General features: G+C 33.7%; 4 protein-coding genes, 1 long non-coding RNA gene and 1 pseudogene across 23 annotated transcripts; 5 read left to right on the forward strand and 1 right to left on the reverse strand.

The window, feature by feature from the left end:
* Window positions 1–7,045: 7,045 nt before the first annotated feature.
* On the forward strand, window positions 7,046–8,941 carry LOC148620261 (uncharacterized). Its single transcript, XR_015921335.1, has 2 exons — window positions 7,046–8,034; window positions 8,198–8,941. It is a non-coding gene; the product is annotated as an uncharacterized LOC148620261 (long non-coding RNA).
* A 12,097-nt stretch (window positions 8,942–21,038) lies between these two features.
* On the forward strand, window positions 21,039–47,153 carry LOC148620262 (sodium-coupled monocarboxylate transporter 1-like). Of its 4 annotated transcripts, none has more exons than XM_088581004.1 (15): window positions 21,040–21,687; window positions 28,726–28,791; window positions 29,142–29,193; window positions 29,977–30,044; window positions 30,568–30,722; window positions 31,262–31,402; window positions 31,650–31,779; window positions 32,046–32,134; window positions 38,546–38,670; window positions 38,971–39,041; window positions 39,583–39,669; window positions 43,709–43,911; window positions 44,282–44,379; window positions 45,082–45,200; window positions 45,587–47,153. In XM_088581004.1, the coding sequence occupies exons 1-15, from the start codon at window positions 21,313–21,315 to the stop codon at window positions 45,758–45,760; spliced, it is 1,953 nt and encodes a 650-aa protein (XP_088437130.1). In that variant the 5' UTR covers window positions 21,040–21,312; the 3' UTR covers window positions 45,761–47,153. The 4 variants fall into 4 exon arrangements, with proteins under 4 accessions (XP_088437132.1, XP_088437130.1, XP_088437131.1 ...); XM_088581005.1 differs by having other exon boundaries at window positions 21,041–21,687; window positions 38,558–38,670; XM_088581007.1 differs by lacking the exon at window positions 21,040–21,687 and adding an exon at window positions 24,843–27,228.
* LOC148620263 (zinc finger MYM-type protein 1-like) lies at window positions 41,209–43,702 on the forward strand (annotated as a pseudogene).
* Window positions 47,154–56,615: 9,462 nt separating the features above from the next.
* LOC148620264 (transmembrane protein 220-like) lies at window positions 56,616–69,697 on the forward strand. Of its 11 annotated transcripts, none has more exons than XR_015921758.1 (9): window positions 56,616–56,733; window positions 58,631–58,771; window positions 59,931–59,960; window positions 61,687–61,747; window positions 64,436–64,562; window positions 65,343–65,408; window positions 66,046–66,726; window positions 68,332–68,418; window positions 69,300–69,697. XR_015921758.1 is itself a non-coding variant. In XM_088581016.1 (8 exons), exons 2-7 carry the CDS (start codon window positions 58,640–58,642, stop codon window positions 66,215–66,217), a joined length of 588 nt encoding a protein of 195 aa, XP_088437142.1. In that variant the 5' UTR covers window positions 56,616–56,733; window positions 58,631–58,639; the 3' UTR covers window positions 66,218–66,234; window positions 68,332–69,697. The 11 variants fall into 11 exon arrangements, 5 of the variants coding, with proteins under 5 accessions (XP_088437142.1, XP_088437144.1, XP_088437145.1 ...); XR_015921760.1 differs by having other exon boundaries at window positions 69,468–69,697; XR_015921759.1 differs by having other exon boundaries at window positions 66,046–66,234.
* A 158-nt stretch (window positions 69,698–69,855) lies between these two features.
* On the reverse strand, window positions 69,856–91,857 carry LOC148620265 (ubiquitin carboxyl-terminal hydrolase 22-like). Its single transcript, XM_088581008.1, has 13 exons — window positions 91,634–91,857; window positions 90,491–90,623; window positions 89,545–89,658; window positions 87,197–87,295; window positions 86,332–86,507; window positions 84,052–84,247; window positions 83,197–83,302; window positions 82,640–82,740; window positions 81,565–81,622; window positions 80,407–80,533; window positions 79,518–79,681; window positions 78,296–78,445; window positions 69,856–76,703 (listed from the first exon to the last, which is right to left on the reverse strand). The coding sequence occupies exons 1-13, from the start codon at window positions 91,745–91,747 to the stop codon at window positions 76,661–76,663; spliced, it is 1,581 nt and encodes a 526-aa protein (XP_088437134.1). The 5' UTR covers window positions 91,748–91,857; the 3' UTR covers window positions 69,856–76,660.
* An 18-nt stretch (window positions 91,858–91,875) lies between these two features.
* LOC148620266 (peroxisomal reductase activating PPAR-gamma-like) lies at window positions 91,876–106,232 on the forward strand. Of its 6 annotated transcripts, XM_088581009.1 has the most exons (9): window positions 91,895–91,973; window positions 93,585–93,659; window positions 93,854–93,943; window positions 97,775–97,924; window positions 98,701–98,801; window positions 100,822–101,041; window positions 102,471–102,563; window positions 103,853–104,005; window positions 105,463–106,232. In XM_088581009.1, the coding sequence occupies exons 3-9, from the start codon at window positions 93,892–93,894 to the stop codon at window positions 105,672–105,674; spliced, it is 981 nt and encodes a 326-aa protein (XP_088437135.1). In that variant the 5' UTR covers window positions 91,895–91,973; window positions 93,585–93,659; window positions 93,854–93,891; the 3' UTR covers window positions 105,675–106,232. The 6 variants fall into 6 exon arrangements, with proteins under 6 accessions (XP_088437138.1, XP_088437136.1, XP_088437135.1 ...); XM_088581010.1 differs by lacking the exon at window positions 93,585–93,659 and having other exon boundaries at window positions 91,886–91,973; XM_088581013.1 differs by lacking the exon at window positions 93,585–93,659 and having other exon boundaries at window positions 91,901–91,973; window positions 93,854–93,915.
* Window positions 106,233–111,087: the final 4,855 nt, after the last annotated feature.

Below are 111,087 nucleotides of genomic sequence, written 5' to 3' on the forward strand. Positions count from 1 at the left end.
AAAAGTTAGAGATTCAGCGATACCGCGGAGTACCGCCCCTTCAACCGCTTCTAACAAGTAGGAAAGCTATTTTTCAGGGAACACGAGGCAAAAATGTGAAATGTCTTGTCCCTTGAAAAAAATAGCTTTCTTACTCAGCCTTGATTAAGATCTGTAGTTTTCCTAACACAACAGAAATTTAAGTACATACACTGCTTATGGTGGAGGTAAATCATGGTGTAGAAAACCCACCGAACAAAGTATGTTTTTTTCTATTACAATTTTAATACATGTAAAACAATACTCCTTTCTGTATCTGCATTTTTTAGAAAACCATACATTCATCTCCCACTAAAATCAATCAAATCAAAAACAATGACTCTCGCAAAGTGTCAAAGTCATACGCAATCTATACTGGTAATCGCAGCGACCGTTTGATTAAGTAAGAGTTATTACTGTGTGTGGTCGTAAGTTTCTAAATAAGAAATATAAGTAAATTTGGTGGGTGTATCACCTTCTGTTTGAATTTTATATATAAAGACTGCTACTGAAACTGAAAAATTTGGTTGATGCTCACTTGTTCATTCCATCTTGCTTAACCCAAATGGGTAATAAAAAGAGAGACAACTCAATTTATATGCACGGAATGCGTGTAATAGAATCACTGTTAGACCAAAAATGCATGGACCAGTACTACACTATCAAAACAATTTCTTCGTGAGGAATTTGTTTAGGTGTAGTAAATACAGTAGGAGTGACATATCATGTTACAATAAAGAATTTTCTACAATGATACTTTTCCTAGTTATCTATATATCATGGTGTTGATTGATGATTGATTGTTGGGGTTTAACGCCCGAGCAGCAATGTCATGATGTTGCGAGAAAAATCATTTTACAGCAATACCCAGATTCCCTAAATGTAGCGTGATATTCCAAACAAGTGCCATTGTACTTCCAACAAGTTTGAAAATAAATACTATCATTAAACTCCTTCCTAGTATCGTGATACATTTCGAAAACTATCATGATAGAAATCAAAGTACTCGTGTACTGAACTAATTTTTATCGATCGTTTGATCTTTTTCCGCCTCAAATAATCGTCACATTGCAAAACAAAATGGAGATAAAGGGAAAATACGGGGACTGAATTCTAGCGTACATGTGTGTATCTAGACATAAACTTGTTGTAAATGGTCAGTACTGAACTTTTTCATTTATTTTTAAATTCACCATTCTGATTACGAATGTCAGTACAAAAACATAAACCAAATTCATGATCCATCGTAGCAGTGTGCCAGTAAGCGTAATATCCAGGTTTGATGTTGGTTTACATGGAACAGATAAATGAATGAACACAAACCCTCTGACATACTGTGCAGCTGAACAACGAACTACTAGTTTACCTTTCCCAGTTTCTAAATTTTCAATTTATCGACCTCAATTTCGAAACTGACAAATCATTCAAACTTAAGCCGTCACAATCATTGAAATAAAACGTCTCCTTAGATACTTGTCCGAACTAGCTACATTTCTCAGTTGATACGCTTCATAGCTCAAGTGCTATAAGACAGACATATCGCATAGACATCTATGTGTCATTTATAGTGCTTAGTTTCTTAGGCACCTAGTTCCAGACACACGTACATTAACATAAACGCTGAAGTCTTCGAATATAATTTCAACCAAAATGTCTGATGCAGACAATACTAGCCATTCACTTTTAAAGTTCTAAAGCACCTGAAGCACCTGCAGCTGTATTATCTACACATATGGCCAAATAGCCCAATTTGAATGATTATTACAGAAAAAAACTATCACCAGACCATAGGCTTACATCACTCCCGAGAAATTTATTATTGAAATTCTTATGCTATCGTCCAAGCAAAATTTCAATTTTATCTGTCATCCATCTCCGGGTTCCGATGTCACAAGGCGGTAACCGTACATAAAATACACTCTACAGTGAGTGATACGTCGGGATGGTTTCGGGGGTTGTGATACCCTTTTGTACAACGTTTGACCAAGAAATGTTTGGCAAATGACAGCTTGGAACCCCTTTCTCTATATAAGTTTTCAATTTCTTGATCCGTTCGGATCCACTGTCCCTTTTTGTACATATTTGGATTAGCCATGGCCTGCATGAAATATCTGGAGACAGCTTCAGCATTCCTCTCTATATTTGATTTCTATGATCGATGGATATTTATAGCCTCGCAGGGTTTTCATATCTAGCTAAAATTAAATTGTTTATTATACGTATAAAAATAAGTAAACAACTATATATATCGACAGAATTTGGTCGTTGTTATTACAAATGTACAATCACTAAGTCTTGTGTGTACAGCCCTAATTAGTCAGCATATTTAGTTCGCGGTAAAGGTTATTTATTGGGGTTTTTTTTAATTGGCGTAATAAACATTGAATTAATTTTGATATATTAGAAATCCCTGAAAAATGGACTTAACTATGTGTATTTGAACCTAAATGGGGTTTGCCAATTATTGCGGTAATGTAAGATAATTGCAGATGTTGTCAGGCTTTACAAATCACATGGGCTCTGGCGACCCTATATCAATACTGATCCTAGATCTAAAGTGATAAAAAAAAAGGGTATCATAACCTGCTACATACATTTTTAATATTGATAGATCCCTTGTAATTTGTAATTAATATGAAAATTAACTATTTAATAACTAGAATGATACTATTTATTTGATATTTTTTGTGAGTCCAAGTTTCTCATTAATTTTACTTTTGTTTCTTTGTATGTGTTACAACATAACAACAAAATATTGTCAATATTTATTTGTAATTTCCACATATTACAGAAATCTTTCAACACATCCAACTGTTTTGGTATTTTTTCCAGATTCATGATCAGCTAACAATACACTATAGTCATCATACAGTAAATAAAAAAGTTAAATGTATTTACTTAATTCTATATCTACATAATGTGATAATTCCGAAAGGCCAATGATATTATTATTTACCATAACTATCTTCTAGGAAAGATTTTTTTCTTTGTCTGACACCTGCATTACAAGGGAAATAATCTGAGTTTTTTTACCATTGAAAATACGAGGTTGCACATACATGTATTCACAATTGCATTACACGTTTTCCCATTGATAGAACGCTTCAGAAGTTATGACCATAGTCAAGATCACCAAATAGTATCAAAGGCTGTCGAAAAATTATGAAGGCTCAAAAATTTCTTTTAGTGTTTCAATTACTCATGCAGTAAGTGTAAATTTAGAATGCTATCTAATTTAAAAATCGGTACCAATACGCGTGGAACATCTTTACGATGAATATTTTGTCACTGCTTTTCTGCAGGCAGAGATTTCTGAAAATTTGTTAAATTAGCGTATTGAATTTAAGACTAGAAAAAGTTGTAGCCTGCAAAAAATAATTTGACGTTACTGATAATTTTGGAAATTCAAACCTCAGACAAAAAAATGTATTTAAGTAGTAGACATGGGGTACCCGCAATTTTTTTTTTTTTTTTTGCATAATTCAATTTTCGTTAAATTTGCACATTATATTACAAAAACTGCATGTGGAGCTTCATCTGTAAGTTTTTTTTAAAGAAAATTAACAGTACAAATTTTGAACAATGCGGACTAAAATATTGCTATTTTTAGAAATCTGAATCATTGGCCAAACTGAACCATATCTGGTATTTTATGGTCATTTTGACAATATATTAAAATAATTAACTGAATATTAAGTCAAATTCACTTTAAAAGGATTAACATATCAGATTTAACATGATTTTTATTATATCTTTTTTGAAGAAGAGATACCAGACTTTTAATGTACCAAAATAACAAAAGGGGTAAGTAATTTTCAGCTATTTGTTTATATAAAAACCTCTAAAAAAATCCCTAATTACATTTTCACACAAAAGCTGATATTGTATGGACTATTCATATGCAAATCGATGAATAAATTTTCCGAAATGTTCACCATGTAGTTTTTTTAAATGTTTCAATGATTGTAGGGTAAGGCATTGAAATATATTTTTAATAATTAATGGCTAAAATCATGTTAATATTCAATAAGGTTACCAAATATCAAACTATGATGACTTGTATTGATGAAAAAGCATTGTCGGGCACTGCTTGAGTCAACTACTGTTGCAAATTAATGTCGCACTAATATTCATACCTCTGCACAAAGGAACAGCCGTATCTGTTAAACATAGTTCAGCGATGGAAAGAGTCGTATGCTGACCAAAGCAACAAAATGAAAACAGAAAGCTTATAGTCTTACAAGGAATTATAAAAAAAAATGTATATATTTTCTAAACTCTAAAAGATAAAGGAGTTACAAAACTGGCAATGTTAGTGGTTAGCCGAACTATCTCCTGACAGATTATTTTCATATAACAATTTGAATATTTTATAAAAAGGAATCTCATTGCAATAGAAGGCATCATTTCAAACATTTTCCCACCATATAAAAATAGTCCTCAATGTACCTATTTGAAACATTTAATCAATACTTCAAACGTGCGGAGTTGCTGGGGCTAGTATCTTTGTTCTAGGAAAGAGTAATCAAGGGAACCGAGATTATAGCGGAAATAGAAAGAATGTAATCCAAGAACAAAGAACAGACATAGAAAACATACGTACACAACAAAGAACATAAAATAACCAAAATAACACATACAAAAAAAAAACAAAGCAAATGAGCAACTCGGGCTCCACTTAAAACACCACTAAAACATGGACCAGGTGCACTGGTAGGGTAAGCGTTCTTTGTATTTCTAGAAACACCCGCCGAGTTTCTCATAAAAAGTCAAGTCCAGTGTAGACGAAAGAGGAAAGACAAACTATGACAAGTTGAACAAATCAGTTTTTATGATGCAGTTGAACCCTTTTTTGAAGTTATTTCCCTTTAGCATCAATATCACTTTGAAGCTTGCATATTAGGAGTCATTCAAACGCTTTAGTGACTAGAATACCCCAAGTCTACTTCCTTCAGGAGCGTTTCTATATTTTTTACAGGTTCCGCATTACTTGTTCAAAAACTACAAGTATTTCTTATAATTTAATTTCTCATAAATTCAAAGCCAAGATCGTTATCAAAACGTTATTTTGTACAGCGGACTTAGTACAATCATGTCGACGCAGTATCAAGCAAGTAATACAAAATAACTTGGCTTGCTCAAAGAAACAAACCAATCAGAAATATTATTACAAATCAAATTAAATCATTTGAAAATAATTATATTGATTGAGAAAATCTATAATTTCATTATTTTTTCGTGAATAACCAAAGTGTAATCACGTTCTCGTCATCATGTTTTGTTTATTCACTCTTTAATACCTTGACACAAACTGAAGTAAAGACGTATGAATGGTGTATTAATAATTAATCACATCAATCACACGGAAAAAGATCAACAGCATTTTAGTAAGATAACTAACTGCTTTCAAGATTAAAAAAACCGAAATATAAGAAATGTGAAATTAAGGCTTATTCCATACATATAGGTACTTATTTTGTATTCAAAACAGACCTTTTGGAGGCCTAGGAATATTGCTTGTATTCTTACTAGAAACAAATTCAAATCCGAAAATCTCTAAACCAAATGAATATATTATGATTAACATTACTTAATTTATTTTAAAATCATCATAATTCATTTTTGAACTTAATTTTTGTTTTGTTTTTTTTATCTTTATTAGCCTCTGAATTGTATATGTACCAATACGTGGAAAGTAAAATTATATGTACATGTATTTTAATAGTAACTATCTTTTTTAAAATGAAGTTTCATCAAGAAAATCAAAACTTTGAAAAAAATTCAAATATTTTAAATTTAACATTGAACTTGAAGAGAAGAAATAAAAAACGAATAAAAATTGATTTTATAATTGTTTTGTCTTAAGTATTGTAATAACACCTCATTTTGGTTTTACAACAGAAAAATATAAATTTTCCATTTCGCCTTAGTATCTTTTTATCTTTATTCACCTGTAATTCACAGCTAAGGCGAAATGGAACACGCCCAAAATTGTATGGATATCGGCTGAATCGAGGTTATATTGGTGTAATTGTAATACTGTACTTACTTAACAAATATCAAGTTTACATTTATGCATTAAAATTCAATTTTTGAGCATATCAGTTAAATCAGCGTGGTTCATTTTGTGATCACAATCAGTCGATCAAAACAGGTCGGGTGACAGTATTCTACTTTATGAAGAATGGTTCAATTCACTAACAATACATCAGATCTTAGTTTGTCCGTTTATGTCAGCCAACAGGAACCTTACTGTAAACAAGTACTATCTTTAAAAAAGATAGCCGATGCAGTTAAAATTTGTTCTTTTTGCTTATAATTTTCTACATTTCATTTTAGGAAATAAGACATGGCACGCAATTCGAATTTCTGATACAGTTTTTAGAACGCCACTAAGTTAACAGTATTTGGCCAATAGAAATACAGAATTTAGGTTAGGTGACTTGGGTTTCCATGGAGAAGCGTCTTTAAGGCCAAAGAGTAAAAAGTGAAACCATACCGACTGCGTCGGAAAAATGCTTATTTTCTATGTTGAAAGACTTAACAACTTTTTTGCATTACGAAGTTATTAGAGAAGGCTTCTCCTCCTAAATATTTCGTTTTTTAAATTAAACTGAATTTCTCAATTTCGAATAATAATTTAGTTTGGGAATTTTTAATGACGAAAGTTCAGTTTAATTTATGATTATTTTTTCATATAATCAGTCGCATCGTATTAATACTAAATTGAAAACTGGAACAAGGCTTGATTTAAACACCCAAACTCGTTTAAGTCTAGTCTTAATTACCAAACAAAAATACCCCCTCCAAACAAAACGGCCCCGTACAGGTCCGGGTGTTAAAAGAATAGGCCTGCAGCAGCGCTAAGCTTGTCGTATAAGGCGACTAAATAGTGCTCAGAAACCTAGCCGGGGGCTAGGCGCTCTGCCCACAGAGCAACTGGGATGTGTGCCCCAGGTGGTGGAATGGGGTACCCCTGGCGTGTTGCATGCTGGGGTTGTCAGACTATAATACGGAAAACCTGACCGCAAACCATAGTGGTGCACCGTGTTGGGAAAGATGCCACGTTCCTCGCACGTTAAAGAACCCTGCTGTGGTATTCGATAAGAGTAGGAACCTTTGCGCTCCGCCACAGGAGGCTAAATTGCCCGAACTTACCCACCCCCCTTTTTCCAGTAGCAATCAAAATTTGTCGACCCTATTATCCTTGTGACCCATCCCTTTTTTTTCATTTCATGTTCATTTTATCATCCATTTCATGTTCATTGTCTGAATATATCTGAAATGTTGCTGCTCGGACGTTAAACCCCAACAAACAACAAACAAACCAAACAAAACGGACCCTATATGTTAAATCGTATTGTTACGCCCTCACTGGTGTGTAGGTATATTTCAAGTGCAAGTGTATAGTTAAGTGGTATTTCACTGGTAGCGTGGCCTTTGACGGTATTTCCATATACTACCATTTTTATCTTGTAGAACTCGATATATTGAATTCAATGCTATGTTAATGACGATTCCCCATGCATTTGAATGATAGACGAGGACCCATCCTCGTGAAACCACGGAGTCACGTGACGAGACTTACATACCCTACTCTCCAAAGTAATTACTTTTGGTCTGCCAAATACAAACATGGTTGACATCGAGGAAAAAATATAAGATCGGGATGGAAAAAAAGGAAGACGGGCCCTACTATAGTGTAACGAACTTCATTATATTATTTTCATTTTTGCATTTACTAATTTATTATTTTGCCCATAGTTTGAAATAGATGTTGTACACAAATATCTAGGCATTTTTTTTTCAAGTAAGTAATACCCGCTCAATGATTCTCCCGCCATACGTATACGCACGGGTGATTTATACATGTAAAACGGTTAGGCAGAGCACAGTTAGATTTTGAAGTGACTGGACGTGTAGTGTCCAAGTTCACAGTTCACATTTTTGGTGAGGTCTCAGAATTGTCAGTTCAGGACATGGAGTTTCATTGGAAAATATGTTGAATCTGCTCAGGTAAGCGTTTTATTTCTGTTTGTGACCGTGTAGACATTTCTGTCGTTGTATGGCGTGTCGTACAGGCCTTTAGTTTAAATTCTCACGTGGCGGGTCAGTTTATCGTTTAAATTCCATTTTTGAGTGAACATTTAATTATTTTGGGTTAATTTATTTGTTTCAGGGGTTTTTCCTATCCAGTTTTGTGCTCCGTTTTGAAGGAAACAAATGCTATCGTCCTAGTTTTTGACATAGATCTACCTAAATACCGTATGTTAATGTCAGTTTTGTACGGTGAACAACGACCCATATTTCCGTAATTTAGCGGATGCTGTAATATTTATAGTCAGCTATAGAAGGTGTTATTTAGCTGGGATGTTGCATTAATATATCCTACAGTTCCATATGTTACACAGTGAAATTTGCTGAAATTAGTTTTCCGTTGGTGTATATGGTGAAATGTTGAAGTATTGCGTGGACGTTCAGCACAAGAATTGTGTTAATTATTTCTGAAATTTATATTGGCCGAAAAGTGTGTATTGATCAATTTGAATGATACATTGGGTTGATTTATATGAGAAATGAAAATTATAGTGTGCCATTCGAATCAGAAATGAATATATATTGAAATAGTGAAATTTAGTTTGAATTTATATTGAAAGTCTACAGAAATCGTTGCGTCCTAGATCTTGACCGTTGATTATGGTGTACCGTAGGAGCTATGGTGAATGATGATGATTGAATAGATGTATTAGATTTTACTAAACCAATTTTTAGTTTGTTTACTGTGTGTAAACTGTGACTTTTGTTTGCTTACATACTTTCATTTGCATGCCCATTTATTTATGTTCATTTGCATGTTGTATATATATGTTTAGTTTTGTTTGATTTGTTCAGTTTATTTAGTTTTAGTAAAATATTATTTTTACTTTTGTCTCTATGAATGCTGGCCAATTGAAAATCCGACTATCCTACGTCTTTACATATAGCTTACATATAATTCTGGGAAATAATTCTATAAGAATCATATTCCTTAGCAGAATATATGAATATTAATGACAGGTGAGAAATATGAATAAATAGATAAAATAAAGCTGGGGACTGATCCACAGCCTGGGACTCGATGGACGCAAGGGACACAACAATGAGAACGAACTCTGTCTTGCCCCTTAGAAAACATTCCCATAATAATTCCAAAACAATATTACAAGTACAATCATATGACTATGTTTAAATTGTCCATATCGCGCATGAGTTCACTCAGACGGACACGAACAAACAAGAAAAAAGAACCTGAGTGGCATTCAAAAATATATCTTCATTATTAACTTACTGACCTAAACCCTATTTTGTAGCAGTACGCATACAATTGTAATGAGTATTTCCCGTGCGGTGCGTTTGCTAATGATGGTTATACGCTCCAGGGAGCGTAAACAGTTGTATTATCAACTTGGTCTTATGTACAACACCAAACTCCGATTTGTACCTTCAGGTTCAGGAGAATAGCACTGTGGTAGCATCATTTGTGCATACTTTGAGATACCAGTCTCAGAAAATATTCACTAGCTTTAATGATTTCTTTTTTTCATATGTTTTATTATATACGCCCAGACACATAAAAAAATGTGTTAAACGAGGTCAATTAGTATTACATACAGAAGACGACACAGAGCAATAATAGATACATAGATGAATAAAGACACATATGGAGGGCAATCATAGCAAATAGATATCTAATTTTTAAATGAACACTGAAAGCCTTTTTAACACATCCAGGCGCATAGCTGAGGCCAAATTGAAGTGTAGGCAAAATTACGTCAGGGGGTCTGGGGGCCGCTTAAGGCCCCCAATAGGTCCAGGGCGGAGCCCTGGTAGGGGGTCCAGAGGGCGAGGCTCCGCGGAGATAGCGTTTTAGAGCATCGTTTATGCCTTTCCTGGATGTATTTTATCTCCAAAAAAAAATGGCAAAATTAAGTGCAGGCAAAACTTGCCTAGTTAAATTAACAATAATAATAGTACCAAACAAATGCTTCCTGTTTGTACAGCAACAATTTGCAATTAGACTCTCGTGAGAGTGTATTGCTAGTAGCTAACACCTGGAACTTAGTCCCGGGAACCAGGATAAATACCATGCACCTCAATCGATAAAGACAATTAAATAATTTTGCTCTCATTTTGAACCCCCTTGCTCAAGGTGAAATCATGCGTACTTGAACACAAATTTGCAAAGGAAATCTTCCAATTCTGGTATAATTGAATATAATTATCGAATACCAATTGATTGAGCATTTTATGAGTTATTATGTACTTATTAATTGCAAAATGATGATGAAACAAAACAAAACACAAAGAATCGATAAAAAATATTCGAAACCAATGTCTTGAATAAAACGAAATAAAATCTCAATTAAACGAAACAGGATGAAATGAATCGAAATTAAATAAAAGAAATCTTTAAATACGTTTTGCAGTTCATAGATACCATATTTTTTTTTAACCAATACCGGACAACATTTCTGATCATAACTATTCGAAGCGTGTATTACATGTTTCACAATTCCAACGTACATCAGGAAGATTTAAACCTACTGGAAGGTTATAAGAATAATAAAATAGGGCTTACAAAATGAAAGGTGGCAAACATTTATGTTTCTACATAAATAATACATAAATTTGTCATTAGCCCGATTGTCGATTGTTTCGATATTTATATTTTTTATACTGTAAAAAGATTCTTTTTTTAGAAATTAGGGACATTTTTTTCGGTTAAATACTCCTAACTCCTATCAACCACGCAGCCATTAGTAGTTTTTGGGTCAAAATGGCGGAATAGCTGGAACATTGCCTCGAGGGTCTAAAACGCACTGTGGCGTTAAATTTAGACTGTATTCAGTCGCTGTTTGTCTATATGAATCCTTTAGAATACTTCTTTAAAAGTCTAGAATGTGCTTAGTATATTTACGATCCGTGAAGTTGGTTAAAGCGACACATACGTTTCGTGCATATGGGGATTACCGAACGATTATTATATTAAATACACACGCTTATAGAAACGTTATTGATAGTACCAAACAAATGCTTCCTATTTGTACAGCAACCATTTGCAATTAGACTTTTGACCAAGACGTAATATTGTAGTAAGAATCATTTGATCAATAGAGAGCATCTTAGTTATCTAGCAGGTTTTAAAATAAATCTTTAATAGTAATTTTTGGCTCTTCCAGGGTTATGAGCCAAACACCAACCAACAGATCTTTATAAAAATTTCGGCGTAGGTCCGTCTCGCTATGCTGGTAAGTTTTACACTATAAAAACAAAGCTAAACCCATTTGGTTTTTAAGTTGTTTTCAAAACTCAGTAATTTGATCCCTATGGTATGTTTTAGTAACAGTGGCCACATTATTTTGTGGTAGCAAAAGTCTCAACACTGAGATTGTTAGAGACACCCTAAGGAACATTCAAACAAAGTTCGGTTACATTTTTGTACAATCACACCAATAAATTCAAAGAAGAAGATTTTCAAATTTGGTAACAAAACTCTTTCAGGACCCAAATTGAAAACTCCAACACCCCTAAAAGGATCGTTCCGAAAATTCCGACATAGGTCCGTGTCACCATGCTGAGCAACTTCATCTTTTCCAGGTTTTCGCTAAACCCAACAGTTTTTGAGTTATTTGCAAAATTCTGCAATATGATCAGTCTATAATGATTTATGTTTAGTAATGGATGCCATGATTATGTCAGATAAAAAAAATCACATATAGATTGTTAAAATACCCAAAAGAATATTAAAGCAATATTTAGTTACAATCTGTCTAGTAGTTTCAGAAGAGATGAGGTTTGAAAAAGTTAACGGACGGCGACAACAGAGGACAACGACGACGATTGTTGGACATAGAGTGAAGAAAGGTCACATCAATATTAAGGGATTAAGAAAAAAACTCCTGTCCTGGAATGATCGACTGAAAACGGGAAAAATATATGCCTTGACCACTTGTGGAGGGTCATAATTTAACCAGATGTGTCGGTACGACACGAATGTCTCCGCCTGCAGAACAATCAGTAATTCATCAAAAATCAACAGATCAGAACAAAACTCAACCTTTGCATGTAACTCATCAATAAAAACCTACATACTAAACATCAGATCAATATTTCAAAAACATTAAGAAAAAAGTGAGTGGAAACAAAAATGAACCAGGAATTTTTTAAAGGAAAAAAATCAAAATCAAATTGAAATGTAAAAGAAATATTTTTAGGGCGATGATCCCTTTTGAAGTAAATAATTCCAACATTAAAGTCGACATTTAAAAACAAGTGGCCCTAATACGCTTCCGCACTTTTGACCCTTTAACCAGACAATAATAAATTATAAAAAGTGTACTTCAAAAGGATAGTAAGACTAGAGTCCCGATTAAAAATGAGTAGCTTCCATTACGTAAACATGTATCAACTTCAAATCAAAACATCCGGTGCGCTCAAACTTTTTTTTACGAAAATTCAAATTTAAAACAATAATCAACGAAATCATCAATATTTATGCTATACTCTTAGACACAATTAAAATTAAATTATTTTACCCGATTGTCGATAGCCCACAGTACAAAGACGACACTAGGTAGCGATGATTAAGATACCTAAGAGGACACAGTTAATACTATTATTACCTTTCATCAAAATAAATCATATATGTTAATTGTTACGTTGGCATTTGCTATACCATAAATAAATTAAATATGAGCTCAATATATGAAACAATAACTCTCTTTAACAAAGATATCGTCGGTCTGAAAATACTAAAAGGAATGGAAACCTGTATAAAAAGCCAGTCCGATAACTGTCTCAAGAGAATTATCCTGACAGTTATTATAAATGGAGATAAATTAAAACATGTCAAACTTCATATAATAGATATAATCAAAATGACAACAGCCACGAGTTCTATGTGTAAAATGAATTTGAGACGTATGAACTGGTGTAGAAGTGCATTATGAGGAACTGACAAATCGCACTTGCCACGTGACCAATAACTACATGTCTTGTGTCTACTCGATCATTAAGTATAAAAATTTCCCTCCATACGCTGTAATGCAGGGAATTTTAATACGATGACATGTGAAAATTAGGATTTAAATTGTCTTTCGGTTTAATAAGCCTAGGAATACACGTCCCAACGTACCGCTGTATTTGCTTCGAAGTTGAAAAACAAAAATAAAAAAAATACCGAAAGACAATTCGAAACAAATTCACAATTGAATTAAAAAGAAATATGTCTTTCTAAACTAAGAAATATTTCGTATATTTATATAAACGGCCAAACTTGTTAATAAATGAATAAATAAATAGAAAATAGAAAATAGTTATTAAAAGAAATGATAGATAAGGATATATGATTGGGTGATTTATTAATATGTGGCCTAATAGATGCGAAATGATTGAAGAAGTTTGAAAAGTAAAAATAAAAATAAAATGGGAATGCCAAAATTGGAGAAGAGCCAAGAATAACCAGTCGGACCCAGAAGACGGAGGGACTGGGGTTTAGATTGACAAATAGTCTGTGCGTTTTAGCGCCAAATTTGTGTGGTTTTGTAAATATCCAAAGGTGAAGTGCAAATTTAGTATTTGATAGTGTTAGAAATTTAGTTACCAAAATTGCATGTATGCTTATTTAGAGTGCCGAAAAGTGTAAGCTGAGCAAAAAAGTGTGTTTAAATTTAGACTGCCTTGTCTAGCCGGGCGTAGTTACCGGGTTTTACCGTGCTAGCACGCAACGTCACTACGCATTTTTACTAACGCCACACAAGATCGTTCAAGTCCATGCCTCTGGTGAAGGGGTTAACCAATGTTTTTTTTTTAAGTTTGAAAACTGATTATTGTTGGTTAGATTAGTCAACTTTTAGAATTGAACAAGTGTCATTATAAATCCAAAATTTACACGTGAATTTAACAGCCATAATCATAGCCAAAAATGTTATGTAGAAATGAATGTATAAGCCATAGTTGTAAAAAAAAATATGCTATAAGAAGAACCTATAGAATGAAGCACGAGTGAGTGGCCTGGGGGGGGGGGGGGGGTTACCGTCCTTGACTACCCTGTTGGTTTTCGCACGGACGGAAATAAATAAACAATAGATTGTCATACTTTTTTTCCTCAAACACTTGATTATTTCAAGTTATTTAAATTACTTCTGTACTAGAACGTGCAGAGCATATAACGCTGTGGTATCTTATCAGAGGGTACAGTGAAATTACAAACATATAATTTCTTTATGTAGAAATAAACGGCCTTTATATAAAAATATGCATGGTAAAAAACTTAGTTTTCTCCATAAACAAATCTTTTGAGGTAAAGGGCTGTAATAGGGTGGAAGAATTGCCTTAAAATTGGATGTGAGAATGAAAGAACTAAAACTTTTATATTAATAATCAGTGCATTATTCATTTTATATCTATATTACCTGCTTTTCCTCCTGAAAGAGTAATAAAGCTGGAACCAAAATTATAGGGTAATCAAGAGAGTATATTCCAAGGGTAAAGTAGACAGAGAAAACAGAAACGCACGTCAACAAAGAACATAAAATAACCAAAATAAAACGTACAAAAGTAAATGAGCAAACCGGACTCCATCAAAAACTAGGAGTATGGACCAGGTGCATCGGTAGGGTAAGCGTCCTCTGCTTTTCTAGAAATATCCGCCGAGTTGCTTTTAAATGTCACATGTGTGATAGACAAAAGAGGAAAAGAAAGCTATGATACGGTGAACAATCCGGCTCTCATGGTGGATTTGGATACACCATAACGATCCACTAGTTAATGATGACGACTATAAAAGTTCTGTAATAATGACTTCAATTTGTAGCAAAATAACCAGAAGCCTAACTGTAAGAAGTGTCTAGCATGGTGCAAAAAGTCCGCGTGTAGTTTTGGCAAGCTCTGCAGGCATAACGTATGAGTTGTGATATTTTATTCAAACTTATCCCACTTTTAACATGTATATTCAAGAAATGCTATAAATATTATCATACTCAGTTTGATGAACTAAAATCACCTACTTTGCACAATGTTTGCACGGATTGAATTAACTATATCAGGCGAATTTTATAGTTCCCGCTTCAAAAAAGACATTAGTTTTAAAAACGACTACCGACGACACCCAATGACCTGTATTGAAAGAGTATTTTTATAATATGGCGAACAGTACTATTACTACAATCATGTATATCTAAACATAAAAACACTACGAAAATAATAATTACTTTAAATCAAGAGTCATACGAATAAGATATTGAGTATTGTAAAATTGAAATAATAAGTGAATATTATAGTTTGTATTCCTTGTTATACTATTATCTTGTGGGAAAAGTTGTCAAAATTTCTGCACCCGAAGTGGAAGAAACATGCTGTAAGTACAGTAGTTGGAGTTGAGAGTCAGGCCAAGGTTTTTAAGAAAATGTAGAAGTTAGTATATTTGAAGAATTTAATTATTTCCTTCTTTGATGTTTTTTTTTTTTTATTATAATTATTTTCTTACGCTTGTTTTGTGTACTAACATCTAATAACTTAATAATTTCCTTGTTTTGAAATAAAGAAGTAAAGAACATATCCTTAATTTTCTTAAATTCTTATTCGTTTAAGTATGTCTTCGATTTCTAATTTATCGCCAGAAGTACATGAACGTAATTCCAATGATCCCTTTGTACTACTTCTTTTATTGTATGAAATGATATTAGTATCCTTAGACGTTAACTCCACGTGAAGTAAAATCAATGCAAAGTTATATAAACCAATAAACTTGAATTTAAAACAAAACATATCTTTATATATAAAATCTATATGTCATGCATTTCAGGGCAAGTGCGTTTGAAAAATCGAATAGACCGAGCAATGTATGCCAGTCCGACACGCCGAGTCGGATATTTGTTGTGCTAGTTCACAAAAGCAACAGTATGTAAGTTGGATCAGACACATTATCCTGTTCCAGGATTATCCAGTTGTCTCAGATTCTTCCACCCAATTTGTGCCAAGTAAAAGTATGAATACTGCCGACTGGCCAAAATGAGATTCATGCTGCATAAAACATGCATTGAAGTCAATAACCTTATTAAGTTACAAAACACTGGCACCTGTAAATACAGAGAATGGTGAACATCTTATTTGATTAAGGTATTTTTGCAAGCAATTTTGATAAAAATATATTTATGTACATGCTAAAGTTTTTCTAGATGTTTTTATATTTTATATACATTGCACTTTTAAATACATGTATATCTTATACTGATCATTTGTGTTTGATTTGATCCCAGGATTTAACTTCTGTACATAAAATGCAAGCAATGAGTACAAGTACGTTATTAACTACATACATTCAAATAAAATAAAATAGTAAAAATACATACATGTAGCGAACAATGTAGTATTTAAAATAGAAAATAAACCGCGATTGGAATTGTTAAATAAGTATGATTTCAAAGTAGTGACATAAACAACGCCTCTGTAAGTAAGCCATATGGCAAACTAATCACATTCAGTAGTCGATCTTCAACTATCGAAAAGGGGGATATCCAGTGAAATAAAGTATTTATATGTAGCCAAACAAACTTTTCGCGCTTTTGGCATTCTTGCTTGAAATTATCCTAAATACCATGCTAAAATGGTTTGATTACATTATTGTTGGCGTTAGACAAGGAGAAAATCTGTCGCCTTTTCTGTTTTCTTTGTACTTAAATGACTTGAAAGATTACTTCATTTCCGAAAATATTGAATTGATTGAACAACATAAGTTCAGATATTGAAGAAAAGTTAGGAATATTTCTTAAACTTTTTATAATCTTGTATGCCGATGATACAACGATCTTAGCTGAAACACCAGAACAACTGCAAGAAGCCTTGAACAAGTATAGAAACTATTGCGAGACATGGAAGATGAAAGTTAATGTTAACAAAACTAAGATAGTTATTTTCTCAAAAGGAAGAACAAATTATCCACATTTTTACTACAACGGCCTTCAAATCAAAGTATTAAATAACTTTAATTATTTAGGAATTACCTTTAGTAAATTTGGCAGTCTTAAACAATGCAAACAGCAACTTAAGGACAAAGCAACTTGTGCTATGTATGAAGTTCTAAGGAAAGGTCGTCTGCATAATCTACCTATAAATTGCCACATAGATCTATTCAATATACTTGTCAGACCGATATTACTATATGGATGTGAAATATGGGGATTTGAAAATATTGACATTTTGGAAAGAGTACAATTAAAATTTTATAAGATCCTCTTACACCTAAAATCATCGACTCAGAGTGATGTCATTTATGGGGAATTGGGTTGTTTTCCGTTATACATAGACATACAAACCAAAATTATATAGTTTTGGACAAAACTGAAAACAGGAAAAGAAAACAAAATTGCTTCAATCATATTTAAATACCTGTTTAGATTAACGCAAATATCTACATTTAGATCACGACTTCTAGACAAGATGAAAAATGTTCTCGATAATTGTGGATTTTCGTATCTTTGGACTTTTCAAAATACAACTAATATAAAACACGTAATAAAACAAAGACTAGAGGACCAGTATAAGCAGAAATGGACAGGAAACACCAACAACTCACCAAAAACTATTAACTATCGGTTATTCAAGAATTCACATACCTTCGAACGATATTTTAACATACTAAACGACAAAGATAATATTACATTTTCGAAGTTTAGCACAACGAACCACAAACTACCAATAGAAAGCGGCAGATGGCAAAATATAGAGCGTAATCAACGAACATGTCCTGTATGCAGAGAGGCCATTGGTGATGAGTACCACTACCTGATGGAATGTCCAAATTTTCGATACGATAGAAAGCTTTACATTGATAAAAAAAAATCATATCTAACTGTAATATTTTAAAATTTAGTGCTGTTATGAATCAAAAACAGCAATGCAAACTAAGAAAATTGTGCAAATTCATTAGAATTATAAATGACACTGGATTCTCTCTGACCTCTAAAAAAACTATGATTGTATTTCCCTCCGCAAATGTACAACTCAATGCAGTTTGTAATAATATGTTTTTTCTGCATACCTTTGTACTACATCAGTTTTATCAGAATAAATTGTATAAAAACTGGTGATAGGTCTCAGTAAACATTCCTAGTGTAGAACAGTAGTCATATTTCTTAACAAAATTTGTAATTTACATCTTTATGTCTGTAAACAGAAAATTTACAGTGAAATTATGATATTTGTTATATAGTAATACTTGCATCTAATTTGTTTCCACTTTACAATGTGACATTAATTGCTAATAAATAAATCAACATACAGGAATGGACCCAAATATTTTGAAATGGAGTCATAATAAATCAAGTAACTAGAAACCATACATAAGAGAAGCACTTAAGCAATATCATTAGCAAACAAAATTTCAATTGACCAGTTTGACCACTGTGGGAAATTTGACCGGGTAGCTTAAAAAAACAGTAAAAACCTGCGACGGTTATACCCGCCAAACCTTTATTTTTGCCTGATTTTGCATGAAATTATAATTATGTACATGTAACAATATTTCCCTCCAAGGGGAGCTACTGTACTTCCATATCATGTGGTTAAAATACAAGTAAATTTTCATGAATTTACACTGTAACATATTGTATTGATCAAAGACACTTTTTTTCTTGATTTCTTTTCGGTGTTTATCACTTGGAAGTTTCACTAGATGTAGTGAAAAGAAAGAAAAAGCAAAATGTACTATTTTTTTGCTGGGACACTATTTAAGCATGAAAAAAAGTTCATCATTCCCAAGTGCTGGTACATGTATGTGTGGCTTGAAGCAGCTGTAAATGTATATGTCAACATCTCTTAATAAAAACTGTACAAACATGAAGCCTGCTTTCTAAGCACTTATTTATTTGCAAAACATAAGAGTTACTTGTATTGTAATCTTATACATATTTATGAAACAAACATGCAGAAAACATGGAAGAAGTGCACATAGATTATTGAAGGAAGATAGGTATAAACCACTCAGCTTGAGCGCTATATTGATTCGTCATGAAAAGTGGTACTCGGGGAGTATGGTATCACTGGTAATATTTTAGTTTTCGAGAGAAAAAAAGATGGATTTAAACTAAAAGTGCATTTGTCTGGGGCGGATCCAGGATTTCAGATTAGGGGGCGCACAGTTAAAATTTCGCCAAACATTTTTTAGGTTAAATTTTTGAAATATTCTTCTAGAGTGGGTGCAATGTAGATACCTTTTGCGGTAAAATTAGCGAAAAATTAAAGTTTCAACCTAAAACCGCCTAAATCTACCCCTGCAAATTTTAGGAAGGCGCACGCCCGCCACGCCCCAGCCTGAACCCGCCCCCGTTTGTGATAAAGACATCATATTTCCTGAATTCACCCTTCTCTATATCCTTGACTTTCCAACTTAATTGGAATATTAAAGTGATCAACTTATGAGGTACAAACTTGTTTTTAGTTTAAAAATCTTGAAACTGTATAATAGTTTTTACAACAAGAGTTTGTATTAAAAAATCCTAGAAAAAAGTGATCATTTATTGTGAACATATGCACAGTTTCCACAAGTTCAACCCATGTGGGACCTAATCTAGACAACAATTACATGGACAACTTTAAGTAAATTCTGTTTGAAAACTAATACTGCTGGCATATTGTTCATTTAATCTGTAACAAAAAAAATCACTGTCTAAGTGAGCACAAACATAGAGAATTTTTTTGCTCATAAATCTCTTTAGAAAAGGCCTTTGTTCAACCTCCTCCAGTCCGCGGGATTCACTTCTAATTCATGCATCTCCAACCCGGAATTTCAAAGTGTGGATCCATTCTTACTTCGGAAATTCATCAAATATTGATAGTCCTGATATTCAGTGATTTCCAGTGGATATTTTTGAAGAAATGCTGATTAAGTGTAAAGTGTCAAGAAATTTGATGACATAAATGTACACAGCTACAAACGACGATTCAAAAATGCATTAATAAACAGGCAGTATGAATATGCATTGCATTAAAATAAATGATTATTTTTTAAATGACTAAGTTTTTGATTGTTCATTTAGCTTACAATTTGATTACATGAATATTTTAGGTCTTCCTTGACTAAGTGACTCAGTACTTTGATTAAAGGTTCTCCTATGCATCACTCTGTCCAATATTAAAAATCAATCGAGCCTTGTAATTGACTAAAATGTGAAAAGGTTGTGGACGACGTGCGAAAAGTGAAGACTTCGGCCCACTTTTACCTTTTGTTAAGAAGATCTTGATATGGAGGGAAAACGTTAAAAAAATCACTTGAGTGGGGTGCTGTGTAGACATGTTCAACTCATCGACTTCGGTCCACAAGTTGCCTAGTTTACCCAACAAAAAATAGACAGAGTTCTGGTCTTCTGCTGAGTCTACGTCCACTCGGTCCAAATTTAGTGTAACAATCGGTGAAAGGAAGCCACAAACATATATACGCATGATGTATGTGTTTATTTACAGTCTTCTGGTGTATTTAAAATGCATAGTATCTACGGTGATGGATGGATACAAACTTTTTTTTGTAGTTTGTTTGTTTGTTTACTGTACAAAACTAAAAGAAGCGTTGTTGAAAAGTAACCTTAAGCATATGAAAAATGATTCTTTCATTTCATTTCTATAAATTTTGTAGTACATTTATCTTGTACGAAACCACGGGGATACCATTTGAAGTTTTGTGATTTCCATAGTACCAAGTAAACAAAATGAAAGTAATATCAATAAAATGTTGTTATTATACCCAAAAGTTATCACACTGGGTAAATCATAAAGCCTCTTTGTCGGGTTATAGATAGGATTATACTACAAATGTTATCATTGGGGCCATCAGGGTATTTATAACCAGTTACATATATTACAGTTTAATGTCATCAAATGAAAATTCATTATCAGATTTGTACCTCACCTCACCTGGCTGTCAACTTCAAAAGCTTTTACTTATTTCACCTGTAACGTTGTCATTTATCATGGTTCGATGAACAGCATGTCAACATCTCTCTACCGTCTTACACTTGGTTCGGTTAAATACGCGTCATTAAATAAGGGTATAAAGAACAGTCAACAAGTTTACTGAATGATCTTCATGTAAAATGACGAATAATATTGTCTGATATCTGTCTTCAAGTATCATTTTGATTACTTGGCCGATTTAGTGTCAATCAGAAAGATTAATTTTTGTATTACCAAGGACAAATCAATTACTGAGTATTAAGCTTCTTTTACGGTGATATCAAAAAATAACGGTAAATTTAGACAGATATGTGGAATAGGACTTATTCGTACAAATTCGAGACAGGAGAGTCTACCCTTTTCAATACATGGGATTATGTCGTTTTTGGACTTACCCTCCTGGTTTCAGCAGCTATAGGTCTCTATTATGCAATCAAAGACAGAAAGAAAAATAGCGAGATGGAGTTCTTGTTGGCAGGCCGTAATTTGTCGGTAATACCAGTATCCTTATCGCTGCTATCTAGTTTCATTTCGGCTATAACGTTGCTAGGAACGCCTGCGGAAGTTTATAGATATAATACCATGTATTGGCTGATTTCTGTAGGTTTTGTCATCTCTGCAGCGGCATCAGCACATGTTTTTATTCCAGTGTTCTACAACCTCGGTGTCACAAGCGTGTTTGAGGTAAGACCCAATAGTATAGTTAAATGTAAACAGGATTTCTTCATTTTTTGCTTAGCCTGGGGAAAATCTATTGACATCCTAAATGATTGATATCACGTGATTAACATTGAAATATGCCATACATATATGATACGGATTTTTATATCTCATCTTATAAATAATACCACCTCGATCCATATCAACCCTAGTTTCAGCTCTCAGATATGGATTTGTCGTTGGTGGTATGGCATATATGTGATCTGTTATTTCCAGTTGTTTTTATAACACTCAGTCATAAACTAACTGTGAAAACCCGATAATAAACTTACTCTCCTCTCGTATCAATTTCAGACCCGCATATTGCAGGAGACATGGAGTCTAATCGACTAACGACGGATCTACTTGACATCAAGTCAGTTTCAAATTTCTATCTTACAGATGATACAATGTATCTTCAATATTAAGTTTCAACGTCTTACCGGACTGACTACTTGCCGGACACTTACATGCACTACATGTACTAGCTGCAGTGATGTAGCTAGGTCATATGATTGATTCACTACGGTTCTCATTTACAATTACAAATCACACTGCTATCGTGTATCGTTTAAATTACACAAAGATACATCTCGTTTCCTTTTAAATTTGGCACAGTGTTAATTTTTATCGCCTGATTTATTGCTGTTATAGATCAAATGCTGGCGTTTTTAAATAATTATACAGTTGCGAAATCTGTCGTCCCCATTGTCTTTGTGTCCCATCCCTTTTTTCATTTCATCATCACTTCATGTTCATTTTATCATCCATTTCATGTTCATCGTCTGTATATAGCTGAAATATTACTGCTCGGGCCCCAACAATCAATCAATCATTTACTTTGTTTGCAGCATGATACTTTTGGTGAATTGAATGTTTTAGCCCTATTGTGATTTTTTTTTTCGGCACCTCGTTGTAACTCGTGTCGGGAAGCAGAATTATTGTTGCTACACTGTTACATGTAAAATATTGTTTACAATTTATAACTGTTCAACAGTTCAATATTATTTGAAAAAGAAATATATCGCAAAAATTACTTTTAATGACACTTAGTGTGAAACGGATGATTTGACAGCCATACAGTCTGGGAAGTATGCAAGCTAGAAGTGCATACATTGACTTATTATTTTGTGCAAAAACGTGATGTGACTGCAAATCTGGTGTTAAATGCACAACACATTTATTTCAGAGTAGTTTGTGAAAGGAAAATCAAACAAAATGGAAAAGAAAAACACACAAATAGTGTATGCAAACAGAATATCGCTTTGTCGTTATAATCACAATACTGGTAATGTCATTGGGCTGGCGTCATAATATTGCGATTTCATAAAATTTTGTATGTTCTCAGTATGTCACAGAGTCATTATAGATGTGAATTAACCACACTGATAATTTTGTATTCACAATTTTAATATAAAAAGGCGTATGAAATTCACCCATTATCACGTCTCATTTTTATGTCGGTTTAAGTATCATTCTGTGTAAGAATCAGGCAATAGGTGGCACATCATTTTTCTCATTTGGTCTTTATGCCTTAAATACATTCAATGCATTTAGAAAACAACTGAGAAGCTGTTTAAATTTATCCTGAAGCATGTACGACATAAATATTTTTTGACTGCCTTTATAGGGAAAAAGTGCTGGAAAAATTTCTCGCCATTTTTCCAAAAGTGCATTTCAACTAAATTTGACTTATCAATATATTAAAAAGGCAAACGTCATAAAGACTTTGATGCTTGTTTCTGGAGGTTATGGGGTATAATGACGCGTTTTTTTGTTTTTTGTTTTTTTTTTTGTTTAATTTTTTGTTTTGTTTTTTGTTTGTTTGTTTGGTTTTTTTTTCATGTGCCACACCGTATACATATTTTCCCTGATTCTTAATTCTTAAACAGAGAAGTGCTTAAACATAAAAATTCACGTCGAATCACAGGTTAAAAAGGGGGTGTTAACAGGCATAAGGGAACGAGTGTGCAACCTAGAAAGTGTACCAACCCATCCATATATACTGAACATGCTTTTTATTTATAGTTTGTTGACAACTAAAGCTTTGATTGCTGCACTAGTGATAACGGTAATTTTTAAGTCGCTAATATTGTTAGTGACTTCTTTGCACTCCTAATTGCAGTACTGTTTATTATATGATTTGCATAATGATATATTACTATACCACCTTAGCAATAATATCGTCATTTATAGCTTAGTATGGGATCAAAATGTACCTCTATAATAGCCGAGAAACCCCTATACTCGACATCACATACAACACATTTTCGAATTGAAGCTCTACTTTTTAAACCGTCGGGACTTGCCGCTCTCTTTTATTTAATATGAAGATAGTTCGCATAATAGTATATGCATGACGTGTTAGTACCGACGAGTCGCTTATTAGCTTAAATCGTGCGTAACAAATCCTTACGGGGAAATCCCATACTAAAATCCGCCATGTTGGTTTCTACGGGACGATTTGTTTACAAACGAAGTTCGTAAGTTCCCGTCGAACTCCGGTGACAATCGTCTGCTTGATCAACTTCTCGGTATTGTACGTTGTTCGCGTAAAATAAATCCGAGATATCCGAAATAACGCCGAAATGCATTCAGGGTTCTTCGGTTTTTGGACAAACCATTTAAACGTAAACAACATCTCCTAGTAACCCGATCACTGTAAACATGGCCGACTTTTTACAATGTAAATATTGGCACCGAGAATTAAAATCTGACCGGAATTTAACGGTTCAATGTTTAGGGAGAAGCCGTTTGGCTAAACGAATGAGCAAGTCATTTAAGACAATTTAAACGACGGTAGGTGTCAATAAAGTGGTAGAAAATATTTTTATTCAAATTTTAACAGTATCTTATTTATGTGACGCCGAGTATAGTTTCCGATTCAGAGGTGGCCAGTCATTCTGGTCAAGTCGCCAAATTTTAAGAGCTTATCGCAACTTCGCTTGTCAACGAGTTCGTACCATTTGCCGATCGTAGCCGATTGACGAAGTATTGCGTTACACAACAATATTGTTCTAAAATATCAAGTACATTTTCGAAAATTGAATACACTTATTTTGCAAGCAATGTACAAATGAACGATGTCAAAAGATGTGAAATGGAAAAGAACATAGTCTTCCTCAGATCGACCCAAAAACTTGAAGTTTCAGCTCACCAAAATTTGTGATATATAATTCTGAACAAAGTCCATACAAATATCTACGCCAGGGTTTATGGTGAAAATGAGAAAAATCAATGATTGAATTTGCCCGGATGTTGAAAGCAAGTCAATAAGTGGCATAGAATATTTGACGGTTAGGCATTTAGAAGACTTCAGTCTTTGATTTATATTGCAATTTATAAATATAGAAAATGAAATAAAGAAACTAATTATTCGTTACACAAATACACCAAGGACTACTAGTAGTTAACCGACATGACAGCTCCAGACCAGTTGAAACCTACAAAAAATGTGCAATATTAATCCCAATTCTTCCCTTGCAGGGTTGAGAACCATGGTACATCACAGATTATATAATAAGTCTTGCCAAACACCGCTTTTAAATATGGTGTGTTAATATGTAAATGACAAGGGGTCGTGACCAGAGTATTAAATTTTCCAAACGGTAATTCGTCAGAACGACTAATAAAACATAAAGACTGTAAATGAACTGCAAAATGTGTTCTGTATTTATTATGTGAAACATGTTAGTTTTTTATTATTATTATTTTTAATCGGGATTTATATTATTAATATATGGACCTATATTGCATCCGGATTTTACTCAGGTTGATTACTAGCATTTGAAATACTCAAACAGCCAAGACGCGGCGAATGTTTAAATTGTTTAAAGAAATGTGTCAAATGAAAAACGTGACAGATACAAACTGTCCTTGGTAGCTGGTTGACTTTTTCCGCCAGGACTACTTTTTTTTATTGCAATCTTAAGAAAAAAAAAGCAATTTTGATAAATTGATAAGTACAATTTCAACGTATTAGATGCGAGTTCATTTTCTTCATGAATAAGCTACTGACATTTTATATCTTTTGATGCGCTTGGTTTGGGAAACACTTTGAAACAGAACAGTTTATGAATTTCCAAATTCTTGGTCAATTTTGATACCCGTAACCCAACCTTATACTCCAGCAAAAACACCACTGACTAATGATGACGTCCTTTGCTAGTTAAATTCTCTCTCTCGACAAAAAAAAAATAAAAAATAAAAAATAAAATAAATTAAATTAATCTCTTCATCATTTATGTAAAGTGTCATTAACATTCATGGTCATAACATGACATTGTAAAAACCAGTTGCAATATCTTAGTAGAAATTACATAATTTTCACGTTGGCAAGCAGATGGGATATATGATGATCGCAAAGAATCTATGATATGTTAGTTGAAATTACATTCGTGTCATTCAAGCTGGCATTCACCTGGTAAATATGACGAGCGTGAAGAAATACGGTAAACAAGTCGGCGTTGAATCAGGAATTATACTCTCCTCCGTACAACCATTGGAAATGATACTTGGTGGCGAATGATACAAGAACTTACTCGTAGACTGACAACAACTGGTGAAATGTTTTATGGTCCGTTAATCTTGTAATAAAAGCTTTAAAATGCATTTAGATTTCTTAATCAGAGCTTCTTAGTAAGTAAAAACATTAATTGTGATGCTAATATCCTGAACGAATCGAGTGCCCAACTCTGTACATATTTAAAAAATGTTTTCCTTTGCAAAATCGTACATTAAATTGAGGCTATTTCAATTTAGTTACGTTTTAAGATCACGTGACTGTTGTTGTTGCGAATAAAACTAACTTTTAAAAAATATTGTATGATATGTGAATGCATTCAGAGGAATCTTCTATTCTGTTATTCCTTTATTCATTACATAACAAATAATGAAAAGAAAGTGGTTATGTTGGGTTTATTCTGACCTGAATAAAGTTAGACCTACTATGCCAACAAAACCTAGATTTTTGCAATTCATCCACGTAAAACATGAAAGCCAAAATTTGTACGTGCAAAATCTGCTAAAGTTAGTAAAATATTTGATTAAATTACATTTTTCTTTGCAGGAGTTTTTGGCCACATACTTCAACACCTTAAATTGTTCCTACAATAAAGGCATATTGCATCAAGGCAAAATTAGACAGAATATTTATTTCATTGAAGTATCTCATGTGCCCCATATGAACTTCCAGCAAATTTCCTAAATTCATAAGATGCATATAAACAATATTCAGAGACTATCCTCCCAAGTCAGGGTTTTGAATCCACCTTCGCGCCCTCAAATCCCTGACTTCACTCATTCATATTTAGCGGGTATCGTCCAGCCGATTCCGATTGGTTACTTTTCCGGGTACGAACTATCAATAAAAATTGATTTAACATATAACGTCAGTGGAAAGGTAAACAATTACACGGGATTATTATAGTAACTGATAGTCGCAAGATATCACAAATTATTTAATATGAGCAAAATTGATAACTATAGATTATGTTTAGAGTTTTTACCGAAAGAAATAGCCATTTTGTAAGTTATATCGAAGAGTTTCCATTACGAGTGATTTGATTGGATTTTGGATTCGGGTTAAATTTAGGTATCTCACTAGATGGCGCTGGACGAAATCCGCTGGTTTATTCTGGCTATTCCAACATTCTAAAATTTATAGGTAAAAATTGTAAAATCCATATAGGAGTAGCCAGAACGGTTGTATAAACAAGGGATTAAGTCTGTGTGTACTGTAAAAAACAAAACTTTAATTGGAATTCTAAATGTGTTGGAATTACCTGTCCCATATTTGCTGTATGTACGAAATTTTATTTTGGATCTGTAAAGGTTTCATGTGAAAATTCTTTTGAATTTTAGACTTGCAAGTGTTAAGGTGTTATTTAAAGTTTTCTTTTTTAACAAAGTAAAAGTAACATCTAACTGTGCATTTGTCATGGTAAACTGAGAATGACTTCAATCACAGAAATCAGCATACCAACCCGCTAAATATGAATGTGTGATGTCAGATGTTTGAAGGAGCGAAGGTGGACTCAAAAACCTTAATTTTGGAGGATGCTAAGAGACGTACGGAAGCTGATTAGTGACATCGCGCAATTCCATTTAATTTGTTGACAAATAAATGGTCATTACAAATGAGTAATTTTTTTAACAAGTTAATCAAGTTCGGTGCATTGCATTTGGGCGCACTGACATTTCAAATGGGCACAAAATTCTTGAAAACGGGCGCATAATCTCCTTCAAATTAGTGCATGATATTTTTCACATGTACATTTCATATGGGCGCATCATTTTTTAAATAGGATTTTCAAGAGCTAGTGTAAGTGAATAATATAGTTTTAATATCAATTTATTTATTTACATGATAAAACAGCATATCACGAGATGTTATAATTGATATGATAAAACAGCACTAAACAATAAAATGGGATTGTTAACTAAACCTCAAAAGCAGTAGAAGATGAAATTGACTTGCTTAAAATACAAACATTCTTAAAGAGTCCTGCTAAAACATGACATCACAGGAAGCGGTTTAACTGACAAACTATATATCTATTCGAGCGGAATACTTGTAGCCCAACGCTTAATGAATTCAAGACAGGTCAATTCCTCACTACAGTAGAGTCGATACTGTTCCATAGAGTATCAATTTTCTGCCGTTCTTCTCAACGAACTGTCGCAACAAATTATTTGTCAAAACAATTTACTAATTTGATAAAACAATTTATGAACTTGTTACAGCAGATTAAATAAAATTGCGCAATGTTCGTAATCAGCTTCCGTAGAGATATCGTTGTAACCGCTTGTAAATTTTTTGGGGTTAGTCATATTTTAACACAAAAACATGCCAATACGTCTTTTTAGTGGGTAAGCAAAGATTTTCAGTAACTTACAGGGCTAGAGACTCGCATTTATACTCCTTTGATACTATATGTAAGCATGGATTTACAATTTCAATACTTTCTAATGGTAGATATATTAATACATACACTGAGAACATTACGTTTTAATTACTTACAGTATATCCAGTTACGGTTTGGGAGAGCGGTCAGAGTCATAGCGTGTATTGTATACTTAACATGGATGGTGAGTTCTTCGGCAATTCATCATTGACCAACTACTTTGCATTTTATTGTTTTTCTGTCAATACTACTAAATACCCTCGATTGCTTCGAGCCCGGCTAACCGTTTAATAATATTTTGAGTCTATTTTCAATAAAACAATTTTTACTTTGACAGTACAAACTTCAAATGGATTATGAAGGTACAATGAATCGAAAATTTTAAACAGACTACCATTAGAGCTGTCTCTCTGAAGTAGATTTTTCCAGAATATGATGTCCATAAACAAGCTGTAATATTGTACCTATATACTATTATGAAGCATGTTATGATTGGTATATTTTATTTAAAGAGTTTGTTGTTTTTATTTTCAGTTGTTTTATATGTCTATTGTATTGTATGGACCATCGTTAGCTCTCAGTGCAGGTGAGTCGTTTGTCTATTTTGGATCAAACAAAAGCACCACCTTATACATGTACTAGTATTCATATTTTCTTATCGACGCCAAGATTGTGTTGTCTTAAAAGATGTTGTACAAACTATGTTCAGTTTGTTTATCTGTATATTTCTTCTTATAAAAAAAAATGTAAATAGTGTTGTCGTTCTATAGTTAACTGATCTGATAACATACATATTGTATATACCATTAAGTGTCAGTCCTTGTAAGAATCAGGCAGTAGATGGAACATGGTATGAAAAAAAACATCATTTTGATAGTGTAATTTGACTATTTGCACAATCAGAATCCAGAAAAATAGGCAATATTTTCCATATCATGCTGGACCATTGATTTACAATTTCATTGAAATGCACTGAAAATGATCATTTCAAGGGCAGACAGATCTGTCAAAAACCTCATTTTTCTAAGATTCTATTGAAAAAAATTGAACAAAGATTAATTTTTTTTTCAAATGGAGAAATTAATATCCTTGAGTAATGTTACATTGTCAGGTAGGTCGGTTTTGACATGCATGTTTCTGATTTTTCCCATTTTACCTGATTCTTACAAATACTTTCACTTAAGATTTAAAAAGAAAAATACATATACATGTAGTAAAATTTATTCCGCATGTTATATAAATGTGCTATAATACTTTTCCAATCTGATTAAATTCTGCGATCTGACATGTGATCAAATATTTGATTTTAAATAGATTGATACTTCTCGTGTTACTAACCACATTGTAAATATTCTATTTATATATCCAGTAACCGGAATCAGTTTATGGGGCTCTGTTATAGCTGTTGGGATTGTTTGTACCTTTTACACCACCCTGGTATGTATTTATAAAACAGACAATACTATTCCAAAGTATTTAATCATGACAACTTAAAAACTTGCCACTAGTAGGATTAAACTGTCTGATATTTAATATACGTGTCCAAGGTAAGGCTTGCGAGGCCCACCAAGCTCTTTTTCGTAATGCTTATTTTGTAATGCTTAAAGCATTGAAATATTTACAGGAAGCAATAATTTACATTCCAATATATAATATGAACACAGCTGAATATGACATATATTTCCTTACACATTTCTCACATCCCGGGTTATAGGTTCCCCTTGCTTTGTAAATCTCTGGATCCGCCACTGCCGATACTACACTGTATGTTGACTGTGACAACGACATCTCTCCGTAGTTTTGCAGATACGGACAGTTGGCCATACATGCAGCAGAAGAAAGACGATCTTTGTTATATTTTCTTATGCTCGTGGTAGTCATACAGCTGACATTCCTGTTATCTTTTATGTTTCATCACCCCTTTTCTACATTTTGTTACATTTTATTTCTATATTTCTAGGGTGGTATGAAAGCTGTTGTATGGACAGACACATTCCAAATGGTAGTCATGGCAGCCGGCATGCTTACATTATTAATATCAGGATCCATGAAGATGGGTGGATTAGATGTAGCTTGGGATGTTGCTCGTCAAAATGAAAGAATCAAATTCTTCATGTAAGGTTTTTTTTCTTTTTTTTGTGTTTTGTTCTTGTTTCTTTTTTCACATTCATTTAATTATATAACGTAACATTTTCCGTACGAAGCTTTAATTATGATTTTGGTATGGGGGAGGAAATGATAATAGAAGTCAGTGAACGTGGCATATCAATAACAGGCGCGTAGCTGCCGTTAGGCAAAAAAGCTTTTGCCTGCACTTAATTTTGCCAATTTTTTTTTTAGATAAAATACATCCAGGAGAGGCATAAACGATGCTCTAAAACGCTATCTCCGTGGAGCTTCGCCCCCAGACCCCCTGCCGTAATTTTGCCTACACTTCAATTTGGCCTCAGCTACGCACCTGAATAATACAATTTTGGATATTGACTTAACGCTTTTAAAGAAATATGATCTTTCGTAGAGTAAAATTAAGGAACGTTTTACAGACGGGTTAAAATTGGCTTTCGGTGAACACTAACAGTTACTGTTGCTATAGCTGTATTTGTAAGAATCCCTGAAAACCTGTCAATACTTAACTTTAATATTTTATATTGTAGAATGGACTTCGATCCAACTATCCGTCACACTTTCTGGAATGTAGTGATTGGAGGAGGATTGTTTTGGACTGCTGTTTATGGAATTAATCAGGCACAGGTCCAACGTGCATTGTCTTTACCGTCTTTAAAAAAGGCTAGATTGTGAGTTGACACATGATATGTGTCTTGGTTTTACTTGTATGTTTGCCTTTTCATAGGGTTATGTTTGAACTTGCTTGCGTCTGATTTTACTTGTGTGTTCATGTTTGCTTTGTTTACGTTGCCTTTTACTTGAATTTTCACCCTTTCAGAGGTGATAAAATGCTTTATTTGACCTACATGCATGTACATTGCTTTATGGTTTAACTTATTGGAGTCTATTATTTTATTTATATGCATGCATTTTCAGAGCTTTATGGTTGAACTTACCTGGAATGTGTTGTGTTCTTACATTAGTGTGTTTGGTTGGTGTTACTATGTATTCTTACTTCAGTACGTGTGACCCGGTCACACTGAAAGTGGTAGAGAAAACAGACCAGGTTTGTAGAATGTCGAACCTTATTCAACGAAAGTTACTTGATTATTAAAATATCAATAATTTCATTTTTTTAATAAACATATACATGTTCACGTGTACACCAAATTTGTCCTGAATAAGTCCAAATGAGAAATTAACTTGGCCCGCTTGTTAAGGACATTTCCATGTTGACATTTTTTTTTACCCAGTTGTAATACATGTACACGTATATTCGTCGTTATTTATGAAGCATGTTTTAACGTTAATATTTAATTGGTTTCCTTTTAGCTGATTCCATTATTTACTATGGATTTGGTAGGAGAATATCATGGCTTGCCTGGACTTGTTATATCATGTGTGTTCAGTGGTAGTTTAAGGTAAATCCATTCACCTATGAAATATTCAACTTAACTAAAAACTCCTTTAGTCACCATACTTGACCTTCCACAAAGCCATTATATAAGATCCAGCTAAAGTCAATACCTAGGACATTCCTAAATGAAATGTTTTCATGCATATTTTTGATAACACATTTAAATTTAGCACTGAAACATTGTTAAATACATCTTTAAATGTATTAAACATAAAAGCCAGGTCAAACTTAAGGAAGAATGTTTTATAACTTCTATATAACATTGACAACAAAAAGTGTAAAGAACATAGTTATTTATACCCCACCCAACGAAGTTGCGACCCGTCCGTCAGTCCATTTCTGCTCCGCTACATTAAATATTTGCAAATACATACACGCCCTGAATCGTTTAGGTTTCCTGCGCGCTCGATAAACGAACGTATCGTGCGTTTATATGGGTAACCTGCGTATGGAGTGTTCATATCACAACTCGTACGTTTTGCCAGAGGTTTGCCCCGAGACAGCTCGGACGCCGTGACTAAGCGATGGGTCACCCAACAATTGAAAGACGGCATGAAAGACATCGACGAGCTAAATTTGGAATGTAAGCAGATCCAGATGGCCATCAAGCGGATGCAGAGGGAGTATGACGCATCGATCAAAGACCTTACCAAAAAGCTGATCGCCGTAGAAGATAAGTCGATAAGTCAGATTGCGTCTCGACCAACGGCGGCAAGGTGAATGTGAATCTAGACATGCAAAAATATCACCTGCTAAATCTCCCACCTCCTCGGACCGACAACGAACCTATCACCAAAGCCCTTCACGATCGCCTGCAGGCGGATCTGGACGCATTAAGGGTCTTCGTCGAGCTGAAGCATGCGTAAATCAAGACTTTCTGGTCTCCTTTGATCGAGACCGGAAAACCTGCTGAGGATCATTGCAAGTCGGACTCTCTGATCCAGGAATTAAAGGTTTTGGGATAGCCTCTCCACTTGACGTAGATTTCCTTCGTCCCTCCCCGGGTCCGCCGGAGGGCCAGAGCGATGGTAAAGACCTCCGTCCAGCACGGAGTATATCCCTTCTCGAAGGTGCCCTTCTTCTTTGTGATTCGGACCTTATCGCCCACGTCGAATCGCAGCGGCTGCATGGATGGGAGGTCTCCGTAAAGATTCCAGAAGACCTTGGTCTCGTGCTCTTTCTGGCTGGCGGCGGTGGGAGTCATCTTGATGGATCGATGCTTGGTGGTATTATACTGGTGGACGAGATCGTCCAAGACGGGAAGGTAGGTACGCGTGGAATTGGTCGAGAAATATTTGAACATCTTCTCCTTCATGGTACGATTACAACGCTCCACCACGCTTGATTTCTCTTCGTTCTCTGTGGAGTAGAGATCGACGTCGTGCGTCATTGCTCGTGATCACGGCGCGACTATTCGTCTCCGTCTTCCTCTTGCATTTCAAGAGCACATTGCCATTTTATATAGATAAATGGACGTTGAAGACGTTACCTACGATGAGCCCACCGCGAGTCGTCGGCATAACCACTTTCTCCTCCCGCAGCGATCCATCCGAGGTCTGATCATCGGGAAATCGGAATGCGACAAGACGACGCTGCTGAATAACCTCCTCCTGCACGATGGATGGTTCGACTACGGTCGTCTCTACGTCTTCGGAAAATCGCTCCACCAGCCCATCTACCAACTACTGCGGCGGGCGTTGGGGAAGGAGTTTTCGAAAGACGATATCCGCGACCTTCTCTCCATCAAGGAACGCTATCCCCACTCTTTGGTAGAAGTGGTGGAGGTGATGAAGCCACCGTCCAGGCCTAGCGGTATCGAACCTTTTTTCTTTGACCAGGCGAGCGACGTGCCCGATCCTCGAGAGCTCGATTCCGCCCGCAAGAATCTCATGGTCTTCGACGACTTGATGCTGAGCAAGCAGAGCAAGTGCGAAGACTACTACGTGCGCGGCCGCCATAATAACGTGGACTGCTTCTACCTCTTCCAAAATTACTTCAAGCTCCCACGGCAATCGATCCAGAAGAATGCCAACTTCATCTGCCTCATTGAGCAGGATGCCAAGAATCGCGATCATATCCGCCGGGACCATTGCGGCGATCTCACTCCGGCTCAATTCGATGCCCTATGCGACCACTGTTGGTCCAAGCCTCACGGATTCCTGACCATCGATCTCACGAGCCCCAAGACGGCAGGGAAATATCGATGCAATCTAGATGAGTTCTATCGAGGCTAAGATAAAGAATGGATCACTTGAAGGAATTTTCCTGGAGAATCAGTGGGACTTGGATCGGGAGAAAGCCCCCATGACCACCCCCTGAATGCAAGCACCGGTGGGAGCGTGTGCTTATTCATGGCGAAATCCGAGGATATAGCTGCAGTGGATGCGCCGCCGAAAGGTACGCCAACCGCTTCGATGAACAGGATTTCGAAAGAAGGACCTATAATTCCCACTCCCGTCGCAAACCTAAGCAGCCGCCCGGACCATCGTGCTGCATCAAGACCGTCCGTGGCCATAAGTACACGTACCCATCCATATCGGGCAGTGATAAATGCAAGAGGCACTCGAAGCTTTTCCCCGAGGCATGCTATCGGTGTGGTGCTAAGATCGCCCGCGGCAAAGCCTTGCATCGTATCCACGAGGAGACTATACGCGTATCCAAATTTGCCACCCTCTGGTCGGGCGCAAAACTGAGGATGGTGGAGGAGTACGATCTCCTCAAAGGCGTGCAGAGGGCCGACCGCGAGCCTTTCTGCTCTTCCAAATGCATGGAGAGTGCGTAGGATCCACTATCCCTTCGGAAAGTGGGGTAAATCTACGGTTTTTGCTTCCCGCTAAGGCAGGAGGCAAACAGCATTGGAGGGCTATGGCTCGAACTCTAGGGGGCGTTCACTCAAACGCTTAGGGAAATAATCTTGTAAAATAACGTCTCCGTCCTTCCTTAGGCTCTGACGGGCGCGGATGCCCTCCCTTCGTATTCACACTTTTCTGGGTTCGTCACGACTGTCCCCACAAATTTTCACACATTGCAAACTTTCGTGGGGGCGTTCGATTCAACGCTCAGGGGCGATGGCGAAGCTATAAATAAATGACGTTTATCAGGATCACCGATCCCAAGCAGCGTGAGGCGCTTACCAGGGACTTGCAGGAGACCAAGCGCAGCATTCAGGCTAGCGATATGCAGCGTCGCCTAGATAAGATCGGAATCAACCGCGACCTCTCCAAGATAGTCAAGCCCGTGGTCGAGACGCAAAAGGAGACTGCCTCCCAGATCACCAAAAAGATTGAAGATATCCCACTCGCTCTACCCACCCAGGTGCTTGTCCTTCCCCCTCCTATCCCTGCCGACGAGGACGACGACGACCCACTACCCATCGAGCAAGCACTGCGAACCAACCTCGGTCCGCGAGCGACGCACTATCTCCAGCTCAGTATGACCCCTCAGGCCGACCATACCTTTGGATTGCGAGTGGAAGACGGCTCCATCATGATCGGAAGTCTGCCCATCACTTTCGATGGAGACGATATCGTCGTCGATGGCGAACGCTATAAGGGTACTCCTGGCCTGTGGGAGCTCATGGTGCTGAAGCATCCCAAAGATTTCGACGTGGAAGACCTGAATACCTATGGCGATATCCTACGAGCATCCAATGCGATGTATCAAGGAAATTCCGTCCTCTCGCGCACTCCAAAGTCCAATCGAAGCCGCAAATGGAAGGAGATCGTATCCTACTTTTATAAGCAAGATAAATATGGCAGCGGGGTGCCGACTGTCTTCCTCCCCACATGCTTCGACCAGCTGCTAGATCGTCTCGATCTTTGCGCTGCTGCCTACCAGGCTGGAAATAATGGGGTGCGTAACGAAATCGTGGCCATCCTTGACGCCATGAGAAAGTCTGACCATATCAGCAGGGAACAATACGAGAAGCTGCATCGGAAGCTCCTATAAATAAATTTACGATGCCTTTAGTAGTGAATCACGGTTATCGCCGGAGATATGCCGTCGGCGGACGAGGACTATTCGATACCATCACCAATCTAGCCGGACGCGTGCTTACCTCCTATGCCGCCAAGACGTTGGATAGTAAGGCCGTGAGCGCCGCTTCCAATGCAGCCTGAAAGGTGCGAGCAAGGCCGTGGACCACGTCGTCCATCGAGTGACTCGCAAGAAAAATCCCTAAGACCAAGAGGACCTCGCAGCAGCAGGCCCGTCTCAATAATCTTATCGCGGGCGGGAGCATCGCCACCATCCACGACTTCGTCCGGCGCTATAAATAAAATATATAATGGCCGATATGCTCACTATCACCGAAGGACTGACTCGATGAAAGTCTCCAGGAGTATCAGGTTCACGAATACGAACCTCAAGCCGGGGCGCAGCTGAATAATGCCGGCGCAGAGATACGCATCAATATCGAGACCCAGGATCTCTTCCTCCACCCCGCCGAAAACTATCTCTTGATTGAAGGCCGACTTTAGAAGAACACGGGTACTGCGTATGGCGACGGAGATCTGGTTCGCTCATCCATAATGGTGCCATGTATCTCTTTCGTAGCATGAGCTACCGACTCTCCGGCCAGCAGATCAGGCACCTCAACGACCCCGGCATCGACACCAGCATGCTAGGAATGCTGACGTACCCCGACGATTTCTCCAAATCGCAAGGCCTCAACCAACTATGGTTCAAAGACTCCACGACCAATGCCGAGGCAGAAAACTTTGGATTCGCAGCACGTCACAGGTATATCATCACTAAGCCAACCAATAAGGGATCATTTTCCTTCTCCATCCCGCTCAAGCACGTCTTTGGCTTTGCCGAGGACTACGATAAGATCGTCTACGGATTCAAGCACGAGTTCTCCCTGGTGCGCGATTCGGATGCAAATGCCATGCTCCGAGCCGCCGTCGTCAACGACGTGGCCAGAGTGCAAGGTTTCCTGGTCGTCCCCCACGTCATCCCCTCCGACGAAGAGAAGCTGCGGCTCTATAAGACTATCCAGAGCAAGACCAAGATCGATTGCTGATTTAACATGAAGCAGTGCGTCTAAATCGCCGTGCCCCAGACTTCGCATTTTCACTGGCGTCTAGCCGCTAAAAGCGGGCGAGAAAAACCGCGATGGATCATCGTCACCTTCCAGACCGGTAGGGATAATGACTAGCTGCATAATGCCGCTGTCTTCGACCACTGCCGATTGCGAAATAGCCACGTGACCCTCAATGCGGGGCGCTATCCCGCCGTGGACTTCAATACCGGCTTCATCCAGTGCAGGGTCGCCAGGTTCTACAAGGAAGCTGCCGAATCCCGCAAGAAATTCTATAGCATGGAAAGTCTGCTGACCAATGGCGGCATCAATCCCTCCGACTTCATCGCTCCCCGCGCTTATTCCAGAATCCTCCAGATCAAAGTCTCAAGTGACCAAAAAAAAAAATTTCCCTATCCAGTAATTTGGATTGGGAAATTTCGAACCCCTAGCCCTCGGTTTTTTTTTATTACTTCCTCACCAGATCGTAGGAGAGGTATTCCTTTTTGGACTTTTTGCTCACTTTGAATCCCGTGCTCCGGACGTATGCTCCTTGCAAGGGATATTTTTCTTTGTTGAGCGTAGGGCAAGCCCATACTTTGGTGCTCTCTCCTTGTCTATCCTTCAAGGTGAGGATCTTAGACTTACCGAATTTTCCATCCACCTCTATCACCTTCGTGGCCTTGTAGATTACCCCGATGGGTAAGTCCTTCCATTTCAGAGCTTCCTGCTCTTCAACCTTTTCCTGGAAGAAATCTTCACTGATGAAGTCTTCTCCGATCGATACGAAAGCCATAATTCTTGTATTTACCCTATGCTCAATAGGGATGCCGTCCGTTTGCATTGGCCATTGAGGTTGGAGGTTTTATGCAGGATTTCTGCATGTGGTGTAGAATCGGCCTTTTCACACTACTACGGAAGAAGAAAGGAAAACTATAACACGTTGAACAAATCGGTTTTCATGATGCAGATTGATACACCGTGACGATCAGATTCATGATGTTCTGTAGTGATGACTTCAATCTTGTAGCAACACAATCCTCTTCTAGAGGCTTGATTGTAAGAAGTCTAGCGCGGTACAAAAAGTCTGAGTTAGAAGAACTCTTCTATCGTGCGGTGCGCTTAAATGAACAATGGACGAAAGATGAATAATTAATGAAGAAAGAAAAAAATAGAAAATAGAATTAATAAAGACAGAAAATAATATTAGTAAAAAAGTATAAAAATAATAGCTAAAAAAAGGAAACATTGAATGTACAAAAATAAACGAACGCTTCTATCTCGCGTTTATCGTGCGTTTAAACGAGCACAAAACGATGCACGAACGCTAAAATGGGAAACGCGAACGCTTCAAGGAATGTATAAAGTAATTGAAAATGATATCATTAATGATAGTTTACTTGACAGCACCATATCATCAGGTTATAACGCCGTGGCAGCTATTTTGTTGGAGGATTTTGTGAAACCCTGCTATCCAAATATGAAGGCTACAACCAAGACTATTTTCTCCAAGATTGCCAGTGAGTGATTTAGCAACATCAGTTTAAGTATGCAACAACATAATGATCATAGGTTTGCTGTATAAATATGTCTTTATTGAATGAATAATAGTAAGAATCAAAATAAATACACCTCGGAAACAGTATTACTCCAACTCGTAACGGTCCAAGCAGATAATCGACTTCAAAATGAGTTTTTTTTTAATAAAATTGTATTGTTTCAGCTGATACATTACCAATACTGAAAACAAACCAATTTTAATCATTGTTAATGTAAGTAAGATGTAATTCTACCAACATCGTCTTGTATTTTTGTTTTAGTTATTGTTTGTGGTGGAGTTTGTCTTTTGATAGCATTTGTGGTGTCCCAACTTGGTGCTACAATCTTACAGGTATATTGCTTATTATCTTTGCTCCATTGTTGCTACAGATCTATCCACTTAAATTTATATTTCCCTACTATCGGCTCAATGTGTTAAAAAATGCTCACTCTTGATTTTGTTGATAATTGGTTTCGTCCTGTTTTTTATATTTTAAATCCAAACGTTTAATCAATGTAGTGGTAAGTTTTTGTTCTGAGCCGAATCATTAATTTGCATTCTTGCTATCCTTTCCGACTGAAAAAGCATTATATGCATACATTAATGACCTTCTAGCTAGTGTTTGAAACTAGTCCTTGAAAAAATATTTTTAGTTGATTTTATTCGAATGTTAAAGTAACAATATAAGCTTAGTGAAATGCGTTGCCTTTAAATTATAATAACAAACTTTAAAAAAAAACAACAGTATGTTTACCTTTTCCCTTTTAATAACAGGGAAATGTGTGAAAAGCTCTTAAATTTCAATACTTTAAACACTTCCTTTTATATTGTCCTTCTTTTATAAATATCGGTAATGTATTCTGTATTGTAATTGATTATGTTTACTTATTAGGCAGCTTATATATTATTTGGCATGCTTGGTGGTCCGCTGTTAGGATTGTTCACTCTTGGCGTTGTATTCCCTTGGGCCAATAAGTGGGTAATGTATCAAAATCATAGTTTATATGTTTGTTATATTGTCAATTTACTAAAAACATGACAAGATACTGAATGATCATTTGGAACATTTGTTATAAACAGGTAATGTTTTTTTCCATGGTTATGTTACAGCTGATTAACCATACAAAACAGTGCTGTGCCAAATGTGACAGCTCTACATTGACTTCTTACTACATGTACATTTTAAGTAGCAGTCTTTCTAAAAATCAGACAGAAGGTGATTCATGCATGTAATAAACCCACCGAATTTAGTTTTATTTCTGGTTCAGAGACAGTTAATGATCACATGACCAATCTTAGTTTCTCATTTGGTTGTTGCGCTTTTGAGAAAAAAAATATATAGATTGTACATGGAATTTGAACTTTGCAAGAGTTATCGTTCTTGATTTGGCTACATTTGGCCGGTTTTAGTGGGAGATTAATGTATGAATTTCTAAAAAGTGCAGATCTGAATGCAGAAAAGCTTATCGCAATATGAAAGTGTATGTGGACTGAAAAATCATTGTTTGTTTGTTTTTTTTTTCTTCACTTTATCATTGGCAGTGTCTGAATTTTATATGGACTGGTTCTTAATTAATAATTATCAAATTGGAATTATATAGAACCTCGACACCCAGCCCTTACAATACCTACATAATACATTGACATTTTCCCTGGCCATTAAGAGGGTGTCTAGAGAAGACCCAGACAGTGGGTGGTACATGCTTTATGTTAGTTACAAAATAAAAAATATTCATGAGAGACCACAAACTCATGATGTTCTCTAAAAAGTGAATGTTAGTTTGTATATTCACTGAAACGGCAAGAATGAAGTAATTTACAATAATTGCATAAAAAGCACCAGAAACTTTAAAATAAATAGAAATAACTCGATTATCTGTTCATAGTTTACTTTGATACGGAAATACTGCTGACTTCTCTTTCTGGCATCATAATGAGTGTAACTTTGCATTAAATCAAACAAAATCAATGGAAAAATATTTAAACTGGACTGTCATATATATAGGCTCTGTCTGGTTTTTACGTGGACAGTGTCTTAAATTGGTTTTATCTAATTACTTGAGTATGTTTACCTTCTTACTTACATGAACTGTGCCGCGTGTACCAATAAATAAGCATAGAAAAAAAGATGACAAATTTATTATTCTTAATGAATTTACACAATCGGGCCGTTTTTGCAGTTGTCGAGTAAAAGTGGAAGTGAAAGCTATCCATTTGCCTACTCATGATAATTACATTATGATAACGGTCGCTATATTACAGTGAGCTTTGATCGGTCACTTAACACGGCCGTAGCGTAATGGAGGCAAATGCCTCACTTTTGAAACGACGATCAATTTTTTTTCTTTCTCAAAATACTTTGTTTTCAGTTGTAAAATATGCGAGATGCAACCAATAATTAAGTACTGTCACGTTACATACAGTGCTTGTTTATTCGGCAGTATTGACAGAAGTATTATCCACAAGTAAACTTAGTAGCATTCCGAATACAATTGCCGCGGAAAAGGTAAAATCTAAAATGTCTCTTCGAAACTGGCTGAAGACGGGTTCTCTCAAGAGAAAAACAGACGAAAAAGGTAACTTGATATGGATATATATCGGTCCTATACATATTAAAACTAATCACGTATTGCTAAGTCTGATACAACGGTATGTTGATCATTAATGTTTTCCTTAAAAAGTCACTGATCAACAAGTGATAATCGGTTTTACTGTCCAATTATTTAGCATTCAATCTTTTTTTTAAATAATGATAATAATAATAATTATTATTATTATAATGATGATGATTATAATGACAAAATAATCAATATTTCTTTTCTTTTCTTCTGTTCAAAAGTCATGTAAGTAGGTAACAAAGATCAAGTTTAAAATCACATGACGAATCGGTTGATCATAAGGATGCAGTTGAGAAGGCTAAGAACTTTATTTCCGTATGTGAAGGAAAAAAATCTAGTATCTGTGCATCTTTAGGCCAAGCCTATGAAGACAAGGTTAAGAGAAATCATGATATCCTTCTTTCTATAATTGATGTCATAATTATTTTAGGACAGAGAGATATTGCATTTAGGGGAAATTGGAATAAAATTACTCGTCAAGAAGATGGAAACTTTCAATTTTTTATCAACTGGAAATCTAACTTTGATACAGTATTAAAAGATCGTCTTGAAACAGCACATAAGTCAATGACCTACCTATCACCCCAAATTCAGAATGAATTGATACAATGCTGTGAATATGAAATAAGAGATCGAATTTTTGAAAATTGTAAAATGTCTGCATTTTATTCAATAATGGCAGATGAAACTACTGATGTTTCCGTGAGAGAACAACTCTCGTTATGCATCAGATATTTAGATAGTACCTCCTACGAAGTGCGAGAGGACTTTTTGGGATTTATCGAACTTTTGGAAGTTGAAAAATGGAAAAATGGGGATTACCACTGGAGAAGCTTCTATGACAAGGCTACGATGGAGCATCGGTTATGACTGGATATGTATCAGGAGTCCAACAGCGCATACGCGAGCAGTGCCCAAATGCACCTTTCGTTCACTGCAAGTCCCACAACCTTAACATAGTGGTGACCCAAAGATGCAAAGATGTGCGCCAGATCAGAAATTTAATGTCATCAGTTGGTCAAATGACATGGTTCTTGTGTGCTTCTGCAAAGCGTAAAACCATTCTAAATTCCTTTACCGGTAATTCAAAATTAGTAAATGACATGCTAGAAGGCTTAGAAAATGAAGAGGAAGGCGTTGATATAAAACTTTTGAAAAATGGAATAGATGCTTCGGTGACAAGATTATGCGAAACTAGGTGGACAGCAAGAGTAGACACCATTTCATCACCCTTAGCAAACTATAAATCTGTACATGCTGCCTTGACCGAAATTGAAAATGATGTAAGCACAAGTGAAGCAAGAACAAAGGCAAGTGGCCGTCGACGCTATCTGGAAGATCCGGGATGTATTGTTGCAGTAGTAGTCGGCCATTTTGTTTTGAGTATTATAAAGCCTCTAACTTTGTTTCTTCAAAAGTCAGACTGCAACATGGTTGATGCTTTTGAGGAATCAAAAATTCTTCTGGAGTTTCTGCAGGAAAAGAGAACAGACGAACAGTTTTCAGAGCTTTAAATACGTAGTGCAACTATTGCTGATGCAATTGAGATAGATCTTATGCCACGAAGACGAGTTGGTCGCCAAGTCCATAGAGAAAATGCAGCTACAACAACTGCAGAACAGCAGTGGAGAGTGAATTTATTTTTTCCGTTCATGGATCATGTCGTCAATGAAATAAGACGCAGGTTTCCTGATGAAGTAAAAAATCAGATGTACGGATTTTATCTAATACCAAAGCATGTTAGCAACCTTACGTCTGATCTAATCGAACCTATGTTTCAGGCCTTTCCAGATGTGATCAACTTGGAAGAATTTAATATGTGAAATTGAAAGATGGGTAAAGAGAACAGTTAGAATGCAAGATGAAGGAAACCTTTAAGAAGCTATTAAGCTTGCTGACAAAGACTTATACCCAAATATTTTTGTTGTATTTCAACTTCTACTTACTCTTCCGGTTACATCAGTTTGAGGCGTCTGAAAACCTGGGAACGTGCATCAATGGGTGGAGAAAGACTTTGTGGGCTTGCAATGCTTCATGTGCATAGAAACGACTTTGAAATTGAAAGAGAACGTGTGCTGTTAAAATTTGACAGTTCTGGTCATTGCAGAATTGGAAAGTTCTGGCTGAATAGAGACGAAGACAAAAATTGACGTTTTGTTCACTCTGTTTACCGTATTAAAACAGAACTAGTTATTAAAACACCTGGTTTCAATCATTTTGTGTTTGTTTTTGGTATAAATAAGCTTAAGTTTTCCTGTCAGGATTTGGCGAGTTTGCAGCTTGATTTTCAAAAAAAATTTTCGACCCCCCCCCCTTTTGCCTCAGTTTATTAAAGGGTGCGCTACGGCCGTGCTTAATATCTCAAATCGTTATAGTCACTATGTTTTGGTGTAATTACAGGGAGCTCTGATCGGTCACTTAACATCTCTAATCATCACATTATGGATCGGCCTCGGTTCTTACATAAACAAAGTTGTAGTAACGTCACCATCAGCTCTTACAACTGAAGGGTGTCTGTTTACCAACGCTTCATTATATACACTAACGGCGACGACAACGACATTGGCTCCAGGAACGACACAAGCGCCTCTGTCGGAGGAAAAGTAGTACTTTTTATATTATTTAAGTTTTTTTTTGAAAAAGATGTACTATGCAACGAGATATGTTTTCGTTTCGTTAAGTTGAATAATACATGTATAACATTTTGAACCGATCTATAATAAGATTTGAGTGTAGCTCTTTTTATTCCTTTTATTTATCGCTGCTTTAATCAACTCTCGTAAATTGATTTGATTTGAGAACAGTTTGTTGAATGTTTTAAATTTAATAAATATCTACACACAAATAATAGTACACAATGTGTCCGTTCCCCGAACTCTGTTGAGGCATTGTGAGAAAAAAAAAACTGAGTAATAAAACAGTAGCTTTGTCTTCAATTAAATTTTGTACATGTAGATTTGCTTTATGTTTCAGAGATGACTTTCCTCTATACAAAATGTCGTATATTTGGTATACAGGCCTGGGTCTTATAATGAACGTCATTATAGGCTTGATAGTCAGTTTTATAACTGGTAAGGTCGTCATACATGTACATTGTACATGTATCTAGTTAAATAATTTAATTCTTACTTGTAGTAAAAACTTTGCAGGATTCAATTAAATGTCAAAAAAGTGATCATTAATTGATTCCTCGCCACATTTTGACAAAAACTTTTGCACATGACAAAAAAACAATGAAACTTTTAAACAAATGTGTTGGCAGAATTGAATAAATTAGAAAACTAACCCCAAAACAAAAACGTCATTGTACTGAAAATTGGAATAGATCAGTAGTGTTTTGCATAATTTTGCAAAGTTTATGAGCTAATCAATTAGTTTATATGTCGGGGCGGATTCAGACACTTTGAAAAGGAGAGGTGTCAGTCGGGGTTTCTAAGAAAAGGGGGTGCTAGGACATTTTTTGCAATTTATTGTCAATTTTACTTAGAGTGTAAGACTTAGATGAATAAAAAAATATCGGTTTGTAAAACATGGGAAGCAAAGTCTGAGAAGGTCTATATTAAACTAGGCTGATCTTAAAAGACGTACATTGGTCGAACTGAATTGAGCTTAAAAGGTCTTAAGTTAAACTAAATTTGTCTAAAAGGTGAAAGGAATCGGAGATTTGTAATTTTTCATCAGTTTTCGGCAGATATAGTGTTCACAGAGGGAAAAATTGGGCATGTCACACCTTAAATTGGTGATTTTTTGATGGTTTTGAATGTCTTTTACAGGTGCTACTAAACCAAGCGAGATAAATCCAGGACTTATATGTCCAATATTTGATGAACTGTTGCCATGCCTCCCAAAGACCTGGAGAAAAAAGCTTCATTTCGGTGTAAGACATGAAGATGTAAGTTTTTTTTATTTTTATCAAATTTTTTAATTAAAAATGATATGGAAAAGAGTACGTATTTTGCATTCATGCTTAATAAGAGATTCATTGTGATAACCACTATTTTGAAATCATCCCGTTTTAACTATTTTCCTGAGCAGAGCCGCAGTAAAGCAGTAATGAAATAACAAGCATAAATGGGGCGAATTCAGAGATTTTGAAAAGGCGAGGTTCCGAAAAAAATGGGTTGCTGGCTATTATTTGGTAGGGTCGCCACTGCATAAATAAATCTTTAAGAATTCAGTGTATAAATAAACATTATGTCCCTTTAAAAAGAACAGACAAAATGATTGTTATTTCCACAGTTAGCAATCCAATCAAAAGTGATGAATCTTTTTTTTCAGTTTGTCAAGTATTCTCCTGATGATCCTCGGACTAAACATGGAGGATATGACAATAAAGCATTAGATCTTCATGATTTGGATGAAAAGAAAGAGAATCCAGTTTCTACAGTTTATAATGGCAGCCATGCATATGTCAACGGGACAGACTACGAAAAAAGTTTTACCAAGCTTTAAATAATCCAAGGAATCCTGTAACTGTTTCAGTGTACTTGTATTTGGGACATACATACTTAACATTATAATTTCATGCGTTTGTTCTTTAATACCCAACTGTATAAATTTGTCTAAAGGACCCTTCACATTTCTTGACATTTTAAATTCTTCTTGGGGGAAAAAGTCTGTCAAACAATTATCAGTAATTAAATATGACATTGATGGATGTACTATATAAGTTTTATGATTTACACCGTCTCTAAAAAGTTATATGGTAATTTTTAGTGCAGATCTATGGTTGATACATATGTTTCTACAACTTGCTGTAAATGTGTTTAAAAGAAATAAACAAGTTTGATTTCTGATCTTCGTATTAACTAATAAGGAAAACAATTATAAAGTTCATGAATTAAAATCTTTTCATAGAATTGATAATTTAGACAACAAAATGCGTACATGTTTGTCATAACCATCAAATCATATACATTGTACTAGCCAGTTTGTTGACCTACATGATGAACGAAAATGTATGATACATTTATTTAATGTGTTAATATTTTTGATGGGTTCATGTCAAGAATGTACTAGTATTGTTGCATAAAGTTATATCTGGTGATCTGTAAAACACAGAATAAGCTCCAAGTGTTGGCAGGTGTGTACATTTATATTTTCCAATGTTCATGTTTATTCATCTTAAAATTATGATAATCATTAAGTCAAGCATTGTGCATCCTCCCAAGTCATGGTTTTTCAGTCCACCTTCGCTCCCTGGCGCAAAGATGGACTCGAAAGCCTGACAATGGAGATGTGCATTGCGTATTTGTATTGTAGTTGGATAATTTGTGCAATATATATTGATTTTGCAATATACCATTGATGTCGATGTGGCTAATCAAGAGTAAAACGTGAAAAATATACTAAATGTTAAAAAGGTCAGTATTTGCCATTTCCAACTTATTTTATTCAAAGTGGCCATGGTTGAAATAACTATCAAGTAAATGATAGCATTTTTTTCTTTTTCGGTAATACTTGACTATAGACATTTTTCAAAATACTATAAAATTTCATTGACTTTGTAAAAATTAATTGTACTTAGTTATACTACATAACCCCTATTAGGAAAAACTCGAGTCTTCATAGGAAAAAATGTAATAACTTCCGAAAATTGGCAGACAACATCTCTCATAGAGTGAAATATACATTTGAAGTAATGAAAAATAACTATAATTTCAAAATCCCATACAGCTATATGATTCGTTCTTTTGGAAATACTAGTAGCTTCATAAGTTCTAATCAATCTGCATGAATCACATCAAACCTTTTTGAAATGTATACGTTTGTAAGCTTTTTATTGTGTTAAAATGTACTCATATTTTGCTATTTTACCATTATACAATAAACAATATCTTGATAACTTCAGTGTCTTTTATTGACAGATAAAGTAAGATAATTTGATAAAAAGGAAAAGTTTTTAATACATTGAGTATGCAGTTGGACACAACATAACCGCGCTTTTTTCAAATTTATATTTTCGCACTTTGCGCTACTTTGTAGCGGATAAAATAATTACTAGTAATTACCGCGACCTCTTTCCGTAATCCGGATCAAATTTAAAAAAAATAAAAACTGTAATATTTATAACCATTAAAACATCATAAAAGGTTCTTGTACGCATGTAATACAAATGTATATACAACAGGAAAAAGAACTTTACACACCAGATTATATTAGTTTCTGTTGTAAACATCAATACTCTGTACATCGTTGACTGTTGTCTGTATCGTGTTCTCACCCTGACAACATCGATTAAGGCACAACAATGTTCTTTCTTGAGGTAAAGGGGGGGGGGGGGGCTGGGATTTTATGTTCAATTAAAAATTTGTTTCATGAAAGTGCGAAAGTTTTTTTTCAGCAGTAGCCGGAGTTAAAAATTTTCATTTGAAAATTTACATTGTTGGTAGAAATATTTGAATTATTATTTTTTTATTGTCCATTGCTGGGTAAAAGAATATTTGCTCAAATTTTGAATATTTCTTTTCTTAAAATAATCCCCCACAGTATAGAAATGGTTCGTGCTTAAGTGTGTAAAAGCTCTATCGGATATCGGTAACACAGTAATCATGCCGAAAGTCATGCGTATACATATACACCACATTAGTATGCACAAAAATAATGTTAGTACATGTATACATGACATTGTACTGTGAACTCGTTTATTTTCATATTTCACTGTAATCAAGTTCAGAGTCGACTGAGGTAAAGTATGGTTAGTTAAGTAGCTGTCTTCGTAAGAATCATGCAAAATATGAAAAATGTGATACACCGCAAAAAAGGCTACATATTTTTATTTTTGTAATTAAGTTGTTTTATGGGTCTATACTATCAAATGTGTAATTATTCATTCAAATCTGCCTGCTCTTAGAAGATAATCAACATTAAAATCCATTATTGTATTTGGGAGTCGTTTACAGAGTTATCTCCCTTAATCTTTAAACCTACAGTACATTCTATACAATTTTTATCTCCTAAGAAATTAAGAACACTGGTTATATGAAAAACTGAATATTAATTTCTGTTTACTATGGCAATTTAAACAAAATATCAAAATAAAAATATGTAGGCTTTTTACCCATGAATCACATTTTGCATGATTCTTAGCTGGAGGGCTACTTTTAACATTTAAATGAAAAGCAAATGAGGCGCACATTATTATTAAAGACAGGAATGCCCCAAAAAATGCAGCCGCGGCAGACAAGTTGAAATAGAAGAGAAAAATTAAAAATACTGTGCATCTTTCCTATAAATCAATGCAGCGATATGTTAAATCATGTGTAGTACAAACGAAAGTTTGTCGCTACCAATATCGACTTGTACATTTCGTGTCATTAGCCTAACTTGTTAATACTTCAATCAGAGATCATTCGGAGCAACTCGGTCATACTTTGAAAAAGTTTCGATGATGAGTGAAAATAAACAAGCTACGAAGCAGCGTCTGACGTTCGAAATTCATTCTACTATAGTAAGAGGGAAAACGCTGCGTGGAGCTTGGGAAATGAATGGTATAACGTCATTGTCCACACAGTGACGTGATCAAGTTTGCCTATAGCAACCGTGAGTGATCATGTCGAAGAAAATCATGGAACGTCACGTTAAAGTGTCACTCAGCGATTCTGATATATACAGAACTATGGATACTGAGGCTGAGAAGGAATGGGCTTGTATCGATGTGATGTCAAAGTGGTTTGCTCTTGACGAATCTAAGTCAGTCAATACTTCGAATTTCTACGATTTCTACCATAGGCCAAATCATGCATTTTACCTATCCCAGAGAAACGCAAATGATTATAGAAAATCAGAGTTTCATAAATGGGTTGTAGCTCGGTCTTTAGTGCCCATTCATTTAAAGTCAAACCTGAGAGAATCGACCAATTTAAAAGCCACTGCACGAATAGACGACAAAGGGACACGTACTGCCTCAGACACAACAGAATTAATGGCGCAGAAAACTGATAGGCCCCGACGATCACGGTGCTGGATTCTTTCTTCGTCTTACAGGGATAGAGGTGTTGACGGAAATATAGTGACAACAGAAACAAAACAGTGTGTTGAAGTTATAGAACCAGCAGACTGCAGTTGTCCTAACCCATGGAAAACTATCGGTAGTTGTTTCCGTTGTCTATCCTGTAGAGACGGAAGAAAAACTAAAATGTAATAGGGACTAAGAATAATCATAAAATGGTATTTCACACAGATTATAAAAACGTTTAGGTGATTGAATCAACTACATTATTGTATTATATTCCATTACACTAGTAAATTTTCAGATTGTTCTCCTTTTCGTTTTGATCGTTTCGGGTCAATAATTACTAGTTAATTTGCATATATAAACATGTACGTCTCATAGGATGTTCACCTTAGACTACAGCTAGCCTATACTCGATGAAATTCATGTACATATAGCTACCGTAAACAAATATGGACAAACAATAAAGCCAAGTAAAAGTGTGAAGTTTTTTTCTTCCTTCATTCCAATAGTACATGTAGTTCCTAATATATTTTTTTTCGAATGCTGAAACTAACAACCTGTCACTGTCGGTCCCAATGTCACTTAAAATATCATAATCTCATTCAGGGAATGGACGGTATATTTGAATCACCTTCACCCGAATTTTGTCGCAATTATCTAGGCTCTCTGTGAATGGATGGATTGATTTTAAATTTGGTTGTGGATTTATCTGTGAATCCGATTTATTTGTGATTTTATTTTTTATACATGGGACATACACTATTATATCTATTTCAGTTGTTGTCCAATATCAACTTGTTTCATGTGACTACCATTTTTGGCTATATGGAATGAGAGAGAAATCAACACTATTGACATGTTTTTTACTCTCTATGAAATTTGCACACTAATTTGTTTTACAATATCTCACAATACTTGAGTTTCCTAAGTTCAAGATCACAATATATTGTTATTTTTTTAATTTCTACTCTAAAAACACCAATTACTTTAGAAAAAAACATATACATGATACCGTTGATATTACAAACTTTCATTACATACAGTTTAAACTTTTCAAGAGCCAGTGAAGTAGTAAATTACAGTCTCGAACCGCGTAATATAATAATAAAATTGGTACGCAAAATCCAGTGTTTTTTTATATATGGGACAAGCTCTGACGTCCCACGGCCTTAGCTTGTCTAAACGATTTTGGTTGCTGACCAGTATCAACGTATACCTAGCACGACAACACGTGCAACTGGGAGGATTAATTAATCACTGTTTTTTTATATTTCAGATCGAATTTATCTACGTGTTAAGTCGATGGTCATTCACTCACTAACATAATGTTTTATAAGTGAATTGTCCGATAAATGAAACCGTGCTTAAACCTAAATTCGTCACCATGAACTAATGAATCGTTATGGTATATTCATCTGCACCATGAGAACTGGTTTGTTCATCGCACCTACCCCGGACGTGAATTTTATGAATAACACGGCGGGTGTTTTTAGAAAAGCAGAGGACGCTTGCCCTTCCGGTGCACCTGGTCAATGCTTCCAATTTTGAAGTGGGGTCCGGGTTACTCATTTGCTTTAATTTCTCTGTACGTGTTATTTTTGTTATTTCCAGTCTTTTGTTGTGTGTGCCTATTTTCTTTGTCTAGTCTTTGTCCTTGGAATATATTCTTCTGATTTCCGCTCGAATCTTGGTCCCTTGATTACGTGTACCCTTTAATTAGCATAAACGTCAAAATGTTTCGACAATTCCAAAAAGATGGTAAAGTTTCGGATACCGTATATCCTTTTCTAGTATTTAAAAAGGAGAAACAGTTGACTGTAAGTCATTTTTGTAGAAGAAAAAGATGGTCACAAAATTCAGAGTAAACATCTTAAAAAATTGGAAAGGAGAGAAAATCGTATTCATGTACCACATACTGGGCAGTGTATATTGGTAGGGACGGTGTTCTCCACACGTCAAAAAACCATGCTAAAAAGCTCAGTTCATGCCTTATTCTATCGAAATATTCATTATTATCGTTTGTTCTGCGTCTATAAATATTTAGAGCTATAGTGAGGATAACAAATAACTGATCATTTAACAACTAAACTTTAATTTAAATAAAAACAGTAAAAGATTTCCTTAGAGAAATAAATCTGAAACATCTATGGCGACCTGTAATATGATAAATAAAAAATTACAGAGACAATATTAGATGTTGATGGTGTATCATTTTGCATAAAAAACACACAAAATAAAAACAAACATGTGAGTAAACTTTCTTCGTCAAAAGTTAATCGTTGTTTCAATTGATTTTGAACACTTCACTTGTTTTTTACATTCCGGGATCCATATATTGCTATACGATTGAATTACAATGGGTACCATAAGTAGTTCACGTTAACGTCAGAATAAGTAAATATTTACTAAGAAAACTTAACCCAATAATCAATAAAGGTCTTATTAGAAGAATATTTCCTGAGCTTGTTCTTTCTAATGAACTATCGACATAGAAACACTCCTCGTCTCTTTTCACAAGAAAACTCCGACTCTTGCAGAAAGCGTAACCATTTGTATACAATGAGCTAATTATAGAACCTTTTAATATCGCTGATCCACACGCACGATACCACGAATCACAGAATCCTTCACATACAGTTAGTTTCTCACGAAAATAAAATTGATTTTGAAATGGTGCGCATATATAGCACATCAAATAATTCGTATACCTCTGGCAGGCCGGGGAGGCTCCTACTAGCGGCTTAACTCTTCCAAAAGTTGCATCAATTTCTTCTTGCATGCAGCAGGAATTCTCACGAAACCAAGAACAATTCTTCAAGCTTGGTTGTGGTTTTGGCGCTCTATTGTTAAAAAATGAACAGTATTGTAATTCTGTTTGTGCATACGTCCAAGATAATGATATGATGAATACAAAACACAATACAATTTCTTGATTCATTTTGTGATGTTTGTATCCGCAGCCATTAGCACCAGTCAATAACGGTATCCAATAACATGCGCCATCTCGCTTCTCATCAAGTTCCGCTTTGTACGTCACAGATCGATTGTGTCGACAGTGCAAATTGATTTTTTATTCAAATTGAAGACAATATTTTTAAACATTTTCAATATCAATATAATGGATTTTAAGCCTTTATCTTCTCTGGTGCCAATTCAATATGATGCGGTACGACCTTATAAATAATCACTATTGATATTGTTTCTTATCACAGCGATATATGTATTTTATAACTAATTGGTACATCAGAAAAAATAGAAAAGAGACTGCTAGGTGACTGTGTCGGTTGAATGAATTTTAGCGCGAATTTCCTCACCAAACATTACGTTACATAACCGCAGGGAACCGAATCTAGGTCCAGCATTTTCATCGGATCGACCAAAAAATCGTATATCAGAGCTTTTGCAGTCAGAGCACTGTGATTGGCTGAATAATCCAAGTTTTTGAAAGATGTGATATCAGGACCAATATGGATATGCCATGAAATCAATGATCTATTTATCAAATATTTGGAAAAAAAGGCATAATGAATTTTGTTTTTGTTCCATTGACAATGTTGAAATTTTTCTAATTCTAGTAGATATTTTTCATTTATCAGCCACGATTGATAATGCAGCCACTTGGTTCTTTCCTTCTTGTATTGGGGTATTTCACGTTATCGACGAATGTATAAGTGTCATATCTTTTGATTTCGCCGGATATTCTCCAATTCAGTCATATTTTGGGTTGCAGACGACCGGAAGTGCGTCATAACTAGACCAACGGAATGGTTATTGCCTCAACAATAAAATTTCTTATTCTATCCTGTTCAAATATTTCATAAAGCGCATAATACATATCAAAACCCGTATCATATGCCGTATCACCTTCGATCAATATCAGCCATCGGCCCAGATGCCCTGTGGCTGATATTGCAACTCAGGATGATACGGCATATAATACGGATTTTGCAATATATTAATCTCTATTTATGATAGCAGGATCTGTTTAAGAATATTCGAATATGGAACATTTTATCTAATTAAGTATAGATTAAAACCCAGAATAAAATATGTTTTGAAAAAGACAAGCCAAGATACAAGAGCCAAGTTGTTGAATGTGCTTTGATCATAAATTTAAAAAAAAAAATCATCATCAAACACATCCACTTCCGGTGGAGGATAAAATATATCTTACCCCTCCAGAAATCAGCATTTAAATTTTAATAAAAACTTTAGTGTGATTAAAAATTGTAATAGAAAACCCTAGTGGATTCTATGACTTAGCCATTTTGACTAGTGTCAAAGGAGATACTTTATGGCTTTTTGGCTGAAAGGTGTAATATTCGGTGGGTACTAACATGTAAAGTCAATCCGGTAAGACGCTGAATCTAAAATGAACAGATACAGTGAACCGACAATTTCAGAAAAAAAGTTATATGCCGTCTGTGAAGGTACATTATCATTTAAATTACGCATGGAAAATTGCAACATAATTTTTCTATATGAATTGAAAAATAATCTCATCAACATATGTTTCTCACATGCATTTCATATGTTTAGGATTAACAAATAAATCCACGAATAACAAGAAAATAAAATTATATGGTATAATAATACGTGTATTCTTTACGTGTGAAAAGAGAATGTTTTATTAATTTATTTATTTATCTATTATTTCGGGGGAGGAAAACTGTAATAAATGTTAACATGAGTGCCTTTTTATGTACAAAAATGTATATTTTCTAACCGCTTCCGTTGTTTTCATATGAAATGCTGCAATTGTTTTCTGTGTGTATTAACTGAATGCATTTTGACTGCTCAAAGAGAAATATTCATTTCAAAATACAACACTGCGTCCAAAAGGTATATCAAGATAAAGATCGTGAATAGTCACCCTATGGTTGTAGCGTCTTAACAGATGTCACCGAGGACTATTTTGATCATCTGTTTACCACATGCATGGTGTATCATGAAGCAGTTCTAAGTTTCTAACATTAAAGGGCAAAATACGGGGAAAAACCGAACTAACATTTCAATTTAATGCGTACCTGTTCGTTTCTGCAACAATTCTTCTAAGGAAAGCCATAGTCATCATCAAAAAGAAATAGGTGATTGGCTTGCTGTTTGCCTCCGGCATATTCTTTGGTCCTACTTCTGTGAACTGTTCAGGTTCATCATCATCTTCTTCTGGTGGCATTACTCTAAATCAAGGCATTCTGTTGATAACAGGGATGTCTGCCGGTTGATCGTCATCGTCACTGATATCAATGACAGTTTCCAAGTCACTTCCAAGGTCAAAACTATCATATTCCGATAGACATTCTGTCTCTGATTCCGAAGACATTTTTGTCGGCTTCACCATAAATGACGTAATAGTTAACGACGGCCGTGCAAAAGTATCATGCATGCATGCAAAGTTTCAAATCTCAATGCAAATAATGAAGCCTATTATATATATATCAACACTTGATCATTTTTATTCATTATTAAATTTTTAGCAATTTTTACTGTTTCTGAAGTTATGACTTCACGAGAAGTAGAATAAAAAGAAGATTTAGAAGCGCGAAGTGCCTATGTTTTCGAATATTTTTTACATTCTATATTTTATTTTAGGAATTACATCCTTCGCGCTTTATTTTGCGTAAAATTATCCAAATAATATTTTTATGTGTTACGGCTACACTTTGTCATTTTGTTCTTGAATTTTATGAAACTGTCATTGAATATTTTGATGATGTCATTAAAATTATCAACTAATGTTTTACAGTGTAGCATTTTTATTTTAAATTTTATTACTAATAACAACAATTATGTACTTGGTCAAAATTGATGTAATGATGTTAGAAGAAATTCGTAAAGTCTCCTTCCAACTTCACAAAAGCACAAAAGTAGAACCGATTTATTCACTACTGAGGTAGGGCACTTCACAGATTGTCAAAATAGTGACATTTTCACGCACCGTCGTCTTGGAAAGTACGTTCTAAGTCATATTATGTCGTAACGCCAATATATGGCAAGCCAAAGGGGACAAAAACGAGCATTTTCTAATATTAAAAAATGATTTTTTTTAATATTACAAATTAGATTTCTTATATCACAAAACACTTTTTTCATATTAAAAATTCAATTGAATTTCTAATATTAAAAACGATTTTTTAATAGAAGAAATTGTTTTTCTAATATTAGAAAATGGATTTGTCGTATTCAGTTGCGATTTTTTAATGTTGGAAAATCATTTTGTAATATTAAAAAATGTGACAGATTTTCTAATATTACAAATTCAAATCAGGAATTTGTAATATTAGAAAATGAATTTGTAATATTAGAAAATGAATTTTTAATATTACAAAATGAATTTCTAATATTAAAAAATCTTTAATAATATTTAAAAAAAAATGGTTTTGTAATATTAAAAATACATTTTCTAATATTACAAAATATTAATTTTTGTCCACTTTGGCTTGCCATACCATTATTAAAGTCACAACACTCCAGACGGCAGTGTAAAAAACAAGCTTTGGCACTGAGCGTAAAATCTCAAAAATTTTCCGTGGCACTGAAAAGGTTAACGGTATATTTGTTTTACAATGTATATGGGCTATATAGCCTAGCTAGCCGAGTGGTCTAGGGCGCTGGACTTCGTGCAGGCGGTGTTGCCATAGATGTCACAGCGGTACGAGTTCGAGTCCCGCGGAGGGAACCACCAAAAATTTGCTTCGCAAATTTGACAGTTCTAACATTGTTGGGAATTTTTCAGACCCTTCTATAAGTTATCTTCCATGTATCAATTTGATCCGATCCCGATGGAGCAGTGTAGCGAATAGAGTCGTCACATTCTGAGACGTTATATATATATATGAATAAAACTTTCAATCATCCAAAATGTATGGGACGCCTGATGTTTAATGATTACGTTATGTCAATATATATATTTACGTTATGTGGATTTAGAAAATGCACATAAAGTATTTACAGATCGACATAACGTAAAGATGAAACGACCTCACGTTATAAGAAAACCACTGCACGTAAAGATCAATCCACGAAACGTAAATATATGTTGACATAACGTAATCATAAAACGACAGAACGTAAAGACAAAATTACAGAACGTAAAGACGAAACAACATAATGTAAAGATGTTCCTACATAACGTAAATACAAAATGACCACATGTAATTATAAAACCACAGCAAGTAATATATAATTGACAACGCATAAACAAATGTGTATCTCATCAGACAGTTTAGGCTTTCCATAAAAATGAGCCAATCGACGACAACTTGTTATAAAAACGTAATGAACTGTATTCGTCTTCCAACCCCTATTTAAAGTGCATTTTGTCGAGTAATATGGGCCAAAATTGCCAGAGGCCGAAATATCCATGAATAATGTCGTAAACAAATCACACATAGCAGTTGTCTATTTTCACATGGACTTTGCCTCACAGTTTACAATGCATTTAAACTTTTAAGAGTACTAATTTCAGGTAGATAACAAATTGTTTTGTAAATTATGCAAGCAAAAACGAACAGATCTTCGAATAGCAAGCTATTTTCTAACTTTGTGCAGTTGTTTAGTGAAGCACGAGGCAGACCATAGGCATAGCTACGACTTCTGTTTTTACAAATGTGTATCATGCCTTTTGATTATTTGTACATACAAGTTCCCACTTCTGCTACACAAAAAAAATTGACTTGTTGGATGTATAATCAACACATGACTAGGAATGCATGTACATGTTTACATGTATATCTTCTGTTAGACTTCCCTGACCAGTGCTCGTTTCGTATAAAAAATGAAAATTATAAGTACTTATTATTTTTGTTTTTTGTACGAAACAAGCGCATGTGCTGGATAACGACTTGTGCTTGATTTGTATTTTCCCTTAATACAAGGGTAATTGTCTTTATATGTTAGTGTCTTGCTTTTTTATCATGTTCCAATATAAAAGTGATTGAGAGTGTACAATTAGGCACCGTGGCAGACCATATACAAAATGTATTTATATTTTCACCAGGGCTCTGGTTACTCTTTGACCAATAGGTTAATAATGTACAAAAACTGAAAAGTTCATTTGAAGAAGAAAGTGCTTAACCACAGGCACTTGGCCATCATTTCTGCCCTGTTCCTTATATTTTATACAAGTCATAACTCTAATTTCATACAGTAAACCAGTCAGACACTGGTAGATGCCATTGGTTTGTTAACAAAATATTTATTTGGTTCAGTTGTCCGAAAATTTAAATTTTTCAAATGTGAATAATCCATCTCTTTAGTACATTGCTTATTTATCAGGCTGATTAGTGTAAGTGACAAACTATGTTAAATTTTCTAACATTACCATACATGTATTTTTAATTTTTACCAATTTCAAGGTTTATTTTTATTATTGGGCATAGATTAAGTAATGCTGATTTTGGAATTTTCAGTGGTTGTAAACAAGTTTGCTGTTGACAACATCCTTTCAGAATCTTTCTTCTCATTAAGATTGGAACTATTGTCTACTTTATCCCAGTATAATTTTAATTAGATTGACTAAACTTAATGAAATGTTAGCAGTGAAGTTAAAAACACCATTATAATAACTTGCAAAAACATTACCAAGAATTATTGAGCACTGGTCAGGCGAGAATAGATGATCATGATAGGGATGCAGTCTTATTGTATAAAGCTTTATATATAGGAACTCACTGCGACTACATCCCTAAAGGGTCTGAAATATGAATGACTCAAAATTGTTCTGACTCTGAAATGATAGTCATAATTCAGAAGTAATTGTTTGAATATTTAATACAGGTGCAGTCAGTGGGTGTTTTTAAGGAAATGGTTCATACTGTGTATTCCTGTAGGTTGTTACATTAGCAACAAAGTTATTGTTTGAATACAAAAAGCTGTTTTTTACAAGCATAGCCTAAAATTATAATACTAAAAAAATATCAGTTTTTGATTATTAATGAACATCTAATTAAGGGAAGAGGAACTGTGTAATACATGTACAATATGTAGAATAACAGATGTATTGGAAAATTGACCAAATTTTGAGAGCAACTACAAATTAAAGAAATTAAAATTGAAAGCAAACAAAAAAAAAAATGATGGAAACGTACTGATCGATAATGTACCAATTTCAACATTTTAAAAAAGAAAAAAAAAACAGTTCTAAATTAAATGGGAAATGCTAATCTATGATTACAGTTTTATTCTACATTGTATAATCTTTGAAATTGACTGTATGATACTATTTTCACAATAATCAAAAACCTTCAGTGCTAACAGTACTTTGATTAACCTGGATGACCATACCCTTTTTAAAAGCTGCAGAGAAAACTATCACAGCATACATGTAATTGTATTCAACAACTTTTTTTTGCACTATATTTTAGGTAACAAATATGAAGAATGATTACAGAGTTGTTCCCCTTGAAGATGAGGTTCCATCTAAATCTTTGCCACCAGGGGTTAAGATCTGGAGAATGATCAATGCCATAATGTCTGTATTCTTTTTGTTGGCAGCATATGTTAATGTAAGTTTTAAAATTTTCAAGTTGTGAATTATATGTTCGTATGAATACTCTTCATTAAGAAATAATTCGTGGAAGGGGTAGAATTGTACTCATTTTAACATGGGTACGGCATTTATGTTTGATTATTTAACACAGGGCGACAGCGAGGTGTTAAATGAGAATATAAATGCCAATCCCATGTTAAAATGAGTACAAATCTACCCCAGAAGAAATTATTTCTTTTCTATTATGACAAATACAGTAATTTTTGTGACAAAATATTCCCTTGGGGTAGCCACAATAACAGCTGTTCCATTTAACCTACACAGGCAAAATTATTTCACATGATTTTCACACAAATTTCACATGATTTTCACCTGAATTGAGCAAATAAACTAAGTGACAGAGTTCACGTGAATTTCGGGTGAATGGAGCATTCAAGTGAAATTCACATGACATGTTAACATGAAATTCATGTTTAGTGAATTTCACATGAAAATCATGTTAATTTCATGTGAATTTCACATGAATATTTGCCTGTTTACCCGTATTGAAGTTGGATAAAATTTTTATATTTATGTCATCGTATGTATTAAATGTGTGTATTTTTATATTTGATTTCAATTAGATAACCTCTCAGCCATTAAATTATCACATAAACATTTTTAAATGAGTGTTTTATCTTGAAGCGACAGTGAAAGCACAGAGACAGTGCGCAGGTGCTAAAGGTGGGGTTGTACCGACATACACTGTTTGATGATGTGAAGACATCATATTAGAATAATAGATATCTGTTATGTGTACACTTATAAGTACAGTAAAGGGCATATTTCATGTATACTGCAGGGCAGGAAACTCACTCAAATTCTAACCAGTCCTGAATACAATTTTTCAATATATTTACTATATGGCTACATGTATTTAGATTTTTGCTAAAATTAACTAGCCTTGCCAAAAAAATTGGCAGTCTTGGGCTGGCGGGCATGCTACTGTGTACAGTTAATATGCTGTACATTGTACATGTATAAGAATTATCTAGATTGATATATAAAAAATACTTTTTAAGATAGTTCTTTTAAATTTTCTTTTATAAAACATAATTTCTAAGTACAATATATGTATACATATCTTGAACAGAAGCAAATATCATAATGCTGTATGCTTGTTTTACTTATTTCAGCTGAATGACAGTGATTGGTACATCTGGGTGGTAGGTACATTTTTTAAGATTATTCATGAATTTAAATAATGACATAATGTAGGGAATGATGTGACCTAGTGATTGTGAATATAATTTGAACCAATTGCACTCTGCATTATACTGCATGCAATACATGCATATTCATGAGAAATAAACATTTGTATTATGATATTGAATTGATTACATAAAATATCTCTAGTATTAAGTTAAGACTTTGTAAATCTATTTGCTGTGGTACATATACTGATTATTATGCCTGCTGAGAACAAAGTAGAGAGGTATATAGGAATTACTCTGTTGATATAGGCGTGCTATAATTGGCACACAGGTTTGTCACCATGAGGTATTATGTCCTGTACATTCATAACCTCTATGACCTTAACCATTGACTATAGATTCTAACATGGCATTTATAAAAACTTTGCAGTCATATAATAGTATGGGATGTCATTTTTGGTCATGTGGTTTTAGGTCAAAACTTGAATATTAGTTTATTGATCTTTAAGAAATTTTATAATAAGGTTCTGAACCACAAAAGAAAGGTGTTCATTTTTTGAGTTCTCACTCAGGTCCCAAGTGATGTGTAATTAGGGATCTAAAGAGGTAAAAGAAAAGCAGTTCATAGAATTTAACCAAATAACTCCAGTAAATGCGTAGGAACATCTGTGATATTGTTTCACAGTATTCTACAACACAATAGTCAGCTGACTGGAATTGATTTTCATTGTTGGGACATATTGGAAATAAGGGGACAAAAAGATAGTTTAGATACATAAATTTTCCTGATGTCCATACAGTAACATAACTATTAGTGAATTGATTTCTTTGAAATTTTATTACAAGGTGCTATACCACTACAATCCTATGTTTAGACTGGGATTGATTTTTTGGGTTAAGACCTAAACCTTTTTGGAATAAGGTGTCAAAAAGGGGTCTAAAACAAGCATTTTTCTCATGTCTAGACAATAACCAAGGCCTAATCTAGAGAGAAATGAGTAAAAAATTCCTGTTTGTGCTCACTTTCCTATTTGTCTTTGACATGGAATAGTTTTTGTAATGGATTACATAAACAAAAATGTCAACATTGAAAAATTATTTTTAAATAGAACTTACTAAAACTTCTCCTTGTCATTGATGCCTACATTAGGCCATGATAACGAGTAAAAGAGAATGGATAAGTTTCAATACAAGGTGCCATAGCACTAAATGTAGACTGGAATTGATTTTTTGGGTTGTGAGTCGAGTCAAGGATTTATATATATTGAACGCCTTTGTCAAGTCGGGTAATAATAAAAGGCCAGAAACTACAAGGTGCAATATCCCAACATGAAGGTTGAGATTGATTTGATGTTTTCACTGAAACCATTTAGGAATAAGGGCAAAAAAATGACTGTTCTGATTCTGGTTTAATACTTATCTTGTGAAGTACTGCTGTGTGTGTGATACCAATTTTCTACGTTTTCGTGGGTAGGCCAAACCACAAAATTTGGTTCCCAAAGGAAATGAGATTTCCATAGATGTGTAAACTGAAAATCTCAGAACCACAAATTCAAGAATCCATGAACTTGTGATTTTTCCCTATTCCTTGAAAATTGGTATCAAATACTCTCACAGTATTCTAGGTTCAACCTTCAAGCTACATTTATGACCTATTAATGACCTTTTGACCTACAATTTTTATAGTCTATTTATGATATATTGTTATAATAATGTAAAGTCTCTTTTGAAATTTCAGCCTATATACACTGTTCCTGGTATTTTGTCAATTCTAAGTTGCATAAAAACAGATTTACCAAGTACGTAACTGATTTATAATCTGCCAGTATTTAGTCATTACTGCAAAATATACTCATCAGTGGATATTGGGCATTAATGATTAATGACAGAGTATAGTTGCATAACTAGTTAAATCTCTGGTGATGGTAAAAACAGCTAAATCTTCAATTGCAAGCAATTACAGATGTGGCCTTTGTCAATACATTAATTTTTAGTATTTGCATTACTTATTAAGCTCTCTCAAAACTTCCAAGTTTTCAGCCACCTGTGTTTTTACAAATTACAAATATTGTACATTTAATTGTTGTCATTTCTTTGTTTTTTTAAGAACGTAAAAAAAATTGTAGTAATATAACGGTATTGTGCTGTCCTCATAATAATCCATAGACACTACCATGTCCACTTAATCATTTGGGTATATCTTTATAGCAGAGGTGTTTACTTACATGGATTTCCCGTACTTTCTATGGATTTTGACTGCAAATTATGCTCTAAGAATTGTGAATATCTCCATAGTACATTTGTTAAAATTTCAGGAAGTTCAGGATTTTACAGATGATTTCCATAGAATACAGTGAAAAATACGGATTTTCATCAAGTAGTATAAACAGATCTGTCATTGATCTTTATGAAATGATACCACAAGGTGCCATACCACAACAGGAAGTCTGGGATTGATTTTTGGGGTTGTGACTTGAACCGTTTAGGATTTAGGGGACAAAAAGGGACAGAAACAGGCATTTTCCTGATATTCTCTGGACAACTTGACCTAAAGTGTATGGATCTCTTCTGTATTAAACAACAAAGTGCCATACTACCATATAAATGCTTAGATTTATGAGGTTATGACATGAACTTTTTGGAATGAGGGGCCAGACAAATGCATTTTTTATGTTCAGACACTAATTTGAGTATACATGTATATATGAATGGATCTATTTTAAATTTTATCACAATGTGTCATTCCATTAAAAGAGAGTTGGAATTGAATTTGGGGGGGATGTGACTTGGATAATTAAATAATAAGGGTCTTAAATGGAAATTGGCCAGAAACCAAACATTTTTCTGACAATAATTTAAGTTCTTCTTGAAATTCTACCACAAGGTGTCATTCAGTGAGAGGAAGACAGTAAGATACTATAGGTGTCATATCACCAAAGGAAGGCCAGGGGTAATTTTTTGGGGTAATGAATGAAGACCTAAAAAAGGGCCAGAAACAAGCATTTTCTTGACTTTCATTACAATAATTTAAGGTCTCATTGAAGTTATACTGCTAGGTGCCATACTGTAAGAGGTAGACAAGGATTAATTTTAGGGTACATAGGTTCTACTGAGTCTATGGATAAGGAATGAGGGACCGAAAAGGGGCCACATTATTTCTAGGTGAATTCATTTCCTGCGTCAAACATTTAATCACAGTCCTAATTCAGAGCTTGAATGTTGTGTCCATGCTTGTTATATTTAAACATGTGTTCAAATCTGTATCAACAGTGTGTGTTAATTATATTATGATATTTGTGCATGAGATAAGGTAAAAATACTTGTAGTTGAACTACACACACATTATTCTATCTTTTGGTCTTCATCAATGTAGTTGTATTCTAACTGATTTTTTTATTTTTAACATATTTATCTGTTATAAATAGGATTCATTAAATTGAATGTAAGTGTATTATACTAATATAATTATTGTATACTATGTGGTGAGAAATTGACTGATTTTAAAAATTTTTACAACCAGCTAAGTAACTTATAAATTTAATATGTATTTATAAGAAAGGCTTAATGTAATAGTTTTTGGGAACTTGCATAAATTGTTCTTTTTATTGCTATGTATGTATTATTTTAATTGGTGGATCCAGGGGAATGGGGAGGTGGCATTAGCCTGCCTTTTATGAAATTAAATTTTTTTCAAAGTGAATATTGTGTCCATATTTGCCCCAACTGTTCAGAGTTGACCACTGTAGTTGTATCAAGCTGTGCCTATGTAGCATTGCTTTTTTTTTGTAATTAGTATAATAAGTAGGATTATATTATAGTGGTCTTGGTGTTCCAAACTCTTCTTTCATCTCTCACTTCATCTCTCAAGACAAAATTTGTGGGACAATAACAATATCTTGCCCAACTTTGTCTATGTTAATTTTACATAAATGTACCTTATTTATAGCCCAGAAAGAAAGTTTTATAGTTATGGGATTTATAAAAGTCACACATTGTAAATTGATCTGCTCATTAGCCTATCTCTCCGTAAGTTATTTTAAGATTAGCTCCACCTTTACTGTTGAGTGTATGAAATAATTTTGTTTTTGTACTAAACAGATGGGTGGCCATTTTCCTTGGAAGTCACAAATGGTATTTGTTAGCAGGTTTACTAATATCACTTGCAGTTGTAGTTTGTATTGATTATGTTTATAGAAAAAAAACTAGTTCTGTTAATCATTCACATTCACACTTATGCATCATTGTACCAGTTATCCTTAGTTCATATTAAAAAATACTAAGATTCATTAAGATTTGTCCCAGGCAAGTGACATTTTTTTTTAATCTGAATAATGAGTTTTGATTTTGAATAAAATTGTTGTTTTTTCTCTGTAGTTGAATATACCAAGCCATTATAACAGGTTTGTATTCTTTGTCAAGAACTAATGTTTTCATTGATTTATCAAAGGATCAAATAAAGTTGTTAATAGAACATTATTCATTTTCAGACTCTTCAATCTGGACGTTTACAGCACTCTCCTTCCTGGGTTTCTGTATAGCATTGTCTGTGTATATTATTATTACATCAATTGAAATCAAGAGTTCCAACAATCCTCTTCAACATGAAGAGGGGAGGTAAGTCAATAATATAGAAAATTGTTTTTCTACAATTATAGTATGTTGAACATAATGGTTTTGGTAACTTATGCTTAATTTAATTTTAATCAAAATTAAGGTTAATGTCAAGGGTTCCTATTTTGTGTAATCTGTTACTCAATAAGTATGATACAAATATATCTCAAAATTTGCACAATGCTTATATACATTGAAGATGTGCACCTCCTATTAAAAGAACTATAATAAAATAAATATTATATTTTTATATGCCATTATATTTCTTTACAATTTTGTTTGTTTGTTCTAAAGTCTTTCATATGAAACTTATTTATTGCAAATTGTGTATTTTTTTTAAATGATACAATAGAAATTATGATGCACAATATTTTCATATAAATTAAGTTTGTTTGTTATAAATCATATTATTTACAGACTTTAACAAAAAAGGTTCTATGGAAAAAAAATAATGTTACTGTAAACATATTAATTTCACAGGATACTAATTTTTGCTACTTTTGTTGTAGACAGATATATATGCATGAAAAAAATTACAAAATTGAATTTGAACACTTTAAAATTGCTGATCAAGTTTTTAAACCACACAATTGGTACCCTTGAATATGTTGGAGTAACAGAATCTGTCAAAAATTAACGACCCCAGAATTAATAGGACTTTATGTTATTAAAATGTTTGAAATATTGAAGATAAAATGATTTTATTTGATTTGAGCTTATCTAGAATATAATTTTTGTATATAAGGATACCAAAACAAGTAAATGTTAATTTTTTTTTTTCAGAGAACTATCTGGATTGCTGATCATTATAGTTTGGTTATGTATATCAAAGTTCACCAACATTGGAAGGTTTGTATTATATGTTAAAATACAGTGAAAGTACTTTAATTTGTGAATACCAATTTTCATGGATCAGTGACAAAAGACAAGTTTGTGGATTCTTGAATTCATGGTTTTTAGGTTTTAAGTATATGCACCATTGGGATTCTCCTTTTTGTTGTGAACCAAATTTCATGGTTTGGCCTACCCACTGAAACCTCAAAAATTGGTACCCCACAAATAATAGTACTTTCACAGTATAAAACTTTTATTCTGAGAAATGTGTCATAATGATGGCTTCATACAAGTACATTTCTTGAATGTTTTTAATCACTGATATGTATATATATAGTCTCATAATTTAATTTTGATTTTGTTGTGTGCAGCCTTTCAACTGGCTACAGTTTTCCTACCATTTATACTACTGCTAGAAATTAATGGTATCATGTTGTTGTTATCATTCATAGACATTTGATATCCAGACTATAAGGAATGCAAGTGTATGGACAAATTGTACCATAAGTGGATGCTTTCTATACTACTATATATATTTCTATATTTCATGTATACAGGGTTGCTTTATGGATATCATGATAACTTAGTATTCTGTATTTTGTTACAATTGTTATATTGATTCATATTTTGTGTTGTTACTTTTTAATTTAAGGCCTGGAGGAACAGTTAGTAATAGTGTTTTGCGGAATATAGTACTACTCTTGGTTTGTGTACTTGTAATAGTTCCTGTGATTCTTTGGTCTTTATGTTTCCATTCTTCTGGACAAAGTTACGGACATTGTAGAGGCATGTTTGAGACAGCTCACAGAAAGCAAGAGTTCTGACATATTTGATAAAGGAGGTCTGAAATTATTTGATTCATTCTTAGCCTTATAACATTATTACATTATTATCTAAGCAAGTGTCAATTTCATTGATGTGCGCTGAAGTGTGCAAGGATACCACTTACTGTATTACTTGTTTAAATCAGTGATTTTATCATTGTAACTACTGTGATTTGTGCTAAAGTGTGCAATGATGCCACTTTCTGTATAAGCTGCTTAAATCAGTGATTTTATCATATTAGCAACTGTGATGTATGCTTAAGTGTGCAAGGATACCACTTTCTGTATTAGCTGCTTAAATCAGTGATTTTATCATTGTAACAACTGTGATGTATGCTTAAGTGTGCAAGGATACCAATTTCTGTATTAGCTGCTTAAATCAGTGATTTTATCTTTGTAACAACTGTGATGTATGCTAAAGTGTGCAAGAATATCACTTTATTTATTAGCTTTTTAAGTCAGTGATTTTATCATTGTAACAACTGGGATGGTTGTTCTCATTAGAGCTGGTAAGTTATCTTGCATCTAGCTTTATTTGTATGTATTTGTTTATCTCTTCATATGGGTGTGTTAAACATTTTATCTACATATAATTTCAATTATCAAGATTGATATAGAAAGGTATTTATGTAATTCATTATAAAGGATAAAATATGAATAAATAGTATTATATGAAAAGTATCTACCCTTGGTGACCTCTGCACATATGTGATTGTGACTCTCCATTGTGTTTTAGTCATAAGGAGGTTTTTTTTTGAGTGAACTTCTTAATGGGTAATACTACAATTTATATAAGGCAGGTTTGTAATAAACAGGCACTGAGATCTTTTGTATCTGTAGTGAAAGCGCATAAGAAAATATTGACTTTCATCTGTGCCTTAGCCAGGAGGAAGTCCATTATGATGGCACAGTGTTTTATAAAATTAAACTTGGACATATAAAGTTTAAAATAGTAAATTACATAAACATAAAAATGTCAATATGGGACCAAGATCAGCATTATTATAATAGAAAAAATATTATCTGTATGTTGTATCTAATATATATGTTGTTATACTATATGCCTTTAAATTGGGGCTTTTAATTGTCAGTAGTTATTTGATTGACTATTGAGTTTCAGAACTAAGGTCTTGTCGTAAATTCATCTTTAACAAATGCTGATATGTTTAGATTGCAACTGCATACATGTACAAATCTTTTCTGAAATTAATGATGTGATAAGCTTCTGCATTGTGTTATGTAAAGGTGTGATGGTGGGTATTAGGATGTTCAGTATCACAAGCTATGTTTGTGCTGTGGTGGATGTTTTGATGTTGACTACTTTGGTGTGATTTGGGGTGTTATGATGTTTTTGGTGTGATTGTGGGTGTTAGGATGTTCATTATTGACTATGTTGGTGCTCTGGTGAATGTTAGGATGTTCAGTATTGTTGACTTCTTTGGTGTGATTTGGAATGTTAGGATGTTCATTATTGACTATGTTTGTGCTTTGGTGAATGTTAGGATGTTCAGTATTGTTAAGTACTTTGGTGTCATGGTGGATGTAAGGATGCTCAGTATCATGGACTTACTCTGGTGTTGTGGTTGTGGGCGTTAGGATGTTTAGTATTGTTGAGTACTTTGGTGTGATGGTGGGCGTTAGAATGTTCAGTATCATGGACTTACTTTGATATGGTGGTTATGAGTGTTAGGATGTTCAGTTTTGTGGACTACTATGGTGTGGTGATTGTGGATATTGGGATGTTCTTTATTGACTACTTTGGTGCTCTGGTGAATTTTAGAATGTGTTAGGATGTTTAGTATTGTCAAGTACTTTGGTGTGATGGTGGGTGTTAGAATGTTCAGTATTGTGGACTTACTTTGGTGTGGTGATTGTGGGTATTAGGATTTTCAGTATTGTTGAGTACTTTCGTGAGGTGGTGGGTGTTAGGATGTTAAGTTACATTGAGTACTTTGGTGTGGAGGTGGATGTTAGAATGTTCAGCATCATTGACCGAAATTGACTACTTTGACGTGATGTTGGTTGTAAGGATGTTAAGTATCATTGACTACTTTACTGTGATGGTGGGTGTTAGTATGTTTAGTACAGTTGACTACTAATTGATTTTTTTTCAGAAAAACTGAACAAGACAAAATCATCTCTGACTCTACTTGACCAATTGGAACCAATCTTGGCTGCCGTTACTAAAATAGAACATAGATGTAAGACCATAGTTTTTCGCATAATATATATCCAAAACTGTTAGGTTTAGCCAAATTCTTTCAATTACTGAACTGATCCTTTTTATTTATAAGACCTTCAAAAGTCTCCAGGGATAAAATTTGTCAGATGACTCCTTCAGCCAATATCTTGAAAACTATGATAGATAGAAACTTCAGCTGCTGAAATGATCTTTATGATAATTCCTATCAAAGTCTTCTTGAGTCAAAATTGTTGAACAAATTCTTGTTATATTTATTGCCCTTGAACCAGATGAGCAATTCATGCTCCTGGGAACCTCTGGTTTATGGAGTTGTGACCTTTCATTTAATTTATTTTAAATGTGAAAAGCTCCCAAGTTGGAATATATTATATCCTCTGACATTATTTACATATTTCATGCATATCTATGCCCAACCTTCCTATAAAGATAAAGTCCTTGAACTGTTTTTGGAGGAATTGTTTTTTGAAATTCTTGCATGTAAAACTTGCAAGTTAGATGATTTCCCTTTGATGTCCTCAAACATTTATTATATTCTGTAACACACAAATAAATGATCCTAAGGTTGGCTCATATCACTTTGGAGTCCACAAACAAAAATTGTATTTCTTCATGCCTATCCACGTGTACATACGATGCACCATGAAAACCGATTTGCTCAACATGCCATAGTTTTCCTTTTCTCTTTCATCTACCCTGGACTCGACTTTTTATGAGCAACTCTGATGGTGTTTCTTGAAAAGCGGAGTACACTAACCCTATCAGGGCACCTCGTCCATACTCCAGATTTTTAGAGGAATCAGAGTTGCTCATTTACTTTTTTTATTTGTATGTATTATTTTGGTTACTTTATGTTACTTCTTGTGTGTTGTCTGTTTTCAGGCCTTTGTCCCTGGATTCTTTAGATTTCCACTAGAATCTTGGTTCCCTTTATTACTCTTTCCAAAGACTTCATAAAAATTCTTTGAGTGTTTAGCAAGAAACTTACAATGTCCTTCACATTGATACACACATTGCATTGAATTACTGACACCTAGCCTGCTGTTTCAGTTCCATTAATTAGCGTGGGAGGTATAAAGAACACAATCTTAGGAACAGACATATAGACAGGTTATATCTCAGCAAAACACTTACTGTAAAAGCCATTAACAGTGCTGTAATCAGTTTATTTGTAAACGATTTCAGTTGAATATTTCTGACTAGTTTCACAATTTAATCATGATACAAAATGTATGTATAACTGCTATTGAGTTACTTCTAACAATAAAATGTTAACAGAATGGTGACTGCATTTTTCACATCTACTTCAATGCATAATGATTCCCAATTCAATTCACATCTTTGAAATAAAGTATGTTGTCTTTCATTAGGAGATATGATGTTGTTTAAATTGCGAAGATTTAGAAAGAATATCACAACTTCAAATGTAACAATGTCACTATATATACCATTTATTTGCCTAAAACTGCAACTCCTATGGAAAGTACAAAACTGTAATCAGAAGAAAATAAATGTAAATGATATGATACAATACTGAAACTAGAACACAATAAGAAATAGTGCAATTCATCACAGATAGCAAATTGGCTAAAAATTCTACAAAAATAATATAAGTGTATAGCACTGTATTTACCGAATTAAGTTTGATCATTGTATATGTAGGTTGAGAATAATAACTTCTTAACAATCGGAACTCCTCAGCCTTTCTAGTTACACCAAAGAAAAACCTCGGAGGCACTAGGCAGAAGAATCTGTCCGGAATTTTGACCAATCCGATTCTAAAATTATAGTTTTACTGGTTGAAATTTTTACCATTACTTTTTTCCCCAAGCTCTTCGCTTCACACCAAAATTCTTGAATGAGTTATTGTTCTTTATTTCTTGTGATATCTAACCAAATTTTTTAATGCCACCTGGTGGACAGAACTACTTTGAGTCACATATGACTACAATTCTGGCAAATTTTTCATGAAGAAATTCTCCTTTCTGCATTAGAGGTTATTTTTTAGTGTAGCAGAAAAGGCCAAGTAGTTCCGATTGAAGTTTTTTTAAAGTTTCATACAACATACATGTATAAAAGATTTTTGGGTGATATGCTACATGTGTAAATTGTTGTAGATGTTGAACTTGACAGTTACTTGTACAATGTATACAGAGAAAGGATTGTCATGAAGTTAGTTAGATTTTGTAAGATAGGTATCCAGTGTTTCATCAGTCTAGCTTTTGGCCAATTGTATTTCAGCAGATTAATTAAACAAAAATTGTGAATGGCGATATCACAAACCCACTATCAAAGGAACATTCTGAGACATTCAATACAAAATTCTACATTTAATACAGTTTCCAGAAGATGAATAATAATATCTGGTCAAAACAAAAACAAACAAAAGAAAAACTTACAATAAAAGCATATTAGTATGAAAATTTCAAGATTACTGTTTATTTTTAACATTATATTCCAACAACTCATTTACTTTAAAACCTACAATATAATAATTATGCAGGATATTCTCTGAAAAATTAAGAAGAGATATAAAGTAATTCCCAGAGTGTTAAAGATTGCAAAAAAAACCATCTTTTCTTAACTTCAAGATAGAGCTTTAAAATATACAATTTTCAACTGGCCATTTCAGGGATGCAACCCATACTGCATTAGAGTTTTAGAAATCACCATACATCTCCTTGTTGAAGAACTATATATTTATAATGGAATATGTGTATTCTGATAAAACAACTAAATCAATTATTCATACAGGCTTTCACACAGATTATGCCATTACACTTCTAACAATCATAGAACGGAATGCCATTTCTTCTCTATACTACACTTACAGAGATTCTTTTATTATACAACTTTATTTATTCTTACATAATATACTTCTGACACAGAAATCACGAAATTCTCAAACCTTACAAATTAAAATAAACCTTGACCTGAGAATGAGCAAACTGTAATGAAATCACTATTATGTTTAGGGAAGAAGTTATTTTTCCCTTCATCCAATGATTTTCCTTAGGTACAGTGTAATCAACTGGACAATTGGGGAAACATAAACTTTCTATTATTCTACAGGTATTTGAATCAATGTCTGATAGAATGTTGAAACCTCCATGTCAATTGTCCATTTTACTACCTAAGCAAGTTCATCAGATGATGTCATTTATCATGGGAAGACCAACATTCCTGAACATCATCACTATATGTGATGTAACTGCCACTAAATAAGTTAAACTGGAGAAAGTCAGTATTTGTATTGATTCACACAAAATATTAACATTTTTGTTGGTTAAAGTGTATGTTTTTGTAAGAATCAGGCAAAATGGGAAAAATCTGAAACATGCATGTCAAAACCCCACCACCCTGACAATATAATTGCTCTCGACGATGTTTTCTCTATTTGAAATGACCATTATTTGATCTCTGTATCACTGGATTTGCTCAGAAATTTTTCAATAGAATGTTAAAAAAATTTGGTTTTGTGTGAGTTATTTGCCCTTGAAATGTTCATTTTCAGTGCTTTTCAAAGAAAATATAACTCAGTTTACCAAAATGATATGGATTCCTCAAATCTGATGGTGCAAATAGTCAAATTAAACTTTCAAAATGGTGGGTTTTATCATACACTGTTACATCCACTGCCTGATTCTTACAGAGACTCACACTTAAAATTTCAGAAAACAATATTGATTCTAACTCCCTCTTCACATCATTACGTATTGTAAAATACTGCATCATGCTTAAATTATTTCCTATAAGATTATGACGAAAGACATTCATATTTATGAGCAATTGTACTAAGTTTTTAAAAATTTACTAAAATTTCTTTCTGTTATAGTTGTGATGTATATCTACTTCCTAAGGCTTTACAATGTTATCATCTTATAAATAATAGTTACATCTGGTATACATGAGACTATAAACCAGGTGTAATTTTATATTTATTCATAAATGATCTGTTAAAAAAAAAACACAGTTGGTGAAGAGCAAAAATACCTAAACCAATAACATTCAACAATCTTCAATAAAAATCTACCCAGAAATTAAAGTTCTTTCAAAATATGAATTTATGTAGTACATGTTTGTTATGAAACACCAAAGACTTAAAGAACATTTTTGCTGTCACACATTGAAAAATTGATATTTTCTTATTGGATTTTCTAGCTATGCATAACAGTGATTCAAATGAAAAAAAAAAAAAAAAAAAAAAAAAAAAAGCATGAAATGTTATCAATGCTATTACACCTTTAGTCAAACAATTTCTGGACTGTTTTTTGACAACTATAAGTTAAATCAAAATAAACAATAGATAGGCATTTAATGAAAGTGTCAAAAGTAAAAAAAAAATTTAAATACATGTATATTAAAAAAATAGAAAAATGCACTGAAAGATACCCTTGCTCCACTACCCAGAAACCATTAGTCCAAATATAAACAAGCAGTTGTCAATCAGGAAGTTAATGTCACAAAAATTAAATCACCAATATCAAGCTTCTGTCAAAATATCTAGTGGCTGTGATAAATACCAGGAAGTTTAACAAAAAATTGTTAAAAAAAATAGTGCTGACAAAAACAGAACAAAGGAAGGACACCAGGATCAATAAATACCTACCGCAAAAAAATATAAATAACCTGAGAATATGAGCCAATTTAGTCAGATGTGTTACATGTATGTTAGATACAAAATTAAGGAATGATTATCTAGCACTTGGAACATTGTGGTGAGCAATATTCAGTAGATTTAAGTCTACCTGTATTTGGTCACTTATAACATACAGCTAAACACACACACATTATAGAATCGGACACTTACCTTAACAGAGTCATTAGAGGTATATATGATAAAAATTATCCCCGACCTTACTGACTTGTTTTATAGGTCTTGTATGGAATATATCAATTTGGGATTGCTAATGAGCATTTGAATAACAGATGACCATGGCAAATTCTTCTAAATTCAGAATCAAACAAAGCAGTTCAAACTGTCCTCAAAATTAATACGAAGCTTTTCATGACCCCACATTAATTTGAAACAAGAGGCTCCCAGGAGCCTGAATCGCACACCTTGTTGAATTTTGCCTTTCAAAGGCAAGGAACATTTGTACAAAGTTTGGTTTCAATTGATCAATACTGTCAGAGGGGAAGATTTTTTAAAGAAATAACATTAAAAATAGCAAAAATCATTGAAAAAGGGCATTATCTCCAACATAACTCAACAGTTTAAAACCAAAATTTGACCAGAGATAGATCTAACATGCTGCACACTTTTATCCATGTCAGAATTTAGCTAAACCTAATGGTTTAGGAGATATATGTGAAAAACTATTGTCTGACCCTATGTTCTATTTTTAGTAATGGCAGCCACGTTTTTCGACAAATCAAAAATCCCCACATCAGTTCTATGCATGATACCCCAAGGAACATTCATACCAAGTTTAATTTCAATTGCTCAAGTAGTGTCAGAGGAGATTTTTGAAAGAAATAACATTAAAAACAGCAATAATCGTTGAAAAAGGGCAATAACTCCAACATGGCTTAACAGATTAAAACAAAATTTGACCAGAGATAGATCTCATCATGCTGAACACTTTTACCACGTGTCAGAATTTTGCTAAACCTAATGGGTTAGGAGAAATATGTGAAAAACTACTGTCTGACCCCTGTGTTCTACTTTTAGTAACGGTGGCCATATTTTTTGAGGAATCAAAAATCCCCACAACATTTCTATGCAGGATACCCCAAATAACATTCATACCAAGTTTGGTTATAATTAGTCAAGTAGTTTCAGAGAAGAAGAGTTTTGTATAATTGTTAACGACGATGACAACGACGGACGCCAAATGATGGCAAAAGCTCACATGGCCTTGAGCCAGGTGAGCTAACCCTCCCCCCCCCCCCAAAAAAAAAAACAACCAACAAATAATGAAGTTTGTTATGCATGTACCATAACATTTGTGTTAAGAATAAACCAGGAATCCTGTAAATCACAGTACAGGTTAAACTGATTGTTGACCAACAGTAAATGGAAGATTACCTGTTGCATGTTACCGACCTTAATTCCTTATTATTAACGCCTTAACCCCAAACATTAATTTAAGACTGCCAGTATGGAAACATGCAGGACCAAAAATGCAGTTAAGGTCATAATTCCCAAAATTAATCAGTCTTAGTTTTGTGGTTTGGAACCTTTTGGTATAATTTTGTAAAGAGTCTCACAATTTATCCTTAGCCATAATTTTTAAGAAATGCATGTTTTTGGCCCCTAATTCCTAAACAATAACCACCTTATTAATTCCAACAGTCCTTCAGTTGAATCTTGTAAACATTAATTTTCAAGTTATCACATAAAAAACCAATGAACTACAACAGCATCATACCCTTATAAAAATGTAAGTTAAGTTATACACTACAAGTATTTTCTTTTAACTTGACGACAGTGCAGGAAGGAAATTCTCAAACCAAAAGTAAAACTTCTTAAATAACAAAAATACTGAGGTAAAAAAGTCACAAATAACTCATCTTGAATATACTCTCATCATATGACAATTCAATACATTATCATTTAAATAGTACAATTTATTTACATGTACATTGCACATGTATAGGAAGCAAATACAAAATACACACACTTGGCTACATCATTTACACTTTGGCAATGGAATAATTTGTATTTCAAACTTGATTTTTTCTATAAATTTTTTTTTGGAATTCAGATAAACAGCAAACAGAAAAATCAACTTAAAAAATGTGTTTTTTCCCAGTTATATTAATATGAGGGTATAATAATTCAGTGTCTTTATGGTTCCTTAAATATTTTCTCCTATTGTCATATACTAAATTTTTCTATATCATTTATGGTAGTTCAATACCTATTACAAATTATCCTTTTCTCGTCAATCTTGTATATATGAATAGAAATACCTAAACATTTACAATAAGCAAATATTTACTACAATGTAAAAGCTTCTATTTGAATTACAGTGCAATTCTTTTAAAGTTAAATGGCAAAAATAAAACACTCCATTTTTTCAAGAAGACTTTTTTCAAGTGTAATGGGAATTTTTTTTTAATAACAAGAACATGAAGAAAAAAGTTCATATTCTTGGGAATAGTGGTATAAATATGACAATCTATAGAAGGAAGAAATACAATACACTCTGAACATAGATAAGTATCTTACCATTAGGGTGCAAGTTGCCAATATGTCTCATGTCATAGCAACAGTAAGGTTTAACAGGCACTAATAATTTTGATTTTAAAAAAGAAACTTCACATCTAAATCATCAGATATTTATGTTTGAGTAACAACTTGCCTTGGATAAGGTACAAGTATTCAGGAAATGCTTATTAAAACAAGAGGCTCCCAGGAGTCTAAATCGCTCATCCGATTAATTGTTTGCCTTTCAAGGCAATAACTCTAACAAGAGTCATATGACAACTTTGACCCAATGGAAACTAATGTAAAGCTCTTCAAGCTGAAGAAGGATGGCCACATTTATTTTCCATACCACTTATAGTTTTTGAGATATATGTAGAAATTGGTGACTTGAGCCCTGTGGTATAAAAACAGCAACTGTGGCCATGTTTTATGCTTTATCTATATAATCAATGCAATTTTTAAAGTAGATACCATAAAGATGCTGGTGTCTAAGTTAGGTAATAATCCAATAAGTGGTTTCAGAGGAGAAGATTTCCAATGGACACCAAGTAATGACAAAAACTCACATAGCCTTTTAGGCCAGGTAAGCTACAAAAGTAATGAAATATTCTGATTTTCATTCATGGAGTTGTAGTTATGTCTATATATGATTAAAACAGACAAATTATATTTACACGTAGAAATCTGTACACATTTTAGATAACAAATCTAAATATAATAATTTTAATTTGTCCTATATATCAGGGCGACTATTTGTTAGTTATAATAGTGTACTTTAACATTGACCACTTATCTCACTTCAACTGAGAAATAACCTTAAGGTCAGCAAGAATGTATCCACAAACAAACTTATGATTAACATGCAAGATTTATATGTTCAAAATCAAGTTTGAAATAGTAATAAATGAATATTCACAATTTTATCACAAAATTAATTAACCACAATATACTGTAGTATTTGAAAGACAATTTTAGCACAATAAGTACTACACACACATATATATGGCAGTATAAATGAGACACACTAGTGTATTATGCACCATTAGGAGATTATTACACAACACATAATTCTAAAGTCCAGCCTTCGTTAATGGTATTCCAGTATCTGTTTATGGTAAAATAGTAAATATCTGAAAATAGAATAAATTGTTTATAAACAGATAACTACAGCTTATTGATGATCATACTGCAAGTTTAGAAATAATTGACATGCTGTGAAAATGTGTATTGGTTGTAATTGCCATAATACAAACATATTAACTGCAGGGTTGTATACCTGATGTCCAAAAAAAAAAATAAATAAGTACACCGTATTTTCTGGGCTATAAGTTTTGAATTAGAGCAATCGAAAGTGAAATAAACAAATTTTATGAAATGCATTGTAGCTGAACATTTTTTCTTGAAACTTTGATAAATGATTGGGTTTCAGATTTTCACAGCTTTTATTTCCAAGCAGTGTTCTAGGATTCCTATTTCCCATTACCCGGGGCAAGTGAAATTTGGGTCATGGAAAGTTAGGTACTTAGTTACACTTTCCCGTGGCAAGTTGAAAACTTCATATGCTGTAAGGATTTGTTTTGTTAGGAAAGCAGTCATTGACTGTGGGAAAGTTGATTTTATATGGATTTTTCCCAAGGACACCTCAATTTCTGAAAAATCCTGGAACACTGCCAAGGCTGACAAAATGGTTGACAAGTTTGAGATAGTAAGGGTTATTCTCCAAGATTTATTTACAAACAAAATAACTAGTCATTTTGATTGTTCACAAAATCAAAGTTTGAAAAATTCAAGGTTTGATGATATAGGAGAAAAATCTTGTACTTTCAATTGTGTTTGAGAAATCCCAGGTGTTTTAGTCATCAGAGTTCAAAAGAATGAAGTTTGACTGTAGAAAAATAACAATTTTTGGCATTTTTGTCTATGAAATCTATTACAAAAACTTCTCCCTGTCGAAGGCAAATGGGTTTTTGATCATTTCTTCCTCTAGATTAGGCCCTGGGGTTACAAATTACTTAAAGTGTGTACTTTTGATACATGTAGCATAAACTGCTGAAAGATGACTTAGTTCAACATGTAAGAATTCAAACTAATTATTTGTAAAACTTCTCTATAACAGCAGGTGTATATCTAAATAAACACTATGCAAAGTTTAAAATACTAGTTCAATAATTACACAAAAGTAGGTACTGACTAAAACTTAAAGTAAAAAAATGACTGCATGAGAAGATGAAGGAAATCATTTGTCTAGTTTCTCCATAATAAGAGGTGTAAATAAACTCTGCAAAAGTTTTAATAATATTGCCTTCATACTTTTTGCAATACATTTTACACGAGTAGGTAACCCCATCCCCAAAATGTTATGGAGGGCAGATACACAGCTATTAGGTCCAACTTCACCCATTGGTAACCTAAAATTTCATTGAAACTTATCATAATAGAGGAAAATGAATTGACACTAAATGCAAAAAAGAAAAATCATCAAAATAATTAAACAAAAGTTTGCACACGATATCTTTCAATACCAAAGCTTTCTTCAAAAGAAAGAAAAAAAACATGCAAAAATATTTAAACAGATCTTACAACTTCGGAGGAAAAATGCATCCAAGTACCTACATTTAGATATTCTAATTTCTGCTGGATATAAAGAAGGCAGAGTAACTTTGTATAACCTTCAAGATATTTTTAGTATCAAGTCACCAATGTGTAGTGTCTATATACCTACCCTTCACTATTTAGCACCTCCTGTGGTGAAGCCCGACTAATCATATGGTCATCACATTTAAACCACTGGTCTTTATGTTGTCTGATGTAACATGTATAGTGACCACATTCAATTGTTCCCATGTGGTTTACCACAGCAAACAGGGAATATCTGTAAACAATCATATCAAGACATATAAGGTAGATACAACTTATTTGGTCTCAGTCTTAATTCACCCTTTCAGGTCAGAAATGACATTTTTTATTTGTTTTCATCAACTGTATCCATACAAATCAATGGTACCCTATGTGAATCTTATAATGAAGAGAAAAGAATTGTCTACAATTTAAGTACATGTAATTAATTTGCTATACCTCTCATAAAATGGTAGATCTGAGAAAATTTTAACACATGAAAGGGGTGTAGAAATCCTCACCTTGTTCATTTTTTACCTTACAACATATTAATTCTAACAGTCATCCTACAACTTCAACTCATGCATACTTGTAGGCCTTATGGTAAAGATCATTTCATCAATTGAAAATTTTTTCTAGCTATGGTTTTCAAGATACTGGCTAAAGACCGCAAAAATGTCATTTTTCATCTTTCAAGGGCAAAAACAATGAGTTCCTACAACTTTGACACATTGGTGACTTTTGTAGAGCTCTTCAGGAAGAAGAAAATTTGTCACCTTCAGTTTTCTCTACTGGTGCACCTGGTAAATGCTCCCAGTTTTTTGTGGAGTCCGAGTCGCTCATTTGCTTTTGTTACTTTGTATGTATGATTTTAGTTACTTTATTTTCTTTCTTGCGTACGTCTGTTTTCCATGTCTGGTCTTTGTCCCTGGATTACATTCTTTTGATTACTGCTATAACCTTGGTTCCCTTGATTACTCTCTATCCATCATAGTTTTTGAGATATACCTTGAAAAAGCGGCTTTGCCCCTATCAACCTATATTCTATGAATAAACATGACTGCCATGTGTATCTTTGGACCAAAAACACAATTTTAGTGCAGAATTCTCTAAGGAATATCCATGCCATTTTTCATAAAACCTGTAAAGTAGTTTGAGAGAGGAAGATGCCAGGAGAAAAGTTTACAGAAGGTGTCAATGACAACAGGATGACATTAATATTTTATATTATAATATAATATATTATATTAATAATTAATATTATTGGCTATTTAAATAGGTTTGCCTACCCACTAGTTTTACTGATACCTCTTTGTTGTATAACTTACTTATTATCACATGAAAGACTTTTGGCAGATTCTTGGACAATTTGATTGCTGTAACCATTTTTGTTGTCTCTAGATGAGGACATGAATGGAGTCATGTCAAGTTCATCTGGGAATGAAACAAATGTAGAAATCTTCTTGTGGTACCCAGTTGAATGTTCAAATCTCTGCAAAATATGAAAATACCTTCAGGCAAAAGAATTAAATAAAATCAAGCCAAAAAAGAAAATTGAGGCTACACAAAATTCTATTACAAACACCTTGTAAACCAAGCAATCATGTTAAATCAAAAGTGTTAGAGATAGACAGAAAAACAGTCTTGATAATCCAAACTACTTCAGAAAAATAGTTATGTCTTGTATGAGTGTAAAAAATTGAACTAAGTAGTTATGTGTAGTTGTTGTTGATTAAATTAATGAAATATAAAGAAGATACTTGTTGGTAACAATGCATCAGACCAAATATCAAAAGAATTTAAGAAGCAGTTTCTAAAGAGTTGCTTCTACAAGATCTTCTATTGTTTAAATATGTTCAAAATAGTCTAAGTTCCACAACTCAAACAAATTCATGGAATCAAAATAGTGGTGTAGTATGCAAATTTACACTTCATACCAATACAACATATCAAATAGCAAAAGAATTCATCAAGCATGTTCAGAGAAGTTACTCAAGTATGGTGATATAAATTGAATCTTCTAGTAATGGCAATATGATGTTAATCTTGAAAATAAAGCAGTATTTTTACATAGATGTTATGTTGTAAAAATATAACTATAAATCTTCATTTCTGAAAGTGTATGAACACAAATCTAAACCTAAACATGAAAAATAAATAAGCAATAGTCAAATGAAAATGTGATAAAATTATTTGACTTCCAACTACTATGCCCACCTTAAGATGAAAACAAGCAACAACAGGTTGTTTTTTCATTGTCAGCTGTTTAGTAGATTCCTGGTAACTGTGACAAGTACTACATTTAATTTTGGCTGAACTGCCTAGATGCTCTGGCTTTGTAAATCTGTAAGTATATCAATCAAATTATTATTACTGAGTTTTAATTGTTTGTAACATTTAGCCTTTAACCCATTTTTCAAATATTCTGATTAATGTATATCTACATATACAAAATATTTGTATTAAAAAGTGGAAAGAACCCTTGTAAGTTGGTCCAAGCTAATGTCCTGTAAATTTAGGAATAAAATATGATTGAACAATTAAAATCCATTTTACAGTCGAGAAGTTGCAGTAGGTCAAAATATTACCCTTTACAGGTTTTCTTTCATGTATGATACATGCGTGATAATGAAATTTCATTTGTAGTTAATGAACTTTTTCAGATAGGGATATAAGTAGTTTTTCACAAGCAGCTGGACCAAGACTCCAGAAAGGTAAAACATGCTGGTCATTAACCAGCATATTTTGCAAATGACTGATGAAGATTTTCTAATGTCCATCAATTTCCGGCCCACCTTTCTGTGTTAACGATAGCATGTGGTGCAGAAAATTTCTGTAAAGTACAAAGAATCAGTCAGAGTTTGTCATTATTAATTTATCGATTGAATCCTTTTCATGCAGAGGTCAACATCCCATTTGAAACTGTATTGTGTAACATATTAAAAATTTGATATTATTTACCAACATGTTCTTCATTAAGAACTTCCCATATGTTTCCCGATGTAAAGGAAAAGTCCGAGAGGTATGATGAAGTTTACTCGTTAGGACACCCATGTCAGTGGTTGTTTGTTTGTATGTTCAAAAATTTGTTACGGTCATAGCATGTGTTGAAATAACACAAATTTCAATATACATCTTTAAATGACTCAAAAAAAAAAAAAAAAAAAAAAAAAAAAAATATCGTTTTTTTTTTTTTTAAAGTTTATTGTCAATCTGAGCATTTTAAAGATGGGCACAAAATTTTGCCTGCAGAGCGTGAAGTCTGATAAAATGACCTACATCACCTGCCAAAATTTCCAGAGACTTGAGCTGGATACATGTGAAAAAATTTAAGGATTCCTCTTTGGTTCTGGGGAGCTAAAATGCATGGCTTACCGTTTTAAGCAGTCTAGTAATGAGGTAGGTTCGTATGTTCCTGGACTGTTCGAGTAACCTAAAATGACACAATTAATTCAATATATCTGTTCATTGGCTGTTAGAATAATGTTGTTCTCTTAAGATTTACTGTGTGAACTACCAACTCAACTTGAAAAAAAAATTGAAATTTGAGAAACCTAATAAGTTCATTTACATTGATTATATACATGTAGGAGAATATTTTGGTACTTTTTTTAATTTATTTAAGAAAATAGAAGTGTTTGAATCATCCTATTTGGTTTGTATATCAATACATTTTTGGTGACTGAAATATACAAAAGTTTTCTTTCAGAGCTTTGATAAAAATATGCATGTTTCCCCATTTTGTTAGCATTAAAAGTCCTATTTTTTTTTTATTCTATTCAAAGCACAACTATTATTTTATTGTAAATTCACCAATTTTTGCAAGCAATTCTGCAAATGTACATTACAATGATCAAAGAAAATTACACTGACACTTTCACAGTTAGTACATATTTTTGTTGAGATGCACACCTGAACTCTATGCTTATTAGAACAGGTCTCACTTACTACTAATGAGTTAAATGGTATCCCTCTATGTAGTACCAAAAAACCGAGATCTATATGCATTGTAAGTGCATAATATTTGTGTATGCTGATCAAAAGTAGTCAAAATAAAGCTGAGAATGTGTACTTTAAATCATATTTGTAATATACTACAAAAGTGTATTAATATTGTTCACATGTAATTTGCCTCCATGCTGTCAGTTAGCAGAAAAGGTAAAAAAATGTGGATTTTAAATATCATTTATATAAATAAATTCTGCTAATTTTTTTATGATCATTAAACCATCAACACTAATTTTGAAAGCCATATTTTCCAAGTTTCATAATGGTATGCAACTTTAAGATGTCATTTGTTCTGGGAATTCACAGTGAAATTTTGAAAATTACTTTTCTAACATGTAAAGTAATGGAAACTTTAGTGGTTAGCGAGGCCATAATGGATGCCACATTAGATTGCTAATGATACCTTTTTATCACCGCTGAAAATAAGGACAACAATACATACCTGAGCTAGGAGATGAATTGGATGTGCCATTTGATGGCGGGGGCCCTGGGCCCAAGTCTAATGAAATATCCCATATAGGATCTATAGTTGTTGATACATTTCTAAAAGTGGAAAGATTATATTCATATGATACAGAACATACAACATATTCCCAAACATTGTTTACCAATACTACAGATAACCTTCAATGATAACTTCATACAGTAGTCTGTGTAGATAATTATCATAAGTTCAATCTAAATTGATTGTAACACTTACTTGCTAAATATGTTAGATTATAATAAGCATGACATAATTTAACTTAATTAGTTGATATTGGTCAAAAGTTGAAAACAATCTTTTAATATCCTGTCAGTCTGTTTTTTTATATATATTCTAAATAAAAGGATCCTCTTCTACAAACAGCATTTCCCATTTTCCAATTCAATTTATCCTTTAATGTTTTGTTTTTAGTTTTTCATTTGGCTTTGTAGTAACTTGGAGATCAACAGATCATTACCTTAAAGCTTTCAAGCAATATTTCAACAGCTTTGCTTTATTTCCAGCTTTAAACTTACTTGCACTGTTGACATGTAACATCAGATTGTAAACCACCAGTAAATATCTGATCAATAATACAGTTACAGTGTAAAGGACTTCCTGGATTGTTGGTCCCATTTTTACCTACAGATGCACATAAGACAAATACATGTAAAACAATTTAATATGACTTTAGCTGGAATACCTACAGGAATACTCTCAAAATGATACCCCTACAACCTTATATAAAGTATGTAGGCATATACATGTTCTATCTACAATTTCTTTTTTATCCTATTTTATTACATGTATATAAACACAAAATTTCCTCAAGGCAGAAGTTTAATATAAGATAAATAATAGCACCCTATAAATGTTCATCTGACAAAGTTACATTATTGGAGTCAATAGATATTTTGACCAAGTTCTCATTCATTTTTAAGCATTGTTACAGCATTGACTATAATTAACAGTGAATGTACTATCATTCACATTAAGAGTTCTGGAGATCTTTGGTAAAAACATTGCCACAATGAGAAAGTTTTGCCCTGCTAAGCTGACACACCGTACAGCCCATTAACATGTAGCTATAGCTTCATACCAAATTTTAAAATGTATTAATTCACTATATCTGGTTTTTTTTTCATGAAGGTATGCCAAGTTTTAGGAAATGAAAATGTACAAAACCGTAAATAAGCAACAAAATTTTACAGTTGTCAGGAAGTTAATACATGTTCAAACCCACCAAGATTAACCTGCATACCAAATCAAGACTTCTAATGGTGGTGTACAAAAAAGTACTAGCTAGTTAAAAGGAAGACGATATTATTAGTCATGTAATAGAAAATATATTTCTATATATTAGCTGAGTAATATTACATTTCTGTACAAACCTTGATCACTAGGTCGACACTGTGATAATAAAATATTAGCTGAGTAACCTTTACAATGTCTATGTAACACATCAAGAGCTGCTATCAGGAATTCATGAGCATCCTGCTGCTCATATCCTGCTAAGTGACGAGCATTGGTCCATACCAAGTGTAAAAGACGGAAAGGTATATGTGGAGCTCTTGCTCCTGAGTAAAACTGAAAAATAACATTAATTTACTGTTTAAGGATAGTAGCTACGTGTAAGCTTGTATACAGAATCACTCTTTGCGAGCAACTTATTATTGTATTTCTAGTGTGATGAATATTACATTTCCCCCACATTAAACTCTTATTATGATTATGGTTGTTAAAGAGTAATCAAGGGAACCAAGATTCTAGCGGAAATCAGAATAATGTTATCCAGGGACAAAGATCAGACATGGAAAACAGACAAAGACAACTAAGAACATAAAGTAACTAAAATAATATGTACAAAGAAACAAAAGTAAATGAGCAACTAGTACTCCACTAAAAACTGGGAGCATTGACCAGGTGCATAGGTAGGGTAAGTGTCCTCTGCTTTTCTACAAACATCTGCCAAGTTGCTCATAAAAAGTCAAGTCCGGGTAAACGAAAGAGGAAAGGAAAACTGTTAATCATCCCTTCCCTTGAATTACACTCTCAACCTACATTGTACATGTAGTTAAATAGCTATGAAATAAATCACAGTCCAGTATGTAAGCAAACTGTGGCAGCATCCAAGTCAAATAGATATTTTCAATCATTTGCTAATTTTTTTTGTGTGCCAAACATCATATACAAAACAAATAAAGAACTTCCCAGAGTTCAGCATGATTAAATAGCAGCATGTGGAACTTGAGGCAAGTGTGGACACAACATTAGTTTTGACACACTTAGGCATAGGGACTTCCAGTTCATTATGGACACAACAACTGGTTTGGACACAGTATAGCACAAAAGGATAAGGGGTGTTAAAGGCTCTTATTGGCCTAAATGTGATATTTGAATCCATAACAAAGAAGCAAACATAAGTACTTAGAGAATTCTTGTACTAAAAAGACAAATGAATTGTTAGAAGTTTACCAAAATTTCAATATTCTGTCAATTTTGTACTTTTTTTGTCATTTTCCAGTCATATTTCTAGCAACAAAATGGTGTCCATACCCAAGAAGCAACTTCATATTTAGTGAATACCAGTACATTCACTATTGCATTATTATTTTTATTATTTTTTTTTTAAAATATTCCTTATGATAATCCCTGCCTGCATTATTCAATCAGTTTTTAAATATCTCTATCTGTTTTTTAGTTTTTAGGCACCAAAAGGGCTACACTATGAAAACTTAAAGATTTCTAAAACTTTTAATTGCAATTCAAGGGGGAAAGGGCTTAAAGCTATCAAAAATCTCAGCTTTGTTGTAATATCACATTTTTTGTGAAGGTTGGATGAAAATCTACCATTTAAGTTAACTTGGCCTTAAGAAAAAGAATGCTTTGAGAAATTAGTTCATTGTAGTTCGACAATCATATGTCACTTAAAAACTGATGAAAATTGTAAATTTGATGTTTTTTCTGACATATTAATATCCAAACTTAGAAACAATTGTTTTTTTTCAATAAAGATAAACTAAGCATGTGTTTACTAAATATGAAGGTGTTTTCTGGGTGTGGACACCATTTCCTTGCCAAATATATGATTTGAAGTGACCAAAAAGTACAAATTTGACAGATATCTGAATATTAGCTTCAAGCAATTTTTGTCCTTTTAATTGCAAGAATTATCTTAAGTCTTTGAGTTTTTCCATTTGTTATAAATTCAAGTCTCCAAATTAACTAAAAAAAATTTCAACACGTAATGACTAATTTTCAGTTGTATTATAAGCAAATGAGAGCCTTTATTACACAATACATTTCCTTTCTGAGCTAATATTTTTCAGATTCTGACATAAAAATAAAACACACTGAAAATTTTCAATTTCATTAGAGGCAAGCCAATGCCCTCCCCCTCTCAACAGGATCCACCTATGAGAAAATACCTGGTAACAACAAACAACTCGGAGCCATTTGTCCCCCACCATCACAAACGTCGAAGTGAAAGAGTACCATAACTCCTGTAAAATTTGTTGAATTGAAATTGCAACATTATATGCAGTTATATTAAGTTTTTTCCTTAACAAGTTCAACATGCATAAAATGAAGAAGTCTTGGTTTGAAAATAAAAAATTCTATCTGGAGTTTGTATTAAGCAAGATACAACTTAATGTTTACTTTGTTATTACCTCTTGAAAAAGTCGAGACATTTCACAAACAAGGCACTGCCTAGCTTCATCATCTTTCATTTCACAAACATGTTTGTCAGCTAAAAAGTAGTCTCTTAATACAGGAGTGTGGATCAAAGCTTGTACAATACAGTTCATAAAGCAGGTGTTACCTAAATTTATTAATCCTCTTAGACCTGTAAAAATAATGTAAGAAAACTTTAAATCTTTAATAAACAACAGTTTTTATGCTAAATTTTTACAAATGTTTTAGAAGACTATGTTTTTTAAAAACTTCATTTTTACTGCTGTACACAAGAATTATTCTATTTGTAGATACAAAGTAATATGAGCAGTAACCATATTTATAAAGAAGAATGACCTTGATTTACTGACAAAATTAATACTGTCTCAAAATTGAAAATATGTGTAAATAGGTTATTACAGTTTGTATTTTGAGGATCTAACCAAATTTGCATGTGAGCAGAATTACATGTCTTTCCTCTTTAAATGATCACATCTTTGAAATTTGAAAAAAAGTTACTCTTTATACAAGTGGAAGAAATTCTACATCTTCAATATGCTATCATAAATATACCAGAAATACTGAACCTGGTTTAACCCACCTTTCATTTTAAAATGCTTGTATCAAGTCAGGACCACTGAAGTGGTTTTCAACTTTCTAGTTTTTACCATTGATATTGCCATTTGTTATATGGCTTTCCTCTTGACTATTGCCTAGCTTTATCAGTTCAGTAATTTTGTTATTACCCTTCATGAGAACTGTTTATCTCCTATTAGTTCAATTTTGTAATTAATAGCAGAAAATTTGCATCGAACTAGTTTCCTTAGTGCCTAAAAGGAAAATTCTACAAAAGTATTTTACCAATGGTTGAAGTGGTTTCAACTTTTCTTCTTTTAGGATTTTGCAGCAAAATATCTTTTTCTGTATCAGATGGTTCCCATTGAACAAACTGTCTCAAACCTGCAAGCAAAAAAAAAATTTTTTTAAATGTACCATTATGAAATTTCATTAGTGTTGAAGCATTCTCTCTATTTGCAAAACATGCCCATTTCAGTTATCTCCTCACAAATTTGAAATAGTACAGCTCAAGCTTTCTCCAAAATTATTCTATGGTGCCAATTATGCATTCTAACCCTACAAAGCATAGCACTATATTGGCCTAAGGAGATCACTGCCATTCTCTCCTTTATAGTGTTAACCTCCATATGAAATGGAGATTATTTCAGTGAAGAAAAACCTTGTTGAAAAAGTTATTGAAAGTCCTCAAATGGTGTTTGGGTAAGCATACCACATGCTAGCAGTGTATCACATTATGCCTCTACCTATGCATATCTCCATTGGTACCATTACGAATCTTTCTTTATACAATAATATACCTATACAGGCCTCAAGCTACTTGAAACAAGCAATTCATAGCCATATATCCCTCCCTGCTGCTGCCAAAAGATGAAGTGCATAAGTTCCATAATTCTTGTAAAATTTGTCGAATCAGGGGTCATGGAAGATGTGAAACAGAGTACATAATGCATATGGGCTTCATTCACCTATGTTTTTTTCTATCAGTTACATGTATATATGAAACAGTACCTGAACTGCTCCTTGCATAACTGAGTCTTCAGTCAAAAACAAATTTCCAATCTGTTAAACCATTGATCGCTTCCATTTATATTACCTGACTGCTCATTTATTTATGTTTCAGTTTTTATTTTTTACACATACCCAGTATTTACTAAAAGATTTAAATTTAGACATGAATAAAACAATTTTTCTTTACATAAGTTTTTTGTAATGAAATAAACAATGTAGAATTGATATTTAAAGTACAAAGTAAATTTAGTATGGTATTATATTGATTTCATTCCAATGAAATTCTGAAATTTATGTAATCTCATCATGTCATTTTACATTACAAAACCACAATCAGACCATTCACCGGTCATTGGCCCATCATTAACCATTCAATCTTCAATCATTGATTCCATCAAATAGTTGCTTGGGATTGGTCCGATTGTGTATGATGTTGCAAACATGTACACAATATACAAGTATTTCTTCTGATGTTTATTTATTTTTCACAGAAACTAATGATAATATATACATTTTCTTTAAGCTACATGTGTAAGTAGCTATATATTTTAAACAAATGCTGACTGAATGACTGACTGTAATATACTTACACTGTACATTTGTATATGAGCTTAAGGTTATATACCTCTACCCACCTCCCCTCTTTCCCAAATTTATTACAGCAAAATTAATATATGAATGAGCAAAGTTAAGGTTTTTGCAAAGTATTGATTTTCAGAACTGTGAGAAATTATCAGGCAGAGACAATTCTGGTGGAATTTTCATTTGTTCTTGATTTTTTTTTTCATGGGCCCCACTTTACTCATGATTTATTAGTCAAATATCCTGTCTCTAGATACAAGTATTAGGATCATGATCAAAATTTAAACTGACAAATCAAGATTAAAATCTTTATTGGCAAAAATACTGCAGCAGTAAGTCCGAACTTATCACCAACTAAAGAAATGTGTTGAAATGGAAAATTATCTGTTTAAATAAGATCAAATTAAATGCTTTTGTGTTATCTGCTTAATTATCATTTGATATAAATTTATCCAAACAAGAAACAGCACATTTGTTACAAAGTACATTATGTACAAGTATAAACAATTAAACACCAATTCATGAATTAGCATAAGCTGGAATGATGAATGTTCATCCATTCTCTGCCTCAAAAGTTTAAGTAAAGCTGATTAAAATACTCGCTTGAAAACAAAATATAAGACAGATTACAAATATTTCAAAAAATTTTTTTTTAACAGACTCCATTGTAAGAACGATAACTTGGGTCAACATACCGCCAAAAGCTGTAAAGTACCCATCTTCAGCGATGTCTGAAAATGAGAAGGCAACATCACTTTGCCTTTGTATCAGGGTTAATTGAGTAACACCAGGACCACTTTTTTGTCAAAATTGCCCAGTGCTGTTAGTCCTGTGTATACTTACATGTATATACTTATATGTGCATTAAGAGTTACATGAAACATTGTAAAAAAATGACTAAGTAATAATGGCATCTCATTTAAGCAGAATAAAGATACATTTCTGCAAAATAAATTATTTCCCACCTAATTAATGTTTCCATCTAGATGTTTTAAAATAAATAATTTTAATGCTTTCTTGCCAAGTTAGATATTCTTTACCTTGTGCTTTAGCAGCTCGCTGATGCTGTGAGGTAGATATTTGTTCCAGGTCCATATCATACATATAATCATTACAAGCAAAACAGTATACAGTTCCATAACTCAAGTCCATTGCTAAAAAATAAATAAATCTTCTCCATCTACATGTAAATTGTGCAGCACTACAAAAGACTTTTATAAATCTAAAAGTCAAAGTTGTAAGCAGTACTTGTGTGCTGAGGAAATATTAGGCTGCTTTACAAGTTTTTAACCTAACTGTGCATATTACATATGTTTTTAAGTTGCTAATATTGTTAGTGACTTCTTGCACTTACATTTTCACTTCTTTACATTCAAATACGATTTAGATAATCATGTTTTACTATTCCACATTAAGCTGCTGATAGTTGCCATGTTTACCGTCATAGCTTAGTACTTCTAGCTTCATACTAGATCAAAATGTACCACTTAAGTATCATACACATGTGTTCCACATGTGTTTTTTGATAGTATGAGAACAGGAAGTTTACATTAAAAGATGAAATTATTGGTTAGTATTGAACATTTACCCAGTTTCCGATTCAGACACAGGAGCTCGTTACAACTGACTATATAGGTCATGTACATTATCAGGGCCCCGTTATCTCTATATAGCTATTGCCAGATGTTTTATCTGAATCCTGGTAACTAGTTGTTTTGATTGAAAGCATTTGGGCTATCACGGTTATGGAAGATCACTCACATCTAGGGAACCAAGATTCTAGTGGAAGTCACCTGATTTTAGACCATATTGCATTTGTGCCATTTCAGATGTTAAAAGCGATTTTGAAGACTTCCGTCTTTGATTAATTTTATTTTTCTTATGATTTTGTATTTAGCAATTATGAAGATAGGATGGAAGTTACTGTTGATGTCAAGTATGCTGTTAAGTTTTTTTTGTATTAAACTTGAAGTTGTTAATACTTGCCAAGGAAGTGACGATTTCTCTCAGCATGTTGATGTATATGCCTGTCAACATAACATCCAAAATACACACAATGCAAACATGCATGAAGCCTTGTGGCATATCTTTGACATGTATGACATCTACTGGAGGTAGCCTGAAACGAGAATAAGAAATATAGTGAAAAAAGTCTACATGCACATGAAATGTATGATGTGTACAGATCTGATTTCCTTAATACTTCTGTCAGCTTATAACCTTACTTTGTGTGCATCTGAAATGTTTGATATGTCCTTTTCACTGGTATGTCTTGTATGTCATGATTTATGTATTTTGTTCTGTACTGTTATGTTTGCATATATATGTTTATCCAATATTGTGATTGTTATAATTGTGGATACAAAGCTCTACAGAGCTTACATGTACATTACATGCACTTAAATTCCACTTCAAATAAAATTGTCTTTGTCTATGTGGCTGCTAAAAATGTAATACCACAAATTAAATAATATCTAAAATTATACATTCAACCTATGTTTAATTTATAGGTAATTTCATGTACTTCTAATACTCTTTCCCATACAAAATTTGTAAGCCATGATACATTTATATGTGTAAATGGTTTTGGTTAAATGCAACATTTTTCTCTGTTGGAAGTTAACAAGATAAATAGGTGCTTAATGCCGGTAAATTGCATACTGGTGTGTTGATGTTACATATTTAATTAATTGTTATTTGTTTAAACATTTTGAAGTTTAATTCCAATTTCAAACAAAAATAGGAAGAAATAATTTAAATTTTATTACAATTTCATATCTGTATGAATAAAGGCCTACTTAAAACATGCTACATTCTGGTAATCAATCAAATAACATTTAGAAATCTTTAGTTGTATGCTTAGTTTTGCCAAATATTGCAAGTAATGTATCATCTATAAAGCAGTTATCTTAAAATGGATAGACATCAATCATCATATAGTCTACTCAAACAGACTGGACCTTTCACTTTTAGATTAAGACAATTTCTTTCGTAAAAAATAAATATTATCTACATTGATCTTATTTCAATAATTTTTCTTGTCATTTTTGCTTGTGACATTTTCTAAACTAGGGAAGGGCATCAAAAGCTCTCTTGTATCCACTTTTCATTTTGTAAAACATAATTTGCCTTTCGTCGTCTGGCATCAGCTGACGGACAAGCTACGAAATAAGCATGAATTAAACGGTATGCATTCGTTCCATGAAACTTTTTGTATTCAATAATGTGTTCGCAGCACGACATAGTCGACAAATGGCTACTTCAATGCCATTTAAGTTTGTATTTCTGTTGTTTTTCACCACACAACAGCCAACAAAGACCCATGCGCAATCTTTCTGCATTTATTTACTACTTGCGCAAGTACATTTCAAATTGACACTTCCGCTTCCGTTCTGACCCACGTGGGGCGTATGTTTTGTAAACAGAAAACAAGCTAGCAGGCGAATTAAAATAGTGATCCTATTTAACGGTAAGAACTACTATTATAAGTCAGCAGTACTGTTTAGCGTTTATTATTCAATTACACTAGAGTAAAAAAGGTTTTGATCTAGAAGTTCATTTGTAAAGGGGAAACAATTAAGTTTGGAGACTTCAACTGGTCTAGAACCTTTAAGTTTAATAGTAACTCTTCAACTTCAAGGGAAACAGGTCCATTGCATGATTCGAAAAGAACATGCAACCTAATCCCTTTGGGGATTTAGTGTCCGGAGATATTGGGCAAATCAGAAAATAGCTCCGGACATTGAATCCCAAAAAAGATTTTATGTAACCTACTCCAGCAGTGCTTGAGGTTGTCTGGCATGCTACTTTCTGACTTGGTCAGTTGGTGCCATCCTAACGGAATTCCAATCTCTTACGTTGTAGAGCTACATATACCTCAGTCGTAGGGATGACAAGTTACAACTACACAAGGAAATAGACACAGAACTTGCTCACAGAAACAGAAAGTAAATGAGCAACCAAGTCTTGCTGTAAACATGGAGCATGGACCATGTGCACCGGTAGGATAAGTGTCTTCTGCTTTTATATAAAAATTTGCTTGGTTGCACATAAAATGTCACTTCTGGGATAGGAAGAAAGAGGTAAATTATGACACATATGAATACACTATTGTAATAATCCATGAGTTCATGAAGAATACTGGAAATATTGTCATGCTTACTAAGACTGTGACCACTTGGCCCATATTTGCGGACCATGGCTGATAAATTATTTGTTTTACTGGCATCATTTTTTAATGCAAATTTTGACAATTTTTAATATTTTAACATTTGTAATTAACATACGATTGACATAACTTTTTTACAAACTAAGGACTACTAGCATTTAACTGATATGCTAGCTCCAGACCAGTTTTAACCACTGGTCTGGAGCTAGCATATCAGTTAAATGCTAGTAGTCCTTAGTTTGTATATTTGTGTAATGTATTCAGTTTCTTTATTTCTGTTGTAACAAGGGACTCATTCCTTTTTGAACTGATTTTTAGGTGTGTTTAATTGTGTAATATTTTTCCACAGTGGCCAGATTTGAAAGGGGAGGGTTGTGATCACACCAAAGTACTTTATCCTGGTCAGGAAACTCACTCAAATTCTAGACAGCCCTGATTTCAATTGTTTTAATATATTTACTATATGGCTATATAAATTTTTGCTATAATTAGCCAGCCCTACCCAAAAAAATAGCCAGTCTCGAGCTGGCGAGCAGGGAACCATTTTCTAAATTTCTAACTCTGCTTTAACCCACCACATTTTTTGCGCCTCTCCCAAGTCAGGAATTTGTGGCCTTTGTATGTTTTGTTTTGTTTTTACCTTTAGTTTATTTATGTTAATTTAGTGTATATGAGCAACTCTTTCGCTGAACCTGTGTATATTGATGTTTTGTGGCCAGCTGCAGCATGCCCTGTAGTATCAGGATTTCCACATCCTTTATTGAAGACCATTAGGTGGCCTTGGGCTGACATTTTTATCCTGTTGGGGTTGTTGTCTCTTTGACATATGCATGTACACCATACCTATTCTCATTATATAAGATTGGCAAGGCATAATTCTACTAGTCACTTACTATTCCTGCTTTTAATAAGTCTGGCGACAACCTCAAGCAGCTACCAATAGTCTACTGTGTCATGTTCGGAAAGTCCAAGACAGACTTCAAGAAGGTACTTCAGTTATTATTTTTACTTAACTTACAGTAATTGAATTAAACTGAGACCACATGGCATTTCTTTCGCAATAGATCACTGAATTTTAAAAATGTACTAAAAAAATGATATATTAATATCAATATGCATATACAAATGTACCATCTGTTTTTAATTTTATAATCTATAAAATATGATGTTCTTTTTTACAGGTCTTCAAGGCTGTTCTTGACCTACAACCAGTTGTAACATGATTTGTGTTACCATGACTGAAGTAGCCCACCTAAACCCTATTGTTCTCTGTGTGGATCTGTTTATTTTTATTGATGTTTTGCTTGCTTATCTTGCTTTAATTTACACTACTAGCTTTATTAAACAGCTTATTGCTTGCTTTGCATTTAATTTGCTTATAAGTGCTTGTAAATGTCTTAACTTGTCTTCGTCATATTTTATTTATGTCTCGTTTTATGTATTGTCTTACATGTATGCGTGCACTCACTGTTTTATTATCCACTTTATGTTGGTTATAAAAGCTCTTTAAGAGCTTATGTTGTTTTGTTACATAACTTGCTGACTTTAAATAAAGCAAATTTGAAATTTGTACCAGACATCCAGTCATTTGTTGTTGACCTTGAGAGTGGTTTATGGCATGCTTTACAGTACAGATACTCACAGTTCGGGCTGTATGGTGGAAAGTCTGGAATGTTAGTTTGCAGGTATGTAAAGTTCAATTGTTAGCATAATGACATTGTTGATATTTGAAAAAAAATCTGATGATGGGAAATGTTCATCTGATACGTCTAATTTAAACGTTTACTTCATACATGTAACTACATACTCAATTGATGCCTACTGTTAGCTAACATATAATTATTTACATTTATGATTATTGATGAGTGCATGAAATATCCAGACAAATGATGATGTCACTATCTGATATTGTAATACAAGATTTACCATTGGTTCCATTGTTTTCACTATATATTCCAGGACTTTTGTATTTTACTTATATGGTTTTTTTTTATATTTCAGATAGCTGACACCAGTAGAGGTTACATCTACATATATGTATAAGCCTCTCAGAAAAGTTTTTGCACTTCCGTTTTACCTACTGAAGGCATACCAACTGCTTTCTCCAAACAACAGGAAAAGACAACAATCAACAAACTACAATCCATCATGACTTACTTGCAGATTACTTGGATAGACAGCACTGTGTGGCCAGTTTCTTCTTGGAATGAGTTAGGCAGGAGTGTCTGTACCTACAACTACATAGAGGGATGGCACCACCGTGTTAACCACCATGCTCAGAAGGGTAACCTTGTCTACTTCTTGCTTATTGAATTACTATACAGCGTAGCAGCAAGGACAGCTGATCAGCAAGGGGAAGTTGTGCCGCCAGCAAAAGAAGCATACAAAGAGAATCCAGGGTCAATTATTCACACTGTGGGATGATTACTGCAGCAACAAGATGAGAGTCCGCCATCTTTTGAAGAAATGTGGTAGTTTGTACGGATTCATTGTTGAAACTGACATTATAGTGACTGTTTTGTGCTTGTTGATATTCAGTGCTTGTACTGTGTGCTTACAGACAATCCATAATATTATCAGTTTTGATATTTTATAATGTGAACTGTGACTTGAATATATATTTACATAAAGTGCTGTTCCAATGTTTGTAATATATGTCTATGAATAAGGATATAAAATGATTGTTGTTCTTTTATTTCATATTTCATTGTATAGTCTCTAAACAAAATCAGCAAACAAATTGGCTATGAAAAATGCCAAGAATGCATAAAAAAATAATAGATAAATAAAGTTGTTAAAATATTTCAGAAAAAAAGGGAAGAATCAATTATATTGTAAATATGTATTGATCAAGATTATTCTGAGTTGTCTGAAACAGTGCTAAATCCAGACACTCATGAACTCGTGGAACATTATGGCGTATCCATCTGCACCACGAAAACTGATTTGTTCAACATGTCATAGTTTCCTCTTCCTTTTTTGTCTACCCTTGACGACCTTTTATGAGCAACTAAGTGGGTGTTTCTCAAAAAGCAGAGGATGATTTACTAACCAGTGCACCTGGTCCATGCTCCCAGTTTTTAGTGGTGTTGCTCATTTACTTTTGTTACTTTGTATGTGTTATTTTAGTTATTTTATGTTCTTTGTTTTGTGTGTCTGTTTTCCATGTCTGGTCTTTGTCCCTGGATTACATTCTTTTGACTTCTGCTAGAATCTTGGTTCCCTTGATTACCCTTTTCTACTCTAGACATGACATTAGATGAGCCCTGTGACTTGGCAGATATTTCTAGAAAAGCAGAGGATACTTACCCAACCAGTACACCTGGTCTATGCACCCAGTTTTTATTAGGGTACAGGTTGCTCATATAGTACATTTTAGCTCACCTGGTCTAAAAGGTTATGTGAGCTTTTCTCATCACTTGGTGTCTTCTGAAATGACTGAGGAGAATATTCAGTATTTCACTATCTATTATTGGTGCAAATTAAAAAAAAAATCTGTTGACACTTCTTGGAGTTATGGCCCTTGAAGATGTCATTTTTGACATATTTAGTAGTTTTTGTCTATCACTTAGTAAACGATAGCAGATTGATGATTAATGTAAATTGATAAAAATGTTCAGTATTTCAGTATCTAGTTTCAGTGCACATTTTAAAAAAAAATCTGTAGGCACTTCTTGGCATTATGGCTCCAGAAAGTGTCATTTTGACCATTTTCCCTGTTTTTGCCTGTTGTTAACAAACAATTGTAGTTAGATTATTTATGTAAATTTAAAAAATATATATGTAAAAGTATGAACAGATGTATGATTGGAAATTTTGGAAAAAAAAACTTGATTGCATTTTTTAATGCATTTTTGCATTTTTAGCATGTAATTCAATTAACATAAACAGAATGATGATTAATGGTTAAATGTTTAGTATCATGACAAATATCTGTTCTAAGGTGTTTGACCATTGTATTCAACTTTTTAAAGCTATTAAACCAGGTGAGGTATTCAGGCTCTTGAGAGCCTCTTGTTTTTTTTTGTATGTGTTAGTTTGATTATATTAGTACTTTGTTGTGTGTTTATTTTCCCTGTCTAATCTTTTTCCTTGGAATATATTCTTTTCATTTTGCTTGAATCTAGGTTCCCTTCATTACTCTTTACAATTCTGGACAACAAGCTTTTAATACATGGCCATGATTAAGCATATAGTGCATGTAGTGGTCAACTAACAATTTAAGACTTAATATCTTGTAGCCACCACCGAACAACCCATGTCCACTACTTGTTCGTGTAAAATTCACTTGCATAAGTTTTCATAATAATCAGATTGTTATTGGTCATTTTTTACACTAAACTACCACCTCAAGTAAGAAAGTAAAGTTCAACAATGAAAATCAAAATATAGTATCAGAATTTATATTGTTTACTGTATACATGTTAGTACTTGCTCTGTTTTATATTGCGTACTGTATACATGTTAGTACTTGCTCTGTTTTACTATTATACCTTATATTTAATGTATTTAATAGTTAATTTGGGGGTGATATAATTTTTGCCGTACTTGTTAACTAAAGGTTGTCATTTTTGCCATACTTGTTAACTATAGGTTGTCATTTTTGCAATACTTGTTAACTATAGGTTGTCATTTTTGCCGTACTGGTTAACTATAGGTTGTCATTTTTGCCGTACTTGTTAACTATAGGTTGTCATTTTTGCCTACTTGTTAACTATAGGTTGTCATTTTTGCAATAATCAAAGTAGAAATCACAAAATTATCACCCCAGATATTAAGTCTTATTTTTCCAAAATGATTTGGAAAATGGTTAATATAATTCAGGAATCACAAAAATTGCATGATGCCGAAAATAGGATCACCGCTAAATTTTTCACCCGCAAAAAAAAAAACAAAAAAAAACACATATACAATGTATGTTATCATGGTTATATGGCAGTTTATACTTCTGTATGATTTGTATACGTTCATGAAAAATTTATCAACCACACACGGTGTGAACAGTATTCCTTGTATGAATATTTAAGCCACATTAAAGCAAAAATGCATTCTTGTATTATAGTTCTATTTTACTGGTATAAATGAGTAAGGTTCTTTTTCAGATATGATGTCACTGAGCAATATTGGAAGTTTTATTGGAGTACCTGTTGGATTCTTAGTGCTTCTTTATGTCTTGTCTTCTTTCAAGAAAAAAAGACAACTTGAAGGGAAAGTGGTCTTGATAACTGGAGCTAACTCAGGGCTTGGAAAAGGTAGGATCTTCACCACCTGAGTATTATAATAGTAGCCCCAGACAACCCCCCCCCCAATCTTATAATATTCTTGTAGTTAAAAACATATTTTTGGGGATCATTTTGTTTGTTTTTTTTTTTTTGTATTATATTAAATGTTGTATATTCTGGAAGTATTTATTTGAATGATTCATATTTGTTTATATCCTCATTCTCTTTGTTGTTGTGAGTTTGAATGATTCATATTTTTTTGTGTTTTCTTTTTCTTTTTTTTTGTTATGTATTTTAATAATTCATATTTTTTTTTTATTTTCTGTCTTTTTTTTTTTTTTTGTGTATTTGGAAAATATATAAAATCAATTAAACATTATGAAAAGATCAAAACACATAACAATTAATTGACCACCTGGCATTCATCCTAAGACATAAGGAGCCCCTTCCCCCAGACAAATGCATTATACATTTATTCATGTCTGTATTATGATGTTAAAATCTCAAATTTTACAATTTTATTTTTTTTTTTAATAAAAATGATTGAAATTTCAAGATTAATAAAATAATTTCCTATGGGGGGCTTTTGACTTTATAGCTTAAATATGTTTAAAAAGCATCCTCAATTATTTAAGATCTGAACTTAACTAATGTTTTTAAAACATTATCAGTGGTTTCTTATGGTGTATGTGAATCCAGCATGTAATTGTTTTTTATTCACATGCAAACTATTGAAGGAATTAGGCAGATCATTGTTATATTCAACATCGAGAGTTCAATATTTTATTCTATATTTTATTGTTAAGCATGTGCAGAAGTATTCCATAATGCTAAGTGTAGAGTGATTTTATGTGGAAGAAACAAAGACTCCTTAGAGAAAGTGAAGCAAGAGCTCAAAATGTTAAAGGTAAGGTGTCAAATTTGTAGCACTGGAAACTGTTTAATTAATTACTGTAGTTGATCACTTCTGTAAGTAGGAGATAGTATCATTTGTATATTGAAGGGAAATTACCATAGAAAACTGTTCAACTATCAAAGTCAGAAGAAAAAGTCTAATTAGGACAATGATAGAACAAACAAAATGTAACAACCTTAATTTAGTTAATTCACAAAAGAAAGTGATGCACAAAACCTTTTATTAAAGACTGGGTGGAGTGTCAAAGCCGAAGTAGACCTTTGATATTTTTTAAATGTAGAAGTTCCTCCTCCATACTAACTCCTTATTCTAATGTGACATGCTTCAAAAGTCTTTAACCCAAAGACCTGTTAAAACAGTGATAAACACACGTCTTATTTCTGACATCATAGGTAAGTTTTACCTAATTTTCTCAATTTCATAGTAGGTCTCTATTTCATGCAGCACATAGGCTGCATTTTTAAGAAAATATAAAGAAACTAGTTCTGTTAGAATTGGAATAGTTAATGGAGACTACATTTTATCATAGTTTTACTATGGACTAGCCATTTTTGTCATAATATTACCCAGAACTATCGCTTCAGGGAAAATAATGCGACATAGATGTCCAGCCTGTGGTAAAACATTTGTAAAACAGAGGCTGTGCCAATTATTTCTTATTTAAACCAAGTAGTTATTCCTCCTCCATACAGAGAATTAAACCCTGTAGCAGCTCTTCCATACCGTGCATTTAAGACTGTAGCAGCTCCTCCTTCAAACTGGGCATTTAATCTTGTAGCATTATGTTCTCTGTAGTAGGGCCCCGTGCAGGTCCGGGTGTCAAAAGAATAGGCCTGCAGCAGCGCTAAGCTTGTCGTAAAAGGCGACTAAATAGTGCTCAGGAACCTAGCCGGGGGCTAGGCGCTCTGCCCACAGAGCAACTGGGATGTGTGCCCCAGGTGGTGGAATGGGGTACCCCTGGCATGTTACATGCTGGGGTTGTCAGGATATAATACGGAAAACCTGACCGCAAACCATAGTGGTGCACCGTGTTGGGAAAGATGCCACGTTCCTTGCACGTTAAAGAACCCTGCTGTGGTATTCAATAGGAGTAGGAACCTTTGCGCTCCGCCACAGGAGGCTAAATTGCCCGACCTTACCCATCCCTTCCTTTTTCTAGTGGCAATCAAAATTTGTCGACCCTACTGTCCTTGTGTCCCATCCCGTTTTTTCATTTCATCATCATTTCATGTTCATTTTATCATCCGTTTCATGTTCATCGTCTGAATATAGCTGAAATATTGCTGCTCGGACGTTAAACCCCAACAATCAATCAATCAATCAATCTCTGTAGTAGGCATTAAACCCTGTAGCAGCTCTTCCATACTGGGCATTTAACACTCTAGCAGTACCTTCTCCACACTTGACATTAAACAGTGTAGTAGTTCTTCCTCCATACTGGGCATAAATCCCTTTAGCAATTTCTCCTCCATACTGGGCATTAAACCCTTTAGTAAGTAGTAACTCCTCCATACTGAGCATTAAACATGTTAAAACCTGTGACACAATAGCCCCATACTGGGCATTAAATCCTGAAGTACTACATCATCTATACTAGGCATTAAATCTTGTAGCAGTTCCTCGTACATACTGAGCAATAAACCCTTTGGCAATTCCTCTATACTGCATTTGTATTGAATATGCAACCCATTTAGTAGATTCTTTACCTTTCTGAACATTCAACCCTTTATCAGAACTACCTCCATACTTAGCAGGGGTTCAAATTAGTGCTACTGTAGGGTCCAGGGCCCTCAGTGTTGTGATGGACTGTCATTGACCTAGTATCTCCCTGCATACTGAGCATTAAAATTTTTAGCAGTTCCTAATACAATCCAGAAATTAATTCATTAAGCAGTACCTTTTGCAATCTGAGCTGTAGACCTTGCCTTAGTTTTGAATGCTATCAGTGGTTTAAGATTTTTATATGTTTCTTGTACTAAACAAGATATATGATTTTCTTTTTTTATGTAAGGTTCCAGCCTCATACGAACCAGTGGTAATGATACTTGACCTTGACAACCTCTCCAATATATCTCAGTGTATCACAGAAGCTGTACAGCTCTATGGTCATATAGACATACTTATCAATAATGCAGGAATAAGCTACAGAGGAGAGATAGCAAACACTAAGTTAGATGTTGATATAAGGCTTATGACTATAAATTATTTTGCACAAATTGCCATCATAAAAGGTAAGTGATGTCAAATATGAAAATTAAGTTACTGGTAATATAGAATAGTTAAACCTGTCTTGTGACATGTATTAAGGAGGGCAGTTTATAAAGCCAAGCCTACCTTCTGACATTTTGTCCATCCTTCTGTCTTACTTCCACTTCGCACTGCCTGTTCAAGTTGCACAAATGGTTATTAGATATACTGGACAATGCCATTGTGCACATGCTATTTTTTTTATCTGATTGAAAATGGTATTGGCTGTAGTCTGTTACAGTACAAGGCAAAGACAAAATGTAAAAGAACCCCTTGTGTTCTAACATACCACCCCTGCCTTAAAAACAGCCTTAATACCATTTGTGAGCACTGGGCCTCTGTCGAGAGAAACTCAACATTATCCAAAGTTTTTCCTGAACCACTTATGATTGCTTTCAGACAGCCAGACAGTCTGCATTGTCTGCTTGTGAGGGCTGAAATATCTAAGCCCAACTTGACTCCAGGCGAGAGACATTCCTGTGGTGACAAAAGGTGCAAATGTTGCAACCAAATGCACCACTCGTCATCATTCACTAGCACAGTCACGGGGAAACGCTACAAAACATTGTGTAATGGGCACTGCAAGAGTGCTATTGTAATATATTTGCTCCACTGTCCCATCTGTGGCCTTCAATATGTTGGTGAATCTAAACAGCCTTTTCACAAGTGCTTGAACGGACATAGGAGTGATCTAACAAAAAAGCCTTTACTCCCAGTGAGTCAGCACTTCAGGTTACCAAACCACTGCCTCGATGATATCAACAAAATGAAAATTCTTCATCGTGGAACAAAACACGGTCTGGAGCCATCTACAGAGAGTGAAGTGGGACAGATTTTGGATGAAAGAACTCCGTGTTTTACACCCACACGGAATTAACAAAAAACATTAAGTTCTTCCTATTTTGTAGTTTCTTGTTACAGCGTTTGTAAATATTTTTTGTTTTATAGTTCAGTGTTCAAGATCAACACACAACATGTGTCTATAACACAATGTTCAAGATCTTCATTAACCGTCAGTAAAATTGTTTAAGTCACAGGTATTCACCTGCTTAGGTAGTGAGTTGTGTTTACAGACCATTTACTTTCATACACACTCCAGTTTATTTAAGGCGCTGAAGGTCATTTGTTGACTGAAAATTTTGCTCATTATATATTTTATTATAGTGTATTAACATCTTTATCGGTATCGTTGTACAATCCTTTAGACTTATATATATATGTATATATACAGAGAGAGAGAGAGATTGGATATAACATATTTTAAAATGAGTGATATACATGTATCATGCATAAACATGACTGTTGTTAAAACAATAGGTTTCCAACAAGGAAAGTAATACTTAAGATACTCATAAATGCTGTTGTCAATGCAGAAAAACCTTAGTAGCAGAAATATTTTTACATCTTTTCTAGAAATACTTCCACACATGAAATCAAGGAAGACAGGCTCTATAGTTAATATCAGCAGTGTTCAAGGGAAAATAGCCATCCCATACAGATCAGCATGTAGGTATAGGAGGGTAGATAGGGGATGCAGAGTTTGGTGGCATATTTAATTTCAAGAATCGAAAATACCCAAATTAAAATAAATTTGCTATATTTTTCATTGGTTGAAAATACATGTGAGTGAGTCAAGGTTAATTAATAACACTATCATAAGTTTTCCCTTTATAAAACAGTGATGATATTTCCATTTTATAGCAGAATTCTGCTATTTCAAATCTGGATTTTACCATTATGGTTCTTTTTTTTTACTGTATATTTATTTCCAATTTTGCCAATTTCCACTTTGTTTGTTGAAATTTTAAAATCATCCCTGAAAAAAGAATGCATATCATTATCAGAAGTTTCCCATGAGAACATTCTATACTTTATTTTTGTACCTCAGCAAACAAAGTTTGGGAGTATACACTCTGTTTGCATGTCTGTGTTTTGGTCCTCCAGTTCATCTGTTCTCATTTCAGTACAACTCCTCTTTAATTGCTCAAGGTATTTTGATTAAATGTTATAGGAAGGTTTGGCATCATATGTGTCTGAAGGAGTATAGTTATTTGCTTTTCATGCCATAAATTAATGCTGCTGATTAGAAGTTACAGCTCAATACATGTGTACTGCCAACTGAAATTTGAAATATACATATATATGGTTGGAAATTTGGTATAATTTATAAATCACTTGGTCATTTCCACTGCTGGCACACAAAAGGAGAGGGGCAGAATAAATGCCCATGAGAAGGCCAATAATAACTGAAAAAGTTCCCTTCCAAAAGTGGCAAATATGTTGTGAAGGAGAAACTCTTGTGTATTGATCACCTGTTGCTCAGTATAGCAGCTTTTGTTTTGGTACTTTGTTCATTTAGTTTAGTTCTACCATTTTTTTAAACAGTATAACAAGTAACTTGATAGGTCTTTTTGGATCCCCAAACTTTGCAAAAGTATTTTCTATCACCATGTTAACCCTTTGGTATTCAAATTATTTTAAGTTTGAACTGGTAAATTAAATGAAACTTATTGTTTTCAGAGGCTTCACAATTTTTTTCAATGAGTTATAAGTATGTCTGATTAATAATAACAAAACATTGGTGATATATCAAATAGACCACACTCCATCATTGGTGGTATATCAAATAGACCATTACACACTACGTCATTTACCATGCAGTGTGGGGTAATGTACATTTTTTTATATTCCATTCAACTCCTTAATTATGCATTAAAAAGTTTCATTATTAATTCCAGTTATACTTTTCTTTGATTCAAGTTTAAATTCATATTTTTGTTTCTTTAATCCAACAGATGCAGCATCAAAACATGCTCTTCAATCATACAGTGATACTCTGAGAGCAGAAGTTGTAGAAGATGGCATTCATGTTTGTGTTGTTAGTCCTGCTTACATAAAAACAAATCTATCCCATAATGCAATGTGTGGAGATGGCTCTAAATATGGAGGTAGGTACTTTACTTATTTCACTGTTTTCACTGTCCTAAAAGCTAGAGTTTGGCTTTTCCAAGACAACATATTTTTATATGTTGCACTATTATAGTGAATTGTACCAAATCTTCCCTATCATAATGCCAAAAATCACTCTAAATCGATGTCAAAATGATAAGCAAACTATTTTGTTATCGGAACAACAGGACATGCTTTATAAGTTTTTTGTTCTCACTGCCAAAGTTTGTTTATAATTTGTCCATTTTAAACAAAGAATGTTATTCTACCCTTTTTTACAGACATAGCTTCAGCATGAATGATTTCGAGAAACTCTCTATTGTAATAACACTACAATGTTTATTATGCATTTTATTTGGCTTAACTAAAGAGTTGCATGTTTTGTTCCCTGAAACTTAGTAACTGGTTGTGATGCATTTAATTTACATAATTATGGCCTAAATGATTACAAAACAATTTGTCACAATTCATTTAGTCTTTTACTCATTAAATTGATAATTATACAGGTAAAGAAAATATGATATGAATTTCAAAACCAAGAATGATTTAATGGTACTGAGTACTCAACAAGAGTTAGATATCAGAGTTCTTTATCTTTGTGTCAGGATACCCTGGTTCTTGTGTTGAAGCGAAATGTCAAACTTGCCTCTAATCTCTCCAACACATACTCAGAAATCCCTTCAATGAAACTGTATGTTTTTGGTTATAAAGCTTGTTTAAAAGATTTCATAGCTTTTCCTGCATGAATTTTTTTTTCTGTGACTGTGCAAATCTTTCATGTTTGTTGATTACGAGTGGAGCTTTGCATAGCCAGACATTACAATTTATTTTATGTCCATGATAATATTTCAATGTCTTTAGAAAGTATGGGATAACACTCTAGTAACTTATTCAAAGGTACCGAGATCAAATGACTTATTACATAATACATGTACTAAAATTACTACAAGGATGTTCTTGAGTTGTGTTTTTTTCAAGTAACTATATCCGTATGATTAAATGGGGCTAAACTGTTCAACTCCATTTTAACAAATATTTTACTGTCCTTTGGATTGTGGTGTAAAAAACCTGAAATCATAATGTTAAGCATTGAATGATTTTTATAACAGTTTTTAAATTTGTTTCATTAAAAAGCAGCTGTTGATGGAGTAGTTGCTAAAATGTTAAGAACATTTGAAACCTTTAAGTTGAATATGTCTCCTCCTCCAGAAATCAAACAACAAATCATCATTCCACCTACTTCTGCACACTAGTAAACTTCATACATCCTATGGTTGCCTTTTGGATTTTTCATTTCTTGAAACTGGATATAAGGTCTTGACTTCTTGGGTGAACAAAGATTTATTGTTTGCTACTCTCCCTACTATTTTCAGGGGATAATAATTTATTTGTAACACTGATAAATACACATCATAATTCAGTTCAATAATTAAATGATATGACTTCTGTTTTGTAGTTATGGACAAGACAACACAATCTGGAATGGACCCATCCTTTGTAGCAAAAAAAGTTTTATCTGCAATACAGACTCAGCAGAGTGAAGTGACATTAGCTCCTCTTCATTATAAACTTGTTATGTACCTCAGATCTATTTTTCCTAATTTATATTTTAAAATAATGAATTCAAGAGCAAAATCAGGGAAAAGGGACTTTCAGAAAAAAGATTAGGGTTTTAAATTATCCATAATGTATATGATTAATCAATTGGGACTGGACAGAAAATAGAGGCTGCAGTTTTGTTTATCCACAGGCTCAGTAGTCTTTAATGTGCTACGTCTAAACACATAAACTCTGTTATTTGAATATTTAATTCAGTTTGATATGTTTCAAGCCTTCTGATGGATTGGTACTCTTAGGACAATCCAGATTATTTTATATAGCCTTTTTTTATTGTCAATTGGTCTGATGTTTACATTTGATATAATCTAAAACTAAATGACATTTTGATTGAGATTCAATTCATAATGAGGAACTAAGGATTGAAATCCATTAGAAACTGACTTATGATCATGTTTCTTATTAAAATAGGTTATATAAAATATTTTGGTTTTGGGCAATTGACATTATTTATACACTGCACTAAAGAAACATTCCTCAAACTTTGTCCATCCTAACAAACAATGACTATAATACATAGTTGATGAATATTTTACTTACATTGTATTTATTTGCTTTATTAGTGAAAAAGTGTGCCATGTCATTCCTTGTATAAAGATTATGTTTCTAGTCTGTAGTTTTAGTCATTTATCTAGTCCTGCAGTGTGGCATTCAAAGTCTCTACATGTCCCATTTTAAAATAATGATGAGAATCTATTTAGTACCATCCTGAGTAAGAATTAAGCAATGGGTGGCACATCATTTCTATGTGGCTGTAAAAAAATTTTGGACAATGATGGTATCACTCTGTAATCATTGTCACCAATGGCATTCTTAAACTGTTAGTTTATTTATGATAACTTAGTAGAAATTATCTGATCTTTTGAAATTTTAAGACATTGTTTTTAGGATCATGTAGGGCCAAATAGTCTTTAGAGATTTTTGCCCTTCCCCTTTTGGCAATAGTTTATTGTTGATCAGATATTTATGATTCAGATGTCAATCTGTTTATTTTAAAAGTCTGTTTTAAAATTGTTTCATGGGGTAGGACTATCGTTAACCTTTTTTGGAGTTAAAAGGGTACTAAATTGGGCCATGCCAAAAAAATCAACTTTTTTTATTTTTGGTTTGATTTTGAAATTTGTTTTATTGGATTTCTTATATAGATCAGATTTCAGGTATCTCTTATCGCAGTTCAATTGATTTAAACTTAGTCTGTCTCATTCCTCGAGTTTTTCAAATAAGCAAATGGTTTACCAGATGAGTGATTCAGGCTCTCTTGAGCCTCTAGCTTAATTTTTGGTCCAATTTCTTAACATTTCCTTTATTGGAATCTTTAGAAATCAAAATCTATTTCTCTGAAACCATTCCCTGGATTATTACCATCATCATCCTTATGGTCTTATAAGATTTCATTTTTTTTGTTTGAATGTTTGCAATTTACAAGATTTTTTACTTAGTCTGTTTTTAAGGACTTATCATTTTTTTTACTGGCTGAGGGGAGTCCTCATCTCAGGCGAACGAAAAAAAAATGTTACATCAAAAAGGCCCCCATAATTGCTACGTAAAAAAAATACCCTTCTGAAATGAGGGCCACCCCTGGGGGTAAAGAATGATACTAGTAAGTCCCTTACACAACCGCAAAAAAAATGCAGTCGTATAATGGTGTCGTCCGTTGAAACTACCACATCTACTCAATACTTGGGTATAAGTCTATAGATCTTTATGAAATAATTATACCACAATAGGAAGTCTGGGATTGCTTTTTTAGGTTGTGACTTGAACTATTTAGAAATTAGGGGACAAATATGGTCAGAAACAGGCATTTTTCATGATATGTGTAAAATAAATTTAGTATGAGCGTATAGATTTTATGAAATACACCACAAGGTGCCATACCACAAAAGCAAGCCTGAGATAGATTTTTGGAAGTTGTGAACCGTTAAGGTATTAGGGGCTAAAAATGGGACCAGGAACAATAAATTTTCCTGATATGAACCATTTTGGAATGAGGGGCCAGAAAAAGGCCATACCACAAAAGGAAGGCCAGGAACAATTACCGGGGTTGACTTGAACCATTTAAGAATGAGGGACCGAAAAAGGGACCAGAAACCAGCATTTTCCTGATGTCCCTACAATAATTTGCGATCTGCTTGAAATTATACCGCTAAGTGCCATAGAGCAAGAAGACCAGGATTAACATTGGGGTACGTAACTTGTATTGAATCTACTGATCTGGAATTAGAGATTTTGTCTGGCCAGAATATTTTCACTATCCTCATAAGGCAGTTCTAATGAAAGGCTGAAAGTTTGTTGATGTCTTTTTCTGTTATTTACAAGCATTCAAAGCAGTACATAAAGACAGAAAGTACACATCTATTTTAGAGTTTCAGTTTTGATATCTTCGAAAAGACTGATGTTTTGTAGATGCTGGAAAAAACTCTTGCTCTTGCATTGCCTATTCTCACATCGATGTTGAATTCAGCTGCATCATCCATCGTAACAATACTACCAAGGTAGTTACACAAATCTACCCTTTCAAGCTGGTATCACTCGTCTGGTTGTCTTCCTTGGTTTCTCTTACATATGGTCTTCAGTATGTGATAGCAGTGCCAGATTGCCAGAATACTTCATTATCTTCCAGTGTTAGTTTACGGTTTGGTTTTTCTTATCGACGGCAATGATAAACATTACATATGATACATGTATGGCACACTCTTGTCTTACCCCTATTTTATTGGGAATCTAGCGTCCACATCAGAGTTAACGATAAATGTATGTCACACTCTTGTCTTACCCTTGATTGGGAATCTAGCGTCCACATCAGAGTGGACGATACATGTATGTCAAACTATTGTCTTACCCTTGATTGGGAATCTAGCGTCCACATCAGAGTTAACGATATATGTATGTCACACTCTTGTCTTACCTCTGATTGGAAATCCAGCGTCCACATCAGAGTTAACGAAACATGTATGTCACACTCTTGTCTAACCCCTGATTTTATTGGGAATCTAGCTTCCACATCAGACTTAACGATACATGTATGTCACACTCTTGTCTTACCCCCGATTTTATTAGGAATCTAGCGTCCACATCAGAGTTAACGATACATGTATGTCACACTCTTGTCTTACCCCCGATTTTATTGGGAATCTAGCGTCCACATCAGAGTTAACGATACATGTACGTCACACTATTGTCTTACCTCTGATTGGGAATTTAGCGTCCACATCAGAGTTGACGAGAAAATAGTAGTTTATTTTATTGATGTTAACTTCCTGTTAATTTTTATTAATTTCTGGTGATACCTTTTCGACTTACAGTGAAGTACTAGGAATACAAATAGTATCAATAAAAAATGAATTACCCGAACAAAACTAACTCCTGTAGTTACCCCATATCTTGCCAGGAGAACACTTAGCAGTAATATAAATTATAATTTAAGTTAGTAATACCTTTACAAGTTTCGAGACAAAAATTGCATATGACGCCGTCGGCGCGTCCTGCTGAATAGTATTTGGTGGATAATACAAATCGTGAAAAAGTACGTTATAGTTGAAAATTCATTAGAAACATGTATAAAGAGGACATTAACATCCACAATATATAAAATGGATGTATATATTGCATTGTAGAGGAATCACCGAAATATACCCCTATACACCTGCAACAAGCATAATTTCTGCTTGTTTTTATTGTATTTTAAAAGATTCCGTTGAACAAGACCCATAATGTGCCTGTTCCGTCATCACAATTTTGGAATGTACATGTACGTGTGAGCACTATAGAAAGTTAATTGAATAAAATGCGTACTTATTACAGTATAAACTACTGAAAAGGGCTTAGTTCAAAAGGTAAAGCATCATATATTGTTTTCGTCCATGATAAAAGAAGCACATCTTGAATGTGTACATCAACTCAGTGATAAAAAAGAGTGATGTGTCGAAATCCACAAGTCGCATTAGTAGAACTAACTACCGATTTCAAAATTTTAGTATCTAGAAACAAGACAAAACAAATGCCGAATCGCATGTGCACTGTCTTCTGCAATGCAGCTTCTGCAGCATAATTCAACTCAGTTATGAATAAAATGAAATCTCTCACATTGGTGAAGTAATCGTTATCCGGTCTCACATTAGTTACAATGTCCACTTTTCTAGCGGTTTTGAACTCTTAATTGAGTACTATATTATTATTGATATTTTTTTTTTACTGTAATGCATATTGTTTGCCAAATTTTTAATAAAATGTTCTTGCAATTTGACATTTTGTAAAACAATTGACGTTCGGTATAGACAACTCGTCGTCTTCGGCAAAATAGCGATTGATATAGAGTTTTGTTATTACCCGGTCCTGTTTATCATTTTTATTCTGCATCATTTCAAGTTCATCAAATATTGCATTTTTAACATTTTACTTCTTCATGGAAATTGTCTAAGGCTTGATTTTTTTCTCTCATTGGTTCTTGGGCGATACAAAGTTTTATATACAAATTGCCCTATTGGTAACGAAATACTAAATGGTATTTCATCGAATTTGTTTTTTTTTTCATTTTCAATTTTATTTCGGACAACACTTTCGCAAACTTTCACATGGAACTTATTATTTCAATTTTTATACATGTATACTAAAAACGTAAGCAATAATATATTATTCACAAAAAAAAAATTAAATTTCTAGATCCAAGTGCCTGTTCAGCAAATAAACCGCTAAATTCCATTTTTTTTATCAAATTTTTATACTGATGAAAATTTGAAATACGACAGCCGAAATAACTTATTGCCATGGCCGTTGCTGTCCTTATTCTGAATGAATGGGTTTTAAAAATACCAACATCCTGCATCCCCGAATGTTTTAGAGTTTTGCGTAACATAACAGAAAACTGATATCGAGTTAATGGGGCTCCACTAAAATGGCACAAAAGTGGCCCCTTTATTTTCGGTCTTACCTTCAAATACTCTGATAAGTTTAAAATTGGGCATAATGTCCCATTTATTTTATTAATTTCAATAGAAACACCCTTTCCCTCTTGATCCGTTTTGGAAAAGCGTAATTTAATCCCTAATTTGTCGAAAAAAAAACTGTACATCATCATCTGATACAATATGGTTGGGATTTTTGCCTTTTGTTGCTGTTATTTCCCCTACACGGAAAAGACCGCCATATGCCAAGGTAAACGCTGTCTTAAATAATTTAACCTCAAAATTGTTAAAGTATATACCTGGCAAAATTGCTACAATTTTACTTAAAATATCATGAGTAATTGGAAGCATACTGTCCGATTTTGGGTTAAATCTTTTTAAACTCTCTAGTACTTTACTGACAAGAAAATTATTTGTAACATCTGAAAAACCCAGTATCTTACATTTATATCCGATCGAAGACACAACACGGCAGTCTTGGTCGCCAATCCTTGTAGGGATAAATATACCACAAACTTAACAACTGTATCAAGGGAAGGTGGCTACAGGTCATTTATTTC

The sequence above is a fragment of the Perna viridis genome, chromosome 4 (assembly GCF_037379345.1).
Source record: "Perna viridis isolate PV_CMFRI_1.1 ecotype Kerala chromosome 4, ASM3737934v1, whole genome shotgun sequence".
In the NCBI taxonomy this organism is placed as follows: domain Eukaryota; kingdom Metazoa; phylum Mollusca; class Bivalvia; order Mytilida; family Mytilidae; genus Perna; species Perna viridis.

Excerpts from the sequence above, each read along its gene's own strand:
- LOC148620262 (XM_088581004.1), top strand. The coding sequence starts at position 21,313 with ATGTGGAATAGGACTTATTCGTACAAATTCGAGACAGGAGAGTCTACC. Across the intron at positions 29,194-29,976 it reads ATCGTTAGCTCTCAGTGCAG|TAACCGGAATCAGTTTATGG; the intron begins GTGAGTCGTTTG and ends TTATATATCCAG. Across the intron at positions 45,201-45,586 it reads TCGGTGTAAGACATGAAGAT|TTTGTCAAGTATTCTCCTGA; the intron begins GTAAGTTTTTTT and ends CTTTTTTTTCAG.
- LOC148620264 (XM_088581015.1), top strand. The coding sequence starts at position 58,640 with ATGAAGAATGATTACAGAGTTGTTCCCCTTGAAGATGAGGTTCCATCT. Across the intron at positions 59,961-61,686 it reads GTGATTGGTACATCTGGGTG|CCTATATACACTGTTCCTGG; the intron begins GTAGGTACATTT and ends TTGAAATTTCAG. Across the intron at positions 64,563-65,342 it reads CTTCAACATGAAGAGGGGAG|AGAACTATCTGGATTGCTGA; the intron begins GTAAGTCAATAA and ends TTTTTTTTTCAG.
- LOC148620265 (XM_088581008.1), bottom strand. The coding sequence starts at position 91,747 with ATGTCGTGCTGCGAACACATTATTGAATACAAAAAGTTTCATGGAACG. Across the intron at positions 90,624-91,633 it reads CTGATGCCAGACGACGAAAG|GCTACCTCCAGTAGATGTCA; the intron begins GCAAATTATGTT and ends TTCTCGTTTCAG. Across the intron at positions 81,623-82,639 it reads CAATTCATCTCCTAGCTCAG|GTTACTCGAACAGTCCAGGA; the intron begins GTATGTATTGTT and ends GTGTCATTTTAG.
- LOC148620266 (XM_088581010.1), top strand. The coding sequence starts at position 93,892 with ATGATTTGTGTTACCATGACTGAAGTAGCCCACCTAAACCCTATTGTT. Across the intron at positions 93,944-97,774 it reads CCTAAACCCTATTGTTCTCT|ATATGATGTCACTGAGCAAT; the intron begins GTGTGGATCTGT and ends GTTCTTTTTCAG. Across the intron at positions 98,802-100,821 it reads AAGAGCTCAAAATGTTAAAG|GTTCCAGCCTCATACGAACC; the intron begins GTAAGGTGTCAA and ends TTTTTATGTAAG.